Source organism: Zootermopsis nevadensis, unplaced genomic scaffold (genome assembly GCF_977971745.1).
Source record: "Zootermopsis nevadensis isolate Lab colony 2312 unplaced genomic scaffold, Znev_1.0 Znev_ptg000019l, whole genome shotgun sequence".
In the NCBI taxonomy this organism is placed as follows: Eukaryota; Metazoa; Arthropoda; class Insecta; order Blattodea; family Termopsidae; genus Zootermopsis; species Zootermopsis nevadensis.
In genome coordinates this window covers 2,397,437-2,530,620 of record NW_028259151.1, presented here as the reverse complement: position 1 = coordinate 2,530,620, position 133,184 = coordinate 2,397,437, and the positions used below count along the sequence as shown (strand labels likewise).

General features: G+C 37.5%; 6 protein-coding genes and 1 long non-coding RNA gene across 7 annotated transcripts; all 7 read right to left on the bottom strand.

The window, feature by feature from the left end:
• Positions 1-12,475: 12,475 nt before the first annotated feature.
• Positions 12,476-17,032, bottom strand: LOC110827581 (gustatory and odorant receptor 24-like). The gene is made up of 4 exons (XM_022059347.2): positions 16,752-17,032; positions 16,427-16,498; positions 14,470-14,559; positions 12,476-13,516 (listed from the first exon to the last, which is right to left on the bottom strand). Exons 1-4 carry the CDS (start codon positions 16,971-16,973, stop codon positions 13,439-13,441), a joined length of 462 nt encoding a protein of 153 aa, XP_021915039.2. The 5' UTR covers positions 16,974-17,032; the 3' UTR covers positions 12,476-13,438.
• Positions 17,033-28,347: 11,315 nt separating this feature from the next.
• On the bottom strand, positions 28,348-41,249 carry LOC110827576 (gustatory and odorant receptor 24). The gene is made up of 7 exons (XM_087351581.1): positions 41,197-41,249; positions 40,145-40,228; positions 39,129-39,382; positions 38,240-38,491; positions 31,023-31,094; positions 28,772-28,861; positions 28,348-28,446 (listed from the first exon to the last, which is right to left on the bottom strand). The coding sequence occupies exons 2-7, from the start codon at positions 40,206-40,208 to the stop codon at positions 28,348-28,350; spliced, it is 831 nt and encodes a 276-aa protein (XP_087207707.1). The 5' UTR covers positions 40,209-40,228; positions 41,197-41,249.
• A 19-nt stretch (positions 41,250-41,268) lies between these two features.
• On the bottom strand, positions 41,269-51,579 carry LOC147873355 (uncharacterized). The gene is made up of 2 exons (XM_087351417.1): positions 50,918-51,579; positions 41,269-41,427 (listed from the first exon to the last, which is right to left on the bottom strand). Exons 1-2 carry the CDS (start codon positions 51,504-51,506, stop codon positions 41,420-41,422), a joined length of 597 nt encoding a protein of 198 aa, XP_087207543.1. The 5' UTR covers positions 51,507-51,579; the 3' UTR covers positions 41,269-41,419.
• Positions 51,580-60,240: 8,661 nt separating this feature from the next.
• On the bottom strand, positions 60,241-66,121 carry LOC147873354 (gustatory and odorant receptor 24-like). The gene is made up of 4 exons (XM_087351548.1): positions 66,065-66,121; positions 65,765-65,836; positions 62,064-62,153; positions 60,241-60,738 (listed from the first exon to the last, which is right to left on the bottom strand). Exons 1-4 carry the CDS (start codon positions 66,119-66,121, stop codon positions 60,637-60,639), a joined length of 321 nt encoding a protein of 106 aa, XP_087207674.1. The 3' UTR covers positions 60,241-60,636.
• Positions 66,122-73,820: 7,699 nt separating this feature from the next.
• On the bottom strand, positions 73,821-86,791 carry LOC147873353 (uncharacterized). Its single transcript, XM_087351416.1, has 4 exons — positions 86,695-86,791; positions 83,840-84,042; positions 83,515-83,586; positions 73,821-74,102 (listed from the first exon to the last, which is right to left on the bottom strand). Exons 1-4 carry the CDS (start codon positions 86,702-86,704, stop codon positions 73,980-73,982), a joined length of 408 nt encoding a protein of 135 aa, XP_087207542.1. The 5' UTR covers positions 86,705-86,791; the 3' UTR covers positions 73,821-73,979.
• Positions 86,792-93,144: 6,353 nt separating this feature from the next.
• On the bottom strand, positions 93,145-106,286 carry LOC110839951 (gustatory and odorant receptor 24-like). The gene is made up of 8 exons (XM_087351415.1): positions 106,024-106,286; positions 101,440-101,690; positions 100,166-100,417; positions 98,552-98,642; positions 96,628-96,830; positions 96,304-96,375; positions 94,860-94,949; positions 93,145-94,357 (listed from the first exon to the last, which is right to left on the bottom strand). Exons 1-8 carry the CDS (start codon positions 106,220-106,222, stop codon positions 94,280-94,282), a joined length of 1,236 nt encoding a protein of 411 aa, XP_087207541.1. The 5' UTR covers positions 106,223-106,286; the 3' UTR covers positions 93,145-94,279.
• A 17,966-nt stretch (positions 106,287-124,252) lies between these two features.
• Positions 124,253-124,653, bottom strand: LOC147873352 (uncharacterized). The gene is made up of 2 exons (XR_015535796.1): positions 124,510-124,653; positions 124,253-124,349 (listed from the first exon to the last, which is right to left on the bottom strand). It is a non-coding gene; the product is annotated as an uncharacterized LOC147873352 (long non-coding RNA).
• Between the last annotated feature and the right edge of the window lie 8,531 nt (positions 124,654-133,184).

Sequence of the window (133,184 nt, the reverse complement as noted above, 5' to 3'; positions counted from 1 at the left end):
AATAGAGAGAAACATCATTTTACGCAATTAATAAAAGGTAGTGGACTTTCTCTTGGTAAATATACCTGCACGTACTAATTTTGTTTGACGGCGTAAACCCCCTTCAATATAAACTACATTTGTAACGCAGAAGGAAGGTTCTTAATATGCAGCGGATAAAATCGTATAAAAGTTAATATTACAATCAGTTTCGCAACCATAATTTCTGAGTTTTCGGTCTGATACTAAAAATCCTTAGCATTATTATTTGCACTTCTTACTATATAAAGTATTCATACAGGAAACGACATTAACTTTATCTTCTATGGACGTTTCTTCAGAAATGCAGAAAGTACGCAGTATCGCGAATGAGCTTGATTAGACTGTAGCACATCGATCAATAAATTATCTGTTGTCAAAATTCAGCAAGCTTTTCCAGGAATTTTATGTCTTATAGACATGCATGATCAGATTATGTACGAGAAAGCATATAATGAGAAATTCCAAACTTAACGAGTTTGGGCGCCTTAAATTTTTTATAAAAATTTCCGAATTGGACAGAATGATCAAATGATTAATTAGGTTGGAATGTACGTATACTGAACGAGATAAATTTGCTTGTCCCACTCTTTTGTTTAATACCAATTATAATTTTATCCTGGAATGCAGGCCTAGATAAAGTATCACATGAATAATCTGCTAGGAGATTTCAATTCAAAGATTGGGAGGGAGGATATTTTGAAACCCACAATAGGTAGAAAGAGTCTGCATGCACTTAGTAATGATAACGGTGTTAGAGAAATAAAATTCGCTACGTCAAAAGATTTAATTGTGAAAAGTACAAAATTTCCACACCGTGATGTTCATAAATACACTTGGACTTCGCCAGATGGCAGAACACACAATCAAATAGATCATATTTTAGTAGATAAGAGAAGGCAGACAAATGTAATTGATGTGAGATCATTCAGAGGAGCAGATTGCGACACTGATCATTATCTGGTGGTAGCAAAAGTGAGGGAGCGGCTTTCAGTAAGTAGACGAACTAAACAAAATTTTGACACAGAAAGATTTGATTTGAAAAAAATTAAGTGAGGGAGAGGCAAAGGAACAATATCGAGTTGAAATTTCGAATAGGTTTCAAATTTTAGAGACGGATGAAGATAATGTGTGGACATCAACAGGGAGTGGGAAAATGTCAGACACTGCATCAAAATTTCAGCCAAAGAGAAACTAGAATACTACAGGAGAAAGCAAAATAAACCGTGGTTTGATGAAGAATGTTTAAAATTTATAGATCGAAGAAAGCAAACAAAATTTCAATGGTTTCAGGACCCAAACAAAACAAATGCGGATAATCTATGTAACGTGAGACGTGAGGCTAGTAGAACCTTTAGGAATAAGAAAAGGGAATACCTGAAGGGTGAAATTGCTGTACTTGAGACAAATAATAAGGAGAAAAATATCAGGGACCTGTACAGAAGCATCAATAACTTTAAGAAAGGATATCAACCCCAGACCAATTTGGTAAAGGATGATAGTGGCAATTTGCTTGCAGATTCAATAAAAATTTCTGTATCCAGATATAAAATGTTCATCAGACTGATGTTGTTAGACACATTAAAATACATGCAGCTGAACTATTAGTGCCAGAAACTAGTTTAGATGAAGCTGAACTAGTCATTGGGAAGTTGAAAAGTTATAAATCTCCAGGTATTGATCAGATTCCAGCAGAATTAATTAAAGCAGGTGGCAAAGGGTTGCATATGAGGATCCATAAGCTTATTCAGTTAATTTGGGATAAGGAAGAGATGCCACAGCAATGGAAGGAATCCATAATTATTCCTATTCATAACAAGCGAAACAACACCGAGTGTGATAATTACAGAGAAATTTCTCAGCCATCAAACTCATACAACATTCCATCAAATATTGCTCTGGCGAGATTAACTTTACATGTGAATGAATTTATTGAGGATTAACAGTGTGGGTTCAGACGAAACAGATCAGCGATTGATCAGATCTTTTGCATTTGTCAGATAATAGAGAAAAAAGAGTGTTCAGTGGGACCGTACATCAATTATTTACATTTTAAAAATCTTTGACACTGTGAAGAGAAATGTGCTATATAATATTCTTATTGAATTTGGTATACCAAAGAAGCTAGTTAGTCTAATAAAAATGTGCTTAAATGAAACCTGTAGCAAAATTCGTATAGTTAAATATTTATCTGAGTCATTTTACATCAAGAATAGTCTAAAACGAGGAGATACTTTGTCTCCCTTGCTCTTTAAATTTGCGCTAGAATATGCCATCAGGAAAGTCCAAGATAAGCAGGAGGGTTAGCAATTGAATGGGACACATCAGCTATTGGCATATGCTGATGATGTTAATTTTTTGGGGGACGATATAAATACAATAAAGAGGAACGCAGAGGTTTTACTAGAGGCTAGGAGACAGGTGGGGGCTAGAAGTAAATAGAGAAAAATCTAAGTACATGTTAGTATCTCGTCATCAGAAGACGTGGCTGATAAATCCTTTGAAAGTGTTACAAAGTTCAAATATTTGGGAACAACAATATCAAATCAAAATTATGCTCATGAGGAAGTTAGGAGGAGGCTAATTTCCGGAAATGCTTGCTACTTGTCAGTTCAAAATATTTTGACTTCACGTCTGATTTCTAAGAACCTGAAAATTAAACAATAATTTTGCTTGTTGTTTTGCATGGGTGATATATATGGTCTCTCGCTCTGAGGGAGGAACATAGATTACAGGTATTTGAGATGAGGGTGTTGAGGAGGATATTTGGGCTTATGAGAGAAGACGATGAAGTCTGGAGAAAACTACATAATGACGAACTTAAAAATTAGCACTCCTCCCCCAATATTGTCAGGGTTATTAAGTCGAGAAGAATGAGATGGGTGGGTCATGTAGCGCGCATGGATGGGACAAGAGATGTTTATTGGGTATTGGTCGGGAAGTCAGAGGGGAAGAGACCGCTGGGGAGACCTAGACGTAGATGGAAGGATAATATGAAGTAGGATCTATGGGAGATAGGAGTTGAAGGAGACTGGATTTTGTTGTCCCAGGACAGGGTCCGGTGGAGGGCTTTGGTTAATTCGATGTTTAATCTTCGGATCCGGTAAGCCACCTATTTAGTTAGTTAGTAGGCCTAGGTACTTTAAGCAGACCTTAGGCTAATATATTTCTCGATTTATCAAATACATTTGTTATGTTGTCATTTTCGAGTTTTACGAAAAAATATACTGAGTTTTCAGTCTAAATAAATTTATTGGAGGGAAGATGAGCCTATTGTAAAGTTGATTTTATTACATTGTCAGCTTAAGTAAACTCTTTTAAAAATTTGCGTATAATTTCAGGAGGCCCAACATTCGAGCTGTTTTCGTCAATCATGGCCTACTCCATGTGCATCTATGCTGTAACAACGGTTATAGTCTGTTTCATCGTCGGGGATCTGTCGTCCGTGCTGTTTTCTGAGAAGATCGATTTCCTGACCACGATCTTCTACTCAATGCTAATTTTGGTTATGTTTATTTCCATAAGTTCACCTGTACTTCTATGGCTGGACGCCTCCAACTATGTTCATTACATCAACAAGTGGACTGAATTTCAGGTATGTAAATTAATTTTTGAAAGCAAATGGTAGATATTGTTGAAACCCGAAAAGAAATTAATTGACTAAGAACAAACACACTGAATTACGGTAGAAGTTTGTTCTCTTTCAGATGCTGTTCCTCAAAGTCACTCGGAACACACTGTCATTGAACGTCAAGAAACGCTGCATTTTTCATGCCTTTTGCTGCTCCATCAGCGGTATTGCAGCTATACAATTCCATTTCTTCAATCCACATCTTCGCATATGGCAAATTCCGGGCTTCTTCTCCCTCATAACTCTAGTTAACTGTTTTGTAGCCATTTGGGTCACCACGTGTGAAACCCTATCTACAGCCGGAAAGTCTCTGTCCAGGAATTTTAAGGTCTGACACATAGGAGTAATAAGAAAACGAAATATATGTGATCCTTTAAAATCTAAGTCAGTTATCAGACGAAATGCGTCGGATGGCTCTTGAATTTCATATGCATAAAAGCAAATCATTTTCTTACAATTATTTACGCACTAAAAATGTGAAATTATGTCCAATAAAAGTTGATTACAATTCCAGGGATAATAAAATTTGTTTGAAGAGCACAATCTCACCCTATTTCTTTCAGATCCATTATACAGAGTGAGCCAGAAGAATGTTTACAAACTTCCTGTGCGTGTTTCAGAATCAAAAATAAGAAAAAAATGTTCCTATGAACATGGGGTCGCAAATGTTTCATTTCCGAAATAATAGCCAAAAATAATTTTCAATTTATGCCTTTATTGCCAAGTATAAGGACAGGAATGTTACTTTATAACAGATGCTCAAATGTTGTTCCTCCATTCTCCACACATGCACGAGTACGACATACATAAGACTGACGAATTCGTTCGTACACACCAGGGTTTCCTCGTATCATCTGCCATGCATTCCGCCAACGTTCCCATAGGTCGTCTTCATTGTTAATGGACGTTGCATAAACGACGGACTTCAAGTGACCCCCACAGATAAAAGTCCAATGGAGTCAGGTCCGGTGACCTCGGTGGCCATGCTACTGGGCCACCACGCCCAATCCATCGCTGAGGGTAGTGTTCATTGAAATGTTATCTGACTTGACGGGAGAAGTGTGCTGGGGCTCCGTCGTGCATAAACCACATTTGTCCTCTTGTATTTAGTGGTACATCTTTAAGGAGACGTGGCAAGTGTCTTCTTAATAATCACGGATATGAAGGACCTCATAGACGCGATGGAAGCATGTGTGGACCAATATGCATGTCGCCAACAATTCCTGCACAAACGTTAATTGAAAATTTTTGCTGGAAGCTGGATTCACTTTGATATAAAGTCAATTCATAGAAACTTATTTTTGGCTATTATTTCGAAAATGAAACATTTTAGACCTGATGCTCATAGGAAATGTTTTTCTTATTTTTGATCCTGGAACACACACAGGAAGTTTGTAAACATACTTCTGACTCATTCTATACATTAATACATATAAAATCCATTTGCATCTAGGTCTTTAAAGTTGCCTCTTTCTCTCAAGTCTGTAAACCAAAAATTTGTTTACATCCTCATACATGTCAATACGTATTATTTACCTTGACGCCCCATTTTCTTTGGTTTCATAATTGGATAATACTTTGTGAAGAATACAATTTTATGAATCTTGTCACTATGGAACATCCGACACTTATTGTATAATATGAAGATTTATAATTTGGTTCCCCTCTGCAGGAGGAACTGAGGCGGAAGCGTTACACAGCGCAGAGCATAGGGCAGTACAGAATCCTCTGGTTGCGACTCAGCCAACTGGTCTCCCGGTCAGGTAAGCCTGGGTGCAGTGAAAGTTATTGAACAAGGGACGCAACTATGGAATCTGATCTTAGAATAAAGTAGACAGATAAACTGATTACCAAGATCTTCATATCGTCAATTCCTTGTGTCTATAAAACAGATAATCTTCGTCTTCCACACGGCAACTTTCCAAAATAAATGGCCATCAAACCATCTGTAAGATTTCTTTACATCCGCACTGAATATCTAACCCATTATCATCATCATCATCATCATCATCATTCAGTATCCACCCTTATAATTAATGAAGTTGTTTTTTGTGTTTGTTATAAACTGCGCTCTATCGAGTCCAAACATAGATGACAGATAGTTTCTCGTTTAGATTGGCTACTAGTAGCTTTTCAAAAATGAGTTTTACGTTTACTCCTATCCGTACATAAATTTAAGATTCTGAGCCTAGTGACAGTAAACATTCCTTCAATGTGACCTCTCTCAACTTCTACCTGGTTTTAATTTTTTACTGAAGAAATACATCCAGTGACCACAGTGACATCCATTAAAGACATTCAAGGATCAAGGTACATCCTTCAATGTTTATTTTTTAGGTGGCGCCATGGAAAAAACTTCTTGCTTGTTCTTTGCTGTTCATCTGTTCATAATGACCATGTCCCTGTATGGTTTCTTGTACGGGATTACTAGCATGACGGAAATACCCGTTCAGTCAATTGGTATGGGTATCGCATCAGCGATTGCCGGATCTGCGTACTTCCGCGTCTGTAATGCTGCACACAAGGTTCATCTGAATGTAAGGCTACTGGGTTCTGTTGCATATTGAACTAACGGTTTGACTTTGCAGTTCGCCGATAACATCACTGCAGTATTGACGTTGTATGCGAAATTTGGACCTCACTTAAATCATTACCGCAACTGCATATATAAATACATTAGGTGTATTTTTCTTAGTTATACAAAAATTTCAGGTTCTATTTTCGACGAGCGACTTCACAACTTTAATAAGTGATTTATGATGATATTTCTGTAAGAGAATGCTCACAAAAGTGAACCCGAAATTAATGGGGCGACTTTTATATACTTAGCTTCTACAATTCTCATTGACAAACGGATAAATAAATGTGAAGGGCTTATTGGAAATCTGGATACTGTTATTTGAATAATATTCAAATTCGGGACAATAAACAGAAAAAAAAATTGTCTAAATATTATTTCAGCTATATATGTAAGGCATACGAGTGATTAACATTAAAAGAACCAATTCAAAGACCGTTCTATCTGAATGTGCTGCAAGCAGTAACCGTGTCGCTCTAGTATTGCAAAGTGCTTATTTCCTAGTGAAAAAACATTTACTGAGGTCAGGAGATCCTAGTGGACACAGTGGAATCAAATCGTGTGTCATAGTTGGTTCCAGAGGAAAGACACAACTTGCTTAATAAACAATAAGTAAAAATGAATGAGCCTGCAGTCCGATGTATGAGCCTAAGTTATGTTTCCTATTGAAAAATATATTTAATTGCTGTTGTATAGCAAACAGTCTGATACGATGTGTGATATTATTAATGTCTAACCTAAGGTCGTTCCTTTCCATAGGTTAAAACAGAAATAAAGGAGCAACTGAAGTTCGTCATGTCATCCAGAGAAAGACAGGACGTTCTTATAGAGGTAAGAATAGTTCTGAATAATGACGCAAGATTTAGCACTGTCATAGCACTAACCAAATGATCAACACCGCTGATGCGATATTCATACAGATTATATGTGGAGTGGTATGAATGGTTATAATGTTATGCGTGGAAGAGCATGTGAGATGCGGTTTGTCAGTATCGTTAAAGGAAACCAGAAACAGTTGAGTATCAAGTAATTTTAAGAATTTTCAAAGATCTTTAAATACCAACAAATTTTATATACAAAGTATCACATCTAAAACTCAACTCTGAACATGAAAATCTTAAAGCACAATACGATGAAACCGATCGCACTACAGAATTCTGGTAAACGTGTCCCCTTGTTGTAGCTGATGCACTGTTGTATTTTGAGCACTTTTGTCCCTCGATCAACATTTGTCACATGAGAGCACATCCTGTGCCTCCGAATTTTTTTATCAGTCGGTGTACTGTTGCCTGAATCGGTACTTTCCTGGCAGGATACGTAATATTAAATGCACCACGAAAACCAATAATTAATTTTAGGAATGAAACCAGGTTCTGCTTGTGAATACACCGTATTCGTACCTGCATAGCTTACGCGCAAGTGACGTCAGCAGCGGCCTAGCAGAAACGGTGACTTTAACTAGAGTTCCACGGAGGTGGTTGGGAGACTATTAGCTACACAGGATGGACTTGCTGTTGTTTCGTTGCGCTGAAAACCTTATACCCTGCAGATTACATATGTGCAAATTCTATAACTGATTTTATCCATTTTAAAATACAAAAAAACAACAACATGGACTTGTATCTTAAATCACAAGCATTAATGACGAGAGAGTCGACATACAGACGAGTTAATTACTAATTTCAGATTTTTCTGAACTGAACAACGGGCTTTTATCGGAACTTAGTGGCAAGTGAGCTACACCTAAGTGATATTTCAGATTCTCAAGGTTACAGGTATAAATATGACTGTCTTCTGGAAGGTTGCACCGTATAGTCTCTTTAAAACTTATCGACATTTCGTCGGTGCGTGCTGCTGCCATCATCAGTGCGACCGTCACCATGGTAAAAAGGGCAGTGAGCATCTCTGAAACGTCGGTTACTTCTTATGAAACTACACGCCGTAACATATAACAACACAGTTATCTTCGAGTTACACTTATGTTTCACATTCGAGAACCTCCTTTGCAAATTTCAAATAATAATTACGTCTCACATAACCGCATCGATTTACAAACATCAGTACCTCAATGGTTTTATAAAAAATAATCGCTTTTATGTCTTGAAGCCAGAAAGAATACAAATATGATATATAATATATATGGGAGAAATGTTGAGTTATTGAACTGTAAAGCACGTGGTACATATATTTACCACAGTGCTAAATGGTGTGGATACCATAATTTCGCTTTCTCCATATACAGGCACAGACAAGCCTTTGTGTTTTTTTTTGTTTGCGCGCGCACTCGTGCGTGTGTACGTATATATATATTTTATTTAGATATCAATACTATGTTTGGTAGTTACCTGTCACCACGACATGGCACGTCCTCAGCTTGCGAATGGAGGAACAGCCTCCAGTTATGGAGGTTAGCTGTGAATATATTAAATAAGCAGTCGCGGACAGACGACGGAGGGTGGTTCTCCAGCTTGGGGGCTGGGCGTGAGACTTACAACCTTTCACTGCTAATAAGTGCGTTGTTACGAAAAACATAATCAGTCTTCGGAACCGGACGGACTCCTTGACACGACAATGACAAAAGGAAAAGGATATGAGATTTGGAACGTGGAAACATTAGGAGTCTCCATAGGTCAGGGGCACTGAAATCAGTGATCAGGGAATTAGAGAATTACAAGTTAGTTTTTGTGGCAGTGCAGGAGGTGCGATGGGAGGGGGAGGGCGTGATCGCAGTGGAAAATTTCACACATTTCTATAGAAAGGGGAATGATATACATCATTTAGGGACAGACTTTTTGTTCATAGCAGAATTAGGGCAGCAATTAAGAGAGTAGAATTTGTTAGTGACCGGTTGTCTGACGTAATTTTGGGAGGACGTTGGTGCGACATCATTATTCTTAATGCGCATGCCCCAACTGAAGGAAAAAGTGATGATATCAAGGATAGCTTTCATGAAAAATTGGAATCAGTATTTGATACATTTAGCAAATATCACATGAAAATTATGCCAGGAGATTTCAATGCAATAATTGGAAGAGAGGATATTTTCAAACCCACAATAGGACAATAGAGTTTGCATGAACTTAGTAATGACAGTGGCCTTACAGTAATAAAATTTTCCACGTCAAAAATCTAATTGTAAAGAGTACAAAACATCCACATAACGATGTTCATAAAGACACGTGGAATTCTCCAGATGGTAGCACACAAAATCAGAAGCATCATGTTTGAGTAAATAATAAAGGGTATAATTGATAGGAGGTCATTCAAAGGAGTAGATTGTGACACTGACCATTATCTGGTAGTGGCAAAGTGAGGGAGAGAAGTTCAGTAAGTAAATGAGCTAAGAAAATTTTTGAAGCACAAAGATTTGATTTAAAAAAATAAACGAGTTAGAGGTAAAGGAGCAATTACAAGTTGAAATTTCGAATAGGTTTCGAATGTTAGAGAGAGATAAAGATAATGAATGCATGGACATCAACAGGGAGTGGGAAAATGCCAGAAACTACATCAAAATTTCAGCCAAAGAAAATTAGGAGACTACAGGAGAAAGAAAAACAAACAATGGTTTGATGAAGCGTGTTCAAAATTATTAGATTGAAGGAAGCCAAAAAAAAAAAAGACCGCAAACAAAACAAATGCGGATGATCTATGTAACGTGAGACGTGAAGCTAGTAGAACCTTTAGGAATAACAGAAGGTAATATCTGAAAGGCAAAATTGTTGAATTTGAAACAAATAGTAAGGACAAAATTATCAGAGACAGATACAGGTATGGAGTAAAACTGCATAATGATGAGCTTAAAAATCTGTATTAATTCCCCAATTTTGTCAGCGTGATTAAGTCAAGATGCATGAGATGGGCGGGTTATGTGGCACGATTGGTTGGGCAAGTTGTATACACCTTAATCGTCGGGAAGCCTGAAGAGAGGAGACCGCTGGGGGGACCTGGACATAGTTGGGAGGATAATTTCAAGCAGAATCTATGGGAGATAGAAGTTGAAGGTGATTGGATTGTGCTGGCCCAGGACAGGGTCCGGTGGAAGGCTTTGGTTAGTTCGGTGACGAACCTTCGAATTCCCTAAGTCCTCTAGGTAGTTAGTTAGTTACGCTTCATGCCTTTCAGTTTGTTCGACTCTAAATCTCAGTTCTCATGTCCACATTTTCACTTACGTTTGTCACAATTGACACAGATTGCTTTTCCGGTTGGTCTTCGCGGACAAACAGCCGGTACCTTGAAGTTCTGATAACTATTCCCAAAAATCTTCGAATGTCCATAGCCCACTCTAGAAAATGATAGGTCTGGTGGCTGGTCACACGTTGTCGCCGGAGGTAATTTAGAAATTAACATTCATACTTAGTTCCTTACTTTGTTTTATTTCATATCATTGTCATTGTGGTGTTGTTCATTGCAGGTGAACGCTTTCCTGAATACAATTTCATCGAATCCCCCCGTGATTTCAGTGGCTGGGTTCTTTGATGTAAACAGAGAAATGCTCAGATCGGTAAGTTTGAGGCCGCCATATCAAATACAATGTATCTGCATTACAGTCACCATTCTATAGTTATTTTTCACTATCTTTTTATCTTCATGCTTATCACTAAACGGTAAGAATCGTTTTAAATAAGAGCCCGAGAATTCCTACTTCAAACTTAACGGAGCAGAGTCCTTCTGAAGCCAAAATTCGTTTGTGTAGTACACTCCCAGGTCCTGATGAAACCCCAAAAATTTATCATTGATGTTCACAACAGCCAGTCAATGGACCCTCTCCCGGGCCGTATGAATCCAGTCTGCATTCTCACACTACAATTATTGAATATATGGTGTATTTTATTATTACTTCCAGTTCTAATATTTAGGTCTTCCAGTTTGTCTCTTATCTCCAATTAAAACCGACTAAAATTTTGTACGCGCTTATCTCATCCGTATCGATATCATCACTCTAATTATAACATAAACAACATCATAATTTTTACTTTTAACCACATATTAGGGTAATTAAATCAAATAGGATAAGATTGATGGAGAATTAAGCACGTATCGAAGACATGAAAATTTCAGGTGAGATTTTAATCAGAATTAGGAACAGATGGAAATATAGTATTAAAACGGATCTTACAGAAGCAGGATATTTAGATGAACCTACACACATGGAAGAGATTAAAATGCGTACGAAATTTGATTCACAAGAACAGGTCGTAGATAATATTGAAATGGCTCTTAATCATACAGAGTATAAAGTTGTGCGCACATGAAGGAGATAGGAATTTTATTCATAAAACGTAGGCTTAGATGGAATACTATTATCAAAATTTATATAAAATAAGATATAACGTAACGTAACGTAACGTTTGTCCCACTATACGCCATGTAGGCGTTTGGGGGGAGTGGAGGTATAGCTCCTCTCTTTCTTGACCTCGGCACTAGATGGGGGTGAGTGGTCAGCATCACGCCCCGGCCGGCTTTACCCCCGGGAAAGGACCCCGGTACCCATTGTAGAGGAGGCTGGGTGGGCCCCAGAGCCGGTCTGGACGCAGAGGCTAGAGGAAAAATCCTCTGCTCCGGTCGGGGATAGAACCCCAGTCGTCCAGCCCGTAGCTAGTCACTATACTGACTGAGCTATCCCGGCTCATAAAATAAGATATGGAGGTGTGAATTTCATTCATCTGGCACAGGTAAGAAACCAATGAAGAGCTCTTTTGAACACCATAATGAAACTTTGGGTTCCATTAAAGACAACCACTATTAATTTTCCAAAGACTGTTTCCAGGATTTGGTTACGCCAAAGAATTCATGCATATTGAACACCTGATGATCTACCGGTCGAAGTTAGACAATTAAAGGTGCACAGCACGTCGCACAACAGAACAATAAAATTACACTATGAAATACTTCTAGATCCATTCCTATTGTGGTTATATTATTAACGTATTCAAGTCGTAATTTTTTACTGAGTGTCCCACTGCTTTCTTGCAGTATGCTTCTACAGTGGTTACGTATATGATAGTTCTACTGCAGTTCAACATGGGACAGCCTAACGACCGTCAGATGAATGCAACTCAAAATACCATTAAATAGCATTTAAGCATTAGACATTCCACAAGGGAACCAGCACAATTAGACCTATTATATAGAAGAGAATAGCATACCGCCTTATTACACGTAGAACGTCCATAAATAAAAAAAATCGAAATATAATTGTTCTTGTTATTATGTAATATTTATTAGACTTCTATAATCTGCCTATTGAAATCTCAAAGAGAATTTAGACAAGACAATATATACGCAACACAAAATTCCTTACGAAGCAAATATGAACTTTTTATATTAAACACACATCTTAAAGCCTGTAATTCAACTAAATATAATGAAACAGATCGATACACACGAATGTATATATATCTTACACGCATGACAACATAAATTTGTTATTTTTTTAAAATATACAATGAATAAGTTAGTATATTACATGGACTCAACAAGTACATTTTACGAACAGAACACTTCACATTTTAAATTTGCTGTTCACATTCTGAATCTAAGTCCCAATAACATGGCAGCAACTACAAGAGACTTTTACAAGAGACAACTTACACAGCAGCAACTAATCGACATACACACACAAACATGTGCAACTGGAGACCGTTGACAGCAAACTGAAGGCCCGAATATTGCGGAATTGATCGTCTCTTGTTTCTGCCTCTGAGTACTCTACAGGCACATTTCGTACTAACATATCTTGACTAGCACACGTGAAAGCTTCACTGTCATACGGCTGCGCGTAGACGGAAAAAGAATGAAAACACGAATCTTAAAACAGACATAAAATGAGGATGTGAATTTGATTTGTCTGGCTAAGGATAAGCATCAGTCGTGCGCTGCTGTCAACAATTTCCATGAAGGGAATTTATTTTCTTGTTTTTTAATAGTGTACTTTGGTTACACAATTAAGATTGCACTGCATGATTAATAATTACGGACATCAATCTGTGACTCTAAATAATAATAATAACAATAATAATAATTTCATTCACTAATTTGTTAAAGTGCATAAAAGCATTAATAAAGCGAATTACAGACAAGCACTAAAAGGAGAATCGACACAAAAAATTAATATTCACACAGCAAAATTTCAGTTAGAACAACATATGCATATAAAATTTCCCAATTCCTTTACAAATACAATGTTTATTGTTAGGATTCTCTATTGAAATTCACGTTTTATCCGATTCGGCCTCTCCCATTTTCATCTGTAGCAAGACAATGAGGTACGTAAGCATTGCTGACGCAAACTAGAACACAAAAACACAATTTGGTGCGTGAAATAAAATAATATGTAAGTCTGATTCAGTTTTAAAGTGAAAAATACGGGCACAGAGAGACAGAATATTAGGTCCACCAAATAATTTTAAAGTGAGAGAATTAACTTCAAATGTGCGAAAGTATGTTGCAAAAATATGATCTACTATTGCCTTACCAGTCACACACACACACACGAACGCACGCAGGCGCCTTTGTGTCTGCAAATATGCATGATTAGAGTTATAATATACTTTCTTCCCTGTATTGATCATCTTCTACCTGAAGATGGAGACAATACAATCTTTCTGCACGATGATAATAAACTACAAGTCTATAGGTCGTCACAATAAAGAAGATTATATTTTGCATAGGCGTATATGACGTTACAGAAATAAACTTTTTCTTTTGTCAAATATACACTTCTTCTTCTTCTTCTTCTTCTTCTTCTTCTTCTTCTCTTGCACTACAGCCCTTGGTGGGCTCTGGCATCCCGAAAAATATGTCCCCATCTCTTCCTATCTTGAGCTACCTTTTTCCAGTTGCACACTTTCATCTTTCTCATATCTTATTCCATGTCGCCATTCTCAAATCATTTGCCTTATTTCGTAGCTCAGTTCGTCGCCGAGTTTGATACCTATTCCGAGGCCAATTATCGGGTTTCTCTAAAATGAAATATTTTTCGGGTATCAGGTCGTCAGCCTAATGCCCCCACCCCCAACCTGAAGGACCAGTGGGCTGATCTTTGTCTGCTCCCTGCCCTTCGACCTGTCTGGCTTGGGTGACCCTACCAGGAGCTTAAGCTCCCGCCAGCATAGCTCTCAGGGTCCTAGCGAGACACAAACCTCCCCGCCACCTTAAGGTGTCAGCCCTCGGGGAGGTCAAATACCCACGAGAATAATTAAATTATAATATGTTATTGTATTGTAAGTAGTTACATACTCACCGAAGCGAACAATCTTCTGTTTATATTTGTAAAACCCAGCACTGATATCACTGGAGGATTCATCGATATCGTTCCTAGAAAGTTGTTTACCTGGAACAATATATAATAGATAATTACGAAAGATTTATTCATCTCACAAAGTATTATTAAGCTGTAAAAATTCATTATTCCTACTTAATAAATCTTTTGGTATTTTAAAATTTCGTAAAAGTACAGAATTGTGTATCTGGATAAGAACTACAAGGAAGAACGTGCTCCAGATGTTAATTAATAAACAGTTTCCTTCAAAAACAGATTATGTATTTTAATATCATCTCCATAAAAAAAAACGTACGAAGATCATTTATATCTCGTTCACAGCTGATGTAATGAGAACAGGATATTTGGACTGAGACCGAAATGTAGCCTACCTGAACTCAGTTACTTCAAAGAGTAAATATTATTAGGGTGGTGATGAGTAAGCTTGATTACATCTGATTGTATGTTTCTCTACAAACAAAAACGATATTTTTATCGATTAATAATGCAAAGCAATGCTTTAAAATCTCTGAATGTTGATATGTCAAAGAAATACGAGAAGCATTTTTCTTCTAATTAGGCAAACGAAGAAATTGCTATAAATGTTGTAAATTGAAGAGAAGTTGAGCACACATAAAATAGGGTTGCCCTTTCTAGCTTCTTGAAGAATGTCGGTGGTGGATTTTGCCACAGGCTGGATTGTTTTGCCAACTTCATTCTTGTATATTTATAGCTTTCCTCCCATTGTCAATGAGCCAACTAACCTAATAAGCATATCAGTTGTCTAACTATCGACATACAGCACGTAAATATAAGAAAGAATAGATTCTTCGTGTTTTCGGTAGGGCATTTTACTGGAATAAGCCTTTAAGTCAAAAAAATTGATAAAAGAAACCTGTTACGCCTACCCCAAAATGTTACTAACTTGATAAACCGATGAACTGGACTATTTGTTTTCAAAATAATAACAAGTTAAGTAATTGAATGAAACACGTCGTCTAATATCTTCTCGTCATTTTAAATTAACTGAATATTGGATGTAGTATAAGGTCATCACAGTAGTTGGAGCATCCGATATTCTGGTATATTCCAACTGTGGTAGTGAATAAAATTCAAAAATCTAATTTCATATTCATCTATCCTATTAACCACCAATGGACATTAATTTAGGCGCCACATATCACATTTCAATTGCCTCTGTCAATACTTTTAATACTTGCAATTTAATGTTTCTTGTGAGTCTCAACATCTTGAAGAGAAAATGGATTTTGACTTCATTAACAACCCTTATCGAATGGCTTATTTAAACGCAATTCAGGACAAAAATGGAAAATAACCCATTAAAAGTGTGACTGCTGTTTCTCAGAGCACGATACATTACAAATAAATAGGAAAACTGACCTCAAATGTGAATCTTGCCTATAGTCGACTTATAAGCGTCACTGCACGAAGAAAATTATTACTTAGGTTTTCAGTTTAGTAGCGACAAAATCTGTCACGTGATTTACTACTTTACTATAGAATGTAGTTATAATGCTCATTATACGTTTCATTTTGTTCTATAAGCCGGTTAAAGAAAGAGTCCATGAATTGACTCCTGTAAATTAAACAATAAGCTAGACTTTGCTTAAGGCAATTCAAGGAATGGTCATGTCTGTTAGAAAGAGAGGTGTTTGCACTCTTAATAGAATGACAAATTTATCACTGCTGAGATACTGAATGTAATTCCTATAATCTTGAAATTGCGACACCATTTTATGTTTATCGATAATAAAGAAAGTTGTCCATGAGAAAGAAACATTTTATTGACGAAAACTAATATAAAAACTTATACGCCGCAAAAACACAAACCTGAATTAACAAAAATGCTTTGAATCATTAAATTTCTGCACTACTTTCCAGCATCCTTCGATAATTCGTACTCCATGCATATACTGACCTCCTGCTGTATGTCCTGCCTTCTGCACCATGTTGTGATGTGATGTAACTCCTTCTGAACTTTCGTTTCGACCTGCAGTGACAAACAAATTTGTAAGTATTTGGGACGTAATGAAGTGTTGTGTTTTATTTCAATTAAAATTGACATATGGCCGACGATTGCCATTTCACTTTAGATTTTGTGAGTGTGTACGTGTTGATGTGGGGGTGTGGTCACCGCCATCTATTTTTGACTTTGTGCATACAGTGACGATTTCATACAAGGAAAAATACATCCATGGATTTCTTTAACTTGTAATATTTTAGCCCAGCTTGATCTAACTTACAGTTGTCATAATGTAGTCCGCCTGACTGCAAATACAGTAGAAAGGGGCTACAAACAGAAGTCCGACCACGCCTATAACAGTCATCGTCACGTTTCTGCTGGAGTGACCATCGCTGATCCCAAACAGGAGTCCGTACAAGCACATGACGAGGCCAAAGAGAAGAAATGAGACCTGCAGAGCTAACAGAGTTTCCGTCGCAACTCCTGAAACAAAACAAGACATTTCTTTGTATTTATACCTGCGCCTTGAATGCGGTTACAGCTACAGCAGATTACTAGTTGATTTCTGTCTTCTGGGTTATTGCGCTGTGTAGCCTGGTCGATATTAATCAACGTTTCAGAGGTCATACTGCATCCGTCAGCAGGGCGATGAATGAACCTGATGACGGTGTCAGTATGACCTCTGAAACGTTGGTTAACATCGACCAGTCTACACAGCGCAACAACCCAGAACACAGAAATCTTCATACTCATCGCCCTGATGACGGAGGCAGTATGACCTCTGAAACGTTGATTAATATCGACCAGGCTACACAGCGCAACAACCCAGAAGACAGAAATATTCATACTCATCGCCCTGATGACGGAGACAGTATGACCTCTGAAACGTTGATTAACATCATCCAGACTACACAGCTCAACAATTCAGAAGACAGAAATCTTCATACTCACCGCTGTGAAAACCTCAAATCTTACAGTTTAGTAGTTGTGTAATATTTTTAAACAGCGCTGACACTATTACCAGTGACGGCGACTGCAATAAAGATATGCGTTTCTATTACATGTACGACCTCGCTTTTACACTATCCTGCCATAGGAGTTATCACAGCCTCGCTTGATTTCTTGCTACCAGAGTCGCCACGGTCAGAATTTTTAATTTTAGTTTTTCGGCATGTCAGTAAAGACGAACTCTTGTAATCAAAAACGACTCGCACTGGCTATAATATTAAAAATTAATAGATTGATAGAGTATTAGATATTTAATTAAATAAAAGTTTGGAAGAATATTTTACTAATTATTAGATTTGACATATGTACTATAATTAGCTTATCAGCAATTAACACAAACTACACACCTATTAAATAAACATTAAGGTCGACATTGTAAGTAATTTCCGTAATCATGTGACCCAAAACGCAGTGTATCAAATGTAACAGGTTTAAGTCACAAGGCGGAGTGATACAAAAATGATCTTACCTGCTCCTGACACCAGTTCACTCAAACGCATCCAGAGAATTCTGTACTCCCCTATCATCTCTGCAGACACGGTTCCTTGTTTTAATTTACTCTGGAAAACGAAGATTAATTTATTTACGTTAACAAGATTAAGTATGTCTACTTGCATTCCAAAATTATAATTTAGTACACAAATCTCTTATACGAATATCATGGTGAGGGAATCTATATATAAATTGGAATAGAGTCACGAAATCTTAAAGTATGATGCCGTAAACAAATGAAAATAATTTATGACAAAATTAAAGATTTTAACGCTGATGATGTTCAGCTGAGAACAGACATCTCCCACGTTCTGAATTATATGTCATATGCATACCGGCCGATATATTATATCCGTTATTAACGTAAACTACTGCCCTGTAGCATGAAAAAGTATTTTACAAAATTTGAAAGATGAGTTCTCAATGGCAATATTTTAACAGAGGAGAAGTAAGGATTGGGATTAGAATATGCGAAGTTCTAATCCGAGACTCCAAAGTAACAACATATATACAGTGTACCAACGTATACGAAAACATGTTTGAAAAAAAAGCAAAGTTTTATAAACAGGATTGTGTCGAATCCAAATAATTATTAATTTGATTATCTGTTTTATATCTTTACCTCGACATCAAGTTAAATATGAAAGAGATTATGTATTCAAAGTTTGTTTTTGCCTTCTCATGACACTTTCGTGAATATCATTTCTAAACGTACGACATCACAAAGAAAACAAACCATTTAATTGCAGACAAAGTAGTACAAAGTACAGGAAAAGGCAAAATATGATTACGTGCGTGGAGCTAAAGGTGAAGCTCCAGCAATTCTTAACCTAGGAAAAAGAACGAATACACAACTAAGTACATAATATAAATTTCAGTTCTTCGGACTTTGTGGATCGTTTGATGATGGTGTGTCAAATATCAAATTCTTATAACTTGACATTTTTAAATTCCCTGTAATTTCGTTTAAAATACCTAGCTGTAAAAATAAAGTAAAGCAGCCCCTCTACATCCCATATAGGTCGCTTGTGAGGAGAGGTATATATGGCTCGTACTCATTCTTGAATCGGCACTAGATGGGGGTGAGTGGTAGGCATCACGCCCTGGCCCATGGAAAAGAATCCCTGTACCCATTGAACAAGAGGCTGGGTGAGCCCCAGAACCGGTCAGGACGCAGAGGCTAGGGGAAAAATCGTGTGCTTCCGTCGAGGATCGAACATCAGCCCGTAGCTAGTCACTGTACTGAATGAGCTATCCCTGAGCTCCTAAAATATCTAGTTGTGAAAACCAAAAAATGTGTCAAAAAATTTTCCATTAGAACACCTGAATTTTTTAGACCTGTTTGTCTGAAACCATTCCCAGTTGCTACGTGCAAACTCAAATGTACCTTGAAACATGTCGCGTATTTGCTGCCCGCTAACGCAAGGCTGTGGAAAGTGATCATCCAGTAACTAACCATAATTTCCGACAATATGCCGGAAAACATATAACTAGGTAGGGCTAATAAAGGAACTCTTGGTTCGTAGAAGTAAAAGAAGATAGTTGCAGTTCCTCCCAAGCAGCTGAGAACTGCGTAGCAAATACATCGCCTTCGAACGGACAGTACCAACAGCTGCCCAGTGACTTTTCGGAACAGTATCTGCAACAAAGGGTTGTGTCAATACAACTTTTGCTCAAATCAAATGGCAAAACAACTCAAGCCAACATTGGTGTGAAAAAATCAATTGTGAGCTTGCGAAAAGAAACCATCACCAACAATAACAAACAGCCTTGAACCTTTATTTTCTAATAAAAACAGGTGATATTCTATTCAGAATCCCAATAAGTTCTATGATAAAGGAATCTAGTAAGTTGGACCTATTAGGATTGTCTTTGGGAAAAATTGATACCATAACGAAATGCAATTAAGTGTTTGTTCTCAGAACATGAAGCATGTAAGAATGGACTCGTAGCTGTGGCAGTGTCCGAAGAGTTAGATTACAACGCCGCTTTAATCCGGCTGGTGGCCAGAGAATGCGTCACTGCATTCAGTCACCATCAAAGCTTCAAATCTTACAATAGTAAGGAAAATGTTATATTTTGTTAGTGATAACTGGTAAATCCTGTGATATAGCTTGTGACATCAGACTTTTACTTCATGACAAGCTTTATACAAACATAGATTACGAGGTGCGATCGAAAGGTTTCTAGACTGCGCGTATAAAAACCCGTACACTTATCTCAGGTATTAAATTCATCCATCACCCTCGAAGTAGTTCCCCTGGGAGTGAACGCAACAATCCCAGCGCCGCTGCCAAGCCTGGAAGCATCCCTGGAAATATTTCTTTGTCAGCCTGTCAAGCACCATCTGCGATTCTGCCTGAATCTCTTCTATCGTCTCAAATCTCCTTCCCTTTAGCTGAATTTTCATCTTTGGGAAGAGGAAGAAGTCACACGGAGCTTAGAAAGGAAGTTGGGGTCGGTTCTTGCAAGATCTTTGAGCTCCTGACAAACGAGAAGTCGATTCTGCTTCTGGTCCTCAGACAGGATGCGTCGCATGTGCAGTTCTTCCTTTAGAATCAGCTGACAGGTCCCATAGCCTATCCCAACAATGTCGCACAAGTCGTTGATGGTACGACGTCGATCTTCGTGAATGGTCTGTCGAATCTTCATAACATTTTCGGGCGTTGTGCTCGAAGATGGTCGTCCAGAACGCTCGTCATCATCGACAGAGGTTGGACCTTTTTTAAAACGTGAATGGCACACAAAGGTTTGTGCACGACCCATTGCAGACTCCCCAAATGCTTGCTTTAGCATTTCATAGGTTTCCGTAGCCGTTTTGGCGAGTCTTTGGCAAAATTTGATGCACACGTCGTTCCGAAATCGCAGGAGGGTCGGTGTAATGCACTACCAAAACGCCCGTAACTAAGAAACAAATACTAATTCGATGATGCCGGCTGGTACACTGATTCACTATGAATGTAGGCCGCACCCCCTAGCGGCAGAAGCTCGTACTACATCCGGTTCGCCCTCTATTGACACAGTCTTGAGACTTTCCGATCGCACCTCGTATATAGCCATCACAAACTTACATTATTAAGTACTTTTTAGGCTGAGTTTCGATGAAAGTTTGCCATCATCAGGTGAACATAACCTATATAATTTTCACTTACTTCAACAATAACTTTATATTTTATGCAGCTGTTAATTCATGTATAATGATAATTGAGAAATATATTAGGGTAGTAATTCAAATAATTTAGAATAATTTAGTGTAATTTTCGTGATGGTTGTGGACTGTTAGTAAAGCAGGAACAATCTTACATAGTTCTCTCATCATGAATACCGAGCTAGTAAGCATTATACCGATAAAAGAATCAGATACACTTCAGTGCATTACTAAACCGGGTCCTACAGAAGAAGTCTTCCACATTTGACCATGCTCAGCGGGGAACATCTTAGATCACATCAAATCACAAGATATAGTAAACTAAAATGAAAGCAAGAAATGGAATCGCAGTAGAACTTAGTAGAATATTTTATGAACATATAAGTAAACAATGCTACTGCAGTATTGGACAGTCAGTTCTCTTTAACACATGTATCCAAACAGGACAAATACTCAAACACTTCGTAATCAAGACACTGTGAAAAGCAAACGGAGACACAAAATTTAATAACTACAGAGTAATTGCACTGGAATACAACACTTTCAAAACTGACTGTCCTCTGATATACTCTACGTCTACATGGCGCTACATTCCAGAAGACAGCCAGCTGTCTTCATGTTTGCCACCGTGAGACCCTCAACTCCAGTACATCCAAATTCTAACTGAGAGATAACTTCGCAGTCGCTGAGTGAACTAAATTAAAACTAAACCACAAACAAAGTGCGAAAATTTATCATCTTTCTTGTACAATTATATATTTATTTAAGGTGACGAAACCACAAGATTACATAGCTCAAACTACTACTTTAATTCTTGCGAATATAACTAACCTGATATTGCATCCATTCGCCTGTGTAAAGAACAAGCTTCTTCAAGTCTAATGCCATAATCAAGGGGACTACCAAGCAGGATCCAGATATAGACACGTGTAACACATTGTATATTTTGTAGTCAAAATTTCTGCTGTCGTGGAGAGCCATCATTCGTTCCTGGAGGTTGCAGTAAAATGACACCATCAGCAGAAGGTAAAGACACACAGAGTAGGCCACGGCGGGTGACAAAATGCAGAATCTCGGTGTACCTGTAGTTTTGTTAAAGTGATAATGGACCTATTAAGACAAGTTCAGGATGCACACTTATAACATCAAAGCCACGTTTAACAATTAAGAGATTCAGTACTTGTTATTGGACAAGAGAGGAAAATATTAATCAAGGAATGTTATTGTGTTCAAATCAAAGACAGGGCTTGTACCGATTTTGAAAAGGAATCAAAAATTCATACAAAATGTAATTCGGAAAACCTGAAGGAAAAAAGACCACATGAGACACCTATGCAAATGTGGAAGGAAAGTGTTAAGTTGATCTAAAAAGTAACGGAAAGATGGATTCATCTTCCTCAGGTCAGAGACAAGTTACGGGCTGTTGCGGACGTGGATATGAACAGGAAATTCTGCAGTCGTAAACGTTGGGAAATGTTGTGTTTCTGTGCGTGCAGTACAACGGTTCGTTTCTACCACGGATTCCACGTAATTAACGAGTTACAATTTGCTGCAGCCAGCTTTAAGTCAGCTCACCGTCAATGTTTATCAAATATTCTCATATTCAGCGGTGGTCCATGTATTTAAATATTATGAGTTTATCTTTGTATTAATTAATTATTTAAATAATCCCTAATATAAAATTTGTGTTTAATGTCCGTGGCATAGAAAGTAACCTGTTGTATGTCTAGGGGCTGTGATTTTGTGAATGGATCTTCTTCTTAATTACGCCGTCTCCTTTATAGGAGGTTGGCGACATATTATGAACAGGATCCTTCCATCCTTTCTATATGTTTTTAATACCAAATACTTTCATCTTACTTTTGAAAACTGAGATATCAGATCAGCCCAATTTACGTACCTGTCTTTGGTATTTCAACTGGAAACACTCCCAGTAGACGTAGCAGATGAAATAATGGTTTAAACTGACTGTGATAGAATTCGCTCTCAAAATTTACTTCATCCTTTGATAACCATTTTGTATTTGTTGACGGTTTCCATAATATGTTATTTGTCGTAAAAGAGATGTCTTTTGACTGGAACATACGTGTATTCCTCATCACAAATCTACTTGCTCTTCATTTGGGTTCCAACAGGTGTTATAACCTACGTAACGAGTGGGGCAGAACACTTTATATTGACGCCCACGAACTTTGTTTACATGGCAGTAAATGTACATCCTCATTTGGATACAATAACATACTGATATTGATCAACTTTTTTTCATTAATATAATTGAAGAAGCGGCGGCTAGACAATGGTGTGCTTTAAGTCACTTTTCCAATTTCCGCAATGCACATTTTGCTATCGGAAACTCTTCATGCTTACTAGAAGAATCGCGTGTGATACAGCTGGTCCCAAACAAAAGTTATAAGTTCAAGCATTATAATAAATGATAATCGGGGAGTTGATAATCAACCGGATGATTAGAAGAAAACTCGTTGATAAGTTCTTAGTGTAATACACGACACGTGGATCGAACTGTTGGTTTTGGCAGTTGAACTGATGTCTGCTGTATCGATACGTGTCCAGTTTTATGAACACACCTGCAAGTTTGGTATCAAGCAGTCAACAGTGCATTTAAATTATTAGTGAAAATTAAATAAATAAGGATGAGATGAGTGAGGTATGTAGAAGGAAAGAGAGAGATATGAAATGTTTACAAACATATGTCGGAAACCCATTAGGGAAGTTTCATTACGTAAGGTATAGATTTGATGATAGTTTTAAATGCGTCTTAAATTAAGGATTGAGACTGTGGAATGGATTCAACTGACTCAGGATATAACAAATTCTTATTTTGGCCTTCACAAAAATTAACATTTTGTTCAATGAAAGGCTGGATTGTTCTAGACTGGCTGAATGACTACTAGCTCCTCAAGTAGGACTCTACTGTGTAGAGTAAGATTTCTGAGGTTCATCTTTATCCGGCCAAAACATAGACAGATGTAACGTGTTTCTGAGATTGTACGTAGCCAAAGTTACGAGGTAAACAAAAATGCACTGAAAAGGTACAAAGTGGCTACATTCTGACTCTTAACACATTCGAGTATTGCGACCCATTCAGGAGAATATGTTTGCATAGAAATATAGAACAGTATCGATTGTATGAAAATGGCTGCCTTCTACGTTATTTAACATTATGGCGATTTGTTAACAACCAGATAACACGGGAATACAACCCACAAGACAGCCATCTTCGTACTCACCGCCGTGAAAACTCAAATTCTATCTAGCACAAATGTAAAAAAAGGCATTAATCCTAACTGAGGTCGGAGTACATCAGTCTTATTTAAAGAATTGCTATTTTATAACTAATTCCAAAGGACGATTGTTTTCATTAATGGCTTAATGGTTAGAAAGTATCAGATGCACAAATCAGAATTATCGATGAAAAGTTTTTGTATTTATTTGTGTCTGAACTAGTCTAATTAATGTGTAATCTAAACGGACATATCTTTCATCACATATTTAATACTGTACATGTATGAGTTTAGTTAATCTGTTTCTGTAATATTTTTCAATATTAGTTCATTATTATATTTATTATCAGTATTTATTATCAATGTTTGCCTGTTATAAGCTTCTTGGTGTTGGCAAACCCTAATTAAATGAATTGAATTGAATTTATAACTAATATGAAACGACGAATGGTTACGTTAATGGCTTAATGGTTAGGAAGTATCAGATGCCATTAATAACAGCGCAAAGGAACATTATTGATGAGATTTTATTTATTTGTACGTAAACTAGGCACATTAATGTTGCTGAAGGCCAATGTGTAATCCAAACCGATATATCTTCATTGGACAATACATATGTGAGTACGTACAAATGAGAACACGTCTCATGTGTATAACAGAGGTATTACGAGTATATTTAATTGAACACAGTTTAACATAAAACTAAGTTATATCTTAATTGCATCCTGCTTGTGTTCCTCAATACAATAGTTTTATTTTCCGTCGTTTCACAAGCTTATTGTTAAAATCACATAAAATTTCACATAAAATTGTTACGTTTTTAAAATTGACGACATGTTTCGATATACAATTCTATCATCGTCAGGTCTATCAAAATTAAAATTAAAATCTGGTGTATCTGTTGCTCTGCTTATATTGATTTTGTTTTTACCCGTTTTTGACGGAAAATAAAATAAAACTATTGTATTGAGGAACACAAGCAGGATGCAATTAAGATATAAGCTGTACAATTGTCAAATAAATTGCATATATCAATTGTTAAATTTAAAACGTAAGGTATTGAAGTGCAATGCTAATATTAGGTTTAACAAATTATGTTTAAAGGAGAGAATAACACCGAAATATGTAAAAATAAAAATACAAGGAAATAATCCTAATATACAAATAATTCAACGAAAGGCAGAAACGTTATATATAAAAGCAGAAATTAAACAATTATACAAAAAGAAATATCAGTTAAACATATTAACCTATAAAAAACATTTAGAAGTTGCAAACATATGGAAGGATGTATGGTTGGACATAGAAAATGAAATAATACAAAAATTAAAAACCGAATTGACTAAAATATATCAGAAACAAAATAATAAAATAAAAACATTAATAAACAAAACACGAAACGAAGATAATAACGAATACAAACAAAATGAACCATCACACCATTTCGCATGTCGCGTAAAAAACTTAACAAATATTCAATTCACACCAAATGAATATAATTTACTAAACAAAGGCTTAAAATACAATTTACATCAAAAACATAAAACATGGATCACAAACCTAGCACTGGAAGCAGAAACTGCAATAAATCTAATTCCTATACAAAAACAAGATCATATACGACACATAATAGCTGACAAAATTGAACACCTAATCAAACAAAACAAAAAGAACGATAAATATAATAAAACACATATTAATGAATGGAAATTAATAAAAAATATCAAACAAAAATTACAACAAAATAAACTAACAATTACGCAAGCAGATAAAGGAAAAACCATCATAATACTCTCTATAGAGCAATACCAAAAATACATTACTCAATTTATAAACAAAAATGAATTCACACAACTAACACAAAACCCAACACTAAAATATCAAAAAGAAATACAAAAAATAACCCAAAAGTGTAATAACATTTTTAACCATCCCAAAACACAATACTATAATCATAGCGCCACCGCACCAATCATCACAGGACAAATTAAACTACATAAGAACCCATATTCTATCAGACCATTAATAAATTGGACATCAGCCCCTGCATATAAAATAGCAATAAAAATACAAAACATTTTAAAAGAATATTGTAATTTACCAAATACCTTTAATATAACAAATTCTATAAAATTAATAAATGAAATCCAACAATTAAATTTTCATAATAATAAAAATATACAAATTTGTTCTTTTGACATCAATAATATGTATACAAATATTCCAACAAGCATGCTACGAGATATTGTAAGAGATATTCTAAATAGACAGAATATAAATACAGATCTAATAAATGAAATTACAAATATAACTAACATTATTATTAACCAAAATTATTTCCAATTCAACAATGAATATTGGAAACAAGAAACAGGATTACCTATGGGAGCTCCCACCTCGAGCATATTATCTGAAATATTCTTACAATATCTCGAACATGATTACATAGTAAATATATTAAATAAATATCAAATTAAATACTATAGTAGATATGTTGACGATATACTCATGATTTTTGATGGAAAAAATACAGATATAAAAAATGTTTTAAATGAATTTAATAACATAAATCAAAATATACAATTCACTTTAGAAAAAGAACAAAATAACAAATTAAATTATTTAGATCTAACTATAATACGAAACGAAAATAACTTCGAATTCAAAATATACAGAAAGCCCACAAATACAAGCACCATAATTCATGCCTCTTCATGCCATCCGAATGAACATAAACAGATGGCTATTAACTACTTAATAAACAGAAAAAATACATATCCCATAACCACAGTAAACAAACAAATTGAATGTAACACAATAAAACAAATTCTAATAGAAAACGGATATAATAATTATGAATTAAAACCCAAAAATAAAATAAACAATATAAACAACATAAATGAAGACGGAAACGAAAATAAACAAAACAAATGGGCCACATTCACATATATAGGAAAAGAAACCAAATATATAACAAAAACATTTAAAACAAATAACATAAAAATAGCATTTAGAACCAAAAACACTATAAAAAACATCTTGAAACAAAAACCACAAATAGACACAACAAATCAATACGAAAAACCAGGCATATATAGGTTAAAATGCAATGATTGCCCGTTAACCTATATAGGCCAAACTGGACGCACCTTTAATCAAAGATATAAAGAGCATATTACAGCAATAAAACATAATAAAGACCATTCAGCATATGCAAAGCACATATTAAACACAGGACATTCATACAACAAAATAGAACATACAATGGACATTATAAAAATAATACAAAATAAACGACATAGAGACACCATAGAGAAATATCATATACAAAGAACACATAAACAAAACCTTGCATTAAACGACAGCAACATTTACACGAACAATCCGATATTTAACATTCTACAGTCCATTGACCCAACCCCCTAAACAACTTTCACCTATATATAGCCACACACGATACTCACAACTCAGTTGCTGTCTGCCATTCAATAACAACGGACACGCACATCACACACAACCCGGTATGTTATAATACTTTATATTTTATGATTGCATTTCTTTTGCTTGTAATACGATATATTTGGGTAATTCCTTAAAATAAATATAAAATTAGAGTAAAATTATTCCATTTCCTATGTCGGTAGCCAGAATCACGATATGAAAATTAAAATTGATTTTACAGATATAGGCACCCAGGCGCAGTCTCCAAAATTAAATGGAAGAAGCCTGGAGATGTAATAAAATCAAAAACGGGTAAAAACAAAATCAATATAAGCAGAGCAACAGATACACCAGATTTTAATTTTAATTTTGATAGACCTGACGATGATAGAATTGTATATCGAAACATGTCGTCAATTTTAAAAACGTAACAATTTTATGTGAAATTTTATGTGATTTTAACAATAAGCTTGTGAAACGACGGAAAATAAAACTATTGTATAAAACTAAGTATTTTCAAATCCTCTGACATGTTTTTTCTCACGTCATACAGATCTAGTTGTGCTCAGATCGCAACTTTTGGAATGTCGTCCTGTATCAAACTGTAGAATTACGATTAAGTAAGTCAGTAATGTAGCAATGATCTGAAAAAGAATAGAAGAAACGCTATTTTTTACTTTAAAGAAATGATTTATATGCAATTATTAATACTCAAATGCTTATATATATATGCTGTTTTATAATCTCTTTTCAACAATGTGATATACGTGAATCATTCAAATTTAGTTAAATGGAAACTAACTCCTTGCAGAGAATAATAAAACCATGTTTTATAATGGACTTTATTGTAGCTCCTGCAGTAATATCAGGGCCATTAGCTCAATATCAGCACGAGTTAGAGACCTACATATCTCCAGAGAAATTGTAGAGGAAAATACTGTAACCATGTGATCAAGATTATTTACTCACAGATCTGAAGAGTCCCCTATTGATGTCTTTGAAGCCGAGTACAGATATTACTGGCGGGTACAACGATATTGTTTGCAAGAAAGCGTTCACCTAGAATGAACCATAAAAACTGGGATATTACATGTATCAATTAGTTTCAGGACAATAATTATTTCTATACTAAATTTTACATAATAACGTCGGTAGCAACAGAAGTGTGGGATAAGGATCTCTGTCATCGTTTGGTTAATTTAGATCGGATCACAGCTGCTACAGGTCCTGAAAGAATAGTTTTTGATCGCGTAAGAGAAATACTTTCATTGAAAGTACCCGTCAACGATTTCTTTGGAACGTCAGACTGTTTGTCAAATAATTTTCGTTTGCCCAAATTATTTATGGATTCAAGGTCGAAATTATTAATCACCTTTTTGAATAGGGTTACGGAAAAAATGAAATTTACCAGTGCTAATATATTCCATAAACTTTTAGATATAAAATGTTTATTCTTTTACTTCAAATAGTAAATAGTGAAATATGCTTTTCAAGGAACGAGGGAAAAACACAAGCGTCCTGGACGAACTATTTGTCTCTCTTCCTTCTACGGACGTAATATTGTACCCATTCAACGACACGGAAGGAAAGATCAGGTTCGTCGGTTTGGATCGGGGCTGACACAAACGTTTGTGAATGGGGACTTCGGATTCATTAAACCGTTCAATGGATATTTTGGTTAGTTAAGAAAATGGGAGGGCGGACAAAGAACACACTGCCAACGTCCCATCCGGATGAAATCGATCGCTGGAAAACCAGAATTTTCTTGTTGTTAATTCACGAATGACACATTTCTGGGTTGATACCAAATTAAGTAATGTACGAATACCGAAAAAAGTAATTCCCCGATGAAGTCTGATGTTTTATGAAATTTGTGTGCTATAACCCGTAAAACTGGATTCTTGGACTAAGCTCATTATCCAAATTATAAATAAAATGAATAAGTTTCGAAAGCCAGATCTGCTTTTGTCTTCAAGTAAAAAGTAGAACGGAGGGAAACCGTAGCTTCTGGACCATCAGGTTGAGCTAGACTGAGGTCAGATCAACCAGGAGGCCCAAATGTAAGGTTTCTGTTCTTTTCATCTTCTGTCTGAAGAAGGAAGCAGATCAAGCTTCCGAAAAGTGTAGTTCCATTTTTCATTTTTCAATGGACAAAATCCAAAATATCAGTTTTATAGAGTTGTGTCCCATTCTCCATAATTTGGTGTTTGGTAGGGGGGACCTATGTCCTTGCGTGGACTCAGTAAGTAGCTCTACATCCATTTTCACGAAAATCCTTCTATTGAAGTTCTGAAGTTCTGACAAAATAACAGGAAAATAAACAGACACAGATGGCGAAGTTAGCAGACATATGTCTGCAAATTCTATTTTCGAAAGTATATAATAAAACCACGACACACACAAGTAGATATAATCGACAGGCATCTCGGCCGGTATTCAAACCAGGTACCATCCTAATACGGAGCCGGGATAGCACAGTTAGTATAGTGACTAACTACAGGCTGAACGACTGGGGTTCGATCCCCGATGGGAGGAACAGCCATTTCCCCTAGCCTCTGCGTCTAGGCCGGATCTGGGGCCCACCCAGCTTTCTGTCTAATTGGTACAGGGGTTCTTTCCCGGGTGTTAAGCACGGCTGGGGCTTGATGTTGACCACTATTACCCATCTAGTGCCGAGGTCAACAATGAGTAGGAGCTATACATTCACCAAATTCCCCCCCCCCCCAAGCGACCTACATGGCGTGTAATGGGACTCATTTACTTTACTTTTACCAACTTAATACAAGTCTAATGTAAAACATCTGTAAAAAGCTGTTCGTTGTTTACACGTTATCCGCAACACAGCATGAACAAGAAATAGGATATACTAAAATCTTAATTTAATATTCTAACATTTTTCTATAATTTAAGTTTGAATTGGATTATGTAATTTTTGGTCAAATTTACATTACAGTTTTTAAACTGCTATAATAATGTTAAGACAGGATCAGATATAGATACATGGGGCAAAGTCTTTACTGTCAATTCTGATATAAAAATAATGAAGACATCGATATCAACAAAGAATCGGCCCTTAGACATTGTAGAAACTGGTAAGTATGTTAAGCCTAGTTTGTCTAAAATATCTTAATACAAAATAAAGAGCTTCAGGAAGAAAGGAAAGTTGAGACAAAGGCCCATCAGAGGACAGTGGTAGTACGAGGTCAATGCTATTGCTCACCTCAGCATTCACTGCACGACTATGCAGTTGTAGTCTGATGGTCTGTAAACTTTCTTGTACTTCGCTTCTGACCTGTAATAAAGTATATGATACTATTTATATTCAAGAGAATTTCATTAGATGGGATTATTAACAAATAAGGACAACATTTATTTTATTAACTCTCTATGAAAATCTGCATTAACTTGATTCAAAACACGCTGTTTTAATAATCTCTATGTAAGTAACATCTGAAACTAACTCACACGTTTTATTTCGGTTGATAAATGCACAAATACTCAATAGGCTCCTCAGAATTATAAGAAACGTATTCCGTATCAATTATGACACAAGCAACAACAATGTGTTGGGAAACAATACAAGTCAGGAAATGAGGATTTCTCTCTTCTGGGTTGTTGCGTTGTGTAGTCTGGTAGATGTTAACCAACGTTTCAGAGGTCATACTGCTTCCGTCATCAGGGCCTCTGAAACGTTGGTAAACATCTACCAGACTACACAGCGCAACAACCCAGAAGACAGAAGTCTTCATACTCACCGCTGTGAAAACCTCAAATCTTTCAAGTCAGGAAATGTAGGCATTGCTGAATAATACAGCCACGTTCAGTTTGTCATTGCCTACAGACTTTCAACTCGCTCTTGTTCTCTCATGAATAGCTTAAGAATTAAGGGAGGATCTTTGTCAACCAAACCATAATGTTTGTGATTGGCCCCAAAAATGCCAGAGTTGTCTGCGGTAAGTTACCATTGCCAAATGTAGGCGGGTCATTTCCCAGCGCAGTCACGAGGGCGGTTTGCTTGGCTTGGAACTCCTTCACACTTTTTAAATTGTGCTTCTGCGTGTTGTCACCTCTCCCCCCCCACACACACACTCACACATAAGTCGCAGAGGTCATCAGCCAATACGATTCCTGCCACTTAAGGGTTCAAATCTCAGAGAGAAATTAAACTAAATTTCTATTTACAAAGGACATGGTATCTGCTAGGACAACCTCCCACCAGCAGCAATGTTTGGATAGACAAGGTTCTCCGCCAAGGCAAAATTCCCGTTAGCCCCATTTTAGTTGTAAGGCATTGTTTACCATTTCCAGCAATGCGATATTTACGCAGGAATGGTGTTAGAACTCGACCCAGCGTTTATGGCCGCTGACCTTGTAGGGAGAGCCCAGTAAGCGGACCACTCAATGAAGATAAGAAGGTGAGGGAGGAAGAAACTAAGCAATTCTGATTGCCACTTGTTTCCGTCAGTCAGTGCAGTCTGTGTCAGTTCAGTAGTGTGGAAGCCTGATATTGTTGTCTTGCGATTGTGCTGTGTTAACAACATGACACCTGTACGTTGCAATCTCCTTTCTGGTCATTGATAACGCCTCGTATCCCAACACTCAGACAGACAAACCACCGAAGTCTTAACCAAGGACGAAATTAAAGCCTGGCTATTGGAAAGAAACATCCCATTTTTTGACAACGTGTTGAAAGCTCAACTGTACGATTTAATCAAATGAAATAAGTCAATGCAAAAATATTATTTGATTGATCAGATTTTATTAGACAAAGAACGTACAGTGCTGAGACTTCCGCCGTACAATCCCGATTTAAACCCAATTGAACTCATTTGGGCAGATGGTTTGCAAGCAAGAACACAACATTTAAAATTAAGGACGTTGAGCATCTGTGTCGCCAGAGATTAGAAGAAATTGGACAAGAGGAATGGGATATTGTATGTCAGCATGTAGAAAAACTACAACAATTTTATTATGTGCAAGAAGGCACAATCGAAGAAGCTATTCAACGTATTATAATTGAAGATAATGGAGGGGACAGAAACAGCGGCAGTGATGAATGGAATGATATGTCAGGAGTGGAAGAATTGGAAGAGGACCGAAAGGTTGTGAAGAATATAAAATTATCTAATACTCTCTGCAGTGTTAATTTTCTAGTCATGTGTAATGTATGAAATCGACATTTCTGTGTTACATACAACGGTGATATTTTATTTGGAGTTTATTTTACGGGCCTACTTCCATCCCTTCCAGGGAACTTCTGGTAAGTGACTCGCTCCGAGGTTCCAATTCACAAACCTCAGCGGCCAAAAACGCTGGAACGCAGTATACCTATTAGCAAGGGAAGATATCTTGCGCATGCGCAGAACTCATCCCATTGTTTGTTTTTTGTTTGGTTGTTATTGTCTCTATTAAACAAAAACTGGAATATGTCGATAGGGTTAGTGGAACACCCCAGTATAGTAATTTAATTTGTCTGGTTTTCTCCTTTATAGTTTATAATTCTTCTGACTAGCAATCTTTTACTCAGTATATCAACTTCAACAATGATACAAAGAATACTTGCACACTGCTCTATATTTTGAGCCTCGTTGCACCAAATGTAGACACTTATGAGACCGAAACCAGATCCCAAGCCCATGCCAACGGCTTTCGAAACATCTCCCTGCTTTCCCACAAGGTTAGAAAGGCAACCATACAAAGACAACGTCTGGATGGAAATAAATATAATAGAAAGCAGCGCCCAGACTTTGCCCATCGCTTCACCTGCAATAATACAAACATTAAATATTAATTATAAACAGGTTATTGTGTGACAATGTAAGTTATTCTTGTCTTCAGCAACTAAAACGCTGTCCCCCTTAACAGATACAAGTAATAATAAAATTATGTCTTTTACCTGTGAAATAAAGTTGTAATGCCCAAATATCGTATATTAAGCGTTAGGTCAAGATATGAAGGTAGAGATTCCTTATAGAGGGCAGTAATCTTAAATTACTGGGGGGATACTGGGAACGACCCGTTCTTCAAGTGCCTGAGCACTGCGGGACCCAACTTTTCGTTGGCTTCATCTGTAGATATTCAGTAGGACTCCTTGGACGAGGGATCGGCCCGTCGCAAGGCCTCTACTTGTACACAGGACAGCACAACACAGAATAACGCGGACAGACATCCATAGCTTGAGTGGGATTCGAACCTACGGTCCCAGTGATTAAGCAGCAAAAGGCCCACACCTCAGACCGCGCGGCCACTGAGGACCCCTAATCTTAGAGTAAGATGTGCTAACTTTGTAACACTGAAACCTACCTGTTTGAAGCACTAGATGGCTCAGTCTCAGCCACAGGATTCTGTACCCTTCTACCTCCTGTGCGGAGACTCTTTCAGTCATGCAACGCTGCGTAACAGATATTTGATTAGCCAAAAATCCGCAACATTCCTCCATTAACAAGTAATATGTAATTTTTATCACGTTTAAAAATACTAAACAATAATTTACAATGTGTTATTTCATATGTAAAAGCAACACTATTTTGAAGACGGACTAAGATTTTCCACCGGTTTTGATCCTCTCAGGTTTATGAATAAACAGACACAGACATTTTCTTATAATAGCACTTTGGGTAAACAAAAGTATCTTGAAGCGTAGGTAAGGTAAAATCTAAAACTTTCATGCTGAAGCAAATTAATAAAGTCTCTCGGTCTTTCAGCAGTATCAAGTGGTAAAACCTCGCCGACGTTCGAGGAGGCGTCTGTGTCCCCATCATCAGGGCTTCTGATGTTAGATGATGATATCCCGAGAGGATTTTATTAATTAGAAACTAATTTCTGTTCCAGCATACGAGGTGCGATCGGAAAGTTTCTAGACTGCGCCTATAAAAACCCGTACACTTATCTCAGGTATTAAATTCATCCATCACCCTCGAAATAGTTCCCCTGGAAGTGAACACAACGATCCCAGCGCCGCTGCCAAGCCTGGAAGCATCCCTGCTAATTCGATGATGCCGGCTGGTACACTGATTCACTATGAATGTAGGCCGCACCCCCTAAAGGCAGAAGCTCGTACTACATCCGGTTCGCCCGCTATTGACACAGTCTTGAAACTTTCCGATCGCACCTCGTACACTGAGCGTCCTGCTTCGTAGTTGTGAGACGAGAGGTTCAAATCTCGGCCCGATGACCGGCTATCCTGACTGGGGTTTCGTGGTTTTCCTCATTCCCTCCAGGCAAATTCCGGGATAGTACCTTAAATTAAGCCACGACCGCTTCCTTTTATATCCTTTTCAATTCGTAACTTACTTGGATTTATTCTTATGAGGTTATTCTGTACCTTGCATATGTCAGATATCAATTACGCAAAGGGATCAATCTGCTTAATTCGAATCTTCATGGCTTTTCCGAGGCATGCGACTACGTACGAGGCAAAACAAAGGTAAAGACTACATGTCGCTTCAGCATTCATATTCGTTGCTACCCACGTGATTAGAATTAGAGGCTAGCGTTGAAGATCTGATGATGACGTCTTAACGTCGGCTAATGGCTATTTTGATGTGCCGGATGGGCACAAAAGAACTTAACACTTAATATGATACAGAAAACAAATACGGCGTACTTTAAACTTTATCCTTGCACCAGTCGGTAGATAAACTCTCAGAATTTGTTCACACCTCACAGAGACTCGATATGTGTTCCGCGAGTCACAAGACGATAACACAAGCCTGCGATAATTCGGCTGTTTAAGTAAACACACAAAAATCGATACGCTGTTTTCGAAACTGGCATCAGTTTTGGCTTGCGGATTTTACGCATTTGTATTATTATATGGCTATTATCAAATCCTATATAAATTATTTAAAATTGCGTAATTTAATTTATGATTGAAATAAAAGTGTTGATAATGCTGGCGCACTTTTGTGGTACTTAATGCCGGAATTAAACACCCAAACCAGTCATCAGCTATAAGACCTATGATCCGATTGTTGTACTACCAGCTCAGTTGAAGGACGTCTGGTCTTCATCTAATTCGGAGACTTTATGAAACGAAGACGTGTTTTTCTCACCAGACAACGGAGACAAGACTCCAAAGGTATTTACCCAAATCGAGTTGAACTCTTTAGTGCGGGACTTGGGTATTATTAAGGAAAGATTTCATGAAAAAATCTGATAGCCCAAGGAACATTTCATTGGTCTGGTAATCTCGAGTAAGATTTTAGGATTTTCGTTAGAATGGAAGGCTATGATTTTCCTCTTTTGATTAATCAAATGAGAGAAGAAACTTATGACCCGAATGATTGGCGCTTGTTTTTCGATTATTCGCAAAGACGCTTAAACGCAGTGTTATAGCATAATCAAAGATTTCTTTCCCTAACAGTCGCACATTCAATACAACTCAAAGAGATGTATGAAAACTTAAAAACAGTGTTATAAAAATTAAATACCAAGATCATTAGTGGTCTTTATGTGGTGATCTAAAGGCATCCTGGGTCTTATTGGGCCAACAGGAAGGCAATAACAGATTTCCGTGTTTCTTATGCGACTGTAATAGAATAGCGAGTACAAACATTGGACAACTAAAGAGTAGTCTAAAAGGGAAAATTTAATACCAGGAACGATAATTATTGTACATGTCAGTTTAGTTGATCTGCAGAACGTTACACAGCCTCCTTTCCATATTAAACTCGGTATTATGAAGCAATTTATAAAAGCGCTGGACAAAAGTGGTTCATGTTTCCAATACATAGGCCGTAAATTTGCAGATTTTTCCGAGGCTTAAGTGAACCACAAATTCAGCAACTTATGAAGGATGCCACATTTACCGATACCATGAGTGACACGAAACTTCAGGCATGGAATGCAATCAAGGACGATGTTGAGATGTTTTCTTCGGAAAAGTAAAAGACCCACAGTATGATAAAATTTTGGGAATTATGTTTAAAAAGCTGGAGACACTTGAATGTAACATTAGTTTGAAATTGCATTTCTTTCACTTTTGTCCTGATTACATCCCCGAAAATGTAGGAGTAAGTAAGGAGCAGGGTGAGAGATTTCATCAAGATGCAAAGGAGATGAAAAGAAGATATCAAGGACAATGGGATCTGTACATAATGGCTGGCTACTGTTGGTCCATTAAAAGAGAAGCTCTTTATAAGGAACATAAACAATCATTTGCAATAAATCAAAGGCGTAAACATTCTGATCATAATTATTGTTTTTAAATGTGAGTAAATAATCTTTTCAACATTTATTATATTTTGGACTGGAATTTATACCGTGTGGAGATGGCTGTCTTCTGGACAATTCGGTAAACTTCTATCAAACTGATGGGCGCAACGACCCCTCTATTGTGGGGTAGCCATTTTCAAAACTAGTGGAATCTAGCGGAGACGCGCAACACAACAGTCACTCGGGTCATTTGAAACAAAACTGTGAGTTTTCTCTATCGATTGGTGTGAAGTTCTAGGTAAGCCCCAATTTTTCAGTAATATTTTGGAAATGTAATGTTCTTTTGTTCTCACCCTGCATGTCTAGTCCCCTCTCAAATATTTCTTCAAGCTTTGCAGTCGTATTTCTTGGACGACAGAATTATGTTATGAAATTAATACGAAAAGCAATTAAAAATGGATACTAAAATACGTGGACGTCATATTCGAAATAGATAGTGTATTTATACCTTATGAAACATCCGCAGTCCAGTAACGTTTGTTAACGAACTGAATGTAGTTTCGAGTGTTATCTTCAACATTGCCACTATTATTTTTGCTTCATCGGCGTATGTTGTAAATGTGAGGGAATCAAGAATTTCTTTTGATTTTCGGTGCCACGTTGATAACGGTATTCTTACATAAGGTCGCGTCTTTGAATCTAATTCTAGACAAAGAATTGTATTTGCAATATCATACTTCATGAGCGTCTTTGTTTACTGAAGTAAAAAATATATATATAAATAAATTAGTGTTACTAAAATTGTTAGGTCTTGAAAACAGCCCCCTCAAGGATTAATATATCAAATCATGTTTAATATATCTGCTTGGTCTTCAAAACAACTATTTACAAGGCTTATTAATTCAATTCAAAATGCGGCAAAGATGAGAAGTTAAAGCTTGTGATGGCTGCTAATCTGAAACGTTGAACCACACCCAAATGACTAAAAAAAAAAAAGTTTTTTATGTGACTAAAATGGAATTTTAAATTCCATTATGTCGGTAATTTCTAATACGTTCATAAAGATCGACTAGTTACGGATATTAATTCCAGAATATCGATCGATGTACTCCGGGTTGTCATGCCGAAATATTGGTAACCATATAAAAGATCAAATGGTATCACAACCTCAAAAATATACTATATATATCAACATCTTCACCGCTGTGAGAACGTGAAATCTCATACTCTGCTTGGACGTTCAACACGTAATGTTAACAATACTGTTGTTGTACCAATTACCTTAAATCGTCTGGCAAAAGTGCGGCTGGTAATTTTAAGGGCACTGAATGTCACACCCCGGAACGTGGATATTAAGTTCAGCTGCAGCAACATTATATAGAAGATGGGCATTCTCCACAGAGGGAAATATTGCTCGTGGATGTTTAATCCCAATGCCACAACCGTCATGAAGGACACATATAAAGAGTAAACAAAATACTGTCTCTTTAGCGAAAGACTCAGATCATCTCCAGTAACTCTCAGAAACAGGACCTGCAACATACATTGATTCTGTGTCAGTCCATGTTTTGCACGTCAAGAATTCAAATTTGGGCCGCCATGTATCTGCGATTTCGTATCGCGTTTTGGTATCTTTGGCTGAGTCGACTTTCCAAGATTATATCAGTCAAAATTTTGTTGGAGAATCCTGGACAAAGAGAACACTTGGTACATCTAAACGTAAATGGGAAATGAAATTAAGATGAAGGTTATGGAAATTGCGTGTGTACCGGATTCATCTCCATAAGACCGGGTCCAGTAGCTGGCTTTTTGTGACATGTTAAAGAGCATTAGAGTTCGAAAAGTCGTTTTGACTGACATTTTTACATAACTAACACAAACGAGGATATTTTAAATTGAGAAACCCAGATGGCTAAGAAATTCCCTGTCTTAAATGAAACTCCAAGTTTCGTTACGTGCTCAAAACAGTCCGCCACCGGTCTCTATCCTGAGATAGATGCATCCACTCCACACTTCCATATAACTTGATTTTTCATCCAGTTTGTTATCCTGATTTCTATATTTTAGGTATCCTACGTAATCTCACTTCTTATCATTATTGGTTTTTTAATTGTAATTGTCATGAAAATTATGCTTTTAGAATAATTAGACTAACGTAAGTGTAAGTTACCTGAAACCGAATCCATTCGTCCATATACGTAACAAATTTATGGCAGTCAAGCCACATAAGAACAGGCAGACATCCGGAGAAAACCAGTGCATTCATATACAGAGCACTGAAGATGTGTGTAAGGAAGTCGCCTCTCCTCTCAAGTAATTTCAACAGGATGTCACAAGCGTTAAAGTACGCCATTATTAATACCCAAATATGAATGCACACTGAGTAGGCCATGACCAAAGACAACACGCGAAATGTTGGTGTACCTGCGGTTGTTGAAGGAAAAGCACGCAATAAATCAATAAAAATTGAATATTAGAACAGAATAGTTCCAAAACTAGCACAGCTACAGAGTGCTTGAAAAGGCACGCAAAACATTCCTGACAAGTGTTGTATTTGTAATAAATATAGACATATAACACTGAAATCAGAAAACAAAGACAATGTTAAATTGTACGGCGAAAATCCACCACATTCAGTGAAGCATGCTTTCACTATTTTCCTCATGTTTGATGCAAACCGGTGAAGAGCTTCTGCAGTTACGAAAACGTTTTACCAGACGAGATATGTCGATTTGTTTGGTACAGGAGCACACGAAAATGTATTCCTAAACTCATTCTGGAAAGTTTAGTAGGAACGAGAAGCCACGTATTGTTCGACATTGAACAGTCATTGCTCCTGTCAAAAATTCATCCTTGAATTTCGACCTTTGGAAAACAACTGATTGACAGGTTCGAGCAAGTTACAATATGACGTGATCTGCGAGGACTACTCCATAGTCACGGCGACATTATATGTTTATTATTTTAATCGAATTGTATTTGAATGCAACCATCAAAAAATATTTAACCCAAATCGTGTGACTTTCGATCGCATTCGAACTACTAACATTGATACATGCACGACGTCCAGGCCCGGGTTCGATTATTCTTACTCCTCTGAAAACATAATAAATTGTAGCGAATTATATGTGTAAGTACAGCTTTTCTTACACAATAATGATTTAGAATTACACAAGTATCACTTACCTGACTTTGGTATGGTAATAGGAAGTATCCCGCTATACTTCATTGCTCGTAAAATTGGTTTCATTTGGTTGAAGTAATGTTTATCTGTAAGTGTGAATTGTTGTAAGTACACTGCATGTGTTGAAGTAATGGCAGTAAGTTTACTATGTCTTAAGAAATGCATGCCTCCATTTTCTGGACATATTTGAGACATTGCGACAAACACTAACTGCTTTATTTTCAGTAGAAAGGCATTGTTTTAACCTCTCTTGTGTTTAGCTCCTTCTGCACTAAATACAATTTAAATTAATAAGGCTTATGTAATAAGAAAATTGTTTTATCTTTGCTCTGTGCGAACACATGAACTATTGTTCTGAAAGCCTGCTAATAGCTTAAATTTAATCGCTTTATCTTACCATCTGCTGAGCGCTAAAATATTACACTCAGGGGAGATCAGGATAAAACGGGGAACTTAATCTTTGGAGGCATATGGAGGAACTTTGTGTGGATTTATAGTCTATATGAACTTTATAATGAGTTATTAGTTTCGTTGTAAGTGTTACAGTTATTTTAAATATTAATCTCGTTTCAAAAATGTAACTTGCTTCATTTTGTCCCGTACCCCGTTTGAAATGTTGTAAGAAGACACAGATTATCTAAGAATTATGACGTAAGGTATAAAATTAATGTAGTATACAATGTAAACTGTCGAAACTTTACACACTTGAAATATTCTTAGGCCTAACACATGTGCACTTCTTCATCACTGTCACTATCAACACCTGAACATGAGTTATATGCCAATTCAAGCAAGACGAATAGACGATCCACCCTTCAATAGACTGCAAATAGACATCGCCAAAATACTGGCCCTCGACATATTGATCCTCTTCTCTGGATACCCCATTCTGCCCTACCCCATCCTGCCCCCAGTATACTCTTTCAAATTAGGATTGTCCCACCAAAAATGACATAATGAAAATAAATAAAAATATTTTTTTAAGACATTCAAGAAAACATCTTTTTACATGCATCATTCAACAAAGAGGATATGAATAATGAATGGGTCTTACCTTCACTGGAATTTGAGAAAAGTTTCTAAATTGTAGGAGTAAAATCTAGCATGGGTGATTATCTCAGAAATTGTAAACACAAAATGTCGCTGACTGACAAGACATGACCCGGTGCTGTATGCTAATGGTATTTCACCCAGTTCCGATAGATCGCAACGCACTGCAGACGAAATAAATCCGATAACATGTTCTGCCCCGAGGTCCCGTTCTGCCCTGGGCTCCCCTAAATTTCTAAAAATATCAAAAAGTTTTTCTTGTAATCAAGTGTAAAATTATTCCGGAACATCAAATTATTCACCACGACAATAGAAAATTATACTCCGAAATTCCCGTTTGTATTTCAGAAGATAACATGACATGATATAAAATATTTAAATTTAATTTACTAATGAAATTTGTAGGCTTATGACTTTGTGTACACATGTGCGTAGGAATGTATTCATGATGTATGTGTGTATACAAGCTTACAGAGATGTTCCTAAGAGATGTACACACAGGGTTAACATTCTGTAAAGTAATATGTACACATCTATTTGGGACATTCCTCATGTATGCATTATCATTATTACTGAAATTCAAATATAGCTTCGAATGAAATGCATGATAGACTACATAATCGATCGCGGCTTATTTGATGCTATTATCACGGTCCTCGTTCGAGATAATACAGAAATCCACCAAGACTCTACACTTCAGAACTGTAATTCAGAAATGATGCAGCAGTGTAGCAATCATAACCTCACATATAATTCACAAAAGATTGAGAAAAATTAATACTGTCTGAATTCATGAATATGGGTCTCTTGTCAGCCTGCATAGAGCGACCTCATGTTGAGGTTGTAGGAGACAGACTCCAGTTACATGTGGTAGTTGCGAAGAACTAACTAACTAGATGGCTTACCGAACCTGAAGGTTCATCACCGAATTAAATAAAACCCTCCACCGGACTCTGCCTAGGCCAACAAAATCCAGTCTCCTTCAACTCCTATCTCCCATAGATCCCACTTTATATTATTCTTTCATCTACGTCTAGGTCTCCCAAGCGGTCTCTTCCCTTCAGGTTTCCCAACCAGTACCCGGTGCACACCTCTTGTCCCGTCAATACGCGCTACATGCCCAGCCCATCTCATTCTTCTCGACTTAATCACCCTGACAATACTGGGGGAGGAGTACAGATTTTTAAGCTCATCATTATGCAGTTTTCTCCACTCCCCATCGTCTTCCCTCTTAGAACCAAATATCCTCCTCAACACCCTTTTCTCAAACACCTGCAATCTGTGTTCCTCCCTCTGAGTGAGAGACTATGTTTCGCACCCATACAAAACAACTCCCATTTTTTCTCTAGTATCTGACGGAAGCAAAAGATCTGATCAATTGTTGAAGTGTTACGTCTGAACCCACATTGATGATCCCTAATTATTTCTTTCGCATATGGGGTTATTCTTGGCGAAAGAATGTTTGATAGAATTCTGTATGAGGTTGATAGCAGTGAAATTCCACGGTAATTACCACACTAAGTCTTGTCCCCCTTCTTATGAATAGAAATAATTATGGATTTCTTCCATTGTTGTGGCATCTCTTCCTTACCCCAAATTAACTGAATAAGCTTATGGATCCTCATATGCAACCCTTGACCACCTGTTTTAATTAATTCTGCTGGAATCTGATCAAAACCTGGAGATTTATAACTTTTCAACTTCCCAATGGCTACTTCAACTTCATCTAAACTAGGTTCAGGCACAAACAGTTCAGCTGTATGTATTTTAATCTTTCTAATATCACCAGTCTCATGAACATTTAAGAGCTTGCTTAAGAAATTTTTCCACATATTCACAATTTTTATTGTATCTGCAAACAAATTGCCATTATCATCCTTTACAAATTGATCTGGGGTTGATATCTTTTCTTAAAATTATTATATATATATATTTATTATTGACTGCAAATGGGTTTATACCCGGTGGCAGTGACCTACAATAAGATACAAAACAATGAGACACAACAGAATAATGAGATACATCAACACAATGAGACAGAACAAAACAATAAACAAAAGGACACAACAAAAACAATAAGACACAACCAACAATGAGATACATCAACACAGAGATAGAACAAACAACAACAAAAAATGACACAACAAAAACAATAAGACACAACAAACAATGAGATACTTCAACACAGAGACAGAACAAAACAATAAAATAAAAAAATAAAAAGGCACAACAAAAACAATAAGACACAACAAACAATGAGATACATCAATACAGAGACAGAACAAAACAATAAAAAAAGGACACAACAAAAACAATAAGACACAACAAACAATGAGATACATCAACACAGAGTCAGAACAAAACAATAAAAAAACCACAACAAAAACAATAGGACACAAGAAACAATAAGATACATCAACACAGAGACAGAACAAAACAATAAAAAGGACACAACAAAAACAATAAGACACAACAAAAAAAACATCCCACTCAAAATCAACCAACTCATAAATTACAAAACCATCCAACCTAAAGTACTTAAAAAAAAAAAAATAATACCACCTAGACATAAGACAATAACTGTAATGTATTATAAACGTCATAAACCGATGCACTCACACAACAATACAACATACCACACTCAAAATAAAACATCTGACACACCATACAAAACACACATCCACTAATTAATCACAATACTTAGAGTAGAATATAAAGTCCGCTCTCAGCACATGAAAATTTTATCCCAAAAAAAAACTACAGCCCTTCATCACTTGGAGACTAAGACACTTCACTTCCCTTCTCACCATTTATTCCCAACTTAATAACCCTTAGCTTGTAACTACTTTTCTGACCCTCTTTCTAAAGGTGCCTAATTTACAGGGGAAAGACTCTAGCAGGCCTGGAGGTAATTGGTTCCAGCTTCTTATGGTCCTATTTACAAAGGAATATTTGCCTACATCCGTTCTTTGTTTCCTAGTCCTAATTTTCCGAGTATGATCGTCCCTGCCCAGGTAGCATGGTTTTAATAATCTATCCTCTATCATTTTCCAAGCCCGGCCCCCTGTGTATGCTTTGAAAAGGGCGCACATTCGGGCTATCAATCTACGCTGTGCCAATGTTTCCCAACCAGATTCGTTCGTGAAATTTGCAAATTTAGCCGCTCTCTTCTGCACCCGATTTAGGGCTCTTACCTGTCCTTCCCTGTAAGGGTCCCAACACACAGCTCCATATTCAAGTATCGGTCTTACTAGCGACGTATAAGCTAAACGTTTCGTATTGTTATTTCCCTTTTTTAGTATACGCATTACGAAATGGAGAGCCTTCCATGCTTTAATTAGTGTATAATTCACATGATCTGCCCAGCTCAGATCACTGCGAATAAGAATTCCTAAGTACTTAAAGCTATTTGCCTCTGGAATTAATTGATACCCAAAAAAGTAACTCAGCTTATCCTTCACCCTAGCTCTATTGAAGCTGACTGCTTTACTTTTACCTGGATTTATCTTCATTTCATTTTCTACCGCCCATTCCCATAATCTATTCATATCTGTCTGTAACTTATCAATGTCACTACTATCCATTATTTTCCTGTATACTATACAATCATCAGCGAAAAGCCGTATATTTGAATCAATGTTTTTCCAAATATCATTAACATAAGCTAGGAATAGTAAGGGACCTAATACGCTCCCTTGCGGCACTCCTGACGTTACCCTGACTTCATTGGATAGTTGCCCGTCCACTCTGCAAGCGTCCTAAGAGAAATTCCTTTACCCATAACACTACCCTCAAGTCCACCGGTTGCAGCAATTTTTGTAATCAGCCTATCGTGTGGGACTAAATCGAATGCCTTTGAGAAATCTATTATAACCGCATCAGTCCTGATTCCCTCGTCTAATGAATCAGCAACATCTTGACAAACCGTGACTACTTGACTTTCGCATGAGTACCCAGGTCTAAACCCATGTTGACCCTCATATAACCACTCACTTCTTTCCCAGACTTGCCTTAGATACCCTGCTATAACGTGCTCCATTTGCTTAATGCCTCTGTACAGGTCTCTGATATTTTTTCCTTATTATTTGTCTCAAGTTCAGCAATTTTGTTCTTCAGGTATTCCATTTTCTTATTCCTAAAGGTTCTATTAGCCTCACGTCTCACGTTACATAGATTATCCGCATTTGTTTTGTTTGGGTCCTGCAATCATTAAAATTTGGTTTCCTTCCTTCGATCTATTAACTTGGAACATTCTTCATCAAACCACGGTTTATTTTGCTTTCTCCTGTAGTATCCTAGTTTCTCTTTGGCTGACATTTTTATGCAGTTTCTGACATTTTCCCACTTTCTGTTGATGTCCACACTTTCATTATCTTCATTCGTCTCTAAAATTTGAAACCTATTCGAAATTTCAAGTTGATATTGTTCCTTCGCCTCTCCCTCACTTAATTTTTTTCAAATCAAATCTTTCTGCGTCGAAATTTTGTTTAGTTCGTCTACTTACTGAAATCCGCTCCCTCACTTTTGCTACCACCAGATAATGATCAGTGTCACAATTTGCTCCTCTGAATGACCTCACATCAATTATATTTGTGTGCCTTCTGTTATTTACTAAAACATGATCTATTTGATTGTGTGTGCTGCCATCTGGAGAAGTCCAAGTGTATTTATGAACATCACGGTTTGGAAATTTTGTACTTTTTACAATTAAATCTTTTGACGTAGCGAAGTTTATCGCTCTAACACCGTTATCATTACTAAGTGCATGAAGACTCTCCCTGCCTATTGTGGGTTTGAAGATATCCTCCCTCCCAATTTTTGCACAGAAATCTCCTAGCAGAATTTTCATGTGATACTTGCCAAATGTATCAAATACTGATTCCAATTCTTAAAAAAAGCTATCCTTGATATTATGGCTTTTATCCTCAGTTGGGGCATGAACATTAAGGATAATGATGTCGCACCAACGTCCTTCCAAAATTACGTAAGACAACCGGTCACTAACAAATTCTACTGTCTTAACTGCTGCCCTAATTCTGCTATGAACAAAAAAACCCGCCCCTAACTGATGATTGTCATTCCCCTTTCCATAGAAAAATGTAAAATGGTCCACTGGGATCGTGCCCTCCCCCTCCCATCGCACTTCCTGCACTGCCACTAAGTCTAACTTATAATCCTCTAATTCCCTACTCACTGATTTCAGTGCCCCAGCCCTATCGAGGCTACTAATGTTCCAAGTACCAAATCTCATGTCCTTTCTCATTTGCCGTGGTCGTGCCAAAGAGTCCATCCTGATAATATAATCAAATATAATTTATATTCCTGTAATTATTTGTATAATTTAAAACAAAGCTTTGGTAGTAATTGCATAAAAGGAATCCGATTTGACCATCGGTCACAGACACCGTACGCTACTAGACAGCCAACTTACAGTATAATATATAATAATAATATTTGGTTTAGACTATATACAGAGATCTGTGGCCGCCTAACACCAGGTTTTCACGGCCACAGTCCTTACATACGTAGCACTATTCGCACTACTGCTTACTACAACTATTCACTAATGCTACTCTACATGACTATTCCTTAATCCCTAATACTATTTACATAACTCATCCGTATTGTTCTCGTGCCTTCTACCCCAGTGGCAGTTCTAAATTCCTAATTTTGACCTGTCTTTTACATCTTACTTTGTACAGAAATTTCCCTACATCCCTGACCTCCGTGTCATTCGTAGTGCTTAAAATTTTCTTGAAGGCCAACTCTTCGCCAACGGTGAACCACTTGTTCCTCAGGAGCTGTTCCCTCCACCTCCCGGTTTCCGTACACTTTAATAGTATGTGAATCTCGCTTTCTGTCGCCCCACATAAAGGGCATATTTTCCCATCCATGCCCCCCCTCATCCCTCTCAGCTTCCAAATACCCGCTCTGAACCATGCCCATCCCTCCCTCTCCGCCCTCGTACAGCAACCAATGTAGCCCTGTCTACCCCACCCTGATTTCATCTCCCCGTACAACGCCAGAGATCTCTTTTCTCTAATTTTAGCAAAAACGTTCTGTCGTTCTATAGCGTTGCACCTTTCCTTTAAAATTTCCCACGTCCTGCCCACACTTCTTCCTTGCGGATCCTGCCAAATATACCCCAACCCTAATTTATCTAATTCCTCTTTTACCCCCTTAGCCCATCCCCCAAATTTTCAAGTTCAGTACCTGCCAGTCGTAGCATCTCCTTACTAAATCATCCCTGTCCATTTGCAAAATCCTTAACCAAAATTTTGTGACCAACCCTAAAACCTTGCTCCTCCTGCTGTCTCTCCCCAGTTCCACTTCGGCTACCCCATTTGCTCCGACCCTTGGTATCCCTAGGACCTTCTTACAAAATCTCCCGTGGATTACATCAACTTCTTTCCATCCCTCCTCTAATCCCCATATTTCCGCCCCATACATCATTCTCGATTCACATACCATCTCGTATACATTTTCTAAAATATTTATCCTCATATGTGGCATTCTGGCTAAGCACTTATCTATCGCCACTAAGGCCTGCTTCCCCTTCGCCACTACTTTAGCCTTTTGTTTAGCCCACCCTCCTGTGCTTTCCAGGGTCACACCTAGGTAGCATATTTCCTTCACTGTTTCTATTAGTTTGCCATTTATAAACCACCTCTCATCCTTTCTCAATTTCCCTCCCCTCTTGCATACCAACACTTTCGTCTTCTCCAAGTTGCATTTCAAGTTGCATTCCTTGCAGTACTTCGCCACTTGGTTGATTCCCTTCTGCAAGCCGTTCACCGTAAACGACCCAAATGCTAAATCATCCGCAAACAACAACCCCGGAATTGATTCATCCCCTATCACAGGCGCGTGTACGTTTCCTTCCTGGATATAGTCGATAACATCATCAATAAAAATGTTAAACAGATAGGGGCTCAGACTGCACCCTTGCCTAACACCTCTACTTTGCTCCACCAGGTCCGTCACTTTGTTTTCTCCACACTTCACACAAAATTTGGTTCCCTCATACATTCTCTTGATACATTCAACCATTCCTCCACTCACTCCCTTCCGTCTCATTTTAAACCATAAGGCCTTCCTATCAATCGCGTCAAAGGCTTTTTCCAGGTCCACCAAACACCAGTATATACGGCCTCTTTTAACGCTTAGATACCTGTCAATTGCGGTTTTGATAATAAAGATATTATCTGTGATTCTTTTCCCTTTTACGAATCCCGCTTGGTACCTTGACAGGATCTTATTACCTACTAGCCAGTCTCTCAGCCTACCAGCCAAGGCGCTAGAAAATATCTTGCTTATCACCGTCAGAAGCGAAATGCCTCTGTAACTATTAGGCTCATTCTTCTTACCCTTCCCTTTGTAAATTGGACTGATAACTGCAACTCCCCACTCTGCTGGGAAATCTTTCCCCTTCTTAATTTTATTAAACAAAGTTGTTAAAGTTTCAGTTCCTCCTTCCACGGTGCAAAACATTTTCCACATCTCGACTGGTATCCCATCGACGCCAGTGGCTTTCCCATTTTTCATTTTTGATATACTTTGCCTAATTTCTTCTGCCGTAAAGTCCCTGTCCAGTTCCTCTATGTATTGGGAGCCCAGCAATTGCGTTGGGTAAACCAATCGCCCTTCAGCTGCCCTAGCGAACAGATCATGGAAGTGGTTCACCCACGCAGCTGGATTTACCTCATTCCTAAAAACGTTTTTCGCCACTATGTCCCTTATGGACTCCCATACTTTCTTTATCTCTTTATGCCTTACCAAATCGTTTATTCTTTCAGACTCCTTCTCTTGCCAAACCCGCTTCTTTTCCTTCATTATCTCCTCGTACATTTTTCTAGCTTCCCAATACCTTGCTCTACTCGCTTCGTCGTTTCTCGCCTTAAACTCTCTCAAGGCCCATCTGGCTAGTCGTTTGTTTTCCCTGCACTCCTCGTCGAACCAATGACTTCCCCCTCTATGCTTAACCCCTGTCCACCCCATTTTGATCCCCGCTCTCTTCACCATGGAGTACAACATATCTACCATCTTATTAACCTCCCCCTCCTGAGCCATGACCTGTATTTCATGCATGCATAAAACACTCCTATTATCCCTCAAAGCCTCCATGAAGTAATCTTTCCAGCTTTCCTTCCATTTGTATCTAACTATCTTTCGCTTCGGCCCTGCGACCTCTGTGTCCTTAACTACCTCTCCCTCTTCTTCGCTCCTAATTACTATGGTTAATGGCATATGACTACTAAGAATTTCCGTCCCTACTCTGAAATCCACCACTTCCCCTACCAACCCCTCCGACAACAGAGCATAGTCTATGACACTCTTCCCCAGCTGGCTGACATAAGTAAACTCCCCCTCCGTGTCCTCGCCGTATTTTCCATTCAGCATTTCTAGAAGGTTCCTTTCACAGAAATCGACGAGCTTCCTTCCTTCCTCATTACACATTCGGTCTTTACTCGATCTACCGCAAAACAGATCTTCATAGCCCTTGTCCACCTCATTAAAGCAGCCCCACGTGTGTGGCAGGTTTATCTGCTTTGTCCCCACCCGGCTGTTCATGTCCCCCACTATTAAAAATTCCGTCTCCACGAACCGGTCCCTCAACATCTTCATGTCCTCCTCCAACTCGGTTGTAAAATTGGGATTAAACCACCTTGAGCTTTGGGGCGCATTATACACAAAGCCCATACATATCTGGACCTGCACGCCATTGTGCCCTCTCACTCCTACCCATATTACCTCCTTCATGCCCGTCCTTATCTCAATCACCTTTCTGCTCATTCCCTCCCTTGTATAGATTACTAGTCCCCCCGGATTCCTACCGAATCTTGCGATTCTTCTTCTTTCTTTCCAAAAGCTGACAAACCCTTTAATTTCAAAAACCTCGCTTCCCGCCCAGCTCTCCGCAATCCCCACAATATCATGGCCACTCAGAAAATCTAAGAAATCCTTTGTGCCCATTTTACACTTAAGCCCCATTTTACACTTAAGCCCCTCCACATTCCAGAATCCTACCCTTAACAAACCTGCCACACTAACGCGGGCCTATGTTGAGCCACTTCTGACCCTCACTCCTCCACCTCCTCCTCCTCCCTCCCTGCCGGACACGTCACTCGGCTTCGTGAGCCAGCTCCTCAGGTTGTATTGCCTGCAGACCCTCTCACTCCGTGGTTCCGTTGTCAAGCCGTTGTCCTCCGCGCGGTCAGCTGGCCTCGCCCGCCTCGCAGAGGCTGCACCTCCCTGCGGCGTTAACTTTATAACTTGCGACGCGGTGTCCGTCCTCACCCTGCAGCCCAACCCAGCGTGCATAGTTTCGGTCGGTTTTTCCCGTGTAACGGTGCTCCTTTGCAGGGTATTGGCATCCGATCCACTGCTACCTGTTTTCCGAGGAGTCCTTCCCTCGGCGCTAGCCGACCTTCTGACCACAGGGGTGTCCACCCCCCTGTCCCGCGTTTCCAATTGCATGTTCCTTGAAAGGTATTCCAGGGCGTAGGCCCGCCCGTCCACCACCAGTTTATCCTTCTTCAAAAAAGCTCTGTGCCCTCTCCTCTTAGCATCTCGTAAATAGGGAATCAGCTCCCTCCTACACTTTCTTATTTCTGGAGCAAAATCCTCGTCTACACTTAACGTGGAGCCACTCAGGTGCTTAGTGTTCCGGAGTACCTCTAGCTTAGAAGCGAACGTGGTAAATTTCACCAATATCGGGCGCTCACCTCTGCTTCGACCCAACCGGCCTACGTAATCGATGTTCCCTCTCGTTTCCTTGAGGAACTTGCATACCGTATCCAGCGTGTCGAAGTAGCCCTCCTCTCTTTTCTCCACCAACCCGAATATAAGGATATTGTTCTTCCGATTCCCTTCTTCCAGCTGCCTAGTTTTATCGTCCATCCTCTGCTGCCGTTCCTCCCACTCTTTCACTACCCGGGTTATCTTCTTATAATCGCTGATCACTTCATTTATTGACGCGCTTAGCGTCTCCAATTTCGGTCCTAAGTCCTTCGTACCATTCCTCAAGTCACCTATTTCCTGGTTGTGCTTCTCCAAAAGCTCCTTGATAACTTTCGTCTCCCAAGCTTGGCTTTTAACATGGGATAAGATCTGGTCGATCTTGTCCTGATCGGTTGGCGGCCCCGGGTTTAGTTCCACTCCTCCAATCACCAGAAGAGTCGCTACTACCAGACCCAGGAACCACGTCTGTTGCCCTGCCAACTCAACTTTCCAGCTCCCTTCTGCGTGAATCCTCGCTTTCCTGGCTGCAAAAGCGCCAACTCTGGCCCTGTAACTTTCTAAGGTGACACCCATTGTTCCTTGAGCTGTAGAAACACGTCCGCTCGCCTTCGTAGCTACAACTGGACTCCGCAATGTAATGTAATGTTTTATAGGTAACTACAATGCCGAGTAAACAGATGACGTTTCCTAGGTAACAAAAATGCCGAGTAAATAGATGTTTCTTAGGTAACCATTATTGTCGATTTGTTGATAAACAGATGACGTTTCCTAGGTAACCATTGTTGTTTATTTGTTGATAAACAGATGAAGTTTCCTAGGTAACCATCTTACACATTTTCGTCACACTTTTTCGTCACACTTTTTTGCGGAATGACACTGACTCTAAATTATAGACGTATTTACGTGAAAAAATAACGGAATGACTACATTCATCTTTCTCAGGACAAAGACAAGTTACAGGATGTTGCGGACGTGGTTATGAACGAGAACTTTTGCAGTCCTTAACGCTGGGAAATTTTCTGTGTTTGCGTGCTCATTACAACGATTCGTTTATACTTCGGTTTCCACGTAATTAACGAGTAACAATTCGCTGCCACCAGCTTTACGTCAGCTCAGTGTCAATGTTCGTTAAATGATCTCATTTTCAGCGGTGGTCTATGTATTTAAAAGATTATGAGTTTATCCTTGTATAATTAAATATTTTGCACATATCTCAAGAAAAATAAATTGTGTTTAATGTAGGTGGTATACAATGTAAGTCTGGGGGTTACCGTGAGTTTGTGAATGCATGGATATATTTATTTTTAATACCAAGTACTTTCATCTTACTTTTGACAACTGAGATATCAGATCGGCACAATTTACGTACCTGTCTTTGGTATTTCAACTGGAAGCGCTCCCAGTAGACGTAGCAGATGAAATAATGGTTTAAACTGACTGTGATAGAAATCGCTCTCAAAATTTTCTTCATCCTTTGATAACCATTTTGTGTTTGTTGACGGTTTCCATAATATGTTATTTGTATTAAAAGAGATGTATTTTGACTGGACCATACGTGTATTCCTCATCACAAATCTACTTGCTCTTCATTTGTGTTTCAACAGGTGTTATAACCTACGTAACAAGTGGGGCAGAACACATTATATTGACGCCCACGAACTTTGTTTACATGGCTGTAAATGTATATCCTCATGGGGATAAAATAACATACTGATATTGATCGACTGTTTTATCATTAATATAATTGAAAAAGCGGGGTCTAGATAATAATGTGCTGTACGTCCCTTTTTCCAATTACTGCAATGCACATTTTGCTATGGGAAAATCTTCATCCTTACTAGAAGAATCGCGTGTGATACACCTTGTCTCCAACAAAAATTATAAGTTCAAGCATTATAATAAATGATAATCGGGTAGTTGATAATCAACCGGATGATTAGAAGAAAACTCGTTAATGAGTTCTTAGTGTAATACACGACACGTGGATCGCACTGTATGTTATGGTAGTTATACTGATATCCGCTGTATCGATACGTGTCCAGTTTTATGAACACACCTGCAAGTTTTGTATCAATCAGTCAACAGTGAATTGAAATTATTCAGGAAAATTATATATGTATAATGAGATGGGTGAGGTATATAGAAGGAAAGAGATATGAGATGTTTACAAACATATGTAGGAAACCCATTACGGGATGTATCATTACTTAAGATATTGGTTTTATGATGTTTTAAATGCATTTTAAATTAAGGATTGAGGCTGTGGAATGGATTCAACTGGCTCACGTTATTAATAAATTCTTATTTTGGCCTTTACGGAAATAAAAATTTGGTTCTATGAGAGGCCAGAATGTTCCAGACTAGGTGATAAACTACTACCGTCTCAAGTATAACTCTGCTGTGTAGAGTAAGATATCTAACGTTAATTTTTTCGGGCCGAAACATACACAGATGTAATATGTTTCTGAGAGCTAACATTACAAGAAGTTTGTACGATGCAGAGACAGAATACATGGCGGCGAAATGAAGCCAAAGTTACACTCTAAACAGAAATGGAATGAACAGGTAGAAAAAATATTTATTCAAGCTTTGCAGTTGTTTTTATTGGACGACGGAATTATCTTATGAAATTAATACAAAAAGGAATTAAAAATGGACACCAAAATATGAGGATGTGATATTCGAAATAGATTATGTATTTCTAGATTTTGAAACATCCGCAGTCCAGTGACGTTTGTTAACGAGCTGAATGTAGCTTTGAGTTTTATCTTCCACATTGTCAATATTATTTTGTGTTGCATCGACGTATGCTGTAAATGTGAGGAAATCAAGTATTTCATTTGTTTTCCGGTGTCAAGTTGTTCAACGGCATTCTTACCTGAATGTCCCGTCTTTTGAATCTAAATCTAGAGAAAAAATGTTATTTGAGAAAACATACTTCATGAGCGTTTTTGTTTCCCGAAGTAAAATATATATTTATATTGAAATAAATTAGTGTTACTAAAAATGTTAAGTCTTAAAAACACGCCCTCTCTAGGGCTAATACACCAATATATTTAATAAATATGCTTGGTCTTCGAAACAACGTTTTCGAGGGCTCACTAATTCAATTCAAAAATGCGACACAAGATGAAAAGTTAAAGCTTGTGGTGGTTGCTAATTTGAAACGTTCTGATTATCAATAAATTTCATGTATATGAACAAACCCAAATGACTCAACACACAAAACCAATTAAAGTTATTATATTAACTAAGATGGAATTTTAAGTTCCATTACGTCGGTAATTTCTAACACGGCCATAAAGATGGACTGGTTACGGATAATATTTCAAGAATAACGATGACTGTATTCCGGATTGTGATGCCGAAATATTGGTAACCATACAAAAGATCAAATGGTATCACAACCTCAAAAATATACTATATATATCAACATCTTCACCGCTGTGAGAACGTGAAATCTCATACTCTGCTTGGACGTTCAACACGTAATGATAACAATACTGTTGTTGTACCAATTACCTTAAATCGTCTGGCAAGAGTGCAGCTGGTAATTTTAAGGGCACTGAATGTCACACCCCGGAACGTGGATAATAAGTTCAGCTGCAGCAACATTATATAGAAGATGGGCATTCTCCACAGAGGGAAATATTGCTCGTGGATGTTTAATCCCAATGCCACAACCGTCATGAAGGACACATATAAAGAGTAAACAAAACACTGTCTCTTTAGCGAAAGACTCAGATCATCTCCAGTAACTCTCAGAAACAGGACCTGCAACATACATTGATTCTGTGTCAGTCCATGTTTTGCACGCCAAGAATTAAAATTTGGGCCGCCATGTATCTGCGATTTCGTATCGCGTTTTGGTATCTTTGGCTGAGTCGACTTTCCAAGATTATATCAGTCAAAATTTTGGCGGGAGAATCCTGGACAAAGAGAACACTTGGTACATCTGAACGTAAATGGGAAATGAAATTAAGATGAAGGTTATAGAAATTGCGTGTGTACCGGATTCATCTCCATAAGACAGGGTCCAGTAGCTGGCTTTTTGTGACATGTTAAAGAGCATTGGAGTTCGAAAAGACGTTTTGACTGACATTTTTACATAACTAACACAAACGAGGATATTTTAAATTGAGAAACCCAGATGGCTAAGAAATTCCCTGTCTTAAATGAAACTCCAAGTTTCGTTACGTGCTCAAAACAGCCCGCCACCGGTCTCTATCCTGAGCTAGATGCACCCACTTCACATTTCCATATAACTTGCTTTTACATCCATATTGTTATCTTGCCTTCTATATTTTAGGTATCCTACGTAATCTCAAAACTTACCATGTAGGATTTGAGGTTTTCACGAGTCTGAAGATTGCTGTCTTCTGAGTTCTACCAAACTACACGGCGCAACAACCCAGAAGACAGCAATGCTTTGTTTAATTGTAATTATCATAAAAATTATACTTTTAGAATAATTAGACTAACGTAAGTGTAAGTTACCTGAAACCAAATCCATTTGTCCATATACGTAAAAAATTAATGGCAGTCAAACCACATAAGAACAGGCAGACATCCGGAGAAAACCAGTGCATTCACCATCAGAGCACTTAAGATATATGTAAAGAAGTCGCCTTTCCTCCCAAGTAATTTCAACAGGATGTCACAAGCGTTGAAGTACGCCATTATTAATACCCAAATATAAATGCACACTGAGTAGGCCATGACCAAAGACAACACGCGAAACGTTGGTGTACCTGCGGTTGAAGAAGGAAAAGCAATAATTGAATCAATAAAATTATGAGTATTAGAACAGAATAGTCACAAAACTAGTACCGCTACAGAGTGCCCCAAAAGTCACGCAAAACACCCCTGACATATATTTTATATATATATATATATATATATATATATATATATACGTGTACATTCAAATCAGAAAACTAAGACAATGTTAAATTGTACGGCGAAAATATCCACCACAATCAGCTCAGCATGCATTTACTATTTTCCTCATGTTTCATGCAAACCAGTGAACAGTTTCTGCAGTGACGAGAACGTTTTACCAGACCAGATATATCGTTTTGTTTGGTACAGGAGCACAGGAAAAGTATTCCTAAAATCATTCTGGAGAGTTTAGTAAGAACGAGAAGCCACGTATTGTTCGACATTGAACAGTGATTGCTGTTGGCTGTTGGCACACAATAATGATTTAGAATTACACAAGTATTACTTACCTGACTTTGGTAAGTTAATAGGAAGTATCCCGCTATAATTCATTGCTCGTAAAATTGGTTTCATTTAGTTGAAGTAATGTTTATCTGTAAGTGTGAATTGTTGTGAGTACACTGCATGTGGTGAAGTAATGGCAGCAGGTTTAATAAGTCTTAAGAAATGCATGCCTCCATTTTCTGGACCAATTCGAGACATTGCGACAAACACTATCAGCTTTATCTTCAATAGAAAGAACCTGTCTTCTGTTTAGCTTTTTTTAGTATAAAGAAAATGTACCTTAGTAAGCCTTATATAAGAAGCTCTGTGCGAACACATGAATTATTGTTCTGAAAGCCTGTTAATTGCTTAAATTTAATTGCTTTATCTTACGATGTGATGAGCGCTAAAATATTACACACACACACACACACACACACACACATATATATATATATATATATAAATATATATATATATATGAAAGAGTTTTCTTATAATGAAACGTACAAATATTCAGGAACGTCAAATTTTACACCTAGAAAATACAAAATTATATTCCGAAATTCTAGTTTGTATTTCAGAAGATAACATATGATATAAATTATATAAATTCTATTTACTAACGTCATTGGTAGGAATATATTCATACTGTGTGTGTGTGTGTGTATATAGTCTTACAGAGATGTTCCTAAGAGATGTATACACACAAGGTTAACATTCCGTAAAGTAATATGTACACATCTATTTGGGACATTCCTCATGTATGCATTATCATTATTACTGAACTTCAAATATAGCTTTGAATGAAACGCATGATAGACTACACAATCGATCGCGGCTTATTTGATGCTATTATCACGGTCCTCGTTCGAGATAATACAGAAATCCACCAAGAGTCCACTTCAGAACTATAATTCAGAAATGATGCAGCAGTGTAGCAATCATAACCTCACATATAATGCAACGAAGTTGCAGAAAAATAATACTGGCAGAATTCGTGAATGAGGGGCTCTTGTCAGCCAGCACAGCGCAATTTTTGTTGAAGCTCCAGTTATGGGCGGTAACTGCGAGGAAATTGATTAAAGAGATCTCAAGAGGGCAACCGACAAAAGGTGGTTCTGAGCGGTCCTCCGAGAACGTCTGGAAAACGACGGGGTGACGGCTGGGATAATATTAAAATCGGCCTCAAAGGAAATGGTAGGGAGGCTGTGGATTGGATTCATCTAGTTCATTTGCAATGCCATATGTCAGACTCCTGCAAACTCGATAACAAAAACAAACACAAAAAAGCAGATAACTTATTAACCAGATGAACAAGTGTTAGCTGCTCAAGAAAGACTCTTGTTCCTAGCAGAAAAATAAATTTTTTGTGTTCTTTATAAAATCTGACTCTTAGTGATTTGTAATGATTTTGTGTTTATCTACTTAAAAAATTCGCCATGTTGTGCTAAACTAAATAAGAATTCTATAAACGTCAAGAATATCCATACAAAAATGTAATATTTGGGTTATATTCGGCGTGTCCTAGTAAATATTCATAATTCTCACCGTTTGTGATTTGTGTCCAAACATCTCAGTGAGACATTTTTACTTACATTCGAGCCTGGAAAATGACCGGCTTTAATGAAGTAGTGTTCCAAAAATCCAAACTTAGGATATCCGACATTCCGTTTCATCCGAGGAACCTGTCGGAACGCTCCATTATATGTACACTCAACTCAGAAAGTAGACGAATGAATTACACTATTGAGACTGCGCTTGTTTACGTTGAACGACAAAGAAAGGCGAGCGATAGAAACGCACTGCTGTTCCCAGAATGGCATGACCTTGCAGCAAAGAAAAATAAAAACTTTCATTTACATTATGTTAAATACTGTTTTGTTTATGAGATTTTTTGATGCCATATTGTATTTCCTTCTCAATTTAGCAATATCTTAAATTGAGTATTAAACTGATTTTACGCTCATCTGATTCAATAGACCTCTGTTTTTTTTAGGGTCCCATTTAGGTCTGGACTCTGGAACCTACTGTAAATATATCACGCAGTAAACACTAAAATAGGCAACAAAATTGAGTGATTCATAGAGAAAACTGTTGATAGAAACAGCTGAGAGAAGTTATTGTAAATGTATACATCATTGGTCAGTGTGTCACTACATGACTTCATCAGCAATAAATGAACATTAACACCAAAACGCTGGAATCTACTTATGAGTCTACAGGACTAAACTTAGGATTATTTTTCGATCTGTGCTTCTGTCCAACAAATTACTACAGGCAACTTTTGTTGTCACCCAAACGTGCTACAATACTTCATAGCCAAACTCCCATTTTTTATCGTATCAGACGAAATCGAAAAGAAAGCTTCTTGTGAAGTACTTTACATTCTTCATTTTTCAAAGACGAAGTGTGTCTGAGATAAAATATAATGAGGAATTTTTAACTGTGCGCAATTTTATTTATAGAAATCTCAAAAATAATTTTATTTTTGAGAATTCTGTAAATAATATAAAATATCTGGTGGATAACACCAGATTGTTTGGATCCGGGAGAATTCTTTTTTTGTTTCTGTGGAACAGTAATATTTGTTAGTGGTAATATTGTCTTACGATGTATTGTAATTTCCGAACAATATACTGCGTCTTCTTAGTGGCAAAATAGAACGTAGTTTCGAGTTACACTGCACATAGACACATTCAGCCTATTAAAGATATCATTCCATGCTGAATTAAATTAAGTTGTCTTTGCTGCTTTTGCATACTGAAATAATTAAGTAAGTAAGTAAGTTTAGCAGGTAGCCTACCTAATACGTCGCTGGTAGCCGGGAAGTTAGACTGCCTGAAACGGAGGATGCGCACTGCGTTATTGTTTCGGAGTTTTATCATTCTGGTTGTCTCGTTTCCGAGGCTGTTTGAAGGGTAGGCGTGTTTCTGAAAACTATGTATTCCGGTAGTAGCAGTGACGATGAAGAATTATTTTATAGCTGTTTCTAAATTCTTCTGATTCTTGCAAGAATCATCTCTGCTGTATTATCAAGTGCGTACAGTAATGTTGACAAACGTTTCGGAGAATATCACCATCCTTGTAAAAAATTACGAAATTATTGAAGTCGATTTTTCGAATATTTAAGAATAGATAGGGATATAGGGATTAGCTCTATCGATTGGGCCGAACAGAGTAGGTTTTACCTGAAGACTCCCATCTCCGTAACGTCGTGCTTTTATTGATTTTATTTAATCTTGGACGATGGATAATGTACAGAAAACAATTTTCTCCATGTCATAATAGAACTTGAAACCTTTGATAAAATTTTGAGTGTGAGAAGCAAAAAGATGCACAGAAATGGAAAAACTGTCATAGAAATCAAATCGTGAAGAAAGGACTTGTGCTTAAATTGAGGAGCGGTGAAATAATTTTTGTTCCAGTGAGCAGTAATGTATATATTAGTCAAAATAGATAGATAGGCCTAATTATTATTATTTGTATTTTACAATATATCGTTAATTCCGTAATTTTCATTACATTATAGTCTTTTCCCATATAGGAACTTAGCTACCGGTGCTTCATTTAGGCACCTGCCGTATAAATTTGGAATGGGTGTTTCTAAGTTTGGACTAATTATAAAGGAGACTGTATAGCTCTTGTGTTGCAAACTCTGCATATGCCGTCGCCAACAGTAGAAAGATTAAATAAAACTGCAGAAAAATATCGTAGAATTTGGAACTTTCCACAGTGCCTTTTAGCATATTCCCTTTGTCTGTCCTGCAAATTTAGGGCACAATAAATGCACTTCAATTACAAGTCATACTATTCAATTGAGCTAAAAGGCGTGGAGGATGCTGCCTATAACTTTACAATTATTCTTTTCATTGGTTACGATAAACAAAGTAACGCTCTTCCGTCATGTTTGAAGTGTTGAGCAGCAAGAGCCTCAACCCACTTGAAGGTTCTTTACTAACTCACCCAAGTCTCTCCTGATTCACTGCTAGATAGGTCTAGCAGTCTAATCATGAATGAGTAGAAATTGTCTCGGCGCAGTGGGCTGGTCAGTCACTATTCACAAAATGCAAGCTTAAAACGACTAGGAAAACGTCCGAAATGGAGGTGGCGAAGACCCATAACTGGGTTGTAGAGCCAAGAAAGAAGAGAATTATTAAAGTGCGATACGTGTTTATTACAGGCGAAATATAACCTCTGATTCATAGTGTACTCAAAACATACAGTGGTAAAAATCTTGATGTAGACAGTGTCTACTACAACAAACCATCCAAGGAACGTTGTTTTGCGTATATAATGTCTCGTCTAATTTGCCTTTGAAATTTCAATAGGTATTTTATAAACGTCAAACAAATAATACATACTAACATGGACAGACATGTTTCAAATGTCTTTTTTATTTACGGACATTCTATGTGTAAAAGTCCGTACGCTAGGTTCTTCTACAACATAGGTCTAAATGTACTGGTTCCCTTGTGGAATTTCAAATGCTTAAATGCTATTTAGTGGTATTCTGAGTTGCATTCATTTGACGGTTGTTAGGCTGTCCCATTCCAAACTGCAGTAGAACTATCATATACGTCACTATTGTAGACGAATACTGCAAGAAAGCAGTGAGACACTCAGTAAGAAATTAGAACTAGGATAAATTGATCAAATAACCACAATAGAAAATGATCTGGATGTTTAAAATAGTGTTTTTATAGTTGTCTTTTACGAATTATGTGCACCTGTGATTGTCTCCTTTTGACCAGCGTATCATCCATTGTTCAATATATGTAACATTTTTATCAATTATTCAGTTTCTTTATATGATCAACTATGTGTTTCAGTCTGTAACCAAACAGTGCTTTTATAGCATTACACAAGTGGGATTAAACACTAGCAGGTGAAACGATAATAAAAGGTGGTTCTCTACATGTTAACCGCTTATATCCAAGGATTATTTGACATAGATTACATATTTAATACAATAGTAAAATTAAACATGTATTGGAATTGAATTTGACATTGAAAAACGGTCTGAGACATGTGAAGTGCACAACGTATTTGAAAGTTGTCGTGGGTTTTGCGGAGCTCGAAATTACATATTTATCATTCTGCTTCCATACAGAAAGTGGGCTATTCTTTGAACATATCGAGTAACAATCCACATTTCAAAGAACATCCTGCACCACAGAGTTAGATAAAAGTACCTATTATATCTTCCAGAAACGTTTGCAAGATCAAATATTTTAAAATTACAACAGCGGATCGTTTGCAAAGGACGGTGGAGAGGATTACATTAGGTGAATGCGTCATATTGTTCAGTTTGTGTTGTATCTAAAAGCGTAAATATTACAATATACAAAAAGGGATGATTCCTAAAATATAAAGAACTCTGAATTCTTAAAGTCTTCTAAGGGCAAGAAACTTAATCCTGTCTCATCAAAGGAAAATAATACATATAGAAAATTATAAGGGTAAACAAATCAAGGTATATGAGATGAACAAGGAATGTAGCCCGCTTGTCTGGGACAAGAACTGCATAAACAATTTCAGTCGGAGACAACTGAAGGGCGGAGACCTCTTGGGAGACCTGTACTTAGATGGGAGATAAATATTAAAATTGACCTTAAATATTTATGTTTAAGAATGTAGAATAGAATCATATGGCATGTTAGTGTCGCTGACATGCTGTTTTGAAAATCACACAATTTTGATGATTTGCAAAATCTGATAGTTTCCTCATTTCAGCGACCATCGTTTTTACAAGGACTGTTGCCCGTGATGTTACAAATACGAGACCCGTATTTTTTGTTTTATTTACGACGGTGGAGTGTGATATATTAATGGATAAGACCAAAGCAAGACAATTCAAAATGGGTACTGAAGGGCGATCATAACGCAGATGCAGTTTAGTTGATGTGACGGTCTCAAACTTACCGATCTGAGCATTTCCCTGTTTACATCGAAGAATCCAGCCACTGATATCACTGGGGGATGCGATGATATTGTATTCAGGAAAGCGTTCACCTGCAATGAACAACAGTTAAATGCCTCTGAAATGGGGAAAAATATGTAAGGAATAAGGGAGTCGTAAGTTGTGATTAGCTTCGCAGAAAGGCTACTGGAGTATTATGCGTGTTCAAGAAGTTTTGGTATTGAGTTACTTGTATTATAACAAATAACGCATGTGGTAAATGAATATAAACCATTATAGCGCTAAATATGATGAAACCGACGGTTAGAATGCGTAAAATGTAAGCGTCATTTTGAGAGAGAAATAATTGTGCATGCTTTAGAGCATTGTGGTAACTATATGTACCACTTTTTTTACAGTTAAATAACTCAATATTTTGCCATATACATAGTGAGTCAATAGTATGTTTACTAACTTTGTGTTGCTTGTTCCTGAATTAAAAATAAGAAAAAAATGTTCCTATGAACACGTGATTACAAATGCACATTTTTCAAAATAATAGCCAAAAATAATTTTCAATGTATGCCAAGTATAAGGACAGGGATGTTTATTATTCTCCACCCATGCACGAGCACGTCGTACACAGGACTGACGAATTCGTTCGTACACACCAGGGTTTCGAATCATCTATCTTGCATTTCGCACTCGTACCCATAGGTCGTCTTTATTGTTTACGATGTTACTTAAACGACGGACTTCAAGTGACTCCACAAATAAAAGTCCAATGGAGTCAGGTCCGGTGACCTCGGTGGCCATGATACTGAGCCACCACGCCTAATCCATCGCTGAGGGAACTGTTCATTGAAATGTTCTCTGACGTGACGGGAGAAGTGTGCTGGGGCCCTATCGTGCCTAAACCACATTTGTTTTCTTTTATTTAGTGGTACATCTTAAAGGAGACGTGTCAAGTGACATCTTAAGAATCGCCGATGTGAAGGTCCTCTTACACGTGATGAAAGCATGTATGAACCAATAAGCATGCTGCCAACAATTTCTCCCCAAACGTTTATTGAAAATCTTTACTGGAAGCTAGATTCACTTTGATGTAAAGTAATTCACTGAATTTTAATTTTGGTTATTATTTCGAAAATGAAAGATTTGCGACCCCATGTTCATAGGTATTTTTTTCTCCTATTTTTGATCCTCAAACACGCACACACTGATTGACACTTATTTGTATACAGCGTTCCCACAACAGGGTGTTCATAGCTTTACTACCGGGTCTTCAATTTATGCGGTAACGGCCTTGCTTGCATTGCGTGTTCGGCCGGTACACTGTTGACGTGGGCGGGACTTGTGCGTGTTCTTCCCATGAGACACCAGGGAATCAGTTTCATTGCGTCTCTCGTCGCGGATTGACGTTGATAATATGGTGTATAGTATTAAGCAACGTGTGTTCTTAGTCGAAACATATGCCAAATATTCATCCTACGGAAGATTCCGCCGTAAATTTCGCAGACATTTTCCCGGTGTAAGTGTTCCTAGCAGGCCCATGATAGAGAGCTTAGTAAAAAAATTTCGTAGTATGGGATCATTTTTGGATAAAGGGAAGAACAGGAAACGACAATTCATTTCGGCAATATCCCAAGAAGAGCTTCGGCGAGTATTTAGAAATATGTTAACGAGATGTGAAGCTTGCCTGCAAGCACAAGGAAGTCACTTTGAACATCTTTTGCGATTTAAGGTAAGAACAATTAACGTAATAACATGTATTAGTGACGAGAAATATTCGTAGTTCGCTGTTACTAGCGGCACTGAAACTGATTCGCCGGTGACTCACAGGAAGAACACGCGCCAGTCTGCCGACGTCAACAGTGTACCGGTCGAGCACGCAATGCAAGCATGGCCGTTACCGCATAAATTGAAGACCCGGTACGTGCTCTCGGGGTAATTATAAGTAGAAAAGTTCAAATAAACATGGGTCCTATCTGCAACGGTTTGCCTAGAAAATGAGAATGGGCACGTTATTAGATTTGTAACTTTTACATTATTTCCATTTAATTTTAGGTCACACTGTATTTATCATTATTATTATTAAGTTCAGACTAACTCTGAATTGCATTTTGAATTACTTACGTTATTTACGTGATTGGAAATAACCACCCTGATTGTAGATGCACAGTTGAGCCCTTCGTGTAATTGAAGTAACAGCCCTCTTTACACAATCATGATCATTTTTGATTCTGACATCGGAGTCAATTATTCGATTGAGCAAATCAGCCCTACTGTCTGACTTGATGTCTAACACCAGTGATTTCATGTGTCTCCGGAGAAAGCAGTGGACTACATCGAACAATCTGAAGGTTTGGAGAATGTTGATTCAGGAATGTAGTCACTTGCCTACCAAACTGAGAAGGTGCTTCATCACGCTACAGTCACGTCTTTTGCCTGGTTAGCAGAGGAACATCTTCCAACCCTAATGGCAGCTCTTCCTGAAGGACACCCAAGTAGCGCTGAGATGTCAAGCGGTCTTCAAGCACTGACTGCACTGAGACTTGCCCACGAGCGCCACGTGCGCAGCTTTGTGAACTAATTTCTCAAACTCAGTCAATGCATAGTGAGTGCTGAGCATTTTCTTGAGAAACCGTTGGAGATCCGATTTTTGAACTTTCAGAATCAAACTGATCCCAAGAACACGTAGTTAAGCTAAGGACATTCTATTGCAGGACAATCTGTATATTCTTTTGGTATCAAAATTGAATAACGATTATTTTCCGTAACATCATTAAGGTACTGTAATTTGCATATTGAAGCGGTGCGTTGGAAGTAATTCTAATTTGAAATTTGTAAAAGACCTTACAAATATTAAAAATAGTTTTAACTCTAAAATAACTGTTTTGTCGGATATTGCGGCGTGTAGTTCCGTGGAAAGTGACAGACGTTTTAGAAATCCCATATTTTCGACTTGCTTATGTCATTATTGTGTTTATTTGCACAATGTACATGAAATGAACGCAAATAGGGCTAGTAACTCCACATGACTCAGCTCGAGAACCACTAGATGGTTTTGGATGAAATTTGGTATGCAATTGGCGATTGCCTTAAAATAGTGATTATCAGTTTCTTTCAATCAGTAATAATCAACATGGCGAGCAAAGAAACTTGTTATTTGTATCGACATAAACTCTACTTGCGATAAGGCCATACAATGACGTATGTTTATAGATTTTTGGGAAATACAAAATTTTGGTACAATAATTATTTATATAGTGTAGAACAACAGCATGGAAAGTGCATAAGAAAAGAAAAATAATTTGACATGGCTAGGATTCGATCTTTGGTTTCCAACATTGCGAAACCGTTATCCCACCAAAGAGCTAATGTTCATTCTGACGAATCGGTGTTGTTTAGAGTACTTACAAATAAGTTTCAAGAAATACTACAAACATAGTTAATAGGTTCTATAACTGAATTAGAGAAATTTTCTTTCTGTGCATAATGAACAAATTTACCGAGACTGATTTTATGCAAATATTAGTAAATTTTCTTGCCTTCATTTCTCAGTCATCTGCGTCTGCCCAACATGCGGGAATGTGTTCTGTCGTCTTTCTTCCTGTGAGCGCACAACAGGAGATCAAGAAAGTTATTAACACGGGCTGGACCACCTTGAAAAACCGACCCACCTTTAGCGCCAGCGAATGTCGTGTTTCTGAAATATTCTTACCTCTATCAAGACATCGTGATTTTCTCTCGACGACATGATGAGCTGCAATTCTTCTTCTATTTCCACTTTAACCTACGTAAAGGAGCAAACCATAAGCGAAACATTAAAATATCTAAATTGATATATAGACTAGAAACATAACTTGAGAGCGTACAACGGACTAAAAACGCAATTTTGCTGTTGGTTTTTACACAGATTGCCTCTGACACCATATTTTATAGATTAATTGGTTCCACTATGCCCACCAAGATCGCCTAACCCCAGGAGGTGTGCAACGTAATCAAAATTTAATGCAGTTACGTCAATGATTAGGGTGAGATCCAAGTACCACACATACAACGACGATATTGCCGTCATATTGGGCAAATAGAACGGTAATTTGGGGCGTGTCAGCTGCAAGGCCTTGAGGTTAGTTAAGTACTCAGTAGAACCTTATGTTACAATAGCCTTACATTTAGATGAACGATGTGTGCAGCATTACAGGTGACATAGAACGTACATCCTCCAGTCACTGATCCGATACCCATTCCAATCGACTGAATAGGTATTTCCGCTTCGCTAGTAATCCCGTACAAGAAACCATACAAGGACATGGTCATTAAGAACAGATAAACAGCGAAGAATATGCAAGAAGTTTTTTCCATGGCTCCACCTAAAAAATAAAAATTGAAGGATGTACCTTGATCCTTGAATGTCTTTAATGGATGTCACTGGAAATATTTCTTCTGAACAAAATTACATTCAAGGTCATGTTAAGATTGAAATACTTGTTACCATTGGGTTTAATATATTGTATCCTCCACTATACGAACTGTGATAGACCTACAAGTACAGTAAAACCCCTCTAGTTGGACACCCTATATCCTGGACACCCCTCTATATTGGACACTTTTAATTGGAACCGGCGAATATCCTATAATTTTACATGTCCACAACACCCTATATCTTGGACACCCCTTTATCCTGGAACTTGAACACCCCTTTTGTTGTAAGTTGGACAGGTTCATGCACTTAGCTTCAATGCTTTTATGGGAAACTTTTTCAGTTAGTATTTTGTTGTTTGAATTTATGACTTATGAATGCCTTCTACCTGAGGATTACCTTATGGTTGAAGGTGTGAGACTTTGAACACATCAATGGAATTATTTTGTTGAACCCTTCACTGGACACAGTACGTATTACTGGTACAGTTTTAACTTTGTCAGTACTGTGCTTGCAACTGAGTTAAACAGTGTTAACAGAAATTGGAACGGTTTGCTTTCGCTCATAACCAACAAGGAATGGTTGAAACCTTATTGGGATTGCCTCGAAAATTAGAAAGAGGATGGACAAATTCAAAGATAAAAGCAAAAAAGCAGTGTCTTGTGACGGACGTTTTTACAAGAAATAAGTTACATCATATGTTGAGCTAATGCCTTAAGTACAATTAAAAAAAATATATTCTGAACATTTAAAATTTCATTGAGGCTGGGGTGTAATGTGCAACCACGAGAGTGGGTTTCAAAAGATTATTATTATTGTCATTAATTCTTAATTCGAGCAAGCCTACAGTAGTTAGATTATGTAAGTAAATAGATTACATTGTCGGTAAACGTAAAGTATCGGTGCCCTTCCCTGTGAGCTTATCCATGCAAGTTTAATTTAGTGGAAACAAAATTTGTAAAAATTTAATTTACCCTTTTGATTTTTCGTATCAGTAATTTCCTTTTTGGGAAGGGCTCCATAATACTTTACAATTACCACATTGTTATTACACGACAATTTGAAAGGATGATTTTCCCATTTCCCTCTATCCTGGACACCCCTGTAAGTTGGACACATTATCGTGGAACCGCAACTGTCCAAGTTAGAGAGGTTATACTGTATAACTCTGCTGCTGGTAGCTTATCTATCCAAGAAATGCACTGTCATTTTTGTTTGAACCAATCAGATCTCAGTTAATAATAATATAACACATAACTTCATGATTTACACAGTGGACTGAAATATTGGATGAAGGTTACGGCTGGAAATTTAGTACGGTTATAATGAAATCATGGAGATGGTTTGATGGCCATACGTTTTGGAAAGTTGCCGTGTGGAAGACTAAGATTTTCTTATTGAAATTCACAAAGAATTAAAGATATAAAAATGTTGGTAATGAGTTTATCAATCTAATTTATTCTAAGATCAGATTCCATAGTTGCGTCCCTTGTTCAATAACCGGTACTGCAAAGCTGCGTACCTGACCGGGAGACCAGTTGGCTTAGTCGCAACCAGAGGATTCTGTACTGCCCTATGCTCTGCGCTGTGTAACACTTCCGCCTCAGTTCCTCCTGCAGAGGGGAACCAAATTATAAATCTTCATATTATACAATAAGTCCCGGAAACTCCATGGTGACGAGAGTAATAAAATTGTACTCTTCACAAAATATTATCTTTTCATCACATGAAAGAGAATGGGGTGGACGCTAAGTCATGAGCAGAATTAAATTTCGTTATTTCCTTTGTCTACGTCAACAGAACTTGATTTGTAACTTTTTCGTTTGAAGCTGTTTGCTAAATGTATAAATTAAACGTTGTGTTTTTTGAACAAATTACTTTTCTCTATAAATGACAAATTAAGAGAGTCCATGACATAAAATATTGCGCATGCTACGCACTTTATAATATTTTAAACTTAATTTTAAGGCCGTATATTTAAATTCTTATTCTCTCAACATCTTGTTTCTGGTGAGCAATTGAAGCATTAGAGCAGAAGATCAAAATGGCATTTATAAATAGCTTTTATGCTTTTTAAATGATTAGTTGTAGTGGAAATGAATTGAATTGAGTAGTAATGTGATCAGTTTCTTGAGAGTATGTCATTAATATCCTAAAGCTGTTAAGAGAACTCAGAATGTCAAAGTGCAAAGAAAACAATCGGGGATTCTCTGAACTGCCGTATCGATTGTTCTTGTTTTCAAGATGATAAATTTTAACGATAGGCCAGTTCATCGTGGATTAATTTCGTAGGATTATACGAAAAGAGTGAAAACATTTTTATTAGTTTTGTTGTTCAGGTATGCATATATTTTGTGTAATGTGGAATATTTAATATCCTATTGCCCTTCTAGTTTATTTATAGCAAATATAACTCCATTGTTGCAGCGCTAAACATATCTAAGACAACACAGCTAAGTACTGAATTATTGCGCGTTTCTTGCAAGAAACGAAAGAATGACCGTCTCTCCGTCCGTGCGCAGGATTCAACTCTAGAACCAATGGACGAATTTGAGTGTAATTTGGTGTGGACGTTATCTTTTATTAATTGGCACATTTGTTCTTCAAAAACCATGTTAAGGGATATTTAAACATATACTGTACACCCTCTGAATCTATGTTGTTCTGACATTTTTTGATAAAATAATTGAATCAGACGAAAACAAGAAAGACGTCATTAATATATGTCGTTGAAAATTTTAGAAAATACACAGGCCTATATCAGACTGTAGTTTGCTCGATTCGTTTGTTAATTAGAAGAGAATGAGGCAAGTCAATTATTAAATCTTATGCTTAATAGGTAATTTTATGTATTTTTATCGTCTGCGAACTTTTGCTAATGCAGGTTTCTTTAGCCTCCTGTTAAGCTCATCACCCAAAGCTTATAATCTGTAGAATCAACCATACTTCTTAATTAGACAAAATTCTTTTTGAACTTCTTATAATGTAAAAGTTACGAAGAGATGGATACCTACACACTAAAAGAAATTCCACCTGATAACGTTTCATGTAGGCCCTTAATATTAAATTTAATCCATAACTATTCTTCAGTGTCAAACTTACTGTATATGAACCCTGAAGTTAGAAGGTAACATATGTAACTTGAAATGTCAGTTTCTTATAGCAGACCTTAAAGTTCCTGGACAGTGTCTTTCCGGCCGTAGATAGAGTTATGCACGTGGAAATCCAAAGGGTTAAGTAAGAGTTAACTAGTGTTATGGCGTAGAATAAGCCCGGAATTTGCCATATGCGAAGGTATGGAGTGAAGAAGTGGAATGTTATAGCTGAAAACCCAATGGTGGAGCAGCGGATGGCGTGAAAAATGCAGCGTTTCTTGACGTTCAATGACAGTCTATTATGAGTGACTTTGAGGAAGAGTAGCTAAAAGAGAAGAAAACTTCTATTGTAATTCAGTGTGTTTGCTCTTAGTCAATTAATTTCTTTTCGGGTTTCAACAATATCTACCATTTGCTTTCAAAATTGATTTACATACCTGAAATTCAGTCCACTTGTTGATGTAATGAACATAGTTGGAGGCGTCCAGCCATATAAGTACAGGTGAACTTATGGAAATAAACATAACCAAAATTAGCATTGAGTAGAAGATCGTGGTCAGGAAATCGATCTTCTCAGAAAACAGCACGGACGACAGATCTCCGACGATGAAACAGATTATAACCGTTGTTACAGCATAGATGCACATGGAGTAGGCCATGATTGACGAAAACAGCTCGAATGTTGGGACTCCTGAAATTAGAGGCAAAATTGAAGCAAATTGTTTTCTGGACATTATTCATCGTCGGAGATTAAATAAAATCAATAAAACCACGACGTTTCTTAGATCGGGGTGTATGTCCGTCTTCAGGTAAAACCTACTCCTTTAGCCCCAATCGATAGAGCTAATCCCTATCTCCGGACATAGCAGAAGTGGAAAGTAACCGGTGCAATGAAAACAGCTCCTACAGTAGTAGTTGAGGACCACCTGGGGCGCTTCTTCTTCATTTCAAAATGGTGGCCGAGATCCACGCGGAAAAGTACAGGTTCAATTGCAATAAACATTGAAAGCCCAAGTATATTTGGCACGGAAAAGAGAGCCAAGCGCAGGTCATGAGACTATCCATTTCACAGATAGGGACCGTTACAATGATTCCGGGGCTTACATTCCAAATCCATTCACGGTTTCGCTTACTGACAGTAGTGAATGGAAAAGAGGTCCCATTCCTGTAAGAAAACGGGAACTAAGGAACTGGAGCTGGAAAGAATGGCTATTGGGTGAGACAAAGATTTAGCTTTAGCCTAGGGCAGTGTATCATTTTATTTTAGGCTGAAGGATAAGGCATGCACTTATAATAATTTTAACAGGGATTTCTGCATTTATAATCTCTATAACGGCGAAGCTGCGATCAAAACATTTGACAATTACAGGATAAACTCGAGGCTGGTCTGGAAATACCACCAATTGCTGCTGGTATTATATGTGCCAGTAACACTAGCTGAACACAGCATAGAAAGATTCCTGTGAGTGCCGAAATAAATGGATTTAAGGGAATGAGATTGTTGATCAGCTGGAAAGGAAGGTCTCCCTGCACTTATAAGCTTCTCTGTGGCATATCTGAGAAAGTTAAAAGGTAAAAAGTCACTGATCGGTTGGGCGGAGAACACCAAGAAAACTATCAGTCCACTAGAAGACGAAGACACGCAAAGACCTTCCTCATTTAGCCCTCTGCCAAAGAGCACTGTCGAGTTCTTAAAGGTAAACAGAATCAATCGTAAACAAAGGACAGGCCGGCCTATAATGTCACCTGACGGTACTCCAATCGAAATTTGGGATAGGAGAAGAGCTCCATCCATGAATAGTAAAGGAACGAAATTGAAACAACTTCATATATCTTATGAGATTGTGTGGCCTTCGCAGAAATACGTTTTCGTCACTTGGGTAAGCATTCCATGTAGCCAGGTGTCTACCACGAGGACCCTCTAGAATAGATATTGTACTTGGCATGGAGTTACTAACGGAGTGTCGATTTTATGCGAAACACAAAAAATTAGGAAATGCTTATGGTGCAAGGGAAGGTTATGCGCCCACTCCACTTATATAAATTTATTCACACAAAAGTCTGCTCTACTCACAACTGCTGCTATGATTGTACCAGCGTGAATATATCACCACACGTTCACAGTCGCGTAGCATAATTCAGGATTCATTCTGTTTCCAGCAAGACCATCAGTCATTAAAGCCAGTTATCTCAGAAATTTGTCTCGTCATACATAAAATGCTTCGGCACTTCTATAAATTGAATTATATTCAACACGAATATATATGTAGGAGAGATCAGGGCAGATATGGGAACTTAATATTTGGAGGCATTTGGAAGGGACAATAATAAAGATAACCACATTGAGGAAACGTTGTGTGGATTTATTGTATATTTGAAATTTATAATGAGTCATTACTTTAGTTCTAAGATTTACCGTTTTTAAATTAATTTTCTTTAAAAGAATGTAAATTACCCCATTTTGCCCGTACCCGGTGCAAGAAGGGGTATGGTTGATTTATGTTTGAAAATTTTAAGAAAATTTACGAATTCTAAATGTCGAAAGATATACTGTGTTAAAGATTTAATAATTGTAATAAGTGCTTATTGAATCAAAGCTGTTAAACCTATTTCACATATTAGGAAACATCTTAAAGTACAGTCGTTTACAACTAAAATACAAGTATTATAATGCAATAATAACTGTACTTACCTCTAAACGGCAAATTAATTGGAAGAAGCCCGAAAAAACGCATAACGACAAAGAGTGGTTTAAGCTGATTATGAAAGAACTCATTTGAAAAATCAGCATCTGTCGAAATGCCGGTTGGAACGCACAATTCTCTTTTGTCAATGTAAAACTTCTTCCTGTTCTCAGAGATTGTTGGAAAAGTGTCTTGCAGACCTACATGAACTATTTGTGCAGGCAGAAAGTGATTCGGTTTTGAAACCATGTTTCTCTCTACTGAAATTTCGTTAATAGCTGAAATGTTTCCTTACATTTTGCTGTCAGTGTATATATACGTTACTATATATTAATAGCAGTATTACATCAATAGTTCGATATTTTCAATTTAACAGAGAATTTAACAACACTATTAGAAAGATAAGTTCATCCACTGGGAAAATGCTCTGTTAGTATTAATTTGAGTAAATGCGTTTATGGCCGTTATTTCACATAGATCGAATCATTTCCTTATTCTGTTACACGTTTTAGACAAAGACCTTATTAATTTTAAAGTAATTAATATTTATAATCTAAGACAGCTCATAAAGTAGCTGGTGACAGGCAGAATGCTCAGGATTCGATTCTCGTTGCGAATAATAATCTATGTGTTCATCTCCTCGAGAATTCTCCAGAAATGTAGGACCTGCAAATCTTTTTCCAAGTTCCGGCGAGTTTTGGGCATTTACTCGTCATGAACATGTGGGCCTGCGAGCATAAGCACGTTTATCGATAAGCCTGTATTATAATTTAATAAATTACAATGTATGGTGATGGTCCCTCGTACCACCGCATGTCGCGTCCTCAGGTTGCGGATAGAGGTACGGCCTCCAGGTATGGAGGTTAGCAGTCGTGGACAGCGGTCTAGGGGTGGTCCTCCAGCTTGGGGGTAGGGCAAAGGCTAACAATATTTAACAAAAAGAAATTGATAGGCAGTGTCAGACACTGCCGCAGTTATTTTCGTGAAAACGTCAATCGTGTATAGTATATTGAAATTAAACAAAATTTTTGTTTTGAATCGTTTAATTCATTTGCAACTTAAATTTATTGAATACAGAGTAGTGGTATGAGAAGTAGGATACATATGGCTTTGAAATTATTTGAATACCTCTTGCAAATGTCAAATCTATACAAGTTTTCCCTTGCGTGGTTGGTTTGTTCAAATCATTCACTAGTTCAAGTTTAAAGAATTTCTGAAGGTATGCCCGTAAGAGTTCCAAATTTTCGTCACTAGTGTTGAAATAGCCCATCAATACGAGCGGTTTGTCACTATTATATTCTAGTTCGAATGTCTCTGCGTCTCTGTCGCCGTCGCCATATTGGGTATGCGAAGTGGGTCCGATGGGTCTGCGTCGACCTCCATTGCACTCTCCATCTCATCAGCAACGAAATCCACATCCATACTTGTCCCAGGCTCGTCAGATCCCGCCTGAGTTGTCACAGCGCGCTTACGTTGCCTATATTCGCGGCAGTACTGCGCGTTCGTTTTGGGTCCGGGTCCGGCGTTTTCGATGTCATTCTCTTTGGAATTTTGTGCTCTACGCATTTGTGCCCGATTTTTGTAATTCTGGTTTTACTTTGCTCTCATATATCGCGACATTTTAAGAAAATCGGGACATTTTCAAACTTTTTCACATTCACAGCCTCGTATCTTTTTGAGTTTTTGAGATACGCACTTGGAGCCCAGGAAGAGTTGTTACATATACACTCCTCTTCAAAACAACACTTGGTTCATTCGGATTGGATAATTAGTCTCTGAGATATGATCCCGTTTATGGACACTTGTCGAATCCGGAAAGTCAATTAAAATCTGTTGCACAGATTTTAATTGATAGACCTGATGATGATGAGATAACATCGAAACATGTCGTCAATGTAAAATGTAACAAGATCTAGTATCTAATGAAAACATGTTATAATTTTAAGTAATTTTAACAACATTTTTAAGTTTGTGTAAAGACGGTAAATAAATTATTGTATTAATAAACACAAACATGACGCAATTAAGATATGAACTAAACAAAATTTTGACACGGAAAGATTTGATTTGAAAAACTTAAGTGAGGGAGAGGCAAACGAACAATATCAAGTTGAAATTTCGAATAGGTTTCAAATTTTGGAGACAAATAAAAATAATGAATATCTGGACATTAGCAGGGAGTGGGAAAATGTCAGAAACTGCATCAAAATTTCAGCCAAAGAGAAACAAGGATACTATAAGTGAAAGCAAAGTAAACTATGGTTTGATGAAGAATGTAAAAAATTAATAGATCGAAGATAACAAACAAAATTTTAATGGCAGCAAGACCCAAACAAAACAAATGCGGATAATCTGTGTAACATAAAATGTGAAGTTAATAGAATCTTTAGGAATAAAAAAAGGGAATACCTGAATGGTAAAATTATTGAACTTGGGACAAATAATAAGGAAATAATATCAGAGAAATATACAGAGGCGTTAATATGTAACTTTAAGAAAGGATATCAACCTCAGACTATTGTTGTAAATGATGGTAATGACAATTTGCTTGCAGATCCAATAAAAATTGTGAATACGTGAAAAAATTTCTTTAGCAAGCTCTTAAATGTTCATGAGACTGTTGATATTGGACAGATTAAAATACATACAGCTGAACTGTTGGTGCCAGAACCTAGTTTAGATGAAGTGGAACTAGCCATTGGGAAGTTGAAAAGTTATAAATCTCCAGGTATTGATCAGATTCCAGCAGAATTAATTAAAGCAGGTGGCAAAGAGTTGCATATGAGGATCCATAAGCTTATTCAGTTAATTTGGGATAAGGAAGAGATGCCACAACAATGGAAGGAATCCATAATTATTCCTATTCATAAGAAGCGGAACAACACCTAGTGTGACAATTACCGAGAAATTTCTCAGCCATAAAACTCATACAACATTCCATCAAATATTGCTCTGGCGAGATTAACTTTACATGTGAATGAATTTATTGAGGATTAACAGTGTGGGTTCAGACGAAACAGATCAGCGATTGATCAGATCTTTTGCATTTGTCAGATACTAGAGAAAAAAGAGAGTTCAGTGGGACCGTACATCAATTATTTATAGATTTTAAAAATCTTTGACACTGTGAAGAGAAAAGTGCTATATAATATTCTTATTGAATATAGTATACCAAAGAAGCTAGTTAGTCTAATAAAAATGTGCTTAAATGAAACCTGTAGCAAAATTCGTATACTTAAATATTTATCTGAGTCATTTTACATCAAGAATAGTCTAAAACGAGGAGATACTTTGTCTCCCTTGCTCTTTAACTTTGCGCTAGAATATCCTATCAGGAAAGTCCAAGATAGGCAGGAGGGTTTGCAATTGAATGGGACACATCAGCTATTGGCATATGCTGATGATGTTAATTTATTGGGGGACGATATGAACACAATAAAGAGGAACACAGAGGTTTTACTAGAGGCTAGGAGACAGGTGGGGCTGGAAGTAAATTCAGAAAAAACTAATTACATTATAGTATCTCGCCAGCAAACAGGCGGGCAGAATTGTCTTGGGGTGGCTAATAAATTCTTTGAATTGTTACAAAGTTCAAATATTTGGGACCAACAATAACAAATCAAAATTATATTCATGAGGAGGTTAAGAGGAGACTAAATTTTGGAAAGCTTGCTACTTTGCAGTTCAAAATATTTCGTCTTCTCGTCTGATATCTCAGAACCTGAAAATTAAAGAATAACAAAACAATAATTTTGCCTGTTTTATATGGGTGCGAAACATGGCCTCACAATCTGAGGGAGAAACACAGATTGCAGGTCTTTGAGAATAGGATGTTGAGGAGGATATTTGGGTCTAAGAGATAAGACGATAGGGTCTGGGGAAAACTATGTAATTAACTAACTAAATAACTAACCAGATAGTTTACCGAACCCGAAGGTTCATCACCTAATTATCCAAAGCCCTCCACCGGACCCTGTTCTGGGCCAACGAAATCCAATCTCCTTCAACACCTATCTCCCATAAATCCCGCCTGGCATAATCCTCCCATCTACGTCTAGGTCTTCCCAGCGGTCTCTTCCCCTCAGGCTTCCCAACCAATACCCTGTGCACACCTCTTGTCCCACTTCCGGAAAAATAAATTTTGTTTGAAGAGCAACTTTGTGTGAAAACAGCTTCTTCCTACACTAACGGTAATTTATATTACATGACACGTATTTTAATCTTTATAATGTATAGTAAGGTATCTGAGATGCGGTTTGTCAGTATCGTTTAAGGAAACCAGAAACAGTTGGGTATCAAGTAATTTTAAGAATTTTCAAAGAGCTTTAAATACCAACAAATTTTATATTCTCAATACCCCATCTAAAACTCAACTCTGAACATGGAAATCTTAAAGCACAATACGATGAAACCGATCGCACTACAATATTCTGGTAAACGTGTCCCCTTGTTGTAGCTGATGCACTGTTGTATTATGAGCACGTTTGTCACATAAGTACACATTCTGTGTCGCGAATTTTGTTACCATTCGGTGTACTGTTGCCTGAATCGGTAATTCTCTGTCAGTATACCGATTTATAAATGCACCACAAAAACCAATAAATAATTTGGATGCTAGGTAATATGAGGGATGGACCTAGGTTTTGCCTGTGAAAACACCATATTCATAACTGCATAGCTTGTGCGCAAGTGACGTCAGCAGCAGCCTAGCAGAAACGGTGACTTTAACTAGAGTTCCACGGAGGTGGTTGGGAGACTATTAGCTACACAGGGTAGTCTTGCTGTTGTTTCGTTGCGCTGAAAACTTCATACCCTCCAGATTACATATGTGCAAATTCTATAACTGATTTTATCCACTTTAAAATGCAAAAAGAAACATATCGATTTGTATCTTAAATCAAAAGCATTAATGACGAGAGAGTCGACATACAGACGAGTTAATTACTAATTTCAGATTTTTTCTGAACTGAAGAATGGGCTTTTAACGGAACTATACCAAAGTGATATTTCACATTCTCAAGGTTACAGGTATAAGTATGACTGTCTTCTGGAAGGTTGCACCGTATAGTTTCTTTAAACCTTATCGACATTTCGTCGGTGCGTGCTGCTGTCATCATCAGTGAGACCTTCACCATGGTAAAAGGGGCAGTGAGCATCTCTGAAACGTCGGTTACTTCTTAAGAAGCTACACGCCGTAACATCTAACAACACAGTTATCTCCGAGTTACACTTATGTTTCACATTCGAGAACCTCCTTTGCAAATTTCAAATAATAATTACTTCTCACATAACCGCATCGATTTACAAACATCAGTACCTCAATGATTTTATCAAAAATAATAGTTTTTGTGTCTTGAAGCCAGAAAGATATACAAATATGATATATAATATATATATGGGAGAAATGTTGAGTTATTGAACTGTAAAGCACGTGGTACATATATTTACCACAGTGCTAAAGGGTGTGGATACCATGATTTCGCTCTCTCCATACACAGGCACAGACAAGTCTTTGTGTTTTTTTTTGTTTGCGCGCGCACTCGTGCGTGTGTACGTATATATATATATATATATATATATATATATATATATATATATATTTCTTGAACCAATTAAATTTAAAAAGTTTTATCTAGATATCATTACCATGTTTGGTAGTTACCTGTCACCACGACATGGCACGTCAGCTTGCGAATGGAGGAACAGCCTCCAGTTATGGAGGTTAGCTGTGAATATATTAAATAAGCAGTCGCGGACAAACGACGGAGGGTGGTTCTCCTGCTTGGGGGCTGGGCGTGAGGCTTACAACCTTTAACCGTAAATAAGTGCGTTGTTACGAAAAACATAATCAGTCTTCGGAGCCGGACGGACTCCTTGGTACGAGAATGACAAAAGAAAAAGAATATGAGATTTCGACCGTGGAATGTTAGATGTCTCCATAGGTCAGGAGGACTGAAATCAGTGAGCAGGAAATTAGAGAATTACTAGTTAGTTTTTGTAGCAATACAGGACGTGCGATGGGAGGGGGAGTACGTGATCGCAGTGGAAAATTTCAAGCATTTAGTTAGAAAGGGGAATGATAATCATCAGTTAGGGACAGGTTTTTGTTCATAGCAGAATTAGGGCAGCAGTTATGAGAGTAGAATTTGTTAGTGACAGGTTTCCTAACATAATTCTGGTCGGACGTTGGTGGGGAATTATTGTCCTTAATGCGCAAGCCCCAACTGAAGGAAAAAGTGATGATATCAGGGATAGCTTTCATGAAGAAGCAAAATCAGTATTTGATGATTTTGATAAGTGTCACATGAAAATTATGCCACGAGATATCAATGCAGACATTGGGAGAGAGGATATTTTCAAACCCATAATAGGGAAAAAGAGTCTGAATGAAATAAGTAATGACAGTGGTGTTACAGTAACAGAATTTTCCACGCCAAAAATCTAATTGTAAAGAGTACAAAACTTCCACATAGAGATATTCATAAAGAGATGTGGAATTCTCCAGATGGTAGCACACAAAATCAGAAGCATCATGTTTCAGTAAATAATAAAGGGTATAATTGATAGGAGATCATTCAAAGAAGTGGATTGTGACACTGACCATTATCTGGTAGTGGCAAAGTGAGGGAGAGGGCTTCAGTACGTAGATGAACTAAGCAGAATTTAGAGACAGAAAGATTTGATGTGAAAAAATTAAGTGAGGGAGGGGTAAAGGAACAATTACAAGCTGATAATTTCGAATAGGTTTCAAATTTTAGATACGGATAAAGATAATGAATGCATGGATATCAACAGGGAGTGGGAAAATGTCAGGGACGTGCGATCGGAAAGTTTCAAGACTGCGCTTATAAAAACCCGTACACTTATCTCAGGTATTAAATTCATCCATCACCCTCGAAGTAGTTCCCCTGGGAGTGAACACAACGATCCCAGCGCCGCTGCCAAGACTGGAAGCATCCCTGGAAATCTTTCTTTGTCAGCCTGTCAAGCACCATCTGCGATTCTGCCTGAATCTCTTCTATCGTCTCAAATCTCCTTCCCTTTAGCTGAATTTTCATCTTTGGGAAGAGGAAGAAGTCACGCGGAGCTCAGAAAGGAAGTTGGGGTCGGTTCTTGCAAGATCTTTGAGCTCCTGACAAACGAGAAGTCTATTCTGCTTCTGGTCCTCAGACAGGAGCCTTGGCACAAACTTGGCTGCGATGCGTCGCATGTGAAATTCTTCCTTAAAATCAGCTGACAGGTCCCATAGCCTATCCCAACAATGTCGCACAAGTCGTTGATGGTACGACGTCGATCTTCGTGAATGGCCTGCCGAATCTTCGTAACATTTTCGGGCGTTGTGCTCGAAGATGGTCGTCCAGAACGCTCGTCATCATCGACAGAGTTTCGGCCATTTTTAAAAGGTGAATGCCACACAAAAGTTTGTGCACGACCCATTGCGGACTCCCCAAATGCTTGCTTTAGCATTTCATAGATTTCCGTAGCCGTTTAGGCGAGTCTTTGGCAAAATTTGATGCACACGCCTTTCCGAAATCGCAGGAGGGTCGGTGTAATGCACTACCAAAACGCCCGTAACTAAGAAACAAATGCTAATTCGATGATGCCGGCTGGCACACTGATTCAATAAGAATTTAGGCCGCACCCCCTAGCGGCAGAAGCTCGTACTACATCCGGTTCGCCCTCTATTGACATAGTCTTGAAACTTTCCGATCGCACCTCGTATATCAAAATTTCAGCCAAAAAGAAACTAGGATACTACTCTTGAAAGCAAAATATACTACGGTTTGATGAAGCGTGTTCAGAATTAATAGATAGACGGAAGCAAACGAAACTTCAATGGTTGCAGGACCCAAACACAACAAATACGGATAATATATGTAAAGTGAGTCGCGAAGCTTTTACAACCTTTGAAGGGCAAAATTGTTGAGTGTGAAATAAATAGTAAGAAAAGAATATCAGAGGCAGATACAGGTATGGAGAAAACTGCAAAATTTTGAGCTTAGAAATCTGTATTGGTCCCCCATTTTTGTTAGCATGATTATGTCAAGAAGAATGAGAGAGGCTGGTCAAATAGCACGCATGGCTGGGGCAAGTAGAGTAAAATGGGTAATGGTCGGGAAGCGTGGAGAGAGGAAACCGCTGGGGAGACCTAGGCATACTTGGGAGGATAATTTAAAGCAGAATCTATGGGAGATAGAAGTTGAAGGTGATCGGATTTTGCTGGCCCTGGACAAGGTCCGATAGAGGGCTTTGGTTAGATCGGTGATGAACCTTCGGGGTCTCTAAGCCCACTAGTTAGTTAGTTAGTTACGCTTCATGCCTTTCAGTTTGTTCGACTCTAAATCTCAGTTATCTTGTCCACATTTTCACTTACGTTTGTCACAATTAACACAGTTTGCTGTTCCGATTGGTCTTCGCGGACAAACAGCCGGTATCTTGAAGTTCTGATAACTATTCTCCATAATCATAATGTGCATAGCCAACCTTAGAAAGTGATAGGTCTCGTGGCTGGTCACACGTTGACTCCGGAGGTAATTAGAAATTACCATTCATACTTAGTTCCTTACTTTGTTTTATTTCACATCAGTGGCATTGAGTTGTTGTTCATTGCAGATTAACGCTTTCCTCAATACAATATCATTTCATCCCCCCGTGATATCAGTGGCTGGGTTCTTTGATGTAAACAGGGAAATGCTCAGATCGGTAAGTTTCAGGCCGTCACATCAACTGCAATGTATCTGCATTACAGTCACCATGTTATAGTTATTTTTGAATGTCTTCTTATCTTCATGCCCATCACTAAATTGCAGGAATCGTTTTAAACAAGAGCCCAAGAATTCCTACTTCAAACTTCAAGGAGCAGAGTCCTTCTGAAGCCAAAATTCGTTTGTGTAGTACACTCCCAGGTCTTTTAAGAAACCCAAAATAATTATTATTGATGTTCACAACAGCCAGTCAATGGACCCTCTCCCGGGCCGTATGAATCCAGTCTGCATTCTCACACTCTAAATATTATTGAATATATGGTGTATATTATTATTATTTCCACTTCTAATAATTAGGTCTCCCAGATTGTATGTTCCGCATTGATATCAATGCCCTAATTACAACATCCACAGCATCGTAATTTTTACTTTTAACCAATACTAGTATAATTAAATAATTAGGATAAGATGGATGGAGAATTAAGCACGTATGAATGACATGATAATTTCAGGTGAGATTTTAGTCAGAATTACAAATAGATGGAAAGCTAACATTAAAACGGATCTTACAGAAGCAGGATATGAAGATGTATGTACACACATGGAAGAAATTAAAATGTGTACGGAATTTGAGTCACAAGAACTGGACTAAATGGCTCTCAAACAAACCGTGTATAAAGTTGTGCGCACTTGAAGGAGATAGGAATTTTATTCATAAACATTAGGCTTAGATGGGATAATAATATTGAAATTTATGTTAAATAAAGTATTACGGTGTGATTTGAATTCATCTAACACAGGTAAGTACCCAATGATGAGCTTTTTTGAACACCATAATTAAACTTTTGGTTCCATTAAAGACAACCACTATTAATTTTCCAAAGACTGTTTCCAGGATTTGGTTACGCCAGAGAATTCATGCTTATTGAACAGCTGATGATATAGCGGTCGAAATTAGGCAATTACAAAAGCACACCATCTAACAAGAACGGGCTATTTGGACTGAGACCGAAATGTAGCCTACCTGAAGTCAATTAATTCGGAGAGCGAATATTGTTAGGGAGGTGATGAGAAAGCTTGTTTACATCTGATCGTATGCTTCTCTACAAACGAAAACGTAAGCTTTATCCATAAATAATGTAACCCAATGCGTTAATTTTTCTGAATGTTGCTATGTCAAAGAAATACGAAAAGAATTTTTCTTCTAATTAGGCAAACGAATAAATTGCTGTAAATGTTGCAAATTGAAGAGAAGTTGAGGCACACATAAAACAGCTTAGCCCTTTCCAGCTTCTTAAAGAATGTAGTTGGTGGATTTTTCCACAGGCTGGATTGTTTTGCCAACCTCATTCTTGTATATTTATAGCTTTTCCCCCATTGTCAATGAGCCAACTGACCTAATAAGCATATCAGTTGTCGAAATATCGACATACAACAAGTAAATATAAGAAAGAATAGATTCTTCGTGTTACGGTAGGGCATTTTGATGGAATACGCCTGGAAGTCTAAGAAAAATGACAAATGGAACCTGTTGCGCTTTCCCCATAATGTTACTAACCGTTTTCAAAGTACTAATGAGTTAGGTCACTGAATGAAACACATCGTCTAATCTCTTCTCGTTATTTTAAATTAACTGAATATTGGCTGTAGTATAAGGTCATCACAGTAGTTGGAGCATCCGATATTCTGGTATATTCTAACTGTGGTAGTGAATAAAATTCAAAAATCTAATTTCATATTCATCTAGCCTATTAACCACTAATGGACATTAATATAGGCGCCACATATCACATTTTAATTGCCTCTGTCAATACTTTTAATACCTGCAATTTAATGTTTCTTGTGAGTCTCAACATCTTGAAGAGAAAATGGATTTTGACTTCATTAACAATCCTTATCGAATGGCTTATTTAAACGCAATTCAGGACAAAAATGGAAAATAACCCATAAAACGTGTGACTGCTGTTTCTCAGAGCACGATACATTACAAATAAATTGCAAAACTGACCTCAAATATGAATTTTGCCTCTCATCGACTTATAAGCGTCACTGTACGAAGAAAATTATTACTTAGGTTTTCAGTTTAGTAGCGACAAAATCTATCACGTGATTTGCTACTTTACTATAGAATGTAGTTATAATGCTCATTATACGTTTCATTTTGTTCTATAAGCCGGTTAAAGAAAGAGTCCATGAATTGACTCCTGTAAATTAAACAATAAGCTAGACTTTGCTTAAGGCAATTCAAGGAATGGTCATGTCTGTTAGAAAGAGAGGTGTTTGCACTCTTTATTTAAACTTTGGGTAAAATAGAATGATAAATGTATCACTCCTGAAATACTGAATGTAATTCCTATAATCTTGAAATTGCGACACCATTTTATGCTTACCGATAGTAAAGAAAGTTGTCCATGAGAAAGAAACATCTTATCAACGAAAACTAATATACAAACTTATACGCCGCAAAAACGCAAACCTGAATTAACGAAAATGCTTTGAATCATTAAATTTCTGCACTACTTTCCAGCATCCTTCGATAATTCGTACTCCATGCATATACTGACCTCCTGCTGTATGTCCTGCCTTCTGCACCATGTTGTGATATGATGTAACTCCTTCTGAACTTTCGTTTCGACCTGCAGTAACAAACAAAGTTGTAAGTATTTGAGACGTACTGAAATTTTGACTTTTATTTCAATTACAATTGACATATGGCCGACGATTGCCATTTCACTTTAGATTTTGTGAGTGTGTACGTGTTGATGTGGGGGTGTGGTCACCGCCATCTATTTTTGACTTTGTGCATACAGTGACGACTTAATACAAGGAAAAGTACATCCATGTATTTCTTTAACTTGTAATATTTTAGCTGAGCTTGATCTAACTTACAGTTGTCATAATGTAGTCCGCCTTCCTGCAAATACAGTGGAAATGAGCTACAAACACAAGTCCGACTACGCCAATAGCAGTCATCGTCACGTTTGTGCTGGAGTGACCATCGCCGATCCCAAACAGGAGTCCGTACAAGCACATGACGAGGCCAAAGAGAAGAATTGAGACGTGCAGAGCTAACAGAGTTTCCGTCGCAACTCCTGCAACAAAACAAGAAAATTCTTTGTATTTATACCTGCGCCTTGTATGCGATTACAGCTACAGCAGATTACTAGTTGATTTCTGTCTTCTGGGTTGTTGCGCTGTGTAGTCTGGTCGATGTTAATCAACGTTTCAGAGGTCATGCTGCATCCGTCATCAGGGCGATGAATGAACCTGATGACGGTGTCAGTATTACCTCTGAAACGTTGGTTAACATCGACCAGTCTACACAGCGCAACGAACCAGAAGACAGAAATCTTCATACTCACCGCTGTGGAAACCTCAAATCTTACAGATTAGTAGTTGTGTAATATTTTTAAACAGCGCAGACACTATTACCAGTAACGGCGACTGCAATAAAGATGTGCGTTTCCATTACATGTACGACCTCGCTTTTACATTGTTCTGCCTTAATAGTTATCACAGCCTCGCTTGATTTCTTGCTACCAGAGTCGCCACGTTCTGAATTATTATTTTGATTTTTTTCGGCATGTCACGAAAGGCTCACTCGTGCAATCAAATGTGACTCGCACTGGCTATAATATTAAAAATTGATAGATGATATAGTACTAGATATTTAATTAAATATATTATTGTAAAAATATTCTTTCTTTCTTTCTTTCTTTCTCTCATCCAATTTTACCCGTAAGTGTAGAGGTTATTATTTATTTGATTCTCTATGTGGACAATGGTAGGATTCCTTGGATGATGGATCAGCCCGACGTAAGGCCTCCACCTATACAAACAAAGAAAGGCGCGGACAGACGACCATGCCTTGAGTGGGACTGTAATCCACGATCCCAACGGTCAGGCACACGACGTCCATGGCTCAGATCACGTGGCCACTACGGCTGGCTTGGAAAAATATTTTATTATTTATTAGGTCTCTTAAATGCACTTTAATTAGGTTTTTAGCAACTGAGACATACTACACACCTATTAAATAAACATTAAGTTCGACATTGTATGTAATTTCCGTAATAATGTGACCCAAAAACCAGTGTATCAAATGTAACAGGTTTAAGACAGTAGGCGGAGTGATACAAAAATGATCTTATCTGCTCCTGACACCAATTCACTCAAACGTATCCACAGAATTCTGTACTCTCCTATCATCTCTGCAGACACAGTTCCTTGTTTTAATTTACTCTGGAAAACGAAGATTAATTCACACGCGTTTACATGGTTAAGTGTGCCTATTAATATTCCAATATTAAAATTTATTAAACAAATATTGTATGCAAATATCATGGATACGGAATATATATGTAAATTGAAATAGAGTTAGGAAATCTTAAAGTATGCTGTCGTAAACCAATGAAAATAATTTATGATAATGTAAGACTTGGGGTTCTCACAGCGGCGAGTATGAAGATTTCCGTCTTCTGGGTTGTTGCGCTGTGTAGTCTGGTCGATGTTAACCAACGTTTCAGAGGTCATACTGCCTCCGTCGTCAGGGCGGCAGTATGACCTCTGAAACGTTGGTTAACATCGACCAGACTACACAGCGCAACAACCCAGAAGACGGAAATCTTTAATTTATGATAAAATTGAAGAATGTAACGCTGATGATGTTCAGATGAGAACAGACATCTCCCTTCTTCTGAACATGTATATTGCATATATACAGGCCGATGTACTATATCCGTTATGATCATAAACTACTGCCCTGTGACATTAGAAAGTATTTTACAAAATTTTTAACTGAGTTCCCAGTGGCAGTACCTTAACAGAGGAGAAATATGAAATGGGCTTATAAAATGCATAGTCTTAATCCCAAATTCCAAAGTAGCAGCATAGATATACTGTATATCAACGTATAGGAAAACATGTCTGATAAAATGTGCAGGGTTTTATAAACAAGAATGTGTCAAATCCAAATAATTATTAATTTGGTTATCTGTTTTATATTTTTACCTCGCCATCAAGTTAAATATGAAAGAGACTGAGCATCCAAAGTTTATTTTTGCCTTCTCATGACACTTTTGTGTATACCATTTCTAAACTTACGATATCACAAAGAAAACAAACCAGTTAATTGCAGACAAATACTCAAGGCACAGGAAAAGGCAAAATATGATTACGTGCGTGGAGCTACAGGTGAAGCTCCAGGAATTCGTAGCCTAGGAAAAAGAAGAAATAAAAAACTAAGTACATAAAACAAATTTCAGTTCTTTGCTTTTTGTGGATCATTTGATGATGGTGTGTCAAATATTAAATTCTTATAACTTGATATTTTTAAATTCGCTTTAATTTCGTTTAAAATATCTAGCTGTAAAAGTAAAGTGTGAAATCACGACGGTCAAGCTCATTATTGAATCGGCACTAGATGGGGGTGAGTGGTTACCATCACGCCTAGGCCGCGCTTTTCCTCCTGAAAAAGAATCCCAGTACCCATTGAACAAGGGACTAGGTGGGTCCCAGAACCGGTCTGGACGCAGAGGATAGAGAAAACATCGTCTGCTTCCGTCGGGGATCGAACCTCAAGCCGTAGCTAGTCACTGTACTGAATGAGCTATCCCTGAGCTCATAAAATATCTAGTTATGAAAACCAAAAAATGTGTCAAAAAATTTTCCATTAGAACACCTGAATTTTTTAGACCTGTTTGTCTGAAACCATTCCCAGTTGCTACGTGCAAACTCAAATATACCTTGAAACATGTCGCGTATTTGCTGCCAGCTAACGCATGGCTGTGGAAAGTGATTATCCAGTAACTAACCATAATTTCCGACAATATGCCTGAAAACATACAACTAGGTAGGGCTAATAAAGGAACTCGTGGTTCGTAGAAGTAAAATAAGATAGAAGATTTCTGTCTTCTGGGTTATTGCGCTGTGTAGTCTGGTCGATGTTAACCAACGTTTCAGAGGTCATACTGCCTCCGTCATCAGGGCGATGAATATGCCTCCCTATTGGCATATTCATCGCCCTGATGACGGAGGCAGTATGACCTCTGAAACGTTGGTTAACATCGACCAGACTACACAGCGCAATAACCCAGAAGACAGAAATATTCATACTCACCGCTGTGAGAACCTCAAGTCTTACATAAAATAAGATAGTTGAAGTTCCTCCCAAGCAGCTGAGAACTGCGTAGCAGGTACATCGCCTTCGAACGGACAGTACCAACAGCTGCCCAGTGACTTTTCGGAACATTATCTGCAACAAAGGGTTGTGTCAAGACAACTTTTGCTCAAATCAAATGGCAAAACAATTCAAGCCAACATTGGTGTGATAAAATCAATTGTGAGCTTGCGAAAAGAACCCATTACCAACAATAACAAATAGCCTTGAAACTCTATTTCCAATAAAATATTTTATTAAATATTAAAATATTATTACTATAATTAACATTTAATATTTAAAATATTTAAAATATGTTAAAATGATGCTCTTTTATCGAAATGTTCGATTTACAATTAGAGCATCATCTTTTCCACGACATGTTTCGGTTTTCAATGAACCATCTTCAGGTGTTTAATTGATATAAACTTAAATGTAATGTTCTAAATGCAATCTTTCGTCAGAAAGTTATCCACTTCTAGATCAATTGTATTTTATTATCACATTCAATGTTGTTTCGTAAATGTATGTCGCGTATAGCGTGATCTTGCGTGGGTGAAATGTTTGTAGTGGTTTTTTTATAATCGGCCTGTAAATTAAATAATAATTTTATAATTCATTAATATTCATTTAGTCTTTATAATATTATTATTTATAATATTATTATTTAATATTATTTAATTTACAGGTCGATTATAAAAAAAACCCAAAGCGACCTACATGGCGTGTAATGGAAATCATTTACTTTAATTTTACAAATTTAATACAAGTTCAATATAAAACATCTGCAAAAAGCCGTTCATTGTTTACACGTTACCCGCAACACAGCATGAACAAGAAATAGGATACACTAAAATCTTAATTTCATATTCTAACATTTTTCTATAATTTAAGTTTGAATTGGATTATGTAATTTTTGGTCAAATTTACATTACAGTTTTTAAACTGCTATAATAATGTTAAGACATTATCAGATATAGATACATGGGGGAAAGTCCTTACTTCCAATTTTGAATTTAAAAATATAAAGACTTATATATCAACAAAAAATCGACCCTTGAATATTTTAGAAAGTGGCAAGTGTGTGAAGCCTGGTTTATCTAAAACATCTTAATACAAAATAAATAGCTTCAAGAAGAAAGGAAAGTTGAGACAAAGGCCCATCAGAGGACAGTGATGGTACTTGGTCAATGCTATTGTTCACCTAGGCATTCACTGCACGACTATGCAGTTGTAGTCTGATGGTCTGTAAACTTTCTTGTACTTAGCTTCTGACCTGAAATAAAGTATATGATACTATTTATATTCAAGAGAATTTCATTAGATGGGATTAATAACAAATAAGGACAACATTTATTTTATTAACTCTCTATGAAAATCTGTATTAAACTTGATTCAAAACACGCTGTTTAAATAATCTCTATTTAAGTAACATCCGAAACTGAACTCACACGTTTTATTTCGGTTGATAAATGCACACATACTCAATAGGCTCCTCAGAATTATAAGAAAAGTATTCCGTATTAATTATTACACAGGCAACAACAATGTGTTGGGAAACAATACAAGGATATGTAGGCATTGCTAAATAATGTAGACACGTTCGGTTTGTCATTGCCTTTAGACCAGCGTTTCTCAAACTTTTTATCCTTGCGGAACCCTTGAAATAATATTCATGTCTCAGGGAACTCCTACATAAATATTATTATATGTCATTATTATATAATATATAATTTTCTTTTATAAACTTAAATTTCACAAGGAAAACATAATATTTTTTTCTGATAGCTGGTTTAAGCAAAAAATAACTGACGTTTTTCTGAAGTTTATTGACAATACAGAAAAGAACTAAAATCAAACTGCCTGTTCAAGGCACCTCATACTGAGATTTTCATTCACACAAAAAATTAATCCCATATCTGTAAACACAAAAAATAAACATAAATATCCAATATCGTATATAACACATAAACAGAACAACAACAGATAATAACTACTACAATAACTTAATCTTTTATTGATTATGTTGAAAAGGCATTACATAAATCAAAGTAAAATGTCATATGAACAAATATGTGTCAAGGAAATTTTATGATTTAAGCCAATTTAGATAATAAAATTTTAGGTAAACACACACTCAAGGATTTCATCTTCAACTGAAAGGAGACGAGTTCTATCTTATTTCTTGATACATGTTACATAAGAAAGAGCTTGCTCACACATGTAAGAGGTTAAAAACTGCAGCAATATTTTTATTGCTTTCCTATGAATGGCAGGATACTCTTCTTTCACAGAAATCCAGAACTTGTCCAGAGATAGGTCAGTAAATCTCATCTTGACTGTACGATCAGATTGCAGCCACAAAGTTCTTCCTCTTCTCTTAAAGTCAAGTTCTCAGGATGAGCAGAAGATTCAGAGTATGGATCCCTCGCCCAATCATACAGTTGTGTTGAAAGGGAAGGAAAATAATGTCCGATTTTGATCAATAGTTTTTTCAGGTGGGTTTCAATAAGACTTAAAATTTGCCGATATCCTTCTTTAATTTTAAGCCCCACCAGTAATTGAAACATCTCAAGATTCCCTTTTGCAACATGATTTTTCCAAAGATTCAGTCTTGTTTTAAATCCAAGAATCTTGTCACTTGAAGTCAATATATTTTCTCCAGAGCCTTGAAGTGACTTGTTCAGTTGATTCATGTGACGAAAATTTTCTGCTAAGTAGGCTAGCCTCTGCAACCATTTTTCATCTTCAATGCATTTGGCAAACTCTTGCTTATAGCTTTCTTGAAAGTATTCCTGCAATTCATCTTTTAGCTCAAACACCCTATTTAGAACTCTTCCTCTACTCAGCCACCGGATTTCTGTACGTAGCAAGAGATTTATGTGCTCTTTGTCGAGGTTTTCACAGAGCTTTTTAAACATTCTGGAGTGAACTGGTCTTTGTTTAATAAAGTTAACCATTTTTGTAGCATCGTCAAAAACTTTTTTCAATTCATCGCCAAGAGACTTTGAAATCAACACCTTTCTGTGAAGAAACAGATCAGAAATTGAACAGATCTTTTGCATTTGTCAGACACTAGAGAAAAAGTGCGAGTTTGGTTGGGCCGTACATCAATTATTTATAGATTTAAAAAAAAAGCCTTTGTCTCTGGTTTACCAAAGAAGCTAGTTAGTCTAATAAAAATGTGCTTAAAAGAAACCTGTAGAAAAATTATATTTATCTGAGTCATTCTTTATCAAGAACAGTCTAAAACAAGGAGATGCTTTGTCTCTCTTGCTCTTTAACTTTGCGCTAGAATATGCTATCAGGAAAGTCCAAGATAGGCAGGAGGGTTTGCAATTGAACGGGACACGTCAGCTATTGGCATATGCTAATGATGTTAATTTATTGGGGGACGATATGAATACAATAAAGAGGAACGCAGAAGTTTTACTAGAGGCTAGTAGACAGGTGGGGCTAGAAGTAAATTCTGAAAAAACTAAGTACATGTTAGTATCTCGTCAGCAGACAGGATGGCAAAATTGTCTTAGGACGGCTAATAAGTCCTTTGAAAGTGTTACAAAGTTAAACAATCAGGAACAACAATAACAAATCAAAGTGATACTCATGATTAAGTTAGAAGGAGATTAAATTCCGGAAATGCTTGCTACTTCTCAGTTCGAAATATTTTGTCTTCCAGTCTCGTTTCTAAAAACCCGAAAATTAAAGTATACAAAATAATAATTTCGCCTGTTGCTTTGTATGGGTGTGAAATATGGTCTCTCACTCTGAGGGAGGAACACAGATCCACCGTGGCTACCATGGTATATTATTCAATTTTAATTTTTTAGGTGGATCCATGGAAAAGACGTCTTGCAAGTTCTTCGCTGTTTATCTGTTCTTAATGACGATGTCCTTGTATGATTTCTTGTACGGGATTGCTAGGCGGAAATACCCGTTCAGTCAATTGGAATGGGTATCGGATCAGTGACTGGCAGAGATGGCCTGGTCATAGAGCACGCATGGATGGGGCAAGTGGTGTACACCGCTTAATGGTCGAGAAGACTGAAGAGAGGAGACCGCTGGGGAGACCTAGACATAGTTGGGAAAATAATTTCAAGCAGAATCTATGGGAGATAAGGTTTCAAGGCGATTGGATTTTGCTGGCCCAGGACAGGGTCCGGTGGAGGGCTTTGGTTAGTTCGGTAATGAACCTTCGGCTTCCCTAAGCCCTCTAGTTAGTTAGTTAGTTACGCTCCATGACTTTCAGTTTGTTCGTCTCTAAATCATGAATTTCTTGTATACATTTTCACTTACATTAGTCCCAATTGACAGAGTTCGTTATTCCGAATTGCCTCCTCGGCAAAACATCCGGTATCTTAAAGTTCTGATAACTAATCTCCAAAATCTTCGAATGTGCATAGACCACACCAGAAAGTGATAGGTCTAGTGGCTAGTCAGACGTCGTCTCCGATGGTAGTTAGAAATTATCATCCACTAACTTACTTTGTTTTTTTCATTTTCAGTGGCATTGAGTTGTTGTTCATTGCAGGTTAACGCTTTTCTGAATACAATTTCATCGAATCCCACAGTGATATCGGGTGCGGGGTTCTTTGATATAAACAGATAAATGTTCAGATCGATAAGTCACATCAACTACAACTGCATTACAGTCACCATGTTATAGTTATTTTTGAATGTCTTCTTATCTTCATGCCCATCATCAAATGGCCAGAATCGTTTTAAACAAGAGCCTAATAAGTCCTACTTGAAAACTTCACGGAGCAGAGGACTTCTGAAATCAACATTCATTTGTATAGTACACTCCCAGGTCTTGATGAAACCCAAAATATTATCATTGATGTTCACAACATCCAGTCAATGGACCCTCTCCTGGGCCATATGAACCCAGTCTGCATTCTCACACTACAATTATTGAATATGTGGTGTATTTTATTATTATTTTCAGTTCTAATAATTATGTATCCCAGATTGTCTCTTCCCTCCAATTATCGCCGACTAAAATTTTGTACGCGCTTATCTCATCCGCATTAATATCATCACCCTAATTATAACATAAACAACATCATAATATTTATTTTTAACCAAATATTAGGGTAATTAAATTAAATAGGATAAGATGGATGGAGAATTAAGCACGTATGGAAGACATGAAAAATTCAAAACAAATTCGAGTCAGAATTAGAAGCAGATGGAAAGATAATTTTAAAACGGATCTTACAGAAGCAAAATATGAAAATGTATCTACACACAAGGAAGAGATTAAAATGCGTACGGAATTTGAGTCACAAGAACTGGGCTTAGATGGGAGGATAATATTGAAATGGCTCTCAAACATACAGTGTATAATATTGTGCGCACATGAAGGATATAGGAATTGTATTCATGAAAATAACATTAAATATATTTCAAACAAGATATGGCAATTTGAATTGCATTCATCTGGCACAGGTAAGATCCCAACGATGAACTTTTTTGAATATCATAATTAAATTTTGTTTCCATTAACGACAACCACTATTAATTTTCCAAAGACTGTTTCCAGGATTTTGTTACGCCAGAGAATCCATGCATATTGAGCAGCTGATGATCTACCGGTCGAAGTTAGACAATTAAAGGTGCACAGCACGTCGCACAACAGGACAATAAAATTACACTATGAAATACGTCTAGATCCATCCCTATTGTGGTTATATTATTAACGTATTCAAGTCGTAATTTTTTACTGAGTGTCCCACTGCTTTCTTACAGCATGCTTCTACAGTGGTTACGTATATGATAGTTCTACTGCAGTTCAACATGGGACAGCCTAACGACCGTCAGATGAATGCAACTCAAAATACCATTAAATAGCATTTAAGCATTAGACATTCCACAAGGGAACCAGCACAATTAGACCTATTATATAGAAGAAAGTAGCATACCGCCTTATTACACGTAGACCGTCCATAAATAAAAATTATTCGAAACATTATTGTCCATGTTAGTATGTATTATTTATTAGAATTCAATGATCTGCCTATTGAAATCACAAAGAGAATTTTAACAAGATTTTATTTACGCTACACAACGTTCCTTACAAAACAAATATAAACGTTTTATAATAAGCACACTTCTTATAGCATGTAATTCAATTAAACATAATAAAACAGATCGATAAACACGAATGTACTTATATCTTCCAAACGTGACAACATAAATTTGTTATGTAAGACTTGAGGTTCTCACAGCGGTGAGTATGAAGTTATCCGTCTTCTGGGTTATTGCGCTGTGTAGTCTGGTCGATGTTAACCAACGTTTCAGAGGTCATACTGCATCCGTCATCAGGGCCCAGACTACACAGAGCAATAACCCAGAAGACGGATATCTTCATAAATTTGTTATTTTTTTAAAATATTCAATGAATAAGTTAGTATGTTACATGGGCCCAACAAGTACATTTTCCGAACAGAACACTTCACATTTTAAATTCGCTTTTCACATTCTGAATCTAAGTCGCAATAACATATAAAGTATGACAGCAACTACAAGAGACTTTTCAAGAGACAACTTACACAGCAGGAACTAGTTCACATACACACACAAACTTGTGCAACTGGTGACTGTTGAAAGCAAACTGAAGGCCCGAATATTGCGGAATTGATCGTCTCTTGTTTCTGCCTCGGAGTACTCTACAGGCCACATTTTGTACTAACATGTCTTGATGAGCACACGTGAAAGCTTCAGTCATACGGCGGCACGTAGACGGAAAGAGAATCAAAGCACGAATCTTAAAACAGATGTAAATTGAGGATGTGAATTTGATTCGTCTGGCTAAGGATAACCATTATTCGTGCGCTGCTGTCAACAATTTCCATGAAGGGAACGCATTTGTTGATTTTCTTATAGTGTACCTTGATTACACAATTAAGAATGCACTGCATGATTAATAATTACAGACATCAATATGTGAATGTAAATAATAATGTTGACGATAATAATAATTAAATTAACTAAATTGTTAAAGCACATAACAGCAGTAATGAAGCGAATTACAGACAAGCACTAAAAGGAGAATCGACACAAAAATTAATATTCACACAGCAAAATTTCAGTTAGAACAACATATGAATATAAAATTGCCCAATTCCTTTACAAATACAATGTTTGTTGTTAGGATTCTCTATTGAAATTCACGTTTTATTCGGTTCGGAATCTCCCATTTTCATCTGCAGCAAGACAATGAGGTACGTAAGCATTGCTGACGCAAACTAGAACACAAAAATACAATTTGGTGCATGAGATTGATAGACGTATATGTCTGTCTGATTCAGTTAGAAAAAGAAAAATACGGGGACAGACAGAGAGAATATTAGGTCAACCAAATAATTTTAAATTTGGTGAACTAAATCTCAAATATGCGATAGTATGTTGCAAAAATATGATTTAGTATTGCCTTACTAGTCACACAGATAACCCCCCTCCCACCACACACACATGTACACGAACGCACGCACGCACCTGTGCTAGTTTGGATGACTAGAGTTATAATACGGTTTCTTTCCTGTATTGATCTATCCTGAAAATTGAGACGATACGCTCTTTCAGCGCGATGTTAACAAACTACAAGTCTATAGATCGTCACAACAAAGACGGTCGTAGTTTGCATATGCATATATGACGTTACAGTAATACACTTTTTCTCTTGTCAAATATACACTAGATTATTAAAATTATAATATGTTATTGTATTGTAAGTAGTTACATACTCACCGAAGCGAACAATCTTCTGTTTATGTTCGCAAAACCCAGCACTGATATCACTGGAGGATTCATCGATATCGTTCCTAGAAAGTTGTTTACCTAGAACAATATATCATGGATTATTACGAAAGATCTATTTATCTCACAAAGTATTATTAAGCTGTAAAAATTCATTATTCCTACTGACTAAATCTTTTGGTATTTTAAAATTTCGTAAAAGTACAGAATTGTGTATCTGAAAAAGAGCTACAAGGAAGTTATTGCTCCAGATGTTGATTCATAACCAGTTCCTTCAAAAACAGATTATGTATTTTAATATCATCTCAATAAAACACAACATACAAACATTGTTCATGTCTCGTTCACAGCTGATCTAACAAGGACAGGATATTTGGACTGAGACCGAAATGTAGTCTACCTGAACTCAGTTACTTGGAAGAGTAAATATTATTAGAGTGGTGATGAGTAAGCTTGTTTACTTCTGATTTTATGCTTCTCTACAAAAGAAATTGTAAGCTTTATCCATAAATAATGTAACCCAATGCGTTAATTTCTCTGACTGGTGCTATGTCAAAGAAATACGAAAATAATTTTTCTTCTAATTAGGCAAACGAAGAAATTGCTATAAATGTTGTAAATTGAAGAGAAGTTGAGGCACACATAAAACAGCTTAGCCCTTTCCAGCTTCTTGAAGAATGTAGTTGGAGGATTTTGCCACAGGCTGGATTGTTTTGCCAACTTCATTCTTGTATATTTATACTTTCCCCCATTGTCAATGAGCCAACTAACCTAATAAGCATATCAGTTGTCTAAATATCGACTTACAGCACGTAAATATAAGAAAGAATAGATTCTTCGTGCTTTCGGTAGGGCATTTTGATGGAATACGCCTGGAAGTCTAAGAAAAATGATAAATGAAGCCTGTTACGCCTACCCCAAAATGTTACTAACTTGACAAACCGATGAACTGAACTATTTGATTTCAAAATAATAACAAATTAAGTCACTGAATGAAACACGTAGTCTAAATCCTTCTCGTCATTTTAAAGTAACTGAATATTGGATGTAGTAATTGGAGCACCCATAAATTGACTCCTGTAGATTAAACAAGTTACACTATTCTTAAGACAAGTCAAGGAATAGTTATGGTCTGGTAGAAAGAGAGGTGTTTGCACTCTTTATTTAAACTGTGGCTAAGCTAGAATGATAAATGTATCACTGCTGAGATACTGAATGTAATTCCTATAATCTTGAAATTGCGACACCATTTTATGCTTACCGATAGTAAAGAAAGTTTTCCATGAGAAAGAAACATCTTATCGACGAAAACTAATATACAAACTTATACGCCGCAAAAACACAAACCTGAATTAACAAAAATGCTTTGAATCATTAAATTTCTGCACTACTTTCCAGCATCCTTCGATAATTCGTACTCCATGCATATACTGACCTCCTGCTGTATGTCCTGCCTTCTGCACCATGTTGTGATATGATGTAACTCCTTCTGAACTTTTATTTCGACCTGCAGTAAGAAACAAAGTTGTAAGTATTTGGGACGTAATGAAATTTTGGGTCTTATTTCAATTACAATTGACATATGGCCGACGATTGCATTTTACTTTCGATCTTGTGAGTGTGTACGTGTTGATGTGGGGGTATGGTCACCGCCAGGTATTTTTGACATTGTGGGTACAGTGACCACTTCATACAAAGAAAAGTACACACATGGATGTCGAAAACTTGTAATATTTTATCTGCACTTGATCTTACTTACAGTTGTCATTATGTAGTCCGCTTTTCTGCAAACACAATAGAAATGAGCTACAAACAGAAGTCCGACCACGCCACAAACAGTCATCGTCACGTTTCTGCTGGAGTGACCATCGCTGATCCCAAACAGGAGTCCGTACAAGCACATGACTTGGCCAAAGAGAAGAAATATGACGTACAGGGCCAACGTAGTTTCCGTCGCAACTCCTGCAACAAACCGAGACATCTTTGTATTTAAAACTGCGCCCTGAATGCGGTTACAGTTTCAGCAGACTAATAGTTGTGTAATATTTTTAAACAGTGCTGAAATTATTCCCAGTGACGGCGAGTGCAATAAAGATGTGCGTTTCCATTACATGTACTACCCACGTTTTTTCGGCATGTCACGTAATGCGCACTCCTATAATCAAACATGCCTCGCACTGGCTATAATATTAAACACTGATAGATTGATATAGGGGAGGACGGGGGAATGGCAATCAATGTGTAATTCCAGTCAGGTAATTTTCTGACGAACGTATTAGATAGAAGCTTGAAGCTAGTGCTAACATCCAGAGCTTGATTCAGTAAAGGTCAACAGCGAATTCCGCCACTAGCTTCTGGTGCAGTTACCGAGATAGTTGCATATGTCTGTTTTGTGCTCATATGATCTAATATTTTACATTGAAATATCTGAGGTGAAAGAACTTTCTTTGAATTATATGAATTTTTCTTGTGGGTGTACAAAACATGCAAAAGTTGGATGTTATAACTGCGTAGATGATGATGAATAAATATGTGCTATTTCATGGCAATGCGCCTTACGTTTGAGGTTACGCGTTTGGGGTAATGGCGGTCAAGGATCTCCATTACCTACGGTGGGTCCACGAATAACTTGCAGAAAAAGCAGAGGCAAGCAGCACTCGGAGATTCTGACAGGGACATCCATGAAGGGTCCTTTAGAAAGCTAGGCATTAAAGAGCAATGCAAGTAAAAGTAGGCAAACATCAATATTTACAAAGAAAATTCAAAATAAGGAAACAAGCCTCCAAGAGAGAAAGAAACGCTGCAGGAAGAATCTGAAGAAATGGTATACTTCACTTTATCAGAAGAGGACACCGACATAAATGATCAAAATATTCTTGACGAAAATGAAGAGGATGACATAGGAATAGATTGTGAAAAATGTGAAGAATTTGAGAAAGACGGAGAACTCTGGTGCAGATGCACAGGCTGTGGTATCTGGGCACATGCAGAATGCAGTGGCTGAGAATTTACGGATGGTTATCTTAGTGATCTGTGTTTGAAAAGAAGAAACACAAAATTAAAAAGGGCATTGAAGATTTTTATCTTAGAATTACATTGGAATTTGTACCTTCATATGATTTAGATGTGTACACATTTTGAAAACTCACATACATGACTATTACTTACTAAGAAAACATTTTGTTCACTCATTATCTTATTTGTTTCAGTGATATCTTGAAGCTCAAATAGTGATCGTCAGTACCCCAAAGGGTGGAGAATACCGGTCAAAGCAACGTCTACAGTTATCATTTCCAACAGATTTTTTGATACGTCGAACGTGTTTTATACTGCATAGATTAGAAGTAGATACTTCAGACTAAATAGCATTTTGTATAAAGCTTCAAATTTGCTTATACCTTTTGTTTTATTGATATTTACTCTTAAGTGACCGCCATTTGCACATTATCCCCTAGTAGTAGTAATTTAATTAAATAAATGTGTGGAAAAATATTTTATCAATTATTAGGTTTGACATACGTACTGTAATTAGGTTATCAGCAATTAACACAAACTACACACCTATTAAATAAACATTAAGGTCGACATTGTAAGTAATTTCCATAATCATGTGACCCAAAACGCAGTGTATCAAATGTAACAGGTTTAAGTCACAAGACGGAATGATACAAAAATGATCTTACCTGCTCCTGACACCAATTCACTCAACCGCATCCAGAGAATTCTGTACTCCCCTATCATCTCTGCAGACACAGTTCCTTGTTTTAACTTACTCTGGAAAACGAAGATTAATTCACACGCGTTAACATGGTTAAGTGTGCCTATTAATATTCCAATATTGAAATTTATTAAACAAATATTGTCTGCGAATATCATGGATACGGAATATATATGTAAATTGGAATAGAGTTAGGAAATCTTAAAGTATGCTCTCGTAAACCAATGAAAATAATTTATGATAATGTAAGACTTGAGGTTCTCACAGCGGTGAGTATGAAGATTTCCGTCTTCTGGGTTTTCGCTCTGTGTAGTCTGGTCGATGTTAACCAACTTTTCAGAGGTCATACTGCCTCCGTCGTCAGGGCGGTAGTATGACCTCTGAAACGTTGGTTAACATCGACCAGACTACACAGCGCAACAACCCAGAAGACGGAAATCTTTAATTTATGATAAAATTGAAGAATGTAACGCTGATGATGTTCAGATGAGAACAGACATCTGCCTTCTTCTGAACATGTATTGCATATATACAGGCCGATGTACTATATCCGTTATGAACATAAACTACTGCCCTGTGACATTAGAAAGTATTTTACAAAATTTTTAACTGAGTTCCCAGTGGCAGTACCTTAACAGAGGAGAAATATGGAATGGGCTTATAAAATGCATAGTTTCAATCCCAAACTCGAAAGTAGCAGCATAGATATTACTGTACATCAACGTATAGGAAAACATGTCTGATAAAATGTGCAGGGTTTTATAAACAAGAATGTGTCGATTCAAAATAATTATTAATTTGATTATCTGTTTCATATTTTTAACTCGACAGCAAGTTACATATGAAAGATACTGTGCATCTACAGTTTATTTATGCCTTCACAATGACACTTTCGTGTATACCATTTCTAAACTTACGACATCACAAAGAAAATAAACAAGTTAATTTCAGACAAAGTAGTACAAGGCACAGGAAAAAACAAACTGTGATTACGTGCGTGGAGCTACAGGTGAAGGTCCAGGAATTCTTAGCCTAAGAAAAAGAACGAATACACAAGTAAGTACATAAAAAAATTTCAATTATTCGCTCTTTGTGGGTCGTTTGACGGATGTGTGTCTAATATCAAATTCTTATAACTTAACATTTTTAAAATCCCTGTAATTTCGTTTAAAATACCTAGGTGTAAAAATAAAGTAAAGCAGCCCCTCTACACCCCATATAGGTCGCTTGTGAGGAGAGGTATATATAGCTCGTACTCATTCTTGAATCGGCACTAGATGGGGATGAATGGTAGGTATCACGCCCTGGCCGCTGGAAAAGAATCCCTGTACCCATTTAACAAAAGGCTGTGTGAGCCCCAGAACCGGTTAGGACGCAGAGGCTAGGAGAAAAATCGTTCGAGGATCGAACATCAGCCCGTAGATAGTCACTGTACTGACTGAGCTATCTCTGAGCTCCTAAAATATCTAGTTGTTAAAACTAAAAAATGTGTCAAAAAATTTTCCATTAGAACACCTGAATTTTTTAGACCTGTTTGTCTGAAACCATTCCCAGTTGCAACGTGCAAACTCAAATGTACCTTGAAAGATGTCGCGTATTTGCTGCCAGCTAACGCAAGGCTGTGGAAAGTGATCATCCAGTAACTAACCATAATTTCCGCCAATATGCCTGAAAACATATAACTAGGTAGGGCTAATAAAGGAACTCGTGGTTCGTAGAAATAAAAGAAGATAGTTGTAGTTCCTCCCAAGCAGGTGAGAACTGCGTAGCAAATACACCGCCTTCGAACGGACAGTACCAACAGTTGCCCAGTGACTCTCTGGAACAGTATCTGCAACAAAGGGTTGTGTCAATACAACTTTTGCTGAAATCAAATGGCAAAACAACTCAAGCCAACATTGGTGTGAAAAAATCAATTGTGAGCTTGCGAAAAGAACCTGTCACCAACACTACCAAACAGTTTTGAATCTGTATTTTAAAATAAAAAACTGTTTCCCTATAAATTCTATGATCAAGAAATCTAGAAATTTGATAACAAAATGACAACAGCACGAAATGCAATGAAGTTTTCTCAGGACATCAGACTTATAAGAATGGAATCGTGGTTGTGGTACACAGTCTCCGAAGAGTTAGATTACATCGCCGCTGTAATCTGGCTAATGGCACTGCATTCAATCACCATGAAAGCTTCAAATCTTACAATGGTACCAAATGTTTTATTTTGTTGGTGATAACTGATAAATCCCTATTATATAGCGCGTGGTATCTGACTTTTACTTCATGACAAGATTTATACCAACATAGATTATATAGCCACCACAAACGTACTTTATTATGTACTTTTAGGCTGAGTTTCGATGAAAGTTTGCCGTCATCAGGTGAACATAACCTATATTATTTTCACTTAATTCAATAATGCCTTTATATTTTATGCAGCTATTACTTCAAGCTGAATGATAACTAAGAAAGATAAGAGGGTACTAACATTAAGAGTACTGAGTTAATATGCATTATACCAACGAAATAATCAGAAAAAATTCAGTGCATATCTACAGAATAATTGCACTGGAAAACAATACTTCGGAAGATGACTGTCCTCTGGTAGACTTTATGTCTACACGGCGCTCCATCCCAGAAGACAGCCAGCCGTCTTCCTATTCGCCACCTCAGTTCCAGCATATCCAAATTCTGAGAATTAAGATCGCAGTCTCTGAGAGAACTCAATGAAAACTAAACTACGAACAAAGTTCGCAATTTTACCATCGTTCTTGTATTTTTGATATATTTAAGGTGATAAAATCACAAGATTACATAGCTCAAACTACTACTTTAATCCTAGGAAATAAAACTAACCTGATATTGCATCCATTCGCCTGTGTAAAGAACAAGCTTCTTCAAGTCTAATGCCATAAGCAAAGGGATTATCACACAGGTTCCACATATAGACACGTGTAACACATTGTATAATTTGTAGTCAAAATTCCTTCTGTCGTGGAGAGACATCATGCGTTCCTGGAGGCTGCAGTAAAATGACACCATCAGCAGAAGGTAAAGACACACAGAGTAGGCCACGGCGGGTGACAAAATGCAGAATCTCGGTGTACCTGTAATTTTGTTAAAGTGATAATGGGTCTATTAAGACAAATTCAGGATGCACACTTATAACATCAAAGCCACGTGTAACCATTAAGAGATACAGTGCTTGTTATTGGACAAGGGAGGAAAATAAAAATCAAGAAATGTTATTGTGTTCAAATCAAATACGATCAGGTAGACAGGGCTTGTACCACTTTTTAAAAGGGATCAAAAATTCTTATAAAATATAATTCTGAAAACCCTAAAGAAAAAAAGACCACATGAGACACCTATGCAAATGTGGAAGGAAAGTATCATAGTTGATCTAAAAAGTAACTACTTCTTCTTCTTCTTCATCGTCTATGGTCAAGCTTGACCTTCGTGACCAAAATGAATCGTGATTATTCTCCAGCCCTCGCGGTGCTGTGCTAGACGGACTGCGTTGGCGATCGGCTTGTTTGTCAATTGTGCGACCTGATCTATACATCTTGAAGGGCAACGTTCGTGACTTCTTTTGTCCACGATTTTCCCTAGAATGACTGTCTTTTCAATGCTGGACGCGTCACGTGGACAAAATGCCCAAAGAACTGTAGTACCCATTTTGCACAGACTTCACTAAGTCTTGAGTCCGGCTTCACCTCTTCCAAACAGGAAACGTTAGTGCGATGTGCCGTCCACGGGATTCTCATCATCCTTCTCCAGGTCCACATCCCAAAGGCATCAATGCGCTTTCGATCGATCGCTTTCATCGTCCAAGTCTCGGCCCCATAAAGTGCCACCGGAAACAAGAACTTACTCACTAACTTTATTCTCAAGCACAGGTAGACCTCTTTGTTACATGTGAATCTCCATAGCCTCGTCATCACCGACTTCGCCATGTTGAGCCGTCTTCTGATTTCCGCGTTTGAGCCACGAGAAGCCTCAATCAGCGAACTGAGGTATGTGAACTGTTCCACTTTCTCGAAACACCAAGTGATGGCGATGTCAGTCTCCTAAGTCTGCCGACTCGGTCAACCACCATCAACTTTGTTTTGCTCGTGTTGATAAACTGACCCAGTTTTTCGATGATGGTTTTAACCCGGTCAATAAATCTGATCATCTGCTATTTATTTGCGGATTTAAGGGTCGTGTCGTCCGCGTATCTCGAGTTGGAGAGCTTCTTTCCGCCAATCGAGACGCCGCACATTTAGCTAGCTAGTGCCTTCCGCATGTTTTATTCATCGTACAAGTTAAACAGTTGCGGCGATAAGATACAGCTCTGCCGTACTCCTTTCTGCCCCTTCAATGGTTCATAATCGATGCCATTCAAACGCACGACCATCTCATTAGATTCGTACAGCGATCGCACTAGTCCGGCACGATAGTTTGGTACGCCAATCTCCACTAGAATCTAGAACAGTGAAGTAGGAAGCTTTTGAATAGTCGAAGCACATAATTACGGGTATGTTGAATTCCCTCGCCTTTTCGTCTCACATTTAGTATTTGTTCGCGGGTTTCTCGTCCAGGGACAAAGCCAGCTGGTTCTGGTGGTATCTGCCTGTCTAAAAATGCTGTCATCCTGGTGTTTATGATTTCCAGGAGTACTTTGCAGGCATGCGGAATTAGCGCAATGGTCGATAATTGCTGCATATGCGCGCCGACCCTTTCTTGTGTAGCGGGATGAGCACTGATTTGCACCATGTGCCATCTGCCCGTATTCCAGACGGCTTTGCAGACTTTCCATAGAGCTCGAACAGCGACTTTGCCAAGATCCTTTTTAAGTTTGGCTTTTATTCCATCACATCCTGGAGCTTTACGTATCTTCAATTTCTTTATCGCCTCTTCCACATCTCCAAGAGGAATATCTGGTTCTGGCTCGGCATTGATCACGATTCGTGGGATATCTGCTGATGGTTGTACGATCACATCCTCTTCATACAGAGTTTTACAGTAACGGCGCCAATGTTCAATGACATGCTCCCTTGCCCACAAAATGGAGACATCTTCAGCCTTTACAGCCCACGATTTCGGTTTGAACTCGCGCGTCATCTGCTTCACCTTGTTGTACACTGCACTGATCTCGTTCTTCACTGCATGCCTCTCCACATCTTGACATGCATCTTCAATGGACTCTTCCCTATCTACGCTGTATCTGACGGCATATATCATGATATTTTTGTGATGGTGACCCATCTGGTGCCTGTTACCTAAATGACTTCCTTCGTTGTACCAGCTCAAGGTTCGCTTCAGTCATCCACATTTGACGTTCTTTTGGTCGGCATGGACGTTCTTGCGCTGTCTCATCGGCAACCGACCGCACAGAGTCCCTCATCTGCGTCCACATCGTATCAGGGTCCACATCATTGTTCCATGCATTATTGATATTACTGACTATAACCTGCGACACTTTTTCAATGAACGTCTCCTTTCAGCGCTGGTGAGTGGTTCCCTTCTAAACATCATCTTCTTCCCAACTCAACGTAGTCTGACTCGCATTCGTGCACACAACAACTGGTGATCTGATCCGATCTTTGCGCCTGAGAATGTTGTAGCCCTGCACACTGCAGAGCGCCATCGCTTGTCGACCAGAATGTAATCGATTTGGTTTCTTGTTCGACCATCATTCGACTTCCATGTGTACAACCTTCTTGGCAGTAGACTGAATCACAAGTTCATTACTGTCACCCAGTCCAAACTTTTCCATGCCGCCGTAGTATTCATCCGTTGCATACGTATTTTCAATTTTAGCATTCAAGTCGCCGATAACGAGTAGAATCTCCCGACGTTGCCGCAGTCGACCCGACGTTGCCCCCAGGTTACTTTAAAACGCTTCCACAATGTCATCATCTACTGTACTTGTGGGTGCATAAACCTGTACGAAGTTGAAGATTTATGTCTGAATATTCATCGTCCTGGTGACGGAGGCAGTACGACTCCTGTAACGTTGGTACACATCGACGAGACTACACAGCGCAACAACCCAGAATACAGAAATCTTTAAACTCACCGCTGTGAAAACCTTAAATCTTACACTGTACGATGTTCATTGCCACGGGGTTTCAAGGCGACTCTCAGTACAATGACATCGACTCGGGGCCGTTTTGATTTATCACACTGTTCATATGGGTTTTCTTGCGAAAGTACCATGGTGTTTTCTCCTTGCATTCCGTGGCCAGTCTTTATCCACCAGACTTGAAGAGGGAAATGTCTGTAGGATAGAGTTTGAAGTGGAAGAGTAGGAAGGATTATGAGAATGAGTTTACAGGAACTAAAAGAAGACATGGGATACGGTTAATAGGACACTCTACTATGTTGATAAAGAGATATGAAGGAAAAGAAGAGTGAGCTCAGGTATTTGCCAGCTGCAAGTGTCTGAGGTGTAAAAAAAGTTGTCAGTGGAACCATGGTTCCGGAGAATTTGACGTAAATACGTCTATACGGAAAGGAATTTTATATATTGGCTTTATTCTAAATATTTCCTTTATACATGCTTTACAATTGAGATAAGTTTGATTAAGACATTGATTATTCAACTTGAATTAGTTACGCTTAAGGTGGGTCTGTGGTAGCTGAACGTAAGGTAAAGTAATCTAATGTAATGTAAGGTAAGGTAAAGTAATGTAATGTAAGGTAAGGTAATGTAATGTAATGTAATGTAAGGTAAGGTAAGGTAATGTAATGTAATGTATAGGTAACAACAATGCCGAGTAAACAGATGACGTTTCCTAGGTAACAAAAATGCCGAGTAAATAGATGTTTCTTAGGTAACAATTATTGTCGATTTGTTGATAAACAGATAACATTTGCTACGTAACCATTGTTGTTTATTTGTTGATAATCAGATGAAGTTTCCTAGGTAACCATCTTACACATTTTCGTCACAATGTTTGCGGAATGACACTGACCCTAAAATATGGACTTATTTACGTGAAAAAGTAACGGAATGACTAGATTCATCTTTCTCAGGAAAAAGACAAGTTACAGGATGTTGCGGACGTGGTTATGAACGGGAATTTTTGCAGTCCTTAACGTTCTGTGTCTGCATGCCCATTACAACGGCTCGTTTATACTTCGGTTTCCACGTAATTAACGAGTAACAATTCGCTGCCGCCAGCTTTACGTCAGCTCAGTTTCAATGTTCGTTAAATGATCTCATTTTCAGCGGTGGTCTATGTATTTAAAATATTATGAGTTTATCCTTGTATAATTAAATATTTTGCACATATCACAAGAAAAATAAATTGTGTTTAATGTGGGTGGTATACAATGTAAGTCTGGTGGTTACTATGAGTTTGTGAATGCATGGATATATTTATTTTTAATACCAAGTACTTTCATCTTACTTTTGACAACTGAAATATCAGATCAGCACAATTTACTTACCTGTCTTTGGTATTTTAACTGGAAGCGCTCCCAGTAGACGTAGCAGATGAAATAATGGTTTAAACTGACTGTGATAGAAGTCGCTCTCAAAATTTTCTGCATCCTTTGATAACCATTTTGTGTTTGTTGACGGTTTACATAATATGTTATTTGTAGTAAAAGAGATGTCTTTTGACTGGAACATACGTGTATTCCTCATCACAAATCTACTTGCTCTTCATTTGTGTTCCAACAGTGTTATCACCTACGTAACAAGTGGGGCAGAACACTTTATATTGACGACCACGAACTTTGTTTACATGGCTGTAAATGTGTATCCTCATGGGGATAAAATAACATACTGATATTGATCAACTGTTTTATCATTAATATAATTGAAGAAGCGGGGTCTAGATAATGATGTGCTGTACGTCCTTTTTCCAGTTCCTGCAATGCACATTTTGTTATCGGAAAATCTTCATTCTTACTAGAAGAATCGCGTGTGATTCAGCTTGTCTCCAACAAAAATTATAAGTTCAAGCATTATAATAAATGATAATCGGGGAGATGATAATTAACCGGATGATTAGAAGAAAATTGGTTAATGAGTTCTTAGTGTAATACACGACACGTGAATCGCACTGTATGTTATGGTAGTTGTACTGATGTCCGCTGTATTGATACGTGTCCAGTTTTATAAACACACCTGCAAGTTTTGTGTCAATCAGTCAACAGTGCATTGAAATTATTAGTGACAATTAAATAAATAAGGCTGAGATGAGTGAGGTATGTAGAAGGAAAGGGAGAGATGTGAAATGTTTACAAATATGTCGGAAACCCATTAGGGGAAGTTTCATTACGTAATGTATAGATTTGATGATAGTTTTAAATGCGTTTTAAATAAGGATTGAGGCTGTGGAATGGATTCCACTGGCTCACGTTATTAATAAATTCTTATTTTGGCCTTTACGGAAATAAACATTTGGTTCTATGAGAGGCCGGAATGTTCTAGACTAGGTGATAAACTACTACCGTCTTAAGTATAACTCTGCTGAGTAGAGTAAGATATCTAACGTTAATTTTTGACGTAAATACGTCTATATTTTAGGGTCAGTGTTATTCGGCAAAAAGTGTAACGAAAAAGTGTAACTGCATTGTTATGTTACTTTGGAAACGTCAATTATTTACTCGGCATTATTGTTACCAAGCAAACGTAAATTGTTTACACGGCATTATTATTACCTAGGAAACGTTACATTGCTCAGCATTATTGGTACCTAGAAAACGTCATCTGTTTACTCGGCATTGTTGTTACCTATAAAACATTTCATTACATTACCTTACCTTACATTACATTACCTTACTTTACCTTACCTTACATTACATTTCATTACATTCAGCTACCACAGACCCATCTTAAGCGTAACTAATTCAAGTTAAATAAGCAATGTCTTAATCAAACTTTACTTAATTGTAAATCATGTATAAAGGAAATATTTAGAATAAAGCCAATATATAAACTTCCTTTCCATATAGACGTATTTACGTCAAATTCTCCAGAACCGTGGTTCCACTATCACTTTTATTGGGCCGAAACATACACGGATGTAATATGTTTCTGAGGGCTAACATTACAAGCAGATTGTACGATGCGGAGACAGAATACATGGCGGCGAAATGAAGCCAAAGTTACACTCTAAACAGAAATGGAATGAACAGGTAGAAAAAATATTTATTCAAGGTTTGCAGTTGTATTTATTGAACGACAGAATTATCTTATGAAATTAATACAAAAAGGAATTGCAAATGGACACCAAAATATGAAGATGTGGTATTCGAAATAGATTATGTATTTCTAGATTTTGAAACATCCGCAGTCCAGTGATGTTTGTTAACGAACTGAATGTAGCTTTGAGTTTTATCTTCCACATTGTCAATATTATTTTGTGCTGAATCGACGTATGTTGTAAATGTGAGGAAATCAGGCATTTTATTTGACGTTTCCAAGGTAACATAACAATGCAGTTACACTTTTTCGTTTCACCTTTTCGTTCCACTTTTTGCCGAATGACACTGACCCTAAAATATAGACGTATTTACGTCAAAAATGCTATTTTAAGAAATATACTTCATGAGCGTTTTTGTTTCCCGAAGTAAAATATTGTAACGTGGGTCGGCGTTGCGACCTGGATTGTCTAACATGATTTATTCACGTCAAATTAAATCAGTTACAGTGGTCTGCACATACAGTCAACTCTCTACAGCAACAACAACACACTTCGTGTCTCTGTTCTCTGCACACACACACACACACACACACACACACACACACACACACACACACACACTGTCCTCCGAGTCTATCTGGTCCCTCGAGTTCGGCGCTCTTCACACTCTTCGCTTACACATCGGCCCGTAGCACCCCCCAGGCCACTCGCTGGCTCCTCGGCCGCCACGGTCCACGTACCCGGTGCTCGCTCACGCAGCCGACCTTTCCATACTCAGCGTCGGCCCGTAGCACCCCACTGGACACACGCTGGCTCCTCGGCCGCCACGGTCCACGTACCCGGTGCCTCACACGTAGCCGACCCGTCCTTTCTCAGCAGCCACACGAGACCTCTCGTTGGCTCCACTCTCTCGGCTCTCACGGCACACTTCTCTTACGCCCGATTAACAGCTCTGTTCTTTCCACACTCATTGCTTATCGCTTGCCACCAATGTCCGCAACAGCATATCGCTTGCAACTCACTTCTACATCCTGACTCACACCTCAGCTCTTTCCACACTCTCCTCCCACACTCTCTCTCCAACAACTCCCTTTCCAACCACCCTTCAACACTCTCCCTTTCCAACCACCTAAAGCCAAACCAACCAACCAAAAAGCTAACTGAGGGCGGAGTCCTGCGTAAGCGCAAGCATCGTCCCCACCTAGGTGACACCATAACTGCGCACAAGGCGTATTGCTGGAAATGGTACACGGTCTTAACTAGAAAAAACGGAACTTTTGCTAACGCTCACGGGGTTTCGTCGTGGCGGGAGCCTCGACCATTAAAACAGGGATCCGTTGCTGCTGATGGGAGTTTATCCCGTCAGGCAAGTTGTCCAAAGGAATTTGGTTGGTTGGATCTCCGGGATTTGAACCCAGAGAGGGAGGGGCCGTTTCGGCTGAAGGCCTCTGCGGCATGGGGGGAGATCACTTCAGCTGATGGCAATTATAAACGAATACAACAATTCCAAAAGCAACAATGTCTATAAATAGACACAACAATGCCGAATACGACAATGCCAAATACAAAAATGTCAATAAACAGACAACTAAACTGTTTATTGACATTGTTATGCTGCTCTCACAGCAACACGTGACAGTATATATTTATATTGAAATAAATTAGTGTTACTAAAAATGTTAATTCTTAAAACAGCCCTCTCTAGGGCTAATACACCAATATATTTAATAAATATGCTTGGTCTTCGAAACAACTTTTTCGAGGGCTCACTAATTCAATTCAAAAATGCGACACAAATGAAAAGTTAATGCTTGTGGTGGTTGCTAATTTGAAACGTTCTGATTATCAATAAATTTCATGTATATGAATAAACCCAAATGACTCAACACACAAAACCAATTAAAGTTATTATATTAACTAAATGGAATTTTAAGCTCCATTACGTCGGTAATTTCTAACACGGCCATAAAGATGGACTGGTTACGGATAATATTTCAAGAATAACGATCACTGTATTCCGGATTGTGATGCCGAAATATTGGTAACCATCTACAAGTTCGTATGGTGTTACAATCTAAAAAATAAATTATATATAAATCAACATCTTCACCGCTGTGAGAACATGAAATCTCATACTCTGCTAGGACGTTCAACACATAATGATAACAATACTGTTGTTGTACCAATTACCTTAAAACGTCTGGCAAGAGTGCAGCTGGTAATTTTAAGGGCACTGAATGTCACACCCCGGAACGTGGATAATAAGTTCAGCTGCAGCAACATTATATAGAAGATGGGCATTCTCCACAGAGGGAAATATTGCTCGTGGATGTTTAATCCCAATGCCACAACAGTCATGAAGGACACATATAAAGAGTAAACAAAACACTGTATTTTTAGCGAAAAACTCAGATCATCTCCAGTAACTCTCAGAAACAGGACCTGCAACATACATTGATTCTGTGTCAGTCCATGTTCGGCACGCCAAGAATTAAAATTTGGGCCGCCATGTATCTGCGATTTCGTATCGCGTTTTGGTATCTTTGGCTAAGTCGACATTCCAAGATTACATCAGTCAAAACTTTTGTTGGAGAATCCTGGACAAAGAGAACACTTGGTACATCTAAACGTAAATGGGAAATGAAATTAAGATGAAGGTTATAGAAATTGCGTGTGTACCGGATTCATCTCTATAAGACAGGGTTCACTAGCTGGATTTTTGTGACATGTTAAAGAGCATTAGAGTTCGAAAAGACGTTTTGACTGACATTTGTACATAACTAACACAAACGTGGATATTTTAAATTGAGAAACCCAGATGGCTAAGAAAATCCCTGTCTTAAATGAAACTCCAAGTTTCGTTACGTGCTCAAAACAGTCCGCCACCGGTCTCTATCCTGAGCTAGATGCATCCACTTCACATTTCCATATAACTTGCTTTTACATCCATAATGTTATCCTGCCTTCTATATTTTAGGTATCCTACGTAATCTCAAAACTTACCATGTAGGATTTGAGGTTTTCACGAGTCTGAAGATTGCTGTCTTCTGGGTTCTACCAAACTACACGGCGCAACAACCCAGAAGACAGCAATTTCCACCATATACCATTATTGCTTTGTTTAATTGTAATTATCATAAAAATTATACTTTTAGAATAATTAGACTAACGTAAGTGTAAGTTACCTGAAACCAAATCCATTCGTCCATATACGTAAAAAATTAATGGCAGTCAAACAACATAAGAACAGGCAGACATCCGGAGAAAACCAGTGTATTCACCATCAGAGCACTTAAGATATGTAAAGAAGTCGACTTTCCTCCCAAGTAATTTCAACAGGATGTCACAAGCGTTGAAGTACGCCATTATTAATACCCAAATATAAATGCACACTGAGTAGGCCATGACCAAAGACAACACGCGAAACGTTGGTGTACCTGCGGTTGAAGAAGGAAAAACAATAATTGAATGAATAAAATTATGAGTATTAGAACAGAATAGTCACAAAACTAGTACCGCTACAGAGTGCCCAAAGATTCACGCAAAACAGCCCTGACATATATTATATTTGTAATACATATATATATATATATATATATATATATATATATATATATATATATATATATACGTGTACATTGAAATCAGAAAACTAAGACAATATTAAATTGTACGGCGAAAATATCCACCACAATCAGCTCAGCATACATTTACTATTTTCCTCATGTTTCATGCAAACCAGTGAACAGTTTCTGCTGTGACGAAAACGTTTTACCAGACCAGATATATCGTTTTGTTTGGTACAGGAGCACAGGAAAAGTATTCCTAAAATCATTCTGGAAAGTTTAGTAAGAACGAGAAGCCACGTATTTTTCGACATTGAACAGTGATTGCTGTTGGCTATTGGCACACAATAATGATTTAGAATTACACAAGTATTACTTACCTGACTTTGGTAAGTTAATAGGAAGTATCCCGCTATAATTCATTGCTCGTAAAATTGGTCTCATTTAGTTGAAGTAATGTTTATCTGTAAGTGTGAATTGTTGTAAGAATACTGCATGTGATGAAGTAATGGCAGAAGGTTTAATAAGTATAAAGAAATGCATGCCTCCATTTTCTGGACCAATCCGAGACATTGCGACAAACACTATCAGCTTTATCTTCAATAGAAAGAACCTGTATTCTCTTTAGCTTTTTTTACAATATAGAGAATTTAAATTAATAAGCCTTATATAATAAGCAAATGGATTTACCTTTGCTCTGTGTGAACACATGAATTATTGTTCTGAAAGCCTGTTAATTGCTTAAGTTTAATCGCTTTACCTTACGATCTGATGAGCGCTAAAATATTACACATATATATGTATATATATATATATATATATATATATATATATACATATGAAAGAGTTTTCTTATAATCAAGCGCATAAATATTCAGGAACGTCAAATTTTACACCTAGACAATACAAAATTATATTCCAAAATACTAGTTTGTGTTTCAGAAGATAACATGTCATGATATAAATTATATAAATTCAATTTACTAACGTCATTGGTAGGCTTACGCATTTGTGTAAACATGTATGTAGAAATATATTCCTACTGTATGTGTGTATATAGTCTTACAGAGATGTTCCTAAGAGATGTATACACACAAGGTTAACATTCCGTCAAGTAATATGTACACATCTATTTGGGACATTAAATATGTATGCATTATCATTATAACTGAACTTCAAATACAGCTTCGAATGAAACGCATGATAGACTACGTAATCGATCGTGACTTATTTGATGCTATTATCAAGGTCCTCGTTCCAGATACTACAGAAATTCACCAAGAGTCTACACTTCAGAGCTGCAATTCAGAAATGATGCAGCAGTGTAGCAATCATAACCTCACATATAATGCACAAAAAATTGAGAAAAATTAATACTGGCAGAATTCGTGAATGAGAGTCTCTTGTCAGCCCGCACAGCGCAATATTTTGTTGAAGCTCCGGTTATGGGCGGTAACTGCGACGAAATTGATTAAAGAATATTAGGCGGGCAACTGACAAAAGGTGGTTCTGAACGGTCCTCCGAGAACGTCTGGAAAACGACGAGGTGACGGGTGGGATAATATTAAAATCGGCCTCAAAGGAAGAAAGACTCCTGTTCCTAGCAGAAAAATAAAATTGTTATGTTTTTTATAAAATCTGACTCTTAGTGATTTGTAATGATTTTGTGTTTTATCTACTTAAAACATTCGCCATGCTGTGCTAAACTAAATAAGAATTGTATAAACGTCAAAAATATCCATACAAAAATGTAATATTTGAGTATAATATATTCGGCGTGTCCTGGTAAACATTCATAATTCTCACCGTTTGTGACATGGGTCGAAACAACTCACTCAGACATCTTTACTTAAATTGAGCATGGAAAATGACCGGCTTTAACACAGTAGAGCTCCGAAAATAAAAACTTCGGATATCCGACATTCCGTTTCATCCGACGAACCTGTCGGAACGCTCCATTATATGTACACTCAACTCAGAAAGTAGACGAATGAATTACACTATTGAGACTGCGCTTGTTTACGTTGAACGACAAAGATAGGCGAGCGATAGAGACGCACTGCTGTTCCCAGAATGGCATGACCTTGCAGCAAAGAAAAATAAAAGCTTTCATTTACATTATGTTAAATACTGTTTTGTTTATGAGATTTTTTGTTTGATGCCATATTGTATTTCCTTCTCAATTTAGCAATATCTTAAATTGAGTATTAAACTGAGATTACGCTCGTCTGATTCAATAGACCTCTGTTTTTTTTCGGTCCCATTTAGGTCTGGACTCTGGAACCTGCTGTAAATAAATCACGCAGTAAAAACTAAAATAGGCGACCATATTGAGCGATACATAAGGAAAACTGTTGATGTAAAAAGCTGAGAGAAGTGATTGTAAATGTATACATCATTGGTCAGTGTGTCACTAAATGACTTCATCAGCAATAAATGAAGATTAGGACCAAAACGCTGGTATCTAATTACGAGTCTACACGACCAAAACTCAGGATTATTTTTCGATCTGTGCTTCTGTCCAACAAATTAGTCAGGCGACTTTTGTTGCCACCCAAACGTGCTACAATACTTCATAGCCAAACTCCCATTTCTTATCGTAACAGACGAAATCGAAAACAAAGCTCCTTGTGAAGTACTTTACATTCTTCATTTTTTCGAAGACGAAGTGTGTCTGAGATAAAACATAATGAGGAATTTTTAACTGTCCGCAATTTTATTTATAGAAATCTCAAAAATAATTTTATATTTGAGAATTCTGTAAATAATATAAAATATCTGGTGGATAACACCAGATTTTTTGGATCCGAAAGAATTCTTTTTTTGTGACTGTAGAACAGTAATATTTGTAACTGGTAGTGTTGTCTTACGATATATTTTAATTTCCGGAAAATGTACTACAAGTAGCAAAATAGAACATAGTTCAGATTTACACTACACACAGACACATTCAGCCTATAAAAGATAAGATCCCATGCTGAATTAAATTAAGTTGTCTTTGCTGCTTTTGCATACTGAAATAATTAAGTAAAAAAAGCATTAGATTTTACCCTCGGTCGAGGAGACTAAATAAATATCATTGAACTCTTTACCTGTCGAAGTATGATGGAGGAGTGTGAGTGGATCGTGTCCATATGCGAATTCATGTGACATGTCAACTACGCATTACAACCGTAAATAATGGTAAGTAAAAGACGGAGTTTAGCAGGTAGCCTACCTAGTACGTCGCTGGTAGCCGGGAAGTTAGACTGCCTGAAACGGAGGATGCGCACAGAGTTATTGTTTCGGAGTTAGTCATTCTGGTTGTCTCATTTCTGAGGCTGCTTGAAGGGTAGACGTGCCTCTGAAAACTATGTATTCCGGTAGTAGCAGTGACGATGAAGAATTATTTTGTAGCTGTTTCTAAATTCTTCTGATTGTTGCAAGAATCATCTCTGCTGAAGTAACAAGTGCATCCAGTAATGTTTACAAACATTTCGGAGAATATCACCAACCTTATAAGATATTACAAAATTATTGAAGTCTATTTTTCGAATATTTAAGAATAGATAGGGATATAGGGATTAGATCTATCGATTGGGCCCAACAGAGTAGGTTTTACCTTACCTAAGATGGACATAGACTCCCATATCCGAAACGTAGAGGTTTTATTGATTTTATTTAATATTGGACGATGGATAATGTCTAGAAAACAATTTGATCCATTTAATAATATGACATGCGACCCTTGATTATATTTTGAGTGTGACAATCGAAAAGATGCACAGAAATGGAAAAACTGTCATGGAAATCAAATCGTGAAGAAAGGACTTGTGCTTAATTTGAGGAGCAGTGAAATAATTTTTGTTCCAGTGAGCAGTAATGTATATATTTGTCAAAATAGATAGATAGGCCTATGTATAAATATTTGTATTTTGTAATATTGTTAATTCAGTAATTTTCATTAAATTATAGTCTTTTTCCACATAGGACACTTGGCGCTTGTATTTCGAATGGGTGCTTATGACGTTGGACTTATTATGAACGACACTGTATAGCTCCTGTGTTGCAAACTCTGCATATGCCGTCGCCAACAGTAGAAAGATTAAATAAAACTGCAGAAAAATATCGTAGAATCTGGAACTTTCCACAGTGCCTTTTAGCATATTCCCATTGTCTGTCCTGCAAATTTAGGGCACAATAAATGCACTTCAATTACAAGTCATACTATTCGATTGAGCTAAAAGGCGTTGAGGATGCTGCCTATAAATTTACAATTATTTTTTTCATTGGTTACGATAAACAAAGTGATTCTCTTCCGTCAAGTTTGAAGTGTTGAGCAGCAAGAGCCTCAACCCACCAGAAGGTTCTTTATCAACTCACCCCAGTCTCTCCTGATTCACTGCTAGATGGCTCTAGCAGTCTAAGCAGGATTGAGTAGAAAATGTCTCGAGGCAGTGGGCTGGTCAGTCACTACTCAAAAAATTCAAACTTAAAACGACTAGGAAAACCTCCGAAATGGAGGTGGCGAAGACCCATAACTGGGTTGTAGAGCCAAGAAAGAAGAAAAATATGAAAGTGCGATACGTGTTTATTGCAGGCGAAGTACGAGGTGCAATCTGAAAGTTTCTAGACTGCGCCTATAAAAACCCGTACACTTATCTCAGGTATTAAATTAATCCATCACCCTCGAAGTAGTTCCCCTGGGAGTGAACACAACGATCCCAGCGCCGCTGCCAAGCCTGGAAGCATCCCTGGAAATCTTTCTTTGTCAGCCTGTCAAGCATCATCTGCGATTCTGCCTAAATCGCTTCTATCGTCTCAAATCTCCTTCCCTTTAACTGAATTTTTATCTTTGGGAAGAGGAAGAAGTCACACGGAGCTAAGGAGAGTACGGGATGACGGCCATGGTGTTTGAGGCCAAAAACTGCCGAACTTTGAGGGCGGTGTGCGCTGGCGCGTTGTCATGATGCGTCGCATATGGAGTTCTTCCTTTAGAATCAGCTGACAGGTCCCATAGCCTATCCCAACAATGTCGCACAAGTCGTTGATGGTACGACGTCGATCGTCGTGAATGGCCTGCCGAATCTTCGTAACATTTTCGGGCGTTGTGCTCGAAGATGGTCGTCCAGAACGCTCGTCATCATCGACAGAGGTTCGGCCATTTTTAAAACGTGAATGCCACACAAACGTTTGTGCACGAACCATTGCGGACTCCCCAAATGCTTGCTTTAGCATTTCATAGGTTTCCGTAGCCGTTTTGGCGAGTCTTTGGCAAAATTTGATTTGTTCATGAAAATCCGCCATTCCGAAATCGCAGGAGGGTCGGTGTAATGCACTACCTAAACGCCCGTAACTAAGAAACAAATGCTAATTCGATGATGCCGGCTGGCACACTGATTGACTATGAATGTAGGCCGCACTCCCTGGCGGCAGAAGCTCGTACTACATCCGGTTCTCCCTCTATTAACACAGTCTGGAAACTTTCCGATCGCACCTCGTATAACCTCTGATTCATAGTGTACTTTAAACATACAGTGGTAAAAATCTTGATGTAGACAGCATTTACTTCAACAAACAATCCAAGGACCGTTGTTTTGCTTATATAATGTCTCGTCTAATTTCTCTTTGAAATTTCAATAGGTATTTTATTAACGTCTAATAAATAATACATACTAACATGGACAAACATGTTTCAAATTACTATTTGACGTAAATACGCCTATATTTTAGTGTCAGTGTCATTCGGCAAAAAGTGGAACGAAAAGGTGAAACGAAAAAGCGTAACTGCATTGTTATGTTACCTTGGAAACGTCAATTGTTTACTCGGCATTATTGTTACCTAGCAAACGTCAATTGTTTACTCGACATTATTGTTACCTAGTAAACGTCATCTGTTTACTTGGCATTGTTGTTAATTTTAAAACATTTCATTACATTACCTTACCTTACCTTAACTTACCTTACATTACATTTCATTACAATATATTACTTTACATTACATTCAGCTACCACAGACCCATCTTAAGCGTAACTAATTCAAGTTAAATAAGCAATATCTTAATCAAACTTACCTCAACTGTAAAGCATGTATAAAGGAAATATTTAGAAAGAAGCCAATATATAAACTTCCTTTCCGTATAGACGTATTTACGTCTAATTCTCCGGAACCGTGGTTCCACTATCACTTTTTACTTACGGGCATTCTACGTGTAATAAGTCCGTACGCTAGGTTCTTCTACAACACAAGTCTAAATGTGCTGGTTCCCTTGTGGAATTTCTAATGCTTAAATGCTATATAGTGGTATTCTTAGTTGCATTCATCTGACGTTTGTTGGGCTGTCCCAATCCAAACTGCAGTAGAACTATCATATACGTCACTATTGTAGACGAATACTGCAAGAAAGCAGTGAGACTCTCAGTAAGAAATTAGGACTAGGATAAATTGATCAAATAACCACAATAGAAAAGGATCAGGAAGTTTAAAATAGTGTTTTTATAGTTGTCTTTTACGAATTATGTGCACTTGTGATTGTCTCCTTTTGACCAGCGTATCATCCATTGTTCAATATGTATAAGCTAAAACAATAATTTAAATCAGTGTAATCAACAATTTTATCAGTTATTCGGTTTCTTTACATGATCAACTATATGTTTCGGTCTGTAACCTAACAGTACTTTTATAGCATTACACAAGTGGATTAAACACTAGCAGGAGAAACGATAATAAAAGGTTACTTTCTACATGTTAACCGCTTATAACCAAGGATTATTTGACATAGATTACATATTTAATACAATAGTAAAATTAAACATGTATTGGAATTGAATTTGACATTGAAAAATGGTCTGAGACATGTGAAGTGCAAAATGTATTTGACTGATGTGAGTTTTTCCGAACTCGAAATTGAATTTCCAATCGTGTTCACATTGATATCATCTTTCTGTAACATCGACATAACAGACTCCTATCTACGTCTAATTATGACTAAATTTCTGTCTGAATTTGTTAGGTCTTCCACGCAAGTTCCTCATCTGTCTTATATTCTTTGATTCTATTGCCCTAATAATATTTGGTTAATAGTAAGAATTACTTTACAATTACTTTTCCTTGCACCAATTCCTTCCACTCTGGTTATCACACGACACGCCTATGTTCTGCTTTTAAATAAAGAATACAATTAAATGTTTTGCAGGCCTATCAAATTCCTTAATAGAGACAGTCTGCCTTAGGGATGCCTAATGGACATGTAGTCCTTTATCAGACATCCATTATTTGGTAGGATTTGTGGTTTTCACGGCGGCGAGTATGAAGATGGCTAAGATGGATGTCTTCTGGGTATCAGTGCTGCGTAGACTGGTAGAAGTTTACCAACGTTTCAGATGTGCTATCACCTCTGAAATTTTGGAAACCTCTACAAAACTACGCGGCGCTACAGCCCAGAGGACAGCCATCTTCACCGTTTATTTAGAACTCTGTTACAAATATTGATCGCTGGCCCATGCAAATGCTCAAATTTATTATGTCAAGGCATCTAATAACAGCTGTTGGTCTATGCTGATGATGTGAATCTGTTTGGCGACAATACAAACATTACAAAATCGGACACTAAAAACTCTCACACTCGGGATGTCTAGAAATAATTTCAGGAATGGCAAAGACTCTGATCAGTACAGAAACAGAATATAAAGATATAAAGACAGCTAATAAATCGTTAGAAACTGTGACAAGATTCAAGTGCATGGGGCGACACTAACAAGTCAGAATGCAATTTTTTACAAAATCAATTCAGGGATTTCTTGCTAGGATTCAAGCTAAAATCGTTTATCCTCCCGTAAATTTTAAATACTAGCTAAATTTTAAAATATACAAAAGTATAATTTTGCCAATTGTGCTGTATGGGTGCGAAACTTGGGCTCCCATTTTGGAAGAGGAACAAAGCTTTGGGGATTTTGAGAACGGAATGTTGAGAAATATATTTGGAATATGGAGAGACGGATCACGGAGAAAATTGCAGAATGATGAGCTTTAAGGGCTGTACGACTAACCTGATATTGTTAGAATGATTAAATTGAGGAGGATGATTTGGGCGGGACATTCAGCACGTATGAGGAAGGAGGCGGTTGTTTACAAGGTATTGGTTGGGAGGGCTGAAGGGAGAAGACCGCTGGGAAGACCTAGACGTAGGTAGGATGATAACGTTAAAGTGGACATTAGGAATATAGGAATCGATGGAAAGAAACTAAATGCAGTTAACTCTGGATAGGGTCCGGTGACTGGATTTTGTGAACATGATGATGAACATTCTGCTTCCATACAAAAACGTGGGCTATTCTTTGAACAAGACGAGTAACAATCCACATTTCAAAGAACATCCTGCACCACAGAGTTAGATAAAAGTAACTATTATATATTTCTGAAACATTTGCAAGATCAAATATTTTAAAATTACAGCAGCGGATCGTTTGCAAAGGACGGTAGAGCGGATTACGTTAGGTGAATGCGTCATAATGTTCAGTTTGTGTTGTATCTAAAAGCGTAAATAGTCCAATATACAAAAAGGGATGATTCGTAAAATGTAAAGAACTCTGAATACTTAATGTCTTCTAAGGGCATGAAACTTAATCCCTGTCTCATCAAAGGAAATTAATACATATAGAAAATTATAAGGGTAAACAAATCAAGGTATATGAGATGAACAAGGAATGTAGCCCGCTTGTCTGGGACAAGAACTGCATAAACAATTTCAGTCGGAGACAACTGAAGGGCAGAGACCTCTTGGGAGATCTATACTTAGATGGGAGATAAATATTAAAATTGACCATAAATATTAAGTTCAAGAATGTAGAATAGATTCATATGACAAGTTAGTGTCGCTGACATGCTGTTTTGAAAATCACACAATTTTAATGTTTTGCAAATCCTGAGAGTTTCCTCATTTGAGCGAACATCGTTTTTACAGGGACTGTTGCCCGTGATGTTAGAAATACGAGGCCCTTATTTTTTGTTTTATTTAAAACGGCGGAGTGTGATATATTAATGGATAAGACGAAAGCAAGACAATTCAAAATGTGTACTGAAGGGTGATCATAACGCAGATACATTTTAGTTGATGTGACGGTCTCAAACTTACCGATCTGAGCATTTCCCTGTTTACATCAAAGAATCCAGCCACTGATATCACTGGGGGATGCGATGATATTGTATTCAGGAAAGCGTTCACCTGCAATGAACAACAGTTAAATGCCTCTGAAATGGAGAAAAATATGTAAGGAATACGGGACTCCTTATTTGTGATTATGTTTCCACAAAGTCTACTGGAGTATTATGCGTGTTCAAGAAGTTTTGGTATTGAGTTACTTGTATTATAACAAATAATGCATGTGGTAAATGAATATAAACCATTATCGTGCTAAGTATGATGAAACCGACGGTTAGAATGCGTAAAATGCAAGTGTCATTTTGAGAGAGAGAGAATTGTGCATGCTTTAGAGCATTGTGGTAACTATATTTACCACTTGATTTACAGTTAAATAACTTAATATTTCGCCATATACATAGTAAGTCAATAGTATGTTTACTAACTTTGTGTTGCTTGTTCCTGAATTAAAAATAAGAAAAATATGTTTCTATGAACATGTGTTCGCAAATGCTTCTTTATGAAAGTATTAGCCAAAAATAATTTTCAATCTAACCCCTCATTGCCAAGTATAAGGACAGGGATATTTTCTTGATAACATATGCTCAAAGGTTGCTCCTCCATTCTCCACACATACACAAGCACGACGTACACAGGACTGACGAATTCATTCGTACACACCAGGGTTTCCTCGAATCATCTGGCTTGCATTTCGCACTCGTACCCATAGGTCGTCTTTATTGTTTACGGGTGTTGCTGAAAAGATGGACTTCAAGTTACCCCACAGATGAAAGTCCAATGGAGTCAGGTCCAGTGACCTCGGCGGCCATGATACTGGGCTACCGAGTCCAATTCGTCGCTGAGGGAACTGTTCATTGAAATGTTAACTGACTTGACGGGAGAAGTGTGCTGGGGCTCCGTCGTGCATAAACCACATTTGTTTTCTTGTATTTAGTAGTAAATCTTCAAGGAGACGTGGCAAGTGACATCTTAAAAATCGCCGATGTGAAGGTCCTCTTCACGTGATGAAAGCATGTATGAACCAATAAGCATGCTGCCAACAATTCCTGCCCAAACGTTTATTGAAAATCTTTACTGGAAGCTCGATTCACTAAGACATAAAATCATTCACTGAATCTTACTTATGGTTATTATTTCGAAAATGAAAGATTTGGGACCCCATGTTCATAGGAATTTTGTTCTCCTATTTTTGATCCTGAAACACGCACACACTGATTGCCACTTATTTGTATAAAGAGTGTCCCACAACAGGATGTCCAAAGCTTTACTACGTGCTCTCGGGGTAATTATAAGCCGAAAGGTTCAAATAAACATTGGTCCGATCTGCAGCGGTTTGCCAAGAAAATGAGAATGGGCATGTTATTGAATTTGTAACTTTTACATTATTTCCATTTAATTTTAGGTCACAATGTATTTATCATTATTATTATTAAGTTCTGACTAACTCTAAATTGATTTTAAATTACTCACGTTTTTTTCCGTGACTCGAAATAGCGAGACTGATTGTCGATTTCATTTTCGATATTGGCACCCGATTCCATTATTCGTTTGAGCAGCTCAGCCCTACTGTCTGACTTGATGTCTAACACCAGTGATTTCATATGTCTCCGGAGAAAGCAGTGGACTACATCGGCCAATCTGACGGTTTGGAGACTGTTGATTCAGCAATGTAGTCACTTGCCTACAAAACTGAGGAGGTGCTTCATCATGCTGGAGCCACGTCTTTTGCCTGGTTAGCAGAGGAACATCTTCCAACCTGAATGGCAGCTCTTCCTGTAGGACACGCAAGTAGCGCTGATATGTCATGCGGTCTTCAAGCACTGACTGCCCTGTGACTTGCCCACGCGCGCCTCGTGTGCAGCTTAGTGAACTAATTTCTCAAACTCAGTCAATGCATAGTGAGTGCTGAGCATTTTCTTGAGAAACCGTTGGCGATCTAACCCACTTTTATTTCAACGTTTCGACTCAAATTGATCCCAAGAACACGTAGTTGAGCTGTGGACATTCTATTGCGGGACAATCTGTATATTCTTTTAGTATCAAGATTGAATAACGATTATTTTCGGTAACATCATTAATGTACTGATGTTTCCAAATTGATGCGGTGTTGGAAGTAATTCTAATTTGAAATTTGTAAAAAACCTCACAAATATGAAACAGTTTCAACTCTAAAATAACTATATTGTCCGATGTTGCGGCGTGTAGTTCCGTGGAAAGTGTCCGAAGTTTCAGTAATCTCATATTTTCGACTTGCTTATGTCAATGTTGTGATTATATGCGCGATGTGCATGAAATGAACGCAAATAGGGCTAGTCACTTCACATGACTCAGCTCGAGAACCACTAGATGGTTTTGAATGAAATCTAGATTGTCATTGGGGATTGCCTTAAAATAGTGATTATCAGTTTCTTGTAATCAGTAATAATAAACATGGCTGGCAAACAAACTTGTTGTGTGGAATCAACATAAGCTCCGCTTCCCATAAGGCCATAAAATGACGTATGGTTATAGATTTTTGGAAAATACAAAATTTTGGTACAATTTTTATTTGTACGAGGTGCTATCCAAAAGATCAGAGAAATTTCACATAAAAGAAATTGCTTATCATAACTCCTAGTTTCCACCGTCTTCTTCGAAGTAGTCCCCTTGGGCATGGATACAGCGACCCCAGCGTTTTTTCCATAATTCCATGCATCCCTGGAAGTCTTGAAGTGTGAGTGTTTTAAGCACCTCCTGCCATTCTGCCTGGATCTCCTCAATTGTGTCAAAACGACGGCCTTTCAATCGATATTTGATTTTGGGGAATAGGAAAAAGTCGCAGGGGGCGAGGTCAGGCGAAAAGGGTGGGTGGGGAATCACTGTCGTGTTTTTGGAAGCCAAAAACTGCCGAACAACAAGCGATGTGTGGGCGGGGGCGTTGTCGTCGTGGAGATTCCAGCTGTTGTTCTCCCACTTTTCCGGACGTTTGCTCTTAATGCTCTCCGTAGCCGCTTCAAAACTTCACAATAAAACTTCTCGTTGACAGTTTGATCGCCTCTCGCACTTTCGCGACGTTTTGCCGTGCTGTGCTTGTCGATGGTCGTCCTGAACGCTCATCGTCGTCGACAGACGTTCGTCCATCCTTAAAGCGTTTGTACCACAAAAACGTTTTTCTTTGACTCATAGCATTCTCACCAAATGCTTCCACACTCATGAGGTGGGTTTCTGCAGCAGATTTTTTAAGCTTAAAGCAAAATTTGATGCAGATTCTTTACTCCTTAAAATCTGCCATTTATGCAGGTTTAAAATATCGCCGAACCACTACAACACAACGTTACAAAAACGCACGAGACTCAAGACCGCGGCCTCTCGCCTTCACGGCTGTTGGCACACTAATACACAAAGGGTACTACTCGCCCCATCTATAGGCGGCAGGCCATTCCACAACCGGTTCGCGCGTAGAATTCAAATCTCCCGAACTTTTGTATAGCACCTCGTATAGTGTAGAACAACAACATGGGAGCTGCATAAGAAAAGAAAGAAGAACTTGACATGGCGAGGATTCAGTCCTAGGTTTCCACTAATGCGAAACCATTATCCCACTAAACAGCTAATGCCATTGTGACATATCGGTGTTATTTAGAGTAGCTTATATCTTAATTGCATCATGCTTGTGTTCCTCAATACAGTACTTTTATTTTCCGTCGTTACACAAGCTTATTGTTAAAATCATATAAAATTTCACATAAAATTGTTACATTTTAAAATTGACGACATGTTTCGATATACAATTCTATCATCGTCAGGTCTATCAAAATTAAAATTAAAATCTGGTGTATCTGTTGCTCTGCTTATATTGCTTATGTTTTATCCGTTTTTATTACATCTCCAGGCTTCTTTCATTTAATTTTGGAGACGCGTCTGGGTGCCTATATCTGCAAAATCAATTTTAATTTTCATATCGTGATTCTGGCTACCGACATAGGAAATGGAATAATATTACTCTAATTTTATATTATTTTAAGGAATTACTCAAATATATCGTAATACAAGCAAAAGAAATACAATCACAAAATATAAAGTATTATAACATACCGGGTTGTGTGTGAGGTGCGTGTCCGTTGTTATTGAATGGCAGACAGCAACTGAGTTGTAGGTATCGTGTGTGGCTATATATATTGGGTGAAAGTTGTTTAGGGGGTTGGGTCAATGGACTGTAGAATGTTAAATATCGGATTGTTCGTGTAACATGTCGTCAATTTTAAAATGTAACAATTTTATGTGAAATTTTATATGATTTTAACAATAAGCTTGTGTAACGACGGAAAATAAAAGTACTGTATTATTTAGAGTACTTACAAACACATTACAAGGAGCACTGCAAATACAGTTAATAGGTACTATCTGTGAATTAGAGAAATTTTCTTTCTCTGCATAATGAACAAATTTACCGCGACTGATTTTATGCAAATAGTAAATTTGCTTGGCTGCATTTCTCAGTTATGTGCGTTTGCCCAACATGCGGGAATGTGTTATGCCGTTTTTCTTCCTGTGAGCGCACAACAGGAGATCGAGAAGGTATTAACACGGGCTGGAACACCTTGAAAAACCGACCCACCTTTAGCGCCAGCGAATGTCGTGTTTCTGAAATATTCTTACCTCTATCAAGACATCGTGATTTTCTCTCGACGACATGATGAGCTGCAATTCCTCTTCTATTTCCGCTTTAACCTACGTAAAGGAGCAAAACATAAGCGAAACATTAAAATATCTAAATTGATATATAGACTAGAAACGTAACTTGAGAGTATACAACGGGCTAAAAACGCACTTTTTTCCTGTTGGTTTTTACACAGATTGCCTCTGACACCATACTTTATAGGTTAATTGGTTCCACTATGCCCACCAAGATCGCCTAACCCCAAGAGGTGTGCATCGTAATCAAAATTTAATGCAGTTACGTCAATGATTAGGGTGAGATCCAAGTACCACACATACAACGACGATATTGCTGTCTTATTGAGCAAATACAACGCTAATTTGAGGCGTGTCAGCTACAAGGCCTAGAGGTTAGTTAAGTACGCAGTAGAACCCTATGTTACAGCAGCCTTACATTTAGATGAACCTTGTGTGCAGCATTACTGGTAGCGTAGAACGTACATCCGCCAGTCACTGATCCGATACCCATTCCAATTGACTGAATAGGTATTTCCGCCTTGCTAGTAATCCCGTACAAGAAACCATACAGGGACATGGTCATTAAGAACAGATAAACAGCGAAGAACATGCAAGAAGTTTTTTCCATGGCGCCACCTAAAAAATAAACATTGAAGGATGTACCTTGATCCTTGAATGTCTTTAATGGATGTCACTGGAAATATTTCTTCAGAACAAAATTACATTCAAGGTCATGTTAAGATTGAAATACTTGTTACCATTGGGTTTAATATATTGTATCCTCCATTCAAAGAACTGTGATAGACCTACAAGAATAACTCTCTTTAAAAGCTACTAGTAGCTTATCTACACAAAAAATGCACTGGCATCTTTGTTTGAACCAATCAGATCTCAGTAAATAATAAATATAACACATAACTTCATGATTTACACAGTGGACAGAAATATTGGATGAAGGTTACGGCTGGAAATTTAGTACGGGTGTAATAAAATCATACAGATGGTTTGATGGCCATGTCTTTTGGAAAGTTGTCGTGTGGAAGACGAAGATTATCTGTTTTGTATACACAAAGAATTGACGATATGAAGATCTAAGTAATGAGTTTACCTGTTTACCTTATTCTAAGATCAGATTCCATAGTTGCGTCCCATGTTCAATAACCTTTACTGCATCCAGGCTTACCTGACCGGGAGACCAGTTGGCTGAGTCGGAACCAGAGGATTCTGTACTGCCCTATGCTTTCTGCTGTGTAACGCTTCCGTCTCAGTTCCTCCTGTAGAGCGGGAACCAAATTATAAATCTTCACATTGTACAACAAGTGTCGGATACTCCATAGTGACGAGATTCATAAAATGTTTCTCTTCACAAAGTATTATCTTTTGATAAAATGAAAGAGAATGGGGTGGACGCTAAGCCATGAACAGAATTACATTTCGTTATTTTTCTTGTCTAAACACGAATTTTACAGAAAATGTTTCGTAATTTTTTCGTTTAAAGCTCTTTGTTTAATGTATAAAATAAATGTTTTTTGAACAAGTTACTTTTCACTATAAATGATAAATTAAGAGAAACAGTGACATAAAATATTACACATCTTAAACACTTTGTAATATTTTAAACTTAATTTTAAGGCCGTATATTTAAATTGTTATTCTCTCAACATCTTGTTTCTGATGAGCAATTGAAGCATTAGAGCAGAAGATCAAAATAACATTTATAAATAGCTTTTGTGCTTTTTAAGTGATTAGTTGTAGTGGAAATGAAGTGAATTGAGTAGTAACGAGATCAGTTTCTTGAGAGTATGACATTGATATACTAAAGTTGTTAAGAGAACTCAGAATGTCAAAGTGCAAAGAAAACAAACGGGAATTCTCTGAACTCCCGTATAGATTGTTCTCGTTTTCAAGATGATACATTTTAACGATAGGCCAGTTCATCGTGGATTAATTTCGTATGATTATGCGAAAAGAGTGAAAACATTTTGATTGGTTTTGATGTTCAGATATGCATATATTTTGTGTAATTTGGAATATTTAATATCCTATTGCCCTTCGAGTTTTTTTATAGCAAATATAACTACAATGTTGCAGCGCTAAACACATCTAAGACAACACAGCTTAGTAACAAATTATTGCTCGTTTCTTGTAAGCTGTGAAAGAAACGAATGAACGAATGATTCAACTCTAGAACCACTGGACGAGTTTTAGTAAACTTTTGGTGTGGACTTTATATTTTATTAATTGTCGCATGTGTTCTTCAAAACCATATTAAGGGACGTTTAAACATATACTGTACACCTTCTGAATCCATGTTGTTCTGACAACAGTTTTTGATAAAAAAATTTACTCAGACGAAAACAAGAAAGACGTCATTAATATATGTCATTTGAAAATTTTAGAAAATACACAGGCCTATATCAGACTGTAGATTTCCCCGATTCGTTTGTTAATTAGAAGAGAATAAGGCAAGTCAATTATTAAATCTTATGCTTAATAGGTAATTTTATGTATTTTTTTTTCGTCCGCGAACTTTTGCTAGTGCAGGTTTCTTTAGCCTCCTGTTAGCTCATCACCCAAAGCTTATAATTTGTACAATAAACCATATTTCTTAATTAGACAAAATTCTTTTTGAACTTCTCATAAAGTAAAAGTTACGAAGAGATGGATACCCACACACTAAAAGAAATTCCACTTGATAACGTTTCATGTAGGCCCTTAATATCAAATTTAATCCATAACTATTCTTCAGTGTCAAACTTACTGTATATGAACCCTGAAGTTAGAAGGGAACATATGTAACTTGAAATGTCAGTTTCTTATAGCAGACCTTAAAATTCCTGGACAGAGACTTTCCGGCTGTTGATAGAGTTCTGCACGTGATAATCCAAAGTGTTAAGTAACAGTTAACTAGTGTTATGGTGTAGAATAAGCCCGGAATTTGCCATATGCTAAGGTATGGAATGAAGAAGTGAAATGTTATAGCTGAAAACCCAATAATCGAGCAGCGGATGGCGTTAAAAATGCAGCGTTTCTTGACGTTCAATGACAGTCTATTATGAGTGACTTTGAGGAACAGCATCTGAAAGAGAAGCAAGTTTCTTCTGTAATTCAGTGAGTTTCTTTTTTCAATTAATCTCTTTTCGGGTTTCAACAATATCTACCATTTCCTTTCAAAAATTAATTTACATACCTGAAATTCAGTCCACTTGTTGATGTAATGAACATAGTTGGAGGCGTCCAGCCATAGAAGTGCAGGTAAACTTATGGAAGTAAACATAACTAACATTAGCATTGAGTAGAAGATCGTGGTCAGGAAATCGATCTTCTCAGAAAACAGCACGGACGACAGATCTCCAAGGATGAAACAGATTATAACCGTTGTTACAGCATAGATGCACATGGAGTAGGCCATGATTGACGAAAACAGCTCGAATGTTGAGACTCCTGAAATTAGAGGCAAAATTGAATCAAATTGCTTTCTGGGCATTATCCATCGTCGGAGATTAAATAAAATCAATAAAACCATGACGTTTCTTAGATCGGATTCTATGTCCGTCTTTAGGTAAAACCTACTCCTTTATCCTCAATCGATGGAGCTAATCCCTATCTCCGGACATAGGAGAAGTGGAAAGTAACCGAGGCAATGTAAACAGCTCCTACAGTAGCAGTTGAGGATCACCTGGGCGCTTCTTCTTCATTTCAAAATGGTGGCCGAGATCCACGCGGAAAAGTACAGGTTCAATTGCAATAAACATTGAAAGCCCAAGTCTATTTGGCACGGAAAGAGAGCCAAGCGCGGGTCATAAGACAATCCATTTCACAGATGGGGATTGTTACAATGATGCCGTGGCTTACATTCCAAATCCATTCACGGTTTCGCTTACTGACAGTAGTGAATGGAAAAGAGGTTCCATTCCTGTAAGAAAACGGGGACATATCTGGTACACACTTAAAGATTAGTTAAGGCACTAGAACTGGATGAATGGCTATGGTTTGAGACGAAGTTAGTTTTAGCCTTGGAGAGTATATCACTTCATTTTAGTCTGAAGGATAAGGCATGTACTTATAATAATTTTAACAGGGATTTCTGCATTTAAATTCTCTATAGCTGTGAAGCTGCGATCAAAGCATTTGACAATTACAGGATAAACTCAAGGCTGGCCTGGGACTACCACCAATTTCTGTTGGTATTATATGTGAGAGTAACACTAGCTGAACACAGCGTAAGAAAATCCTGTGAGTCTCGAAATAAAGGGATTGGATGGAATGAGATTGTTGATCAGCTGGAAAGGAAGGTCTCCCTGCACCTATGAGCTTCTCTGTGGCATATCTAAGAAAGTTAAAAGGTAAAAAATCACGGACCGGTTGGGCGGAGAACACCAAGAAATCTTCCAGTCAACTAGAGGACGAAGACAAGTAAAACGCTTTCTCATTTAGCCCTCTGCCAAAGAGCACTGTCGAGTTCTTAAAGGTAAACAGAATTAAGCGTAAACAAAGGACAGGCCGGTTAACAATGCCACCTGACGGGACTCCATTCGAAATTGGTGATAGCAGACAGCTCCATCTATGGCAAATGCAAGAACGAAATAGATACAACTTCACATAATCTATGATATTGTGTGGCCTTCGCAGAGATTCGTTTTCGTCACTTGGGTAAGCATTTCATGAAGCCAGGTGTCTACCACGAGGACCCTCTAGAACACATATTGTACTTAGCATGGAGTTACTAACGTAGTGTCGATTTTTGGAAAAAGTAGGAGATTTTTATGGTGCAAAGGTAGAATATGCGACCACCCCACTTATATACATTTATTCACACAAAAGACTGCTCTACTCACAACTGCTGCTCTGATTATGCCAGCGTGAATATATCACCACACGTTCACATTTGCGTATTATTTATTTATTTATCCTTTTACCAGCAAGACCATCAGGCAATAAATCCAGAATTTTGTTTCGTACAGAAAATGTTTCGGCACTTCTATAAATTGAATTATATTCAATACGAATATATATGTAGGGGAGATCAGGGCAGATATGAGAACTTAATATTTGGAGGCATTTGGAAGGGACAATAATAAAGATAATCACATTGAGGAAACTTTGTGTGGATTTATTGTATATTTGAAATTTATAATGAGTCATTAGTTTAGTTCTAAGATTTACCGTTTTTTAAATTAATTCTCTTTAAAAGAATGTAACTTACCCCATTTTGCCCGTACCCGGTGCAAGAAGGGGTATGGTTGATTTATGTTTGAAAAACTTAAGAAAATTTACGAATTCTAAATGTCGAAAGATATACTGTGTTAAAGATTTAATAATTGTAATAAGTGCTTATTGAAACAAATCTGTTAAACCTATTTCACATATTAGGAAACGTCTTAAAGTACAGTCCTTTACAACTAAAATACAAGTATTATAATGCAATAATAACTGTACTTACCTCTAAACGGCAAATTAATTGGAAGAAACCCGAAAAAACGCATAACGACAAAGAGTGGTTTTAGCTGATTATGAAAGAACTCATTTGAAACATCAGCATCTGTCGAAATGCCGGTTGGAGCGCACAATTCTGGTTTATCAATGCAAAACTTCTTCCTGTTCTCTGAGATTGTTGCCAAAGAGTCTTGCATACCTACTTGAACTATTTCTGCGGTTAGAAAGTGATTAGGTTTAGAAACCATGTTTCTTTCTACTGAAATTTCGTTAATAGCTGAAACGTTTCCTTACATTTTGCTGTCAGTGTATATATACGTTACTATATATTAATAAAAGTTTTAAATCAATAGTTCGATATTTTCAATTTAACAGAGAATTTAATAACACTATTAGAAAGATAAGATCAGACACTGGGAAATTGCTCTGTCAGTATTAATTTGAGTAAATGCGTTTATGGCCGCTATTTCACATAGATCGTATCATTTCCTTATTCTGTTACACGTTTTAGACAAGAACACTATTAATTTTAAGGTAATTAATATTTATAAATTAAGACAGCTTATAAAGTGGCTGGCGACAGGCAGAATGCTCAGGATTCGATTCTCGTTGCGAATAATAATCTATGTGTTCATCTCCTCGAGAATTCTCCAGAAATGTAGGACCTGCAAATCTTTTTCCAAAGTTCCGGCGAGTTTTGGGCATTAACTCGTCATGAACACTTGGGCCTGCTGGTATAAGCACTTTTATCGATATACCTGTATTGTAATTTAATAAATTCCAATGTAGTTTATTATTGCCATGTAAGGTGAGGGTCCCTCGTACCACCGCATGTCGCGTCCTCAGGTTGCGGATAGAGGGACGGCCACCAGGTATGGAGGCTAGCAGTCGTGGACAGCGGTCTACATGACACGTATTTTAATCTTTATAATCTATCGTAAGGTATCTGAGATGCGGTTTGTCAGTATCGTTATAGGAAACCAGAAACAGTTGGGTATCAACTAATTTTAAGAATTTTCAAAGATCTTTAAATACCAAGAAATTTTATATACAAAGTATCACATCTAAAACTCTACTCTGAACATGAAAATCTTAAAGCACAATACGATGAAACCGATCGCACTACAGAATTCTGGTAAACGTGTCCTCTTGTTGTAGCTGATGCACTGTTGTATTATGAGCACTTTTGTCCCTCGATCAACACTTGTCACATGAGAGCACATCCTGTGCCTCCTAATTTTTTTACCAGTCGGTGTACTGTTGCCTGAATCGGTACTTTTCTGGCAGGATATGTAATATTAAATGCACCACGAAAACCAATAATTAATTTTAGGAATGAAACCAGGCTCTGCTTGTGAATACACCATATTCGTACCTGCATAGCTTGTGCGCAAGTGACGTCAGCAGCGGCCTAGCAGAAACGGTGACTTTAACTAGAGTTCCACGGAGGTGGTTGGGAGACTATTAGCTACACAGGGTGGACTTGCTGTTGTTTCGTTGCGCTGAAAACCTTATACCCTCCAGATTACATATGTGCAAATTCTATAACAGATTTTACCCATTTTAAAATGCAAAAAAAAACAACAACATAGATTTGTATCTTAAATCAAAAGCATTAATGACGAGAGAGTCGACATACAGACAAGTTAATTACTAATTTCAGATATTTTCTGAACTGAACAACGGGCTTTTAACGGAACTTAGCGGCAAGTGAGCTACACCTAAGTAATATTTCAGATTCTCAAGGTAAAAGGTATAAATATGACTATCTTCTGGAAGGTTGCACCGTATAGTCTCTTTAAAACTTATCGACATTTCGTCGGTGCGTGCTGCTGCCATCATCAGTGAGACCGTCACCATGGTAAAAAGGGCAGTGAGCATCTCTGAAACGTCGGTTACTTCTTATGAAACTACACTCCGTAACATATAACAACAGTTATCTTCGAGTTACACTTATGTTTCACATTCGAGAACCTCCTTTGCAAATTTCAAATAATAATTACGTCTCACATCACCGCATCGATTTACAAACATCAGTACCTCAATGATTTTATCAAAAATAATAGTTTTTGTGTCTTGAAGCCAGAAAGATATACAAATATGATATATAATATATATATATATGAGAGAAATGTTGAGTTATTGAACTGTAAAGCACGTGGTACATATATTTACCACAGTGCTAAATGGTGTGGATACCATGATTTCGCTCTCTCCATATACAGGCACAGACAAGCCTTTGTGTTTTTTTTTGTTTGCGCGCGCACTCGTGCGTGTGTACGTATATATATATATTTCTTGAACCAATTAAATTTAAAAAGTTTTATTTAGATATCATTACCATGTTTGGTAGTTACCTGTCACCACGACATGGCACGTCCTCAGCTTGCGAATGGAGGAACAGCCTCCAGTTATGGAGGTTAGCTGTGAATATATTAAATAAGCAGTCGCGGACAGACAACGGAGGTTGGTCCTCCAGCTTGGGGGCTGGGCGTGAGACTTACAACCTTTCACTGCTAATAAGTGCATTGTTACGAATAACATAATCAGTCTTCGGAACCGGCCGGACTCCTTGGCACGACAATGACAAAAGGAAAAGGATATGAGATTTGGAACGTGGAAACATTAGGAGTCTCCATAGGTCAGGGGCACTGAAA

Bases quoted from the DNA above. Each gene is read 5' to 3' on its own strand.
- LOC147873353 (XM_087351416.1), bottom strand. The intron at 83,587-83,839 runs GTAAGTTAGATC...TTGTTACTGCAG, and splicing joins CGGACTACATTATGACAACT to GTCGAAACGAAAGTTCAGAA. The intron at 74,103-83,514 runs GTCAGTATATGC...CATCATCATCAG, and splicing joins GGCAGGACATACAGCAGGAG to GTCTATCAATTAAAATCTGT.
- LOC147873355 (XM_087351417.1), bottom strand. From the start codon at position 51,506: ATGGGTGTCACCTTAGAAAGTTACAGGGCCAGAGTTGGCGCTTTTGCA.
- LOC147873354 (XM_087351548.1), bottom strand. From the start codon at position 66,121: ATGACGGCAATATCGTCGTTGTATGTGTGGTACTTGGATCTCACCCTA. The intron at 65,837-66,064 runs GTAACTGCATTA...TCCTTTACGTAG, and splicing joins ATCTCACCCTAATCATTGAC to GTTAAAGTGGAAATAGAAGA. The intron at 60,739-62,063 runs GTAAGTTTGAGA...GCTTTCTTGCAG, and splicing joins ACAGGGAAATGCTCAGATCG to TATTCGTCTACAATAGTGAC.
- LOC110827581 (XM_022059347.2), bottom strand. From the start codon at position 16,973: ATGTCTTGTTTTGTTTCAGGAGTTGCGACGGAAACTCTGTTAGCTCTG. The intron at 16,499-16,751 runs GTAAGTTAGATC...TTGTCACTGCAG, and splicing joins CGGACTACATTATGACAACT to GTCGAAACGAAAGTTCAGAA. The intron at 13,517-14,469 runs GTGAGTATGTAA...TTTGTGTTCTAG, and splicing joins ACAGAAGATTGTTCGCTTCG to TTTGCGTCAGCAATGCTTAC.
- LOC110827576 (XM_087351581.1), bottom strand. From the start codon at position 40,208: ATGAAACCAATTTTACGAGCAATGAAGTATAGCGGGATACTTCCTATT. The intron at 39,383-40,144 runs GTAAGTGATACT...CAACAACCGCAG, and splicing joins TATTACCATACCAAAGTCAG to GTACACCAACATTTCGCGTG. The intron at 38,492-39,128 runs GTAACTTACACT...TGTATGTTGCAG, and splicing joins ACGAATGGATTCGGTTTCAG to GTCCTGTTTCTGAGAGTTAC.
- LOC110839951 (XM_087351415.1), bottom strand. From the start codon at position 106,222: ATGAGGAATACACGTATGTTCCAGTCAAAAGACATCTCTTTTACTACA. The intron at 96,376-96,627 runs GTAAGTAAGATC...TTCTTACTGCAG, and splicing joins CGGACTACATAATGACAACT to GTCGAAATAAAAGTTCAGAA. The intron at 94,950-96,303 runs GTCAGTATATGC...ATATTGTTCTAG, and splicing joins GGCAGGACATACAGCAGGAG to GTAAACAACTTTCTAGGAAC.